We start from the raw sequence: 144,179 nt of genomic DNA, 5'->3' as shown, positions 1-144,179 counted from the left end.
AGCTCATTTCCCTATCAAAGGAAGACTTCCTTTTATCTTAACATCATGAACCCATGTTGTAGGAGACTAGTATCTGCTTGAAATTTCAATATTAATATGGTTAAAATTCTTGGGGTTCCAGAAATCATATAACTGACTCTGACTGAGGCTGCAATTCTATACACTTCCCCTGTGAGTAAGCCCCATTAAAAATAGTGAGGCTTACGACTAAGTAGACATGCATAGGGATGTACTGTGGGAACCATATTAACAACATTAAACAATGTCAGAATGAATATTGCATCAGATGTCTTACGGGAAAGAGCAGATAATGATTCAAAGATGAGGCAGGGATTGGTTAAGATTATTTCACTATACCAGTAAGGACAAAGGTCTACAGGGCCAGAAAGCTATAACATGTGACTTCATGTAGGTTTTATGATCAAGAAAAGAGAAATATATAATTGGTCCATCTCTGTGTTCCCCCTCTGAACTACAGTTAGTGGCCAATGACCTCCCATGGGAATGTCATTTGGCGCCATTACTGCTGGCCTTTCACTGGCTTCTGAAAGTAGACATTTTTCAAGGGGACTTGAGTCTTTAGGCTTCCCTACTCTTTTGCTACTAAACTACGTCTAGGGCTTATGATGCTGGCTAATGTTTTAATGAACGACAAGTCCTGAAGTTATCTTTATTGAGTTGTGGTTTTGAGATACAGGGCAATGTGGGATTTTAAGGTTGTTGTAAAGTGCTCTGAAGGTGTGACAGGTTGGAAAGGTGAGCTATATATTCTTAATAAATGCGAAATACAGTTCCAGCTGTTTTCCCTCACAACGCTCAAAAATAAAGGAGCCATTTCTAACAATTGGCATTTATTGTCCTATAGTGGACCCATATTATAAAATGGATCATTCTGGTTGCTACAAAACTTAAGTATCTATGGTACTTCCTACACCATTGAAATCAATAGTATTGTTTTGTCTTACTTTCAAGTAAGTGGTATGAGGTACACTCTCCATGACTACAGTACACATCCAATATTATGGACTTTTGACTCTTCCCTGTTCTTTCAGCCATTACAGAGTTCCACATAATGGCTGTTGCCAATTGACTCTAACAAGATCCGCCCTCTCTCCCATTATTTACTTCAGAGAAAAGAACCTTTTCCCCCACTAGTCCCACACTGCAGTACTTAAGTAGATATTATTCTTGATGTCAACAAGAATTCAATTACACTTGTTTAAAAGCTGGTATTAAGGGCTTAATGGGCTGTTTTCTGTGCCTCATTCTGGCAGCTCAGCTCATTTCCCAGGGAATATACTATGAGGCCATGATGAGATTTTGCAAATGGCCTGACCTTTCATTCTTCTGCCACATTTGTCATGCCCTCATCCTTGTAGTTTCCATGGGTTCTCAAAAGCCTGCTTTGAAACTACAGTGCCCCTCCTAGCTTCATAATTAATGAAAAAACAGGTTGACAACACTTTCTTGATTCCTTCAGAGAGGCCATTCATATATTCCATCCAGGAGGGCAAGAAGACAGTGGCTATGAAACCCTTATATAGGATATATTTGGATATATGAACAAACTGTAAGAGTAAAATGTTTCCCAGTATTGCAATGAAAGTATGACGGATAAAACCATAAGAAGAATCCTGCTATATCAGAGCAAAAGTCCTTCTAGTGCTGCATCCTGTTTTCATCAGCAACCAGACAAGATGATTCTGGAAAGCCAACAAACAGGGTATGAAGATGACCGTTGTTCCCCACTGGTCTATCCCCTTCTTCTGCGCTCTGATATTCAGATGTGTACTGGCCGACAGTCTCCCTGAATTTGTCTAACAGATCCAGTATTGAATAGTGGTTAAGACAATGATTATTCATTCATTCATTCATTCATTTTCATTCATTCATTTGGCAGGGCTCTTGGTAGCCCTGTCAAACCTGACCTACTCCAAACCCTTTGCAGAGAATGGATGCAGCCTCTATAACTTAATGCTGCATTTGAGTACTTTCAATCCTAAACCAGTTAAGAAGTACGACGTACTCTTTTTGTTTATTTTTAAACTTTCTGCATATGACATTCTTTTTAGCCCTGGTTACACATTTTAGTACATCCCGCATACATCTGTTTGTAAGAATAAGACAATGCTCATTCACTTTATTGCTGACAACAATTTATACAATTAGCTTAAATCTTTTGGTTCTAGTATACAGATGGCTGCTGGAGTGAGTGACACGGGATATCACTACAGGAAATAAAGGTTGCTGCTGAAGTAAAATGGGAAGGGGTCCATAGAGTTAAATACTACGTTGCCTTTGAAAAGCAAATGACTGAAAATGGGTTTGATTTCTAAATGCTTCTTGGCTTGCAGAATAAATCGACAAAAATCAGAGAGAGACATGACATAGTTATCTGTGTCTGCAAATCTGAGGAAGACCTAAAACAAAGTTAGGCTTGACTTAGTAGAAGAAGCCACATCCTCCAGTTTGCAAGATCTGAGCAAGTCTGTTAATGATAGGACGTTTTGGAGGTCTTCCATTCATAGGGTCGCCATAGGTCAGAGGCACCTTGACAGCACATAACACACACATTTAGAACCACACTCAGGATAGTTATATGTAACTAATGTTTCATTTTGAATGGTGTCCCCTGGTGCTATTATACTGTTACCAAGTGATCTGGACATCTACAGCTTCAAAACCAGCCACATTAGGCAGCCTACCTTTACAACGCTGGGAGGAAAGCAACAACTAGTTCTGATAGACATAGCTTGCAAACAGAGCTGACGTGACATGTTATACAGGGCATGTCCAGTTGGAACTAATGAACTACTTATTTACTAATTAGTTAATTGAAAGTAACTAATTGAAACTGTACCAGACATATTCAATTGAAACAAATTCATTCAATGAAGTAACAAAGGGAGATGTGTAAAAGGTAGCTTCCCAAAGCGGTTAAATGTTTAGGAGGAAATGTCTATATAGTGTCTGACTATCTCTACCCTCAAAGAAATAAAATAAAAATCCTTCAAGAGCAGATGTTTGAGGGATTTCTGTGTAGTTACCAAGAGTGGGTCTCCTCCCCAGACGGCACTCAGCTTTCATCAAAATAAAACAGGGATCTCCTGTCACCTTAAAGATAGCATAAGCTTTCAGGGTCAGTCATGGACTTCTTGGTTTGCTGTCTCCACCAGCTCCCTGAATAGAGTCTCCTACTACATGGTGGGTCTCTGGTAGGCTTGCCATTTGCCCTTTGCCCCAATTCCACACCTTCAAGAAATTGAAGAGTTAGAGAAAAATGGCTAGAAAATACCATCCGTGGTGACATTCTAGAAATTTCTCCATGTCTCCATGGTCTGTACCATAGATATTAGATGAAATTCCTAAAGTGTCACTGGAAGTGATGTCACATCCTCCCTAACCCCACCTTCCCTAGGCACCGCACCGCCATCAAAATCTTGTGGCATTTGCCAAGGCAAGGCTGGAAAACCTAGTCTAAGGAAACATAGAGACTTGGTTGTGGCAGGGACTGTGAGGAAATATTCCTCTATTGATGCTGCTTGCTTGGGTCCTGACAATAGGAGGGATAAGCTTCCAAAGTATATGGCTTGGACTTCAATTATTTTTTGGTCTCAGAAAAGAACATATCTTTTTTTAAAAAAATCATTCTCTAAAACCTTCAAAATGAGAGTTTCCTCTGCCAACTTTGAGTGATTCCTCTGTTCCGTATTTTGCTTTGTGACTGCATCCTCGAAGCCTCACAAAGTCATCTGCTGGATTTTGGGCTTCCTGCTGTACATGCAAATGTACTTTTCAAAGGGTTAGTCTCACTTTAATCACCACTGCAAAAAGGACCTAGCTCTTGCCTTTCATCTGGCAGCAAATTAATTATAAAAGCTACGTGTTAATATTAATATTGTCTCACGGTAGATCAATGGTTTTATTACCTTTGATTCTAATATTACCCGTTTGATGACAAAAAAAACCCTGTTGGTGTAAAATCCAGAGATTTCCAGGCTGGTAAATTCAGGTAAAGATTTAAATGGAAATGTTTTATCTTTTAATCTGTTGACCTAGTTTAAAGTTCAGGACTGTAATCTATTCAAGATGAGAAATTGTTCACTTTTTAATGGAAATGATTTAAAGAAGTTCCAAGTAGATGTTCATTTGCCTCCTTCAGCCAAATGGGCTGTGGATAAGCAAAGGAACTAAGTTATGAGAAACAACAGGGAAGGAAAAGCCACAGAGAGCTCAATCCTAACTTGTTGGATTTAAGGAAGCAAAGACTACAGCCCCACACAAAATCTTGGAAAGCTGTGGCAGATTGGTGGTCAGCAATGAACACCTGGCTACATATTTACACTCCTTGTGTAAAAAACAACTCCAAACCAGCCATATTTAAATCAAACTCTGTTAATCACTCTGAAGGCTCCACCAGAGACAAGAAGAGAAAGTTGGATGGGATTGGAGAGAGCCTCTTGCCACATTTCTCGCTGTGAAGCTTATCATCTTTCCTTTTAGTGACTAATTTTCCTTAAGAGATTGGAAGTGGAAATCAAAGATGATGCGCTAGATAAGACAAGCCTAGATAAGCCACAGATAATACGTAGATAAAACACTACAAAAATGTAAGCTTGATGTGGTTGTATGTACTATTGCGCCTATGCATTGGCAAGACACCATACAAAAATAATATTAAAGAGTATTCTTTAACCCAAAATGTGGGAGTGATGATAGGCAAACTTGCCTTCAACCTATTTTGCCTTCTGAGATCTTCTGAGATCTTTTTGTCATGAAGCGAATGCATGTTGAAGACCACTTTCTATGTTAGCTTTGTGGTGACACTGTAGAGACAACTAATACTGAAGAATCAATGGGGCAGGGTGTGTGTGTGCACAGCTGCAGTAGCATGCAAGACTTCTGCTCCAGTGACAAAGATAACTGGGTGAAAGGGATAAGTAGGACATAGGCTAGGTGCCTTCATCCGCTCCTTGATCAAAACCATTCAGCTCTGAACTTTCAACTCACCCTTGTTCAAACGTAAGGTACAGTCATAGTAAAAGTCTCACCATGTGATAAGACCCAGAGGAGTTAGCCGTTTTAGTCTGAAGTAGCAAAATAGAAAAGAGTCCAGTAGCACCTTTAAGACTAACGATGAAGAGACTCAGGGCCAAGCTACACATGACGAATGACACTTGAATGGCAAGTGTATTTCTCCCTGTTCACTTGCCCTCCACTCAATCCACTTGCCATTCAAGTGTCATTCGTCATGTGTAGCTTGGCCCTCAGAGAACTGTGATTCTCAAAAGCTTATGCTACAGTAAAGTTGGTTAGTCTTAAAGGTGCTACTGGACTCTTTTCTACCATGTGATAAGAATGCGCAAGGAGTAGCTTTGCCAGTTCTTGTACCACTTCTGTATTCCCACTTTCTTCCGTGACTCCTTGCTGCCAGGTCTGTTCATCACGAAAGGTCTTTCACCTTTTCTTAATGCAAACATAGGCCTTAATGAGAGGTGACCCCAGGGCCTGACCTGTACCACTAGTTAGGCCCTTGCTGTGTTTGCAGTAATGTTGAATGTTAATATCGTTACCAAATAAAATGGCCCTTAGTACCCAAATAACTTGTCTGCCTCTTTACTCCATGGTTCGTGCCCATGTCTAGTCCTGACTGAGCTAATGTGAGGAGACATGAGGGGGGGGGGGAGAAAATTTACCTGTCTCACAGAAAGGCTGGAGGCTACCCAAACACTGGATTCAGAGCAGACACATGGGTGCAGCAAGAAGTGAAAGTAAGCTGTAGAGGGTACTGGTAAGAAAATGGCCAGAGTGGTACCTCCTTTCTTCTCTTTCAAGCCCTCCTCGCAAGATGCAATATTTATTTCATGCCCTGCCTTTTTCATTTTATCCTCACAACAACTCTGTGATATAGGTTAAGCTGAGAGAGTGACTGAACCAAGGTCACCCAGCAAGCTTTCATGGCAGAGCTCAGAATCAAACCTGGCTTTCCAGGATTCTGGTCCAGCACTCTAACCACAACTCTACACCACTATTAAATTAATGTCACTTTCAGCTCTTTTTGTACCACCAAGACAGTTCAGAAAGAAAAGGGCAGATGGAAAGTTTAACTGTATGCATCGTTACAGAGGATAACATGACCAGAAGGGTGGAAAGAGGCATCTCACCAACCATAGTGGATAGCTCAATGCATTAAAATGTTGTGTTCCATATGCTTACATTGGAATTATTTAGGGGAGCATGAATCTACAAGATGTGGGAGCTAATGATATATGTGCAATGTCTAGGACCACGCAGGGTAATTCTAATCATTGTATTGCAATGCAGAATAATTCAAATGGATTACTATAGAAGGGAAATAATTCCTAATGTTGTACTTTGACATGCAAAATACTTACCTGTCGAGCAAATAGCAGCACAGCAAGATTAGTGTAATAATATAGCATTTACATTGTATACTACCAGCCATTGTTATTTTTAATTTTTTTTACCTCTTATGCAAGAACTTGCTTATTTATATTGTCAAGATATAGGGAAGGGTGTTTTATCCAGGCTGATAACAGGTGTCATTGCAGAGAACAGGAGGAGGGAGAAGTGAGACCAGCAGGAGTGGGAGAGAGAAGCTAGGGCAGCGAAATGAGCCGCATTCACTCTTTCTTCCAGGCTTCTAAGAATAGTCATGAAACTTGAGGTGAGACGTACAGACTATCAAGCTTCTCTGGAAAGCATATCTTCTGCTCTGGAATGCTGAACATCCAAACTGTTCTTACTTATACAGATATCCTTGTCCCTGCTAAATGGCTATAGTGGTTCTTTGCAAGTGGGGTGGGGGGCTTTGAGGGATGCCTTCTTTACCTTTTTGTTAGCATGATTTTCTTGCATCATTTTTCAAGTTTTAGCTCCCCCCACCCCAGACAACTAGAATTTAACTTGCTGAGGAATAAATGCATCTTCTGTAATGCACATGTGTATAACTGCATTTGTATTAACGTTCAGCAATCCAACTACAATCTGAGAGATGGAGGTTCAAGTACCTACTCTGCCACGGTGCTTGCTGGGTGCCCTCTGGCTATCAGAAATTCTCCTGTTTCCCTCTGTCATTGTCTTGCTGAGTAATAGTTTGAACTGTTGATAATGTGTTATAGGGAAATTTGTGTTCTCCTAGTCTATATTTAACAGGAAGAACAAACAACCTCTTGGCTTTTAAATTCATGGAGGCCAGATTATCACAGTAGGCTGCTTGTTAGCAAAAAGCCGTCACACTAAAAGGGCAATTTTTAAAATTTGATTATTTAATTTTTATGATCAAAAAGGTAAACCAGTATTACATATGCCATAACACATGATATAAAATATAATAAGACAATGTGCTGTTGAGGTAAATTAGCCATTAATACAACCTAGTTTAACCCGTGTCTTCGTTTTGGGTGTTAGTACAATACGAAGGAATCTACAAAACCAGTAGTGAAAACTGTAGAAACAAAACAATTGAGGAGAAATGTAAACATTTTAAAAAACAAAATGGAGAACATTGGCTCATTTCTAGTCCTCACTTTAGAGGCAGAGCTCCTCTAAGTTGTACACTGAAGATACCAAGTATTGGGTGGCAATGGCATGAGCTTGCGAGTAGACATGGGCACAAACCACATTACGAACCAAAAAAAACCCACGAACCGCCTGATTGTCTGTTTGCAAACTGGCGGTTCGTGAGGGTCCATGGCTAACAAACCAGCATTTGTTGGAAGCCCAGTTCATTGCATTCGCCCGCAGCTCATTAAGCCAGACAGTCAGGCACCATCAATCAATTCCCTTGGAAACAGAGCTGGGGGAATGCCTGAACTCTGACTGCACTCCTTCTATCACCCTGGAAACCCGAATCGAAGCTCAGCTTACCTTGATCAGCAGGTCTTCCTTCCAACCATGGAGCTGCAAATTGGTTACAATTCGTTACATGGGAGAAGACATCCGGGGGGAGGGAGGGGGAAGGGGGTGTTCTGTAGCCATGGGCACTCCAATCTCATTGCTGCAATCCCTGATAAGCAGTTCTGATGGCCAACCCTTTGTACACTGGGCCAACATCAACTGTTGGTTCTAATTGTGTTGAGTGGGAGTTTCCTGGGGGCCTCGGATTGGAGAGGGCATAACTCCAAGATCCCTATTGCAATCTTGACCAAACTTGTATGCTGGCTGGAGGAGAGCCTGCTAAACACTCCCTGGGAATAAGGGCTCTCTAAGTCCAACGGGGGCTGTTCTGACACCCACGAACCACGAACCTTGAACCGGTTCATCAGCGGGAAATGTTCGTTGTGGTTCGCTAGTTCGGGTTCGTCGTCGGCACCGAACCACGAACCACTGGTTCGTTAATTTTTTTGGGTGTGTGCCCATGTCTACTTGCAAGCCTCAGTTGGTTTGGCACCCAAACTCCAACCTCTTCACAACCCTGAGAAATGAGTTTTCTTTCCTGCAACCCAGCCTGAGCAGGGGCATTAATGACATAGGCTTCAAATAAATCAAATTGCAAATCCCTGTTGTTTCATATCTGGTGATTATGGAAACCAATAAATTTGTGTGTGCTGATGGAAACCACATAAGCAACGAGCCAGAGAATTTGAGAGTGGCTGACCTTGGTTTATAGCTGCTTCTCTTCCTATGCTTGTGACTGAGCCTTTTATATGATACATCTCATCTGTTTTTCCATAAAAGATTAGTAGAATTTTATGGCCAGAAGGGAACTTTATGATAGTTGAATCTGACCTCGAAATAGAAATGAATCCAACTAATTTCAAAAAACATTTGTTGCTCTTAATTCTTTTTGAGGTGGGGCTGGGGTGGGGGTGTCTGATAATGAAAACCATTGTTGTTAATTTCCTGCAAGGCAGACATAATGAGCTACCTTTTCATGACAGCATGACAACAAAGCCATTATTCTAGTCTTCTCAGCCCTAGATCTTACAGTGGGATGTTCTGGCTTTGATCTAACTTTTTAAAATACCTTGATTTCAGCACTGACAGTTTGAATTAAGACTTTATTTGCTTATGTGTCTCATGAAAGTTAGTGCTCTTGCCGTGATAAAGGCACACCATCTTATTTAGGTTATCCTAATTACAAATCTTGGTGCAAAAAATAGCCTTACAAACCAAACATCTCCTTTCCTGTTCAGTTATGATTTTGTTCTTAGCAAGGTGGCGATTAAATTGAATGCTCCAGATTAAGAGTGAGTAGAAGACATTGTTAAAGTAACGAGCAATGGGCTGCAGTAAAATCAGAGCATGACTGTGCTTTATCTTCTGCAATGAGCAAAATAAGCCGAGCATTGAATTGTCAGAACTTTCTTCAGGCCAGTTTATATCCTTGTAGAGGAGGACTTTTGCAAAGCCTGCTATTTGCTTTCAAGTTTCCGTTGAATTCTTGTGGTTTGAAAGAGCTCTGCTTTCATGGTATCATATTATCCAATCAGAGTGTGTTCTTGTTCTCCGTGATTCTACTGATCAGTCCAGATGATCCAGAAATTCTGGTGATTGGTTCATCACATGGCAATGCCCCCAGATAAAAATGGTCACTGAGAAGAACCAGGAGTCAAAATCATGGAAGCCCTGGTCATCTTAGGGGCCCATGGGGCCAGGCATGTCATATGATACATTGTTATGTGATAAGTGAGTGGATGTAGGTGGTACTGAGGTAGGGTTGCTAGCTCTGAATTGGGGAATTCCTGGAGGGTTTCGGGATGTAGCCTGGAGGAAGTGGAGTTTGGGAAGGTGAAGGACTCAGTGAGGTATAATGATGCAGTCCTCCTTCCCAAACAGCCATTTTCTCCAGGGGAACTGATTTCTCTCACCTGGAGATCAGTTGTCATTCTGGGAGGTCTCCAGCCATCACCTGCAGGTTGGCATCCCCATACTGGGGCAGGAGTCTTTGAGGGGCTGTGGTGGCTCTCATTAGTCCTTTTGATAAATGACTGCCTCCTTCATTATTTCCCTCATATTTTTCTCTCCTGGAACGTAGGTGTATACATATATCTGTTTTCTAAAACTGTGAGTTGTGGATCCAGAATTCAGATTAGCATTTCTGTGCATGCAAGGATTTACCCATACAGACCGTTATTCCCACCCCAAGGCAGCCCCAAATGCCTCCTGAAACCTTGTTCCTTGGGGACTCTTCTCCTCTAAGAACAGGATCTGGGGCCAAAACTTGAATCAGGAAACAGCTCACAGGGATCAAAATCAGGTGGAAGTGACAAAGCTCTGTGAAGAGGGGATTCTCAGCTGGGCTGGATCTAGGCATTTTAGATGAGCAACTGGTTACTTTCTGCCTTCCTTGTCACAGCCTCTTCAATGGGTGTCGAAAGCCGGGAGATTTCAGCTAGTTATGGATCTGATGGAGAGGGAGAGATGAGAACTAGTCATTGTCTCTAGTGAAATTGCCATTTCCCATAATTGCTCTTCAGGTCTGAACCTACTTTCCATGGGAAGGCCACCAAACCTAAAGGCTGGACACCTCTCTTTGTGTGGCGATTAGGATGTCAAATGATCTTCAGTAATACACTCTATGCAGAGACACTGCACTAAAGGCAATGAGGCATGAAGTGGCTGATGTGGCCACTTCTTGATACCTCACTGTTTTGTTTTTTAATGAGTGCAGATTTTTGCTGCCACTGCCATGTTGTACTGCCCTTTGGTGATGACTGAAAATCTCTATGATTCACATTTTTACGAACATCCTCACTGAACACTTGAAAATGCCTGATGGATGTTTGCTAGTATTTGATGGGGAGGTTTGCAAAATGCATGCATGCTCATTCTTCTCCCTGCAAGACTTTCTGTTCTTAGCCCCAAACTTTATCAGGATAGACCCTGACTAGTGGCTCTTTTTCCAGATTTGGAGAACATGACTTCCTGCTGAGATGGATGGGAATTGTATTAATTTCAGCATTTCAACATTGTTGAGTTGAATTATCAATTGCCATATTGTTAGCGTAAGGTTGTTTTAGTTGCTCCAATTGTTTTTCCAGTTGAGCCCCCCCTCTTTTTTTCAGCAAAAGGTTTATTCTATTCAAAGGGCCTTCCTTTCTCAATGACTAGTTTCACCCTCTCTAGGAAGGACACGGTGACATGGGAGCAGGCAGCAGCAAGTACTTTGTGAGCATTGTAAGATGGGTCCAGAGATTGGAAGCTATCTGTGCTTGGCTCGACAGTTGGATGAGCTTTTGAAGGAGGAAGTTTGTTTTTTGAGCTCCTCTCCTCACATTTTGTCAGCTTCATTATACCACCCTACTCCTGTACCCTTATATGAGCTATTTGTATTTTATGTGGCTCCTACTTCACAGAATGTTCAGCAAGGAGAAACCAATTTGACCCAGCCTGGAGGAACATTTCCTTGACCAAGCATTGCAGAATTTCTTTTCCTCCACATGGATGCACTGAGGACAGGAGATAGTTGTGATCTGGGCAATATCAAAATAAAAAGCAAATCTTTTGACTGCAATCCACAGAGCCAAGTATGCAGGCTTCCCCATGCTGGTTATAACAGACTGAGCTCTTCTAGCACCCCTCTCTTTGCCAACAATGAGGAAGCCCTGTTTTCTTAGAGGGAGCTATATTGGCTGCCAATATGTCTCTAAATTAAGACTAAGATAGAAGGCAACTGTTTTTTTAAAAGTCCTCCTTGTCACAGTAAAATTGCATCTCTTCCTGCTGGAATAACTCATACTAGTGAAACGTTTTGAATACCATTATCATCTTCATGCTGGTAAAATATACATCACAGCAATATCACTTGACATTGGGGCCATGGTGGCTAAACTATTCAGGATTTTCTTAAGGAGAAAGGTTTGAAAGGAATTATAAACTGTGTCTCAAAGTGCTTTCTCAAGATTTGGAGAGCTGAACTAAATAGGAGGCGTATTTACTTGGTGAACAATCCAAGTTTAGAGGACTGCTCATTAGAAAAAGGGATTGGAAGGTAGTACTTGAAAGACAAGGCAGAAAGATGTCTTCTCTTCCCTCTGGCAGCAGGGGCATCAGCCAGTGCCAGAGGACCCAAACCCAGCTCGAACGCTAGTCTCTTTCTTTAGGGACTGAGATATCTTAATGAGGTAATTATATTCACGGCAACTCTGCAGCTGGATGCAGCTTCTGGGATTTGAAACACGATGTAGTGTTGACTCGCTTATTTTAAAGGAAATTCTTTCAAATATAAGGGGGAAGTTAATTACATCTAGCCTTTGCCTCTTCCCAGAAACTATTACTTTACTTTTTCACTCATGAATTGCAACTTTATTTGCTAGCCCATGGTTGGTTATCAGTAGTGAATGTAAATGCTAGAGTGTGCAGACGTGCTGTTTTGAAGATGGAACGTATTTGATTCATAATACAAGCTGCCCGATGGCAGAAGGCTTATGTGATTATTTCCCTTGTTACGAGGAATGGCATGGTCTAGAATTATTTTTTTTAAGTTTGTGAAATCTATTGGGTGCTGTGATAGATTTTAAATTTTGCTTTTCAATTTATTGGGGCTTTTTTCTTTTTTCTTTTCTTTTTTGTGTGTGTTAAGAATCCAATTCTGTTTAACGTAGCAAGGCCAAAAAAATTGTCCTAAGAGACCACGCACAGTCTGTCTGCAGACTGGACTGAATTTGCTTGTTAATGTGTGAAGGGTGTGAGTAGAAAAGGTGTGCTTTTAAAAAAAACTATGGTGCAATCCAGTTTTGAACAGGTTCTTAACTAGATTTGCCAGCCTCCAGGTGGCGATTGGAGATCTCCCAGAGTGACAACTGATCTCCAACTGACTGGAGATCAGTTCCCTTGCAAAAAACGATTGCTTTGGAGGGCAGACTCTATGGCGTTATGCCCTGCTGAAGCCTCTCCCTTCCCCAAATGCTACCCTCTCCAAGCCCCATCTCCAAATTCTCCAGGGATTTCTTAACCTGGAACTGCTAACCTAATTCTTAATGCTGGAGTGTTTAAAGTGCCTTTCCAACACTATTGCAGAGTCGTTCTATGTGTTACTTACAGTTCTGTTGAGCCTGTACAGCCACTATATCCCCACACCACAATAGGATCTTGGGGCCTTTTAAAAATCTTCCTTGGATATGTTTAAAATGCATATGAACATATGAAGATGCCTTGTACCAATTATGCCATAGGTCCATTTAGTTCAGTATCTGGTTGGCAGTGACCTTTAAGAGTTCCAGGTGAATCATTTTCCTTACATCTGCTTCCTTCCTTCCTTTAGCTAGAGGTGCCTAAGGGGATGCTCTAAACATTACTTCCTTCACGAGTTCACCATGGAGCCAACCCAAGGTCTGTGCAGACACACAGCTGCTCTGGGGAATGGTTGCATTAAAAAGGAGAGCTTTTGTGGAGATATTGTGGAGGTATTGGGAAATGGGAAAACTGCCCCCCTTCAACTGTTTTTGCATGGGGAAAAATGCTTGGGAGAAAGGCTCCCTCCCCTGGTGGCAGCTTTCCAAGCCCATTTGCTCTCTCTCTCTTTTTAATTTAAGCTATTCCCCCAAGATGCTATGTGTCTGTGCAGAGCTGTCATGTCTGAGCTCCATCCATGCCAATGCTAATGCTAGTTCATGCTGTACCTTGGTATCCTATTACCAGTATCATAAATGTTTTTTCTGTTCCATTCTTTCACAGAATGATTGTAGGTGTTTATCTAACAAACTGTAGAAACTTTCAGTCCTCATGACCTTACATACTACTCAATCCTGTTCATTGCTATGTCTTGAGTTCCAGTGACTCAACTTGATAGTACAAATATGCAAAATGTGCTCACACAAAGCCCTGCCGAAATCATGTTTATTGTTGGGAGGGGGAAAGAGCAAACGTGTGTGTCAAGAGGAAGGGTTTTTCCACAACTTCCCATTCCTGTCCATTTCTTGCTCTTACTGCTTAGATGCTTACCTTGCTTCTGAGTAACCCTATGGACATATATATGGAAATGATTTGATTTCTGAATAAAACCATTTAACCAAGAGCCTGGACTTCTTGTTGCAATGGTACAGGGATCTGTCTGCCATATCCTGTCATCCATAGCCTGACAAGAGCCCAGCTTGGCTCTGTGAAGAACTTGTGAAGGAAGTAACATTTAGAGTGACCCTGAGTCTGAACCTGAGATCTTCTGCATTTTAAAAATAATGTGCTTTGCCTAAAGAAGAAGGTGAAGGACAAATTAACGAAATCCAGAGAAAATCAGCTTAACCAGGATAGGTTGAGATGTTCAAGAGAAGATTGGACTCTGTTTCCTTTTGCTCCTTACATGCTGCCACTTGGACTGGTTTTATTTTTTTTCTGAATTTTTTTTTACACTTAATTCTTTGGGTGTCACTGATACGGGGTAGTGGCAAGTGTGTTGGATAAAGACCTGGGAAACCCAAGTTCAGATCCCCACTGTACCCTGGAAGCTTGCTGGGTGATCTTGCACCAGTCACTGGGTCTCCGTCTAGCCTCCCTCATAGGGCTGTTATGAGGAAAGAATGGAGGCTGGGAGACTGATATTTGCTGCTGTGAGCTCCCTGGAAGAAGGATACACATGCATAAAAAATCTTCAGCTGTTAACATTTCTGTCTGCTTTGTTTCAGTTTTCCCTTCTAATTTACTTAAGATGAATGTTATTGAACAGCGGCTCAATGCAACATGTAGTTCCATGGTTATTTTTCCAGCCATGAGTCCAAGTCACACAAGGGAAAAGCCAAATCAGAAAAAAGGGAGGGGGGAAGTGGCCCAAAACAGCAGAGACAAGAAATCATACCGAGTTTTCCAGAGTATATTAGAAAAGATGCTAGTATATTTTGCATTTCAGATGTCTTGCTTCATGACATGGGACAGGAATACTGGATTCCTTCCAGCTGCTTGAGCCTATTATTTTTCTCCTGCACATTGGCTGCCTTAATCAGCTAGTTCTTGAGAAAATTGTGCCTGTTTCTTCTCCATTTTGTGATTCCTTCCATTTTAAAAAAATCCAGCTCTGAAAGAAGTAATAGAAATACTATGGAAGTAAACATATCCAGACTGGACCCCCCCCCCATGGCGAACCGTTAAATTACTTTAATATTAAGCTTATTTTCTTATTCCCACAAAGGAACATTCAGTTTAAATTAAAGATGAGCCGTGGAAGCCAGGGTAGGGAGTGATAAACCACTGCACACCTTTGGTGAACAGCTGTTATCTGCATTTAAGATAGTTATGAATGTTACAGTCAATTAATTCAGAGATGCGTTCTAGTAAGTATAGAAAACAGGAACAAGCTGGGGGCTCTAAGTTGAAAGAGGCTGATTATATTACCTCAGCATTGTGTTCTGTTGAGAAAAGGTTGTTTCATGCCTCTTAAATTAAAAGTAACAATGAACTTATGTAATGCCCTTCACCCCTCCCCTTCCTGCCTCTGGCTAGATGGTAGGGGGACTTCAATCTGCTCTACAGCAGGAAGAAACTGGACTATATCTTAAGAGCCAGGGTGACATAGTGGTTGGGCTGTCATATGAGGCCCAGGTTCAAATCCCCACTCTGCCATGGAGCACACTTGGGCCAATCACTTTTTCTCAGCTTAATCTACCTCACAGGTTGAGGATAAAACAGAGGAGAGAGGAGCCAGGATGCCAGCCTCCTGCTGCCCCCACCATTCACCTCCTAACACCTAACACAAGAGACGAGTTACATGCGGTGGGTCGGTTTGAGTTTTCCTGGGAAGTGTAGGAGACTCCTTCCCCTCTCGGTGAGAACCACCTGCCAGCTTCAGGCTCCCCTCACTTGCTGAAGAGCCAGAGGAAGCCAACAGCAGCCATTGCCAATACTTCTTCTAGGCACAAGCCCACCGGATGCTAGGTCCCTCAGAGCCGTTTGGGGCAGGCAGCTGCTGCTCTCTCCCAGGGTGCCTTGCGTCTGGTGGGCTGCCTACCCACGCCTGGGGAGCTGCTACAGAGACAGCCACCACATCAGCAAAGCTCCAGCTGCAGTGACAGCAGAGGGGTATGCTGCTGCTGCTGCTCTGACATGCCCTTCCCCTGCCCCTGAGCTCCCGGAGGAAAACCAGCTCCTCCAGACAGATGAGAGGTGGTGGGGGTGGATGCTGGGAGCAGGGGATCCCCCATCTAGAGACTGGGAACCCTAGACAGTAATATTGTAGTTCGCTTGTTAAGGAACAAACTTTATAAAACAGTCAGATGTGCAACACCAACTGGTAGGGATTATTATATAACCATTACAATTTTTCTGTCTTGGAGGAGCTAGGCCTAAAAGACAAGCTGGGTTAAGACAAGTGTGCACTGCTATTTTATTGTAACAAGTATTGCTTCAGGATGAATTTGAATTATTCACGCCTGCTGCTTTGACCCCAAAAATCTTCTCTTGATTTCCTTCTCCCTTTTGTGAACTGAACCCTTTATTCTACAATTTGGGGAAGTTTTCTTTTTCCTTACACCAAATTGTTCTCATGAAACATATGCCCTTTTCAACATGATTTGCATAAATCAGCATCATGCAGTAGTATACACATAAATGTCCTATGTTGCATAAAAATCTAGACAGGTTACATGCATAGCACAGATTTGCGAGACCAACAGCAAAAAGCAGGGAAACAAAACTAAATATAAATGAATATTAAAAACTCACAATTGGAAACATCAGCTCATCCTTGGTTTTGTTCTGGATTTTTCTAATAGTGGTTATTAAAGAAAATAGTTCCTCCTTAAGCACAGAAGTACTTTGGATTGTGTCTACTGTTCCCACAACACAAGAGGGCCAATGACATTTGAGACTGCAATATTTTCTTTCGTTCCTTGACTAAGGTGAATTGACTCTATGTCTCAGACCAATGTGGTGGAAAACAGAGTTCATACAAAAATCAGAGCCAGTCAACCCCTCTCTCTCTTCCTCCCACAAAGAAGTACATGACATTCTCAGACAGCTAACTTGGTGACATGCTATTCTTCATGAGAACCTGCTTATCTGAAATTGAATCAATGGGATTATCAAAGATATGGTGCTGCCCTAGTACACTAAAGCCACCCCTCTCTGTTGGCAGAGAAGGAGAATCTATGTTATTAAAGCAAGCAGTGTGTTGGAAGGAAAAGGAAGGAAAATCCGGGAAGGAAATCAGAAATCAGGTTGATCTCTGAAAATGAAAAACTCCTCCTAGACAAGAACGCCAAGAAAAAAGGTCATGCTTAAGATCTAAAAGGTATCCTGTCTTGCATTTCTCTTTAATTTCAAAGTAAGGCCACAGTCTCATTTTTATTTTATTTCATCCTACCTTTTCTCCAAGCTTATATTGGGGTATATTTTTCCTGACACAACATCCGCACAACAATTCTGTGTGGTAGGTGTCAGAGCTAGAGTTACCAACCTCCAAGTGGCACCTGGAGATCTCCTGGAATTACAGCTGTTCTCCAGATGACAGAGATCCGTTCCCCTGAAGCAAATGGCTGCTTTGGAGGGTGGACTATGGGGGGACTCTGAAGATCCAGAGAAGAAGGGAATATAGGTTTAGGAAACCTCTGCATAGGCAGTAACTCCCTTCAAAATTCCCATGGAGAAACTGGAGGAAATCTAAAAGATAAACAGGGCAATCTGGGAGGAGCACTCAGATTGACAACCAGTTGCTACACTGGTGTATCTCAAAGGCACATGGGCATAATGATCCACTGCTGCTTCACTGCATCTAGCCACTGTCTCAGCAATGCCTCAGTCCCTTGCCAGAACACTGCCAATGCAATCCTCTGTGCCCTCAAGAGAAGGCGCAGGCCATGAGCATGGCTTCCTAAGCCACCACTGCCTGGGAATGCCCCCCACCCCCAAACTGACACTGAGTTACACCATCAAAAGCCACAGCTAATCAAATTCTCTCCCACATGTCAGCTCTAGTCGGAGAGGGGGGCAGGTCTCTGGGTCTCACACTCCCCCACAGCACTGCTGGGATCTGATAAGCCATGCAGGTTGGCAGTGTGGGTGCACAGGGGCTGAGGGTGAATGGGGTGCAACGGTGGGGCATGGAGGGATTGTAAGGGGGGTGAGTCAGCCATAATTATGGCTAACCAGGGTGGCCCATTAGGTGGGCCATCCTTTTTCCCCTTCTATGGAGTGACATGGGCTGTTTTTTCCATTTTTGAATGTCCATAGAGGTTCAACCAGCACCATTGCTACTATGTCAGCAGCCAGCTGCACCCGAGCAGTGGTCCTCAGGATTGGACACAGCAGGGTCGTTGCCACACGGCTTACCACTGCTTGTAACAACCCAGAAGATTGCGCAAAAAACGCGAAAGATCGTGTTTTCTTGCGTGAGATTTGTGTGATGTCACGTGACATCGTGCAAATCTCATGTGAGAAAACGCGATCTTCCGCGTTTTTTGAGCGATCTTCTGGGTTGTTATGAGCAGCGGTAAGCCGTGTGGAAACGGCCCAGCTTTCCTGTCATCTTTCAATTCTAATGGCCCATCCACAGTTCAGGAAGGAGCTCCTCTCCTTTCCTATCTAGACATGAGATATCAAAAGGCATCTAAGCCTTGACAGTGAACTTGCCTCTATAATGGAGCACGGACAGCAGTTTCAGTTTCAGAGATATGAGGTTGAGATTTCTGCTGGAAAAGCATCCCAGACTCCTTGCTTGCCTGTATTTAACCCCAGAGATCTGTCCCAAATAGATGTGACTTGACCACAATAGGTGTTGGGACTGAGATCTTGCATTGTCACGGAGTACATAGATTGTTGTGACTCACCGAGCCACAGCCCCTGTTTGCATGCCATACTGACATCATCATTCAAGTTATGCATATACCACAGTGTGCAACAGTATCACAAACTAAGCAAAGTAAGGAGGAAAATGTCTGGGGAAAGAGGAAGCCAATTCCGGTTATAATCTCCAACAAAATATTTGAGCAAGGGGGGCCATATACTAGCAAAGTCAATGATGCCCTGATTTATGTAAACAAGCCATTCCTGAGTTGTTGAACAGAAAACTTCACCTATCTGGTCATGAATCTCAAGAAAAGAAGTTATTTTCCAAGACTGAAAAATCTTTTTCTTGGCTAAGAAGAAAGCTATGTGCAGCAAGTTCTGTGAATCTAGACATGTCCACATTATTAATATATAAGCTAAAATAGCATGACAAAATATAACATTGCATATATTATTAAGCTTAATTAATATGAAGTGTATTAATATGATGGAAAATGCTAGCCCAGAATGGTGCCACAATGAAGCCATTAGATGGATCAGGTGGGAGGAATGTTATGTCAGGCTATGGATGACAGGCTATGGCAGATAGACCCCTGTACCCTCACAGCAAGAAATCCATGATCTTGGTTGAAAGGCTTTATTCAGGAATCTCAACAAATCCACAGATATGTCCATAGGATTGCTCACAAGAAAAGCTAGCAAACAAGCAAGTTGGCAAGAACACTTGAAATGTGTGAAAATTGTTCTATTATAGAGCACAATTAGACTTCCCCCCTCCCAACCGTAAACACAACTTTTGGTGTGAGACTGCCCTGGGAACTCCTCACATATTTTACATATCAAGTCTAGACTAGAGATGGTCATGAACCAAAATACGAACCAAAGTTAAACACGAACCAGGCCGGTTCATGGTTCATGAACCATGATTAGTCAGATTCCATTTCTGATGAACTGCCATGAACTGGTTCATTTGGTTCATTTGGTTCGTTTGGTTCACTTTTTGGTTTGTCACTGCAGACTGCCCGGTGCCAATCAATCAGTTTCTTAGGCAACAGGGGATGGACTTCCTGCAGACCTTCTGCTGACCCGGAAGTGACCTTTTACTGACCCAGAAGTGAGGATTTTCTGAGCCGGATGTGACATTTTCATGAACCAAATGAACCAGTTCACAAACCAGGGCAGGTTCGTGAAAGTTCGTGGTTTGTGAAATTTGACGAACCACACAGTTCAGTTTTTTTCCAGTTCATGCTCATCTCTAGTCTAGACACTAGAAAAGTCCAAGATTAAAGTTGAAACACAATAAGTCATGAGAATGAACAGTTGCAAAGTCAGAAGCCCTGGGATCTTCAAAGGAATGAGATCAGGCACCTGCAGCTTCATTAGGCCTGTGAAAGGGAAGCAGTTATGACATTGGCAATGTGACATCAGGTACAGCATTAACAATGGTTCTTAGTGACAGCTCAGCTAGGAATAATGGCAGGGATGGGGTACAGACATGACACATTACTTTAAAAGAAAATGTTTCATTTTTTAAAACCTTCTCTAAGTGGAAGCTATCATTTTTAAAAAAAACACTTGTTTTTTAAAGACTCTTAGGTGGGATGAAGCAGTGGTCCAGGTGGGACCTCCCTGGCATCCCCCCGACTACAACCTTGAACCAGTAAAAGTAATGTTATTTTATTTTATGGAGGAAGTGACTTCTCTTCCTTTTGTGAAAATAGGACTATAAAAGTTGACCATATTGGTCCAATCATATCACTTCATTTCCTTCATACAACAACAGAGCTACAGCAGAGAACACAAAAGCTTCCTGTTAGCTCTTTCATTCAAACAGGATTTTATACACCTCAGGCTGGAAATCTCCCTGACTTACTTGTGGCATCTTGCACTTTTCCCCCTCCCCCAAAACCTAGCATGTGCATCTTAAGAAAACTTGGTTTAGGAGAAAACAAAACATTGCGTCTCTTTTCCTTCTGACCAGAGGATTATGGTGCAAACCCAGCTAGAGATTTGCAGAAACTCTCTTCTGCCTTGCAGGGAGATCATTTATATAAGGAAATATTCCAAGCAATGCAGTAAACAGATCAGAATGTACTAGGCTCCGGTAACCTAAGCAGTACATTTATATTGAGAGAGCAACAGAGAATAAAATATGATCAAGGACAAACAAACACAACAAAACTCTCCCAGGTAAAATTGTGTTATTGAAGAAAAGTCAAAGCCTATGTACATTGTACATAGCAGTCATGCAAGGTTTCTTTCTCTTCTATGGAACATTATTTTTTCAGCCTACATATGCTTCAAGTACAAGGTTCATCCTTTTCCTAATGACTCATAGGGTTAATGTGGTCATGGCATGCCAGTCCTGCAGAGAATGCTCCATAAAAGAGTGCTGGGGCCATATTAACACTCAAATACTTAGCTATCACTGATATAAGAGGACAGGAAATCCATTAGTAGACTGAAGGACACAGAGCTTCAAATCAAGAGTTTCTCAGAATGCAACTGAGAACCAAAATCACTTAGTGAGTTCCTCTGAATTGTCTGCTTCAGTGTAGGGTGTCTATTCATGTGACAACACTCATCAGATGCTTACAGGAAATGTGTGCTTGTGTTTATATCCAAGCTTTCCTTTGATTCTCACCTATCGATAGTCATTATGTATCAGTGATGCTTAAAGCTTCTGGATGTTCATCTTTTCTTTTGATCCAGGAACATTAGGTGATAATTTTTCCCTAGGACTTCATTGCTGTCATGGATGATCCAAAGTTGTTGCTCAAATTTAGAAAGGAAGCAAGGAGTAGTTCTCAAAGCATTCTCAAGTTTTGTTGTTTGTTGCTGGACAGGCTCTGAGGGCATCAGGATAGAAGCTGTGAATATCTCGCTTGGTTAAGAGCTTTGCTTGACATCTCCCATCCAGTCCTTTCTCCGATCTCAGCCATCATAATGTGGTGAACAAGCATTAAACATTTCCGCTGAGAAAGGGTCCAGAAATCTTGAATTCCCAGACAAAACTAGAGCTAACTTAATGGAACCTCTTTATTGGGAAACAGAAGATATATAACACAACCATGTGCACCTGCCAATCCTTGAATACAAGATGGTTGGGCTGTATTACCAGTGCTGGGTTGTAAAATTCCTGGAAATTTGGGGTGAGTGGAGGGTAGAACCAGGGGAGGAACAGATTTGAGGAAGGGAGGAACCTCAGCTGGGTATAATGCCATAGAATCCATCCTCCAAAGCAGCCATTTTCTCCAGAGGAACTGAGCTCTGTTATCTGGAGATAAGTTGGAATTCAGAGGGAATCTCCAGGTCCCACCTGGATGTTGGTAACCCAAGTTGTATGTCAGCAAAGCATGACGCTTTCCTCTGGCCATTCTCCATCTTACTTATGTGGCTCTTCTTCTGGAGAAATGCTGCTCAGGCTTGAGAAAGATTCAGACTTTGTTGAGCAGAATGGCTGGATACAGGCCATTAATTATAGCTGCCCTGCAGTCTGCTGGCAGTCCTGGTAAGTCTCCCTTGGAGTAGGGCCAAAGGTCTGGCTAGTGAGACTTGGGAGGTCGAATTGCCAGCTCCAGTTGGAAAATTCCTGGAGATTTGGGGGGTGGAGCAAGGGGAGGGCAAGATTTGGGGAGGGAAGAGACCTCAATAATTTTTGAGTCCACCCTCCAAAATTGCCAGTTTCTCCAGGGCAACTGATCTCTGTGGCCTGAAGATAAGTTATAATTCGAGGAGATCTCCAGCCACCACCTGGAGTCCAGCAAGACTATGGATAGCTTGACTATCAAACAAAAGACAACAAATGCATCCCTACCTTGTCTTTTAAAAGAAGAAACAAATGCAAGGAATTTGCGTGTGTCCTCATATAGAGGTTATGCAGCTTATGGTCAGTCATCATAACTTCCGAAGGGTGGTTTAGGTTTTAGCAATTTCATCGCTTGAAGGATGTCATTACTTTACAAATATGAAGGTTCAGCATGCATTGTTCCTCTTTAACAATCCTTACAGTACCATCCTAAGCAGAGTTGCACCCTTCTAAATCAATTGAAGTAAATGGGCTTGGAAGGATTCAACTCTGCATAGGATTGCTGTTGGGTTAGTACATGGTGGGATAGTGGTGCAATTGCTGCAATTATAGCTGCCATATTAACTGGCATTATTTCAAATAAGTCCGTAATTATAGGGGGGCAGATGTCACACACACTTATTTGCTGGTCACCAAAAAAATGGGAACTGACTATTAATTTCAAAGGCTGGAATACCCTCCTTGACAGTGGCTGCTTCCACACACGTTGGATAATCCACTTTCAATACTCGTTAGTGGACATTTGAAACAGATTTTCCATGTGTGGAACAAAAAATCCACTTCAAAAGGATTGCGAAAGTGCATTGAAAGTGCATTATTCAACGTGTGTGGAAATGACCATTGTCTCAAGGTAAATAAAAGTAAAATAGTTGTAGTCTAGCTGTGAATGTGGAAAAGTCAAATGGTCTCTCCTTTCTCTGCTCTCAAGGAATAGTTTCCATGCAAGGGCCAAGTCCTGAATCTCTTTCCTGTTGGGTTGTAATAGCTACAATAAAATACTCCTTGCAGGTCTCTTCAGAAACCTATTCAAGTCTATTCAGTGGGGCTTACTCCCAGGAAAGCACTCATAGGATTGCACTGTAAATGCAGTGAAAACAAGGCAGTAATTCAATAAACAGTGCAATAGACTGCAACGTATTCCTTTAGAAAAATGCTCTCCTAAACAGAAGAATGATCGAACAGTAGAAATGTGAGGGCCTTCTTGACTTTCTCAGGCAGGCCATTCAACAGGTGGGAGACAGGTGGATTATTTTACCACCTACCCTTTTTGCTTACAAACAGGTCTGTGAAGGAGGGAGGAGGGGGAAAGTAGGAATGAGATCCAGCTCTGTACGAAATATGTGAAACACTGCCAATGGCTCTGAACTGTTCTGTTTGAATACTTGAAAAGTAACCCAATAGAAAGACTCCAACTGCTCACGAGCAGTGAGCTGATTGATGGACAATTGGCTCAACCTGCAAACAGATGGTGAGTAGAACGGGAAGACGTTTGAGTATTCCTAGATGTCTCTGGTGTTTCCCCATGGCATTTCTCTCTCTACTTAACTTTCAGGCTTTTCTTTGTCCTCTCAGATGTGAAATTGAGCTGCAGGACTCAGTTGCTGAGGGGGGGGTGGGACTTGAAGTGACAACACTGAACTGAGGAAATGGTGAAGAGGAAAGTGTTAACCCCTCCTTCCCTAGCACCATGGCCAAATTCAGGATGCATTCAACCCCTGCACCCCTACTGGAATGTAGTGGTTTGACCCACATCTGCTGTGACCTGGGTGATTGTGACAACTTTAAACAACAATACTGTAATTGCAGAAGTCATGGATACCACTATTACAAGGAGGTGCTGATTCACTACCAATTGTTTGCTCATTGGTGCTCCTGCACCCTTCAGACATGCTTGTGAATCTCAGCTCAGTAGAGCGAAGGGACTGACTCAATATGATGCAGGTTCATATGTTGTGCAAGGCCCACCTCCGGGGAAGAAATGAGCTTTTAGTGATCTCCTAAGAGGCTTTAGCTCAGTGGGAGAGCATCTGCTTTGTGTCCAGAAGGTCCCAGATGAATCCCCGGCATCTTCAGTTTAATAAAAGGATCAGGCAGTAGATGATGTGAAAGAACTCAGACCTGGGTTTCTGCAGATCTGACACTCAGGGCCAAGCTTCAAGTGATGCCTGACACAGGTTGGACACTTGTCAGCTTCTCTAAAGTTTTAATGGGAAATGTAGGCATCCTGGTCTTGCAGCTTGGCTCTCCAACTGCTGTCCAATGGACTTTTCAACTGTCACTTGTCCAACATTCTGACAAGCTGCCTACATTTTCCATCAAAACTTGAGGGAAGCTGACAAGTGTCCAACCTGTGTCAGGCACCACTTGTAGTTTGGCCCTCAGAGTACACAATATTGATGTTGGTAAACCAATGGTCTGATTTAGTATACGGCAGCTTGTCTAAAGACTACCCTCAGATAAGAAATGAGCTCGTTCTTACCTTTTGGCTATGTAAACTGAATGAGTGGATTCCAGTGTAAACTGAATCTGAGTAGCTCTTGATGTTTAGAACTTGTTCTAGGGAAGTTTTAACCTTCTTGATAGCTATAATGAGTTTTGAACCGGTCCTAGTGGAGAACGGGGAATGTCCGTCATTTCTTTACTTACTCTGAGTTGGTTTTAAATTGTTCCTTTGTTCTGCTTCATGTCTGTCAAAGAAAAAAAATGCTAGGCGGGAGCAGAAACAACTTTGCCAAACCCCCCCAGCATAAAAGGATACAATTTTCTTTTCTTTTTCATTTGATGACTTGTGGCATAATAACAACAATATTCCTCCTTTGTAGCATAATTACAATAAACTGCTGTGCAATGGCATTTAGTCAATTGCAGAAACCTTTTATTGCCTTGTACACAACAAAAAGCCACAGAGATTACCACTTTAAAGCATACACATCACTCGACCATTATGTTCTCCCACGGAACGCAAACATTACAGAGGTATAATGGCAATTGATCTATACATAACCATATTTATGTAAATTATAGACACTGGACGTTCATTAATTCAGTCCTGACAAGTATTAGTTTCCCTGGAATGAATGACATGAAACAGATTAACAACATAACAGCACCATGAGAATGAGAAAATGGAAGAATAATTTACATACTTTTTATTTATTATGGGTCTAGCCTTCAGGTAACTAAAACATGGCTCGGATCAGTACTTATCAATAAATCTTGCCTATTGCAAAGCTCAATAGACTTTTCATGGCTACTGGATGCCAAAAGTTCTGGAGGAAAGTAGTGATATTGTGAACCTGACCAATAAGGTGCTCAGAAAGGCTTATGGTATTACTCAATACCAGTTTTCTCTTGGCTCAAGCACCTCTTGCATAGATGATCTGTTCCCTGTTTAAAATGACCAGTATTTTGAGCAAATGTGCTGCCTTGATTCTGAGTTAAGCAGCCAATCACGAGGTGAGTTGTTATGATGACACAGAGCATGTGCAAAGTGTTACAAGTCTTTCTGCCATTCCCCGGCAACATTGCATGAATTCACCTACACAGACTATTTTTATTCCCTTTTAGAGCAATTGAAAGTGCAGTAGGGTAGGACTCAGAACAGACTATTCAGAGGATGACCAGAAAGAGCTAGGTGCCACCTTGGGGGAAGAGCAGGGGGCTCAGATGACACAGAGCATTACTAGAATGGACCCAGATTCAGAATCTCTGGACTCCAAGGCCTCAGCTGAGCAGCCTGCTTCTGCCAAAGTCTGAGTGGTGGCTGGAGATCTCCTGGAATTACAACTGATCTCCAGACAACAGAGATCAGTTCCCCTGGGGGGGGGGAATGCTGCTTTGGAAGGTGGACTCTATGGTATTATACCCTGCTGAGATCCCTCCCCAAACCCCGCCCTCTCAAAATCTCCAGGAATTGTCCAACCCAGAGCTTGCAACTCTGTCCTGAACCCTCAGCTCAAGAAGAAGCTGTCAGCTCACCAGACCCTGTGACTTCTGCCCCCCTTCCCTGTAGGGCTGGCCCTCAAACTGCTAGCCCTTTAGGTTCTTTCCCCAGCCACTGGTGGAGACAGCAGGCCCATGGAGAGGCAGCACAACGGCAACAAAATGCCACGTTTGTGTGGTCCAGGCTCCTGCTACTGAGCCTGCTCCGTTATATGTAGAGCCTTGCAGGATTGGATCTCAGGAACAGATGTCGCTTCTCTCCCTTTCAGAGTATTTAAACTCTAGGCAGAAGAAAAGGCTTTCTGTTTCTTGGAGGCTAGCAAGTCCTTGCAAACTCAAACTTAGTAACCTCCAAGCTGTAACCTGGACATAGGACAGCCCTGACCAGCAGACCCCGGGTCCTGTGGGGATCCCTGCCCTCGAGGACCCAACTGCAAAGACAGAACACTTGACTCTGGGGCTCAGGCAGGCAAAATGGGCAAGCCAAGCAAGCCTCACAGTAAAGCACCTTTTTGTAAGGGTTTTTTTTTAATGGTGGATTCTGGATTTGTGCCACCCCCCATTTTTGACACAAAGCTCCTAGGCATCTGGGAAGCATGTATGCTAATTATTTGAGAGCCAGTTTAAATTGATTTTCAATACTCAGCCAAACCACGCATGTTTTGAATGATCTGAGCAGAATTACCCCCTTCTGTGTGCCTTGACTTCAGTGATCTTACACATGACACTGTCGTATATTGAATCAAACCACAAGTCCATCAGAGTCGGTATTGTCTGCTCAGACCAGCAGAGGCTCTCCAAGGTCTCAGGCAGAGGTCTTTCTCATCACCTATGAGCTTTTGACTAGAGATGCCAGGGGTTGAACCGGGGACCGTCTGCTTGCCAAGCAGTTGCTTTACTGCTGAGCTACATCCCCTTCCCAAGCTTGCACCTGTTCATGCAGATAGTTGGACCCAGCGAATGTCCTCTCCCCTCACTCCCCCTCACCACCATATCACTGCATACACTGCAATTCTTTAAATGAAAAAAGAGCAATTTTATAAAAACATGTTACATTTTTAAAAGCCTTACTGTTGGGGGTTTGTCTGAGTCTGTCTGGCGCACATCAGGGTAAAAGGCTGCCAATCTGCTTGGATTAGGAATGCCACAAATATCATGGTGAGCACATTCAATAGGTGAACATACCATAGCAGGTGATTACTGAGTGACAGGAGGGCAGATTATTTAGAAGTGCTTCTTTGACAGACACACGGAGGTCCTAGCATATGCTATAAGCAGCAGTTGCCTCTTACTCAGCACTCATTATAAAATTTGATATTTTTAGGGAAGCATTAATAGAGATCTAGTCCTGCAAATGTGCTCTAAAATTAAGCTAAACAAACCACAACCACAATTGGGTGTATCCAATTACTCTGTTCTGCTGATAGCAGAAATTTCCACCAGTGGAAGGAGCTTTTTAGATGTTCCATATGCTGAAAGTTCCTTACGTAGGTGGAAAAATTCTTACACCGACAAGAAATCTCCTACTGCCAGAGGAAAGCTCCACCATCAGTGGAATGGAGTTGTTGGATATAACTCATAGATTAAGACTTTGTGTTAGTTTATTCAGTGTCCCCTTAAATTCCTGTGCTTTTCATGCCACAAGTACAACCCGGTTTCTTTTTGTGAATTAAAAGAGTACATCTGGCTCACTAAAACAGTCAGTCTTTGACTAGGGCTGCTGATGTACAATTCTCATCAATTTTATTTGTATACAATGATGATAGAACACATACATGCTGGTCACTGCCTGCAATAGGAGCAATAAATCTGTGAATTTATTGTGTAAATGTGCTGCAGTTACAACTCTGCGTGGCTACAAACAACGAAACCTATTTATTATTGTTTGCCTCTCCTCCACTGCATTCGATACAACATTCCACCAATACAACATACCAAAAATAACTATGATTTAAAGTGCTATCAGTCAATCTGAATATTCAATAAATTTGTTGCATTACAATAAACCATGGCTAAGCATACTTTTTAAAACAAAATACTGGACTTGGTTTTCATCCTTGGTGATCTACATTTACAGAGGAAAATTTATGGCTTGCTGTTGGCCAGCAGTCTTTCAGCTCAGGTTTGAATATTTATAACTTTGCCATGAAGCCAAAAGAATGGCACTTTAAATACTAGAGTCTATAGTGGAACCACATTAGCCTGATTACTTGACGAGCTATAGTCTGCCATAGAATAACTATTCTAGGAGCAGCCTGGATAAGCCTTAGTGAATAATAGCACTGATTCATAATTCACTGGATGTGTAAAGGCTGCTGATCCCATCTCAAACACATAACCAAGATTCTGGTCTACATGGACCATTGGTCTGATCCGTCATGACTGCTCTAATGTTCTTACAGACCAAGATTACCAAACTGAGGTTCATGGCAGAGTGAGGATTTTTAACTGGGAACTCTCTGGTCGTAGTCCAGTGTAGTAGTTATTACATCATATTGACTTTCACAGCAACTTTAATGAATTTTCTATCTAAGGGACTGTCTAGCACAGCGGTGCTCACTCGATGTGAACCACATTCACAATCACTACCAATCCAAAAACATTTACTTCTATCCCTGGCATGATACCTGCACTTCATAGCGGCTCTCATTTTACCCATTCCTCCAATGGTGGCTGTTTCAAGGGGGAGATTCATCTTCCAAGCATAAGGCCCATAGGCCTTGCCTCCTTTCCTGAAATATGGAGCAGGTACCACATTAAGAAATGATGCTCAGAAGAGCCCCAGGTGGAATGTTAAAGAGCCACACACGACTCCTGTCCTGAGTAGAGATGGGCACGGTCCAAAAAAATGTAAGGATCCAGCAGATTGTGGATCAGCGCCGACGATCATCCCGAATTAACGATCTGCGCCAATCATCTCCTGTTCCCGAGCCGTGGATCATGGATTGTGGATCGTGGAGGCAAAAGCGGAGGGGCGCCCCACTGTTCCCAGCGATACAGGAACGGTGGGTGATGCCGGCGGCATCTGTGTTTGTGTTTGGCCATCTGTGTTTGGCCGTCAGAGCTGCCTATCAGGGTTTGCAGGGATGAGATTGGAGTGCCCATGGCTACAGAACACCCCCTTCCCCCTCCCTCCCCTGCTTAAGATGTTTATAAAGCAGTGTTTCATGAACTTTTAAAAATGTCTTGATTAAACAATTATAACTATTTTCATTGTAATGCAAAGCAGCATCAGGACAGCTGCTGCTGTTCAGCAAATGAGAAGTGGGGAGGTTAACCCATTACTTTCCAGCTGTTACTCTGATCAAAGTTTTCCTGAAGCTTTTTTTGTCCCCTGCAGGAGAAAAGAGGAGTCGCCATACCTTTTTCCTATAGAAAGAAAGCAGTTCATGCAGTAGTGTTGTCAACTTCCTGGTGGGAGCTGGAGATCTCTCAGAACTACAAGTGATCTCCAAATGACAGAGATCCATTCCCTGGAGAAAATAGTAGCTTTGGAGGGTGAACTCTATGGCATTAATACTCCCCTGAAATCCCTCCCGCCCCCAAACCCTGCCCTCCCCTGGGTGTCTTCTCCCAACTTGTGACTGCTTTGCTGCTCCGTGGTTGGAAGGAAACCCTGATGATCAAGGAAAGCTGGGCTTCCATTTGGGTTTCCAGGGCGAAAGAATGAGGGCAAACAGAGCTCAGGCTTTCCCCTGGCTCCATTGCCAGGGGAATAGATTGCTGGCGCCTGAGTGTCTGCATCCCTGATCTGAGCCCAAACGCAACGATCCAGGCCTCTACAGATCACTGGGTCATTGGCCGTGGCCGATCATGATCCGCCAGGTCATGATCGCGTGATCGCCATTATCATGTTTTTTTTCCGATCGTAATGCAGATCGTGCCCATCTCTACTCCTGAGCCACTGAGTAACTATTTTATTTCTGGCTATATGCATCTGCCACATAACTGCTCTCTGACATTGCTTGATGACTTCAGTCAAAAAAGAAAAGTACCAAAAGAAACAGTGTGGTTCTGTCATGGGGTTTACTTAACACCTGAAAAACCCAGCTTTAAATCCTTAGTCAGCCAATATTTCATTCCCATATTTCAATATTTCATTCCCATATGCCACGTTTTCTTACCCCTTTTTTTTCTGTTTCTGTCTCTCAAGGCAGAGCTATCTGCTCAGCAAGTGGTATGGTGCTTCAAAATGGGCTTCAGGGCTTCATAATTTCCTAAAGTATTGGCTCAAACCTTCTCCTTGAATTGATGTTACACGGAGAGGGTTTTTTCCACCATGAAAGAGTCTTCATCCACGAACCTGCCCCTTCAAATCTGAAGTAGTTCGACCCAAGGAAACTGGATCAGGTTTTTGTTCTGAATGCATGGCTCAGTTTACAGTATGAACCTGTTCTTTACAGCTTTTGGAAAGAAAAAGAGAGAGGAAAGTACTGAGTATAAAAGAACAAACAAAGGAGAGGGGAACATCAAGAGATGCCATTCAGTGAGAGCTGAACCCAATTTTCATGACTTTAGACTTGCATGTCAAAATGGCTTAGGGGAAAGGCTTACACCAGCAGTCTGCCTAAGCTTTCACTCACCTCGCGCTTGGTCAGACAAACTCAGGGCTTGTATGCTTGTCTTGCTTCCACGGCTCAGGGGCTTTCCCAGACTGTGCCCTAGGAGCTAGCGCAGGGACTGCACAGCTCCCTGAAGCCTCATAAACCAGTCCTTTGGGACTTTTGCCCAGCTTTACCTGAGCTCCTGGCATTGGATAAATTCAGCAACATTGTATACAGACAAGAAAAATTCGCTGGGAAATGTAGGTTTTAGATAATAAAGGAGTAAAAACAATGCTAAAAAAGATTGTTTGTCTCAGCTGTATATAGCCTTTGTTTAATGAAGGAAACACTTCAGAGGATTCGCTTTTCCTGGTGCATTTTGAATGTAAGAGATATTTTACAGGTTTGCCTTATGGTTAAAATCCTATGTGTATCAGTTTCCTGTAGCTCTTCTGAGAAAGTTGGTTAGACATTTTTGCTTCACCTGTCCCTCCAAACTTCCAAATTGTTCTGTCCACCCTTTTCCCTATTAATCACTGTTCTTTCCTACTTCATCTTTGTAGGAATATGTCCTGCTCTAGACTGGTTTCCACAAGATGTATGTACAAAGAGATCCACAAATGGACCATGGAAAGCTCACAGGAGCTGGATATAGATGCAAGAACTTGGAGTGTTGTACCAGCATCCCTCGCCCCCCCCCCCCCGAATAAAAATATCACACAATCATATTGAGTTAAACTAGATTTGTTTAAATGGCTGGTCTGCATCCTATAAACACCTAACTTTCTACCATGAGTTGATGGGCAATTCATGACCACCCAAAATTTTGGGCAGCTCCACCCTGGCTCCACCCAGTGTACTTGCCAGCTTTGTTTATCCTCACCTGCAGATTAACTGTGTTGAACTTGGCCAAGTTTCATTCTTCTCTCTCAATATGTCATAAAGACAACTAAGGCTTTGACTGATACTTCTAAGCACCAAGGGAATCTCCTCCCCAAACTCACCCTGGCACTGAAACAAGAAATGGGATTTTTTTTAGGGACAGCTCTTCATCCTTCTAATGGCTCAAGTTGCATGCCAATTATCCCTATCTGTGTTACACAACCTGCTCAGCTTTAGAAGGTGATTGGGTGAGCACCAGATGGGAATGCCTGTATTAGAGATGCAGAGCCAATTTATAAAGCAGCCATTGGCTAGGTTGAAACCAGCCCTCCGTCAATAGCTTCTCGTGCTTTATTTGGAAAGGAAGGGGCTGGAAAAGCAGCACTCATGGCTGTAAGTCTATGCATGAACTTGTTCCAGCAGGGGTCTGATCATGACTGAGGCTTAAATTAGTCCTGCTGGAGGGGTTTGAGATTCTCAGTTCTGACACTCTGGAGACAACTGTTGGAAGAAACACACTTGATTCTGGAGATACCAATCAGAGCGGAAGCTTTTCTTGCTACCTTCTGGCTTAGTGGGAACAAGGAAAAGCCAGTTTGGTGTAGTGGTTAAGAGCGCAGAACTCTAATCTGGAGAGGCGGGTTTGATTCCCCACTCCTCCACTTGAAGCCAGCTGGGTGACCTTGGGTCAGTCACAGCTTCTTGGAGCTCTCTCAGCCCCATCCACCTCACAGGGGCTTTTGTTGTGGGGATAATAATAGCATACTTTGTAAACCGCTCTGAGTGGGTATTGAGTTATCCTGAAGGGCGATATAAAAATTGAATGTTGTTGTTTGATATCTTCCTGGACCACTGATCATTCAGAGGGCTTGGCTTTTGAGAATGTAAAATGGGCTAGTTGTGCTTTGCCATACTGTATGCGGCCCTTTTCACCCTGCTTACCTGCTCCCGGAACATTGTGAAATATTGCGCAAAAAACGTGGAAGATAGTGTCTTCTCGCGAGAGTTTTACGCGATGTCGCATAAAACTCTTGCGAGAAGATGCTATCTTCCTCATTTTTTGTGCAGTATTTCGCAACATTCCGGGAGCAGGTAAGCAGTGTGAAAAGGGCCTGCCTTGGACAATGAGAGGAGGGTTAACTATATAAGGCTGGCAAACCAGCTTGCCTTATAGATACGCACCCTTGGAAAGATATATCTCTAAATAATAAAATAAGGCTGAATCTTGCTGCAGTTCCTTTAATACTTAATAAAGCTGTGGCCTTTCTTTAATCCAAGAACTCGTGTCTTCATTTCTATGTCCACATGCAATATAAGCATTTCTAACCCAAAGAAATTTGAATACAAGCATACAATGAGGGAAAGGAATCCAATAAAGAGGAAATAATAATGGTGAAATATGGGAGAAACAATGAGTGGAAAACATGAAGCAGGCCACAGAGTTCAAAATGGAAGAAGGATGTTGCAGATGAAAAATGGGCATGCTGGAAAGAAGAACACTGCAATATCAAATTGAGGATGGGGGAGTGAACCAAGTGATTCAACAGGAAAAAAATGAATAGATTTTTTTGAAACATAAAGAAGCTGAAACTGGTACTACTCCAGCTGTGGACTGACTGAAAAGAAGAATAACAAGAAGTAAATACCACACCCGTTATGAACTGCAGGGAGAGAGAGACGAGCGGTCCTGCTTCCATCAGTTCTGTCAATGTGAGACTGAACATTCCATCCAACTCTGGGACAATGGAACTGGCTAGCAGGGCAGGGATCCAGATTAGGATTCAATTTAAACAGTGGGAGGATATCCAAAAGGAGGATATCCCCCCCCCCCCAAAATTGGCCTGATAAGTAGCAATAAATTAAGGAACGAAAAATAAAAGTTGCGAAACATAAAATTGATAACTGGTATCACAAGAATGAATAATCAACCTAAATGATTGGAAATGAACAACAAAGTAGGAAGACAGACATAAAAACTATGAGTTGGATCCAGACTAAATTTCCTACTATCACAAGGCACTTCTGCCAATGGAACAGAACATTCCTGCCACCCCTCCACCCACTGCAGCCCACTGGTTTCCCCAAAATTCTGCTCCTGCCAGGGGACAGTATGAGAGGCAAATGGGGGCCTGCAGCAGGAGCAATTGATGGAAATTAGGAGGAACTGGTGGAAGTTACCCCCCCACCCCTATATAAGGAGGTAATCTTATACACGAACTCTGTATAAGATTGAACTGTAAGTTACAGAAGACGTTCAAGAAACTTAGATGGAAAGGCATGCAGCTTTTGAGGATGAGAAAACAAAACAAAAAGCAAAGAACCAGGAGCAAAAGAAGTAAAAATGGAGATAAAGATGGAGAAGAGGAAAAGAAAGACTGAGAGGACATGAAGCATCAAGAGGAATGGAAACATGGACAGAGGGCATTTTCACAGTAAAAGAAGAGCCAAAGGGCAAGTGAGGGAGGATGAGAAGAAGGACAGTGGAGAACAAAGAGGAGGAAAGATGGTGTAGAGAAGAGGAATGGGATTGAAAAAGTGAGAACAAATTATGCTTGATATAAAACAGGTCAAAAGGAAAAGAATGAGACATTCTTATTTATTGCATTGATATCCTCCATCATGGAACTCAGAGGAAGGTTGGCCATGAAGATTACTGGACCTTTCCCCAGTGGACCACTGGCTTGCCCCCCCATCAGGGCTGGGCCAGTCTTGTGATGAAAGTAGCAGAGAGAGGCCAGTGCTCAGCGTTCCCAAGCTCCATTCAACAAGTTTAAGGCAGCTCCTAGCTCTTGCAAGCTCCGTGAAGTACAGGGAAGACAGAGCCCAGTCTGCCGGAAGACTGTTCAGTGTGGATGACTCACTGCCAAACTACAGGGCTGGCTCTTTCTCCCTACCACTCTCTTGTGAGAGGGGCAGAGCCCTTTTTCATGGCCATCTTTTCCTTCCAGTCCACTGATGAAATTACAGGAATCTTATACAAGACTCCCAGGAGGAATCCCATCCAAGCAATTACCAGATTCATCCTTGCTTAGCATCAGTAAGGTTATTATGCCAGGTGTCCTCCAACAATGCCATAAGGAGCACAGGATTTCTATGAGCTAACTAGGGCTGCAGAAGGAATAATTGACAAGCATGAGAAAAATGTAAGTAGATTTCAATGTGAGGATTTGAGAGGGGGGTATAGAGGGTCATCCAGAGATCTGTACCTCTTCCTCCATTTCTTTGTGTCAGAATTCAGACGAAGTGAAATGACAAGCCACCCAGCTCAAGTTCCCTAAGACTGAATCCAGCGTTCCATTCACAAGACCATAATCATTCTCATTTTTATGGTCCTTATTGACAGCGCAATCCCACATTGAGCTATACCTTCAATTGAAATCAATAGGGTATGAAGGATGCAACTGTGCTTAGGAATGCACAGTCAGGGAGTTTGAAAATGTACAACACAACTTTTACATTTCAGAGCCAAAGTAACAGCCTAGAAAGTGAAGGGGGGAAATGTGAAAAAATTATCAATGATTTATTGCTGAACTTAATCCACGATATCAGAAACCATGAACCTCCTTTAAATGTATGCCTCAATAAACATGACTTACAACTTCTAGGGAATATATCTAAAGGGGGAACTGGGGTGAGTTTTAAAAGATAGAAGAGCCTTGAGGCAGATCCCCAGTACATTCACTAAAAGGTACTCTCCCATTCGTTCGTTCGTTCGTTCGTTTGTTCATTCGTTCGTCCATGTGTTCGTTCGTTCATTCATTCATTCATTTGTTCATCCATCCACCTGTCCGTCTGTAGTCTTCACACTAAAATATGTTATAATATAGGCAGCAAAGCAAGAATTATAAGCCTGTTATTGTCATAGACTCATGGAAGGACTGCTATGCTCATAGAAGGATTCCTCCCCATGGGTAGGAGATTTTTTCATGAGTGGAAAGGCATCTTTGGTACCAACCAAATATTATCTACCACACAGGAGGGAGTTTTAGTAGAGCCTTTTCTCCCGATTTTAAGAGTGGCATTGACTCCTATGGAGAAAACTCATTTTGATTTCTTAAGGTAATGACCAACATGTTGAATTGCACCCGAGCTTATAGGTAGACAGTAGCACTTCTTGGTTACTGTTGGCAGCACTCGCTGACTGTTATTTGTCAAACTGGATATAATAGGAAGATAATCCTTTTTTTAAAAAATTGCTCATGGTGAGGGGGGAAAGACAGTCACAGAATTTCACATCCCATCTGCAAAGCAAATACCTACTCTGATTTTGATGAGGGTCTTGAATGGTTCACAGCCACTGAGCAATGTGAGAACATCTTCTGAAACTGATCTGTCAACTTTGGCTGCTGCACAGAAATTTGGCTGACATGTCCATCCTTTCCCCATGCTGCAGGCCATAATCAAAGGATTTCAGCGGACAAGATCTTTCCTCCAGTGCAATAGGAAACCAGATGGCTTCAGAAGGCCCTGGTTCTGCCTTTGAGGCAACATACGGAATATTAATTAATAATAGATTAATAGACCATTCCCCACTTTAAATTTTAATCTGTTTGTTTGAGCTTTTTTCATGCATGATGAAACAAGGGTTGCACTCAAGTGTTTGTGTCATTTTTGCCACTTTCCTATTGCTGAAATGACCTTCAAGGGGCCACAAAAGGGGTTGATTGGGAGAGGGAGGGGGAAGATACAGAAAAAACCACAAAGCTTCTGAGAATGCAGCTGCTAAAGAACAAAGCAAAGCAGAGAACAAATTTAGACAGCAGAGAAATTTCATCTACTGTCTGCAGTGAGTTCCTGGCTGTCCACCTTGGTTTTATATGTCCTAGGCTCCAATTTTTATGCAGTTGTAAGGTTTTTGTTGTGCTGATTGCATTTAAATGTTGTATTAAAAGCATATGATGTTAAAATAATAATAACAGTGTGCTTATATACTGCTCTTCTGGAAAGATTAGTGCCACATTCAGAGCGGTGAACAAAGTCAGTGTCATTATTATCCCCACAATACAGCTGGGGAGCTGGGGCCAAGAGGAGTTGTTTACCCAAGGAAACCCCTAAGATTGCAGAAAATGTTGATAGTGGAAGAAATGTACATATATCTGTACTGTACGTATATTTAGATCTGGGTATCCAGTTATGGCCTTAAAGAAAAGTATGCTCATTTGCTTAGCAATAGCACAGTGCACGAGTTTTAGTATTTGGGGAGGGGGCAGAATGGGTCAGGTCACTAAATAATCTCTCAGAATTTAATTTCTGTGTTTCCACCCCTCCTCCAAAGAGGTTTACATTTTCTAAACACGAGACAAGTAACTAGCAAAAATGGAATTATATAGCTAGACAATGGTGAACATTCAGAGTACATATGCCAATGAATCACGTCAGAGATTCAGAGCATGCAGCAAATTATACAGTGTTCTCAGGGAAGAGCAGAGATGCAAAGGGGGAAGAAAAGAAGGAAAGGTTGCCAGGGCAATAGAATTTTTTACGAGTTATGACTTTCATTTCTGTAGGAAGGAAGGATAATTCTCTCTGTCCGGCACCAAATTGGGCAAGATGGAACCCGTCAGCAGCACGATCAATTACAACTGAAATTCTTAGTTGAGTCTGAGCATCACCATAAAGCACCATGCGGTAAGAGCAAAGAAATATATGCAAAGCAACTGCACACTCCTTTCAGCATTAACAACAGAACTTCCCTTGGCGCCTTAAAGACTAACACATCTACTACAGCTTAAGCTTTCATGGACTAGAGTCCAGATGTGTGGAGTGTTATTCTCAGCTGGCAGATCAATATATACATTATATAGAAAAGACGGGGATGAAAGGCCATGAAATGCTATAGTGATAGTCTGTGATGCCTCTATGCAAAGCTCAAATGTACACAAAATATGCACCGTGACCATTTGCAATGGCCATTAAGTGGGCATATCACAATCTTTTGAGCTTTGCTATGTCAATTGAATGTTATCCCCTTTCAGTACTGTCAACTATAACATGGACTTTGTAAAAAAAGATTGACTATGTTTCTATATATTCACATAATTGCCTGCCAGTATTTCCAACAGTCACAGCAACCGTAGTACTTGAACTATTTTGATTTTTAATATACTGATTACCACAATAGAGCAACTCTAAAAATAAATAATGTACCTAGCAACCTGCTGAGCAGGTAAAGCCTTCCTCCGACTAAGTGCTTCTCCTTCAGTGGAAGAGTGACTTTGACTGGAGGAAATTTCCTCATGCCGGAAGAACTTCCTCCAGCCTGAGGTAAAAGTCCAGTGAAGTTTTGTCCCAAGCAAAGAGGTACGCTACGGGTCAAACTAAAAGTGCAGGGCCCTTTTCGCACAGCTTACCTGCTCCCGGAACGTCGCGAAATATCACGCAAAAAATGCAGAAGATAGCATCTTCTTGCGAGAGTTTTGCATGACATCGCACGAAACTCTCGCAAGAAGACACTATCTTCCGCGTTTTTTGCACGATATTTCATGAGGTTCCGGGAGCAGGTAAGCAGTGTGAAAAGGGCCCTGGTTTTTAAAGAGTTGGGTTCAGGTTCCCTAGACCCAATTCAGGTTCCCTGCAGCCACAAGGCAGCTGAGGGAAATGGCTGTTAAAAAACAAAGGAGAGCCCAAATGGCCTCAGAATCCCACCACCATGGGGAGAAGAAGGGCTCTTCCTTCCCCCCTCAACCCATTTCCCAGCCATTAAGCATTTACCAAATGTTTAAAAATCATTCCTGAGCTGATGTTGGATGCAGGCAACTTTTGAAAGATGGGCATTGCCAAAAACAAATTGTGAGTCATGCTCCAATGTCTTCTGCAGCACCACAGTCTTGCTCTGGTTCTGTTTGCAGCTTGGTTCTCTAGATAAATAGAGCTGCCTGGTTCTTCAAAACATGTATCTGGAGTGAGTGATGCTAATCATAACTTTGGGGAAAGCATGTTGACAGCTCTAAACACTCCCACTAGTCATAAAGCAAGTGAGAGATGCCAGGGAGTGCAGAATAGCTATGATATGACCAAAGCTGCATAATGATCAAATTACTTTCTTTTTCTTGTGCAGCAGCCCAGGCAAAAATGAAAGATGAGAGAGAAGGAAGAAAGGCACACTAATGCTGGTGATTTAAGACTCTTGATTGTCTACCCACCATGCTTGAAATCCGACATTTGACCAGCAAATTGTCAATTGGCTTATCACAGAAATGCTTTTTTTTGCCGCTTGAAACAAAGGGCAAAGAGATGCTTAATTTGGAAAGATAAAACCCAGCAGTGAAGCTATAAGAACCTGTTGCAGCAACAGAATGCCTTGGGGGATGGTTTACGTGTTATTTATTTATTTGAGAAACTCAACAAGCCTCGTAACATAAAGTCTAGCTAATGAAAACATTAAAGAAAAGCTGAGACACTACAACACTAAGCAAGAAAGTCAGACAAATGGTACGGAAACCAGTGTGAACAAAAGTTAGATGCAACAGGAAAGAGACTGGAAACCTCAAAGGCTTTAGATGGGGCAAGAAAAATCAGAAGGTTTCTATTGGAAGGGACTTTCAAAATGTTTGCAGTTAAAGGCCATGACAGTAGGGCTCTAAGAAAAAATGTAATATGCAGGTAGATTGTTATGGGAGTCAGCACAGTCCTTTGACTGCCATTGGATGAGACAATTTCAAGCCTGAAGAATAAAAACCACTAGTTTACGATCGGGCTGGAAACAAACTGGTAGTCAATAAATCAATGATAGCTGCCATATGGAGGCTACTTTATTTCATTGGTATGCAATTAGGCATGTCCAGAATTTCTCTGCAAGCCCAATTATGAGGCCAATTAATTTACCTTGATCAAACTTTCATGATTATATAGGAGAGGAACTCCTGTTCTAAGCATCTTGTCAAAATTGATTTCAAGTACCACATCGAGCAGCTATCAAAGCGTCAATGTAGCTATCAAAGACAGAATGACTTTCTTTTTATCTATACAGTTGGATGGATCTTTTAAATGACCGGTTTTAGAGACACTGCATTGCCTGCTTTTTGCACAGAGAGACATCTAAATAGTAGGTCTGAGCTGAAAAATCTGAAATGGCCATGTGCCCATTTTCAAGAGATGCCGGAACTCCGTTCCACCACCTTCCAGCTGAAAAAAAGCCCTGGATATAGCTAATTTCATTTAGATGCCTCTGAATAACTCAGTGAGCTACAGACCCTCTGATTGTGACCAGAGAGCTGGATGCAAGATGAATTGATTGTGCGTAACTACTAAGGATATCATTTCGTATTTCTGACTATGCCTCTTCAAACCTTTTGATTAGTACTGGACAACATGTAACTGGCCATGCTTAATGTAGATGATCGGCCATGTATGGTGCTTTACCAGGGGACTGCAAAAACAAGCAAGTTGTTAAGCATCTTTCTGGACAAAGTAGATGGTTGTGTGTACATGGCAGCTCACATGTGACATGGTCAGCCTTGGTTAGTAATTGGACAAGAGATCTCCATCTCCAACAAAGACCAGGGATGCAGAGGCAATCGTTGGCAAACCACCCCTGTTAGTCTCTTGCCAGAAAAACCCCAGCAGGGGTTGCCACAAGTCAACTATGACTTCATGGCATTCTCCACCACCACCATTACTGATATATTCAAGGGTATATATTTTTGAAAATATAGAAGCCAGTGCAATTTTTAGAAGCCAGGTTTGAGGAATAGCCTGCTTCCCACCTCCACGGATGCCAGTCTCCAGGCTCTGTGTAAATCTGGTTGAACCGATTGGGACTTACTGCAGAGTAAATGGATAACACTCTGCTGTATGTGATGTGCTTTTTTCAAGTCTGCATCATTCTACACTTGACAAAGTCCTAGTTCCTCATTCATCATGAAGGATTAAGGCTGTCCAAAGTTCCATGCATTGATCTGATAGGCTGAGCACAGGTTTTTCATCAATAACACTTAAGATCTAGATGTGTAGCTATGTTAGTCTGTCTGTAGCAGTAAAAAAAGAACAAGAGACCAGTAGCACCTATAACAAAATTTGTGGTATGGTATGTGCTTTCATGAGCCACAGCTCACTTCTTCTGAAGAAGTGAGTTCTGGCTCATGAAAAATCTGCATGTGCATGGATACTGTAAATATCTGTTCAGACCTTCTGGTCAATGAATGGAAACAGGAGCAGCAGAAATGATTCCCTGCTTTGGTAAGGACAACAGGAAAGGGGAGAAAAAACAACAAACCTGCAGAAGAAGGGTAACCAGAGGCTGGAACAACAACAACAAAAAGAATTAAGTATAACTAAAAATGTGATACAAATAATTGAAACACCAGTATATAATTTTAATTCAATGAATAAAAGTGCATAAGTTTGATTAAAAACATCCACAGTGTGGTTCAGCATATCCATACCATACCCCTGTATATATACACAGTAAAATCACACATATACAGGTATATTAGTAAAGTATATGTACAGAACCAGAATCAGATGCATTTCGGCCCTAGGGCCTTCCTTGGTGATATATATATAATACACAGCATTCCATCAATAACGTTAATAAATCAAAAATACATGACCCAGCACAAAAAAGACACTAAGATGTTATATAAAATAGCAGGGAGTAAACTCATTCAAATCCTCCCAGAGAACAGGTTAAGATGCAACAAGGGCAATACATTTAAATTAAAATTGTTCCTTTGCCCACAGATTTCCTTAAACCAGGTCAGAAGTAGAGGTGGGCATGAACAGCAATACGAACACAAAAAAAGCCACGAACAGCCCAATCAGCTGTTTGCGAGCAAGCTGTTCAAGAGGCCCTGTTCCCGACGAACATGTGTTCGTTCCAAGCCCGTTCGTGGTGTTCATCAGCCATACATCAAGCCAGCGTTTAAATTTCCCTCTCCCTGCTGCTGCACAGCGCAGGAAGAGGGACATTTAAATCCCCCACTCAGCTGCTTGTCAGGGAAACCCCTGAGAAGCGGCTGAGTGCAGCCTGCCAGGGTGAAATGTCCTTCTCCCTGCTGCTGCACAGCAGCAGGAAGAGGGGCACTTTACCCCCGACTCAGCTGCTTGTCAGGGGTTTCTCCCCCCACCCTCCAGCTGGCTGGAAGGAGGGAGACTTTGAGGGAAAGAAGGTTCCTCACACCGTTCGCAAATGGTGTGGGGAACCTTCTTCCCTTCAGAGTCTCCCCTCTCTCCAGCCGGCTGGAAGGAGGGAGACTTTGATGGGAAGGAGGTACCCATGCTATTTGCAAATGGCATGGGGAACCTTCTTCCCTTCAGAGTCTCCCCTCCACCCTTCTAGCCGGCTGGAAGGAGGAAGACTTTGAAGGGAAAGAGGTTCACCATGCCATTTGCAAATGGCATGGGGAACATTTTCCCCTTCAGAGTCTCCCCCCTCCCTCTAGCCAGCTGGAAGGAGGGAGACTTTGAAGGGAAGGAGGTCCCCCACCCTATTTGCAAACGACGTGGGGAACTTTCTTCCCTTCAGAGTATACCCTCCCTCCAGCCAGCTGGAAGGATAGAGACTTTGAAGGGAAGGAGGTTCCCCACGCTGTTTGCAAATGGTGCAGGGAACTTTCTTTCCTTCCAAGTCTCCCTGCTCCCTCCCACGAACAGCCAACCATGAACGTGTTTGTGAACAGGGTCATGTTCATGGTTGTCCATGATTCCCTGTTCGTGGATGGCAATGAACAATGAACATCGTGTTCATTTTTTTTCCTGTTCATGCCCACTTCTAGTCAGAAGTACACAAATCCAAGATGGCGTACTGAACAATGACCAGAAAAGTCATACTGCCTGATATACTAAATGCATATACTTGAGCTAATTCATGTAATCTTAGCATACCCCATACTTTATTTAGGATGCCAGTCCTCCATACCCTGGGCAGGCAACTTGGCTTCCCTAATGATAAGGTCATCTCTGGCCTGGCGTTAGCTGTGAGCTATCCTTGGGCCTAAAGAAAATTCCCCCTTCCCTTCTCAGACTTTCTCAACAGGTCTTAACAGGTATGGTCAACTATTTTGGATTTATAGCAGGCAGGTTATAAAGACGGACAGCCTCTCCAAGGGTTGGAAGTCATTAACAGATGCCTAGCTTTGCACTGGATATATAACCGCAGGCAGGGGATTTCATCAACACCCAACTATATTACAGTGGGGAGGAAATTTAAAATGACCTTTTGGTCATTAGTTTTCTTGGTGGTACATCTAAATTTTAAAACAGAAAAATGAAATCCTCAGAACTGTGGAATAGAACTAAATGGTATGAGGTGTGGGAAGAGCATTCCATTAATGCATTATGAATTCCATAAATATCATATGAAAGGTGCAGATGTCGTGAGAATTCATAGCTCAATTTGCATCTATCATGCCACATTAGTAGAATTGGTCAATAAACTAGCCCCAGACATCCAAATGTGACTCTCTTTTTAATTAAAAACAGTGACTAATAGCTTGGGAGAGAGGGGAAAAGAGAACTTTATTACATTGAAAACACTACAATCTGGCTTTTATGTGCTCAATTTCTTGGGCACGGCATGAAGAGTTACATTAAACCAGTAGCCACTGGTGATGTTTGCAGAGAAAAGGGAAGATGCAGATAGTAGGGGATGCTATGAAGTTAATGTTTACTTAGCAAACGAGTGAGGCACCAATGTAATCAAAGAAAATATAACATTGTATAATTTACATAGCAGAGCTTTAGCAAGCTAAAACTAATACATGATTTCCCCTGCAGATCTGGTGCATCTGTCGTCAATAGATCTTTTAGATCATTAATATATATAGGAAGATATATATTGACTCCTCAGGTGGCTACAGAAATGAAAATGGCTTATTCCTAAAAAACATGAGGAGTTGACAGGGGACTGTCAAGAGCTGTCAGGCTTTGAAAAGGAAGGAACCAATACACTGTGCAGATATCCTGTGTGGGGAGCCATTGGCACTCTAGGTTAGCAGAAGAAAAATGGTTCAAAGCAAGTTATCAGTTATTTCTTCAGCCTACTTCTCATAATGATTCTAAGACTTGTTGGGGTAGCCTACGTGGGGCTGTTTCTGTGGGGCTGCTTTGGAAACCTTCTCAACTTTTGCCTGATATTAATCAGTAAAAACAATTGCACTGATTACTAGAGATGGGCACGATCCACATTACGATCCAAAATACCCACGATAATGGCGATCGTGCGATCGTGACTCAGCGGATCGTGATCGCCCATGGCCAACGATCCAGCGATCGGGAGGAGGCTGGATCGGGGCTGGGTCGTGCTCAGATTGGGAAACCAGACACTCAGGCGCCAATAATCTATTCCTGGGGCAACAGAGCCAGGGGAATGCCTGAGCTGTGTTTTCCCTCCTTCTGTCGCCCTGGAAACCCGAATGGAAGCCCAGCTTTCCTTGATCAGCAGGGCTTCCTTCCAACCACAGAGCAGCAAAGCAGTCACCAGCTGGGAGAAGACACCCAGGGGAGGGAGAGGGAAGGGGGTTTCTGTAGCCATGGGCACTCCAATCTTATCCCTGCGAACCCTGATAGGCAGCTCTGACGGCCAAACACAGATGGCCAAACACAAACATACATGCCACCGGCATCAGCCACCGTTCTTTTCTCGCCAGCACGCTCCTTTTTGGCCTGGCGGGTGGGCACATGGGGGGTGCCACCGGCGAGTGGCCAGACCCCCTGTCCCCTGAGAGGAGGAGGCTTGTCGCCGTCTCCCCGGGCCCACCAGGCCCGATGGCTGCCACCAACACCCACCTTCCCACATAGCTAGGAATAGCAGCACGCCTCGCTTTGGCCTCCATGACCCACGATCCATGGATCGGGAACAGGAGATGATCGGTGTGGATCGTTTAGTTGGGATCGTCACCGGCGCCGATCCACGATCAGCTGGATCGGCAATTTTTTTTGGATCGTGCTCATCTCTACTGATTACCCATATGTTACTTACCTAAATTCAAGGTGATGATGATGAATATAACTTTTAAAACTAAAATTGGTTTCTGTCCTGGCTACCTGAAAGTGTACCCTTCCCCAATTGATGACTATCCAGTAGAGATGAGCACGTACAGCAATACGAACCAAAAAAAGCCACGAACAGCCCAATCTGCTGTTCGCGAACAAGCTGTTCATGAGGCCCCATTCTAAACAAACAGGTGGTCATTGCAAGCCTCCTTTGTTGCTATTCATCAAGCTAGACAGTCTGGCACCTGCAATCAATTCCCTTGGCAGCTTAGGCAGGGATTGTCTGGACTCTGAACTCCTGCTGTCGCCATGGAAACCCCAATCTAAGCCCAATTTAGCTTGATAGGCAGGTCTTCCTTTCAAGTGTGGAGTTTCAAATTTGTTACAAGGGAGCAAAGAGCAGGGGGGGAGGGGGCTCCCAGCTCTGGCTTAGTTTGCACAGTGGAGAGGGAGAGACAGCTGCTGTTGGCATTTTGATAGAGAGACAGGGATAGTGCATTGGAGCTTGAATTTTATTTGTGTGTGGTGGGATATAGATCTACAACTTCAGGTTCCAGGGCTGCTGCCAGGTGCTGGGCCAAGCTATTTTTTATTGATACCTTTCCTGCTGCTTGCTCAGGTAGGCTTTCTGGGAGTGGTGCGGTAGGGATCTACCCTTTCAAGTTCCAGGGCTACTGCCAGGCTCTGGGGCCAAGCTATTTTTTATTATTGGTACTTTTCCTGCTGCCTGCTCAGGCAGGGTTTCTGGGAATGGTGCGATAGGGATCTACCCCTTCAAGTTCCAGGGCTGCTGCCAGGCTGTGGTCCAAGCTATTATTTATTATTGGTACCTTTCCAGCTGCCTGCTCAGGTAAGGTTTCTGGGAGTGGTGCAGTAAGGATCTTGACTTGGATGATGGCTGGAGGACAGCCTGCTGGCCCCCACGAACAGCCAACCACGAACATGTTCGTGTATAGGGCCATGTTCGTGGTTGTTCTTGAGTTCCTGTTCGTGGACGGCAACGAACAACGAACATCATGTTTGGTGGGTTTTTTTCTGTTCATGCCCATCTCTACTATCCAGAAAGGCTTTGTTTCAAATTCCAGTGCATAAAGAAGGCAAGCCAATCACTGGGTGCAGCAGAGCCTTACCTCAGGTTGTCTCAGTTAGGAATAATTCTTTCCCTCAAGAATGTCATCCACCACTATCTTTATAGTAAGGAAATGAGAGCTGCTCTATTTCAGTGTGCTGATAATAGTTTAGTTTCCTGATTTTGTTTGCCTGATCATTTTGTTGTTGCTGTTTGCTTTATTTTATACATTTTGTTCTATACTATATTGTTTTCTTTTTCTTTTTTTTACTGTTAACCACTTTGGAACAGTGTTGTCAATGGTTGGAGAGCTAAACAAGGACTGAGAAGGCTTAGGTTGAAATCCCCACTCACTCATGAAACCCATTGGGTGACCCTGTGCCAATCACTTTCTCTCAGGATTCTCTCTCACACAGGGTTGCTGTGAAGATAAAATGAGGGGCATGTGTGCTGCCTTAAGCTCTTTGGAGGAATGGGTGGGTGGGGGGATAAAAATGTGATAAACAGCAGCCTGATGAAAAGCAGACTGTGCATTTCATTAATTAATTACAACTTAGACTTCCAGGAAATTCAGTTGCTGCCCTAAAAGTAGTAGTTATTCCTGCAGAGTTATTTCAAAGAGAGATTAGAAATAGAAACTGCTGAATTGCAGCTGATAATGAAGCTCAAGACAATGCATCCACCTGGACTGAATCAAGACCTAGGCTTCCTGTCTCTTACCAGTGCTGATAATTCCACACCCACTATTCCTCTGCATATCCCACCCTATCCAATCACACCTGCTATTGCCATTCACAAGCTATTGTCATTCAGCATCTGAAATCAGTTCACTCTCCAAGATATAAGGACAGATGGACTCATATTCTATCTGAAGAAGGGAACTGTGACTCCTGAAAGTTCATAACTTACCACAAATTTTATGAGTCTTATAGGTGCTATTGGACTCTTGCTCTTTTCTACAACTGAGAGCGGGACCACAAGTGACGCCTGACACAGGTTGGACACTAGTCAGCTTCCCTCAAGTTTTGATGGGAAATGTAGGCAACCTGGTCTTGCAGCTTGACTCTCTGACTGCTGTCCAATGGACTTTTCAACTGTCACTTGTCCAACATTCCGCCAAGCTGCCTACATTTCCCATCAAAACTTGAGGGAAGCTGGCAAGTGTCCAACCTGTGTCAGGCATCACTTGTGGTCCCGCTCTTAGGGCCAAGCTACACATGACGAATGACACTTGAACAGCAAGTGGATTGAGTGGAGGGCAAGTGAACAGGGAGAAATACACTTGCTGTTCAAGTGTCATTTGTCATGTGTAGCTTGGCCCTTAGACTGCAAGTAGAGTTGATGTTGGGTTTAGTTAAGAATGGCTGGACCAGACAGACAGCCCTTCCTTTCCTTATTAACAGAGTGCTCCTCCTGAGCTTCAGCGCAGCAGCGTGGCCTAAGCTAATATTTACCACACTAGCTTACAAATTGCACACAGACAGCCTCTCCCTTGAGTTAAAGAACCAATAATGGTCTATTTATTTATAGAAGTACACTAACTTAAGTATAGTGGAAAGAAAAAGTAACTAACTAATCTAGCTAACTAGGATGGCTTCAGATTGATAACAGGCCATCTGCTTCATTTGTCCCAGGAGGAGATAGCATGCTGCTGCTTCTTATGCATGCAGGGAAGAGAGGAAGGAAGAGGAGGAAAGAAAGAAGGAAGTTCTCTTGGATTACATTCTACCAATCAGAGAAAGTAAGTGATAGGCAGGAAGGAGACTAGCCTATCTATCTGTCTAACTCTATGGTTCTTGTCTTGGAGGTCTGAGCCAGAGACATCACCAGTCCCTTTTTCTAACAGTTGATACATGACTGGACAATTCCTCCATATGAAGACAGAAAACAAACATGTCAGGGAGAAAGTTAAACTGGAACTTGAATTGAACACATAAAGCTGCCTGCTACTGAGTCAAGCTGTTCGTTTACCAAGGTCAGGATTGCCTATTTTGACTGTCAGCATCTCTTCAGGGACTCAGGCAGAGGTATTTCACATCCTCGTAACAGGAAATGTTGGGGTTTAAACTTTCTGAACGTAGAGCAGATGTTCTATCACTGAGCTACAAATCCTCACTTCTTGTCTGTGATGTATTTGCTTTTTGTATGAGGAAATTGTTTACAGTATCATCCTGAGCAGAGATGCACCCTTCTAAGTCCATTGAAGTCAATGGTTTTAGAATGGTGAAACTCTGTTTAGGATTACACTGTCAGTCTCATTGCCAGCAATAAAGTGGGATTTAACAGCAAACGTTTTGTGTATTGTGTCTTCTTTTCATTATGGGTCTCGGTTGCCATGTTTTTAAATAGTTAGAATGGTAATACTGACCTGAGGTCGGGGTGAGGTTAACTACAGTTATAATTGATGGTTTAAACTAGATGCCCCCTTTAATGTAGCTTGTGGTCTTTTTCTCATTTGAATTCACAAGCACTGTATTGTGCAGGTAGAGAACTAAATACGAGTATGTTATTCATGGCTGTCCAGTGAGAGGCAAAATACACGGCCAACAACAATATGACAACGGCTGAGCATTCCATAGCTCCATTGCACTTCTGTAACTACACCAGGCAGAGTTCAGTCCATGCATTCAGCAGTTGTATATGTGGCACAATCATAATTTCTCTGGGCCAAGAAGATTAAACTTGTAAAAAGGCCACTGCTCCAGGGTATATAAAAGCTATCCATGCAATGTCACAGATTATGAATGAACAAAATTTTGTTAGAAATGGGCCATATTCAGGATTTGAAGGACCTTCTCCACCCTGGGCTTTGAGATCCATGCAAGGTTTCCTTCAGGGGTCACTAACCTTGTTTAGAACTTGTGGGAGACCATTTCCAGCTGCCATTTCTGGTTTCTGGAGCGTCCTCCCTCAGGAGCTGCGATTGGTGCCAACCCTCCAGGCCTTCCAGTCTGGATTAAAGGCTTTTTCCCCTGGAGGTTTTTGGACTGGAATGAATATGTGTGACAGCACTGCTGTTGTTTTAGACACTCAAGGGCTATGGCTGTATGAGAAATGGGGCAAATTCACACGCCCTTGGCACATCCTGGCATTACGTTAAAAGTTCGCTAAACACCCGAAGTATAGCGTCTTTCTAGAGTGATTCAGAAATCACAATTCAGAAATTGCGCTAGAAAGACGCTATACTTCCGGGTGTTTAGCAAACATTTAGCGCAACGCCGGGACACTCCAAGGGCATGTGGATTTGTCCGTGGTTTACATTTTATTCCTTGTGAGCTAACTTGAGAACATGGTAAGTGGAAATGTGTTTAAGAAAACTCAGACAGAAAGAAAGGCTTGCAACTTGGGCCAGACTCTCCCCTGGACCTCCATATCCTGCTTGGGGGAACAGATAGTAACAAGAGGTATAAAGGAAACCCATAATGACAGAGTTGGTTGAGTCAGGCTCTGCCAAGGGATTCTCCTAGACCACTTCATTAGGCCAGGCTGGGATGAGTTAAAGGTCTTTATCAAGAGATTACCATCATTAGAGCACAGTACAAAGCAATTGCCAGGAATACCAGAGCAAGGCCCAGTGGGCTAGTTATATCCCCCCTCTCTCCTCCCCCTTTTTTGAGCAGAAGTCCATTAGTCTTGGTGTGCGGTTTCTCGAGGGAAAGCTGGAAGGGGGAAGAGATACAAGCACCAAGGCTCCAAGGTCAGGCGGCTGGTTCCCAGGTTCCTGGAGCTCCACCCACCCCTATACCTATAGATAAGACAGCTGAGTGCAGGATAGCAATATCAGAGAAAACAGTAAGAGAGCAGCAGAACTACAAACTATCCCCCCCTCCATCCCCCAAAGTAAAAGACATCCCTGAGTATGGCAGGCAGGTCGCAGGCCTGCTTGACAGGTTCAGTCCAAGAACAGAAGCCAAGAAGAGACTTCAGCCCAGATGACCAGACCCAAGTCTACTTTGGGACGACTTCCGCTCACCGCTAAGAAAGGATTTTTATATGTGGTCCTTATTTCCAAGGGAATATAAAGGTTTTCAAAGTCTGGTTGCTGGCTTTTCCTTCAACAAGAATGAATAAATGGCCCCTCTTTTGTTTCTTTTGATATTCATTTTATATTTCTGTCAATGGTTTCAGTTCTCCGCTTTTCGTTATTGGTTTTGTAGATTTGTTTGCATTGTGTATGCATGCTGCATGGTTTTTATATGCAATTTACACAGTATTTATATGCTCACTGTATGACATGTATGCATATAATATGCTGATTTATTGATGCACAAATCACAAAGAAAAATGCGCACATTTTACAACTCAGTGCAAGAAAGCAGAAAAATATGCAAAACGAAGATATCACGGGCTCAATTCACACCAGGGACAACTAAATTCAAAACAGAACTCTCCTGTTGTCCCATAGCAGATGGAAGACAGGGATTTATAGAGAAAGAGTGCAGGATCAGACCTGTGGTCCCTGTATTCCAGCATCTTGTTTTACACAGTGACCAATCAGATGACTCTAGAAGGCTTACGAAGAACATGGCGGCCAAAGCCTCCCTCAGTTCTTGCTCCCAATGTCTGATGTTCAGTGCTTTATTACCTCTGACAATGGATGTTTCAATTAGTCATGGTGACCTATTTGATGGACCTATTCTCCATTTATTCATCTAATCTCCTTTGAAAGACTTAGTGGTCTCATCATAACATTCTATAGAAGTTAATTCCACACACGGATTACTCTTTGATTGAAGATGTACTCTTTTTGGCCATCTTGTCCTGAATCTGAGGACCCCTGACTACATTGTCTTTTTTGTAGATGTGAATTGATTAAGGACATGGATTCAAAGCAGATCAGGCATCAGGAGAGCTCTGTTTCTTTTCTTGCGGGTCACTAATGGCATGGGAAGGGCAGGTTTGTTTAGCAAAAGCACATGGGAGGGAAAACTTAACCCTTCTTTTCACCCCCCTTGGCCCTGATACAAATCCACCCAGCATGCAGCTTCTGTTAGCATTTTTAAAATGCTGGGAGATTCTAATTACAAATCTCCCAACTTCTCTTCCAGCTTCATGCTCAGCCATGATCTCTGGGTTAAGATCCAGCAACCCTGAAAGGTCTCCATGTCTTCAAGAGTCACTTCCAACACTGAGAATCTCTCCTGTGTCACCTGTAGACTGCCCAGTGGAAATGGTTCTTAATTAGTTGTTCTTTTGCATTTTTAAATGGGTCCAGAAGAAAAGTCCAACATGTGCTGAATGAGGTCATCACAGCAGGAAGCCCAATTAGCTAAAAATAAAACTGCAAATGTTCCTTGGATTGGCACAGTCAGTTGCCTCTGAGAGGTCATAATCAAATTGCTGCCTTCCAGAAGGTTTAGCAAGACCTTTTACCTCCCAATATGTTCCTGACCCCAAGATTTGCTTTGGGAAGGGCAGAATCATGGATGTAAAAATGTGATGGTTGGATTCTTCCCTATCTCCTCTAAACCTGCTCATTTCCTCGCTATGCTTACAATTACCTGGACAGAAAACATCTGCTGGTGTCCATTAAGGAGTAAAGATTAGTAGGTTTTATTTAAACTTGGCGTTCTCAGTTATTTACTGGGACTTGGGGGGAGGGGGAGAGAAATTGGAACCTAATTACTGAGCAGATGCTGAGAGTGGTATTTATTCACCAAAACCGCACAGGTCATTCATTAAAATATCAGTTTTAATTAGCAAACACCTGTTTTGTGTTTGATTTTACACTGATACGTACTGTCTGCAATTTGCTTTCTTCAGTACAAGCAATTAGATAGCCCTGACAGTAACAGTTAATCTAATTAGAACAGGGGTGCCCTGGGAGCCAAGCACTGACTTCATGAAATTGCAGACACATAATCACAACTCCATTCCATTCGAGGTTGAAGGTAGTGGTGGTATTTCTCTTCTACCTCTTCCTAGGCTGGACTTTATTTGCTGGGGACAGGAGAAGCTTTAAGTCGAAAATGCAAATGAATTGGGAGTTGCAAAAGATCATGCATGCAATCTGTCTGTGGACTTTTAAATAGCTTTTGAATCCTGTCCCAGAAGTGGACTCATTATAGCGATGAACAGATTTTTTCAGTTTTGGACTCAGAGCTGTAATATCACTGGGGACTATGATATTACAGTTTGGGGAGAGGTCAGGGATCTGTGGACAGGCATCTGCTTCATATGCAGAAGTTCCCAGGTTCAACTGCTGGCATCTTCAGTTAATCTCGAATAGGCAATATGTTTGCCTGACCTTGGAGATCCGTGTCCAGTCAGCGTAGACAATAATGACCTTGATGGACGAATGCCTTGATTCGGCAAAAGGCAGCATCATTGGAGATGCTACAAACTTTTCCGTGAGCATGTTCAACAGTCAAACTTACTGTGTTGGAAGGTATTGGTCAGATGTGAGTGGATCACCCAACTTGTTCGGTTTGGGCTGAGCAGCTGCAAATGCCTGCCGAACAGGTTTGTATCATGTTTTTGCAAAAGGGTATATGCAGAAAGCCTGTGCTGATTCAAATAAAGAAGCAGCCATCCGCATCCCTAGAAACTACTTATATGAACACTGTAGGGTAGGATTTTATTTAAAAGAAGCATTTATTTATGACTGATTTATATGATTTGCAAGTGGTTTACTTGTCTATTTGAACAATTTCCTGCTGAATGGAGTAGTTACACAGCAAGAATAGAAGGGTAGTAGAACTCAGGTTGTATGAGAACACGCACACCTATAAAGCCAGTTGCTCTGTACTGTGTGGTTAGGAAGGAATACTGTGAAGCAACCTGCTGAACACCCATGAACAGGTTGACAAACAATCAAACCAATAACTGAATAATCAGCTGTTTGTGATGAGAGGTAAACTAACGAGCGTTCAAGTATTCCTAAGCTCCATGTGTTTATGCGTTCATTGCAAGCGGCTGGTTGGGGGTTGTATGTTGAATGCTACTGCAGTCCAATAAAAGAAAAACCCCAGTATATAGTAAACAAGCTGACAGACCTGCCCTTGTGATAAACACAAAGCCATTTTTTATCCTTGTTCAATCATATGTACTGAAGCTCTATGTATATTCTGATGAGCAAGATGTGCCCTGATGGGTCACACAAAAGTTTCCCCAGTGAGCAAACAGCAGTTCCCCGGGATGCTCTGAGGTCAGGAATATGGATGGAAAGGAATATTTAAGCCCTCTGTACCTGCACACTACAATCATCCTCTGAACTGGGTCCCCACGCACCTGAGAATTAAGGTTCCACACAGAACTCCTAGTGCATATCTTCTTGTCAGGTACCAGGACATTCCTGGGAGCAATGTAGCATGTGTTATTAGAACCACTAAAATGCAGAAACAGAGCTCAGAAGACATCTTGCCCCATTTTCTTTCTGCCCAGCTATACACTCCTTGGTGATTCACACCTGGGGAGGATGCTAATGGTCTCTGAGCAGATGAAGAGCGTAATCCTGCCCATTGCTTGACTTGGGCCGATTCCACACGGCTTACCTGAAGCTGGGACATTGCGGAACATTGCAAATCATGCTGGAAAAAACACAGAAGATTGTGTTTTCTTGCGCAAAACTTGCACGAGAAAATGCAATCTTCCGCATTTTTTCCGGCATGATCCACAATGTTCCACAACATCCTGGCTTCAGGTAAGCCCTGTGGAATCGGCCATGGTCTGGACAAATTCTCTAAAATACAGTTGTTTTCTCCAAATATAAAAACTCAGAATGGAAATGTGAACCCATTGCTTCACTTCTGCTTAGTTTTCTACAGATGAAATTTAGCCTGGGGAAGGGAGGGAGCATACCACAAACTGGAGTTTAATGCAAACTGAGGGAAAATATTGAACATACATGCCTCACCTGAACCTAAAAGGAAATTCCTTCCTTCCTTCCTTCCTTCCTTCCTTCCTTCCTTCCTTCCTTCCTTCCTTCCTTCCTTCCTTCCTTCCTTCCTTCCTTCCTACAAAACTTGCTCTGACTACAGCAAACAAAAAAATCAATTGTAATGGGAAAGGAACATTGTTCTGTCTATTGGAAGCTAAATATTGAGCAAAGAAAATTAATCTTTTTTCTCAATCCCTACAGCACTTAAAAGTGGTTTTTCAAAAATGTTTGTGTGCATAATCTTCTTTCTACTATAAAACTATATGGGGAGAGGGTTGCCAACAGTCTATAAGAAAAATGTTCTGTCCCTTGAACAGAGGTCTCATGTGTGGAAATGGGCAGTTGAAGCTCTTCATGGTATGGAGATAAATATCTTCTGATATTTGCTATAGATAAAGCTAGAAGGGAAAGCTAGAAGGAGTGGTTTAAAAGCTGGATGCCCTGTAAGGATGTAAGCGAGGCATTACACATCCCATCACACCCCCAAGATGAAGGTACAAGATTCATACTTTGGATTAAGTTCCACTATATTTAAATAACTGCTGAACTGTGCCATTTTAATATCCTCAGGATCCCTTTAGTAGATGTTCCCTAAAAGAAATAGCCTCCCCTGGCAATAAAATTCAGGACATCAATTCTTCTTCCTTACTTTTCTGTACTTTCAGAGAAACCTGTGCCAAGATACACTGATCATCAACGCTATCCCACCATGCTGTTCAGCACAAGAATTCAACTGGTGAAGCAAAGCACCAAGGAAGTCTCATTCCCAGTTCCTGGATCCCATCAGACATTACCAGGTGGTCAAAGTACCTCCTTCCATCCTAGATGCTTTAGAATGCTGACCAATCTGGCTTCACACACCCAACCTACTCTAAGACTGACATGTTCTAATTAGGGCCTAAATCTCACTGAGATTAGGCAGGTGGGAACAGGTAGAAATTGTGTCTTGAACAGTTGGAAATTGTTGGCAGAGTGCCTATGCAGCAGTCAGCATGTTAGCAGTCATACCCCTTCTCCTTATTGAAAGGGCATCTTATGAATATAAAATATCACAAGCCCTTTCCTTATGTGCCTTGAGCACAAAATACTTCCTGGCCAGGTAGAACACATGCCAACTCTGTCTGAAGTTGGAAAATTACCAGAAGGTGTGTCAGGCTGACTATCTGATCCTCCACACCCCAGAGAAGCATTTAAATGAAACAAAGAGGTATTCCAGGAGTTCCTGCTTTATCTCGTCAACATCCTTCCATATCTTTCTTTACCCACCTTCCTAATCTGGGACATTCAGGGATCAGGTAAGACCTTTCCATCTGGCAATCACAGGGCATCAAGCACCTTTCTCTCCTATAGTTTCTCCCAGATATGCTTAATCAAGCCTTTCCCAATTTATTGTAAAGAACAAGCTTCTTTAATAATTCACAAATTACACAGTACAAATGTTGGCTCTGTGGTCAATGACAGTCGCAAGTTACGGATTCTTCTCAATGGTAGCCAATTCAGATCAGATCCATTGTGCATATGAGAAAGGATCCATTCTCATCCTCTGATCCCCATGCCATTTTTCCCAACCAGCAATGGTCCTGGAGGAATGCTATTTAGCCAGGGATACACATTCCAAAGAGCCTGTGGATTTCCCATCATAAGTTCTCTATGGACCATTTCAGATTGGAAATATGGCATGGGGGGCATTGGGGGGGCTGAATCCCCTTCTTCACATGCACCATGATTCTGATCATCAGGCCCCACACATATGAGAATTGTGGAGAACCAACTATTCCCATTTGTCTTTCATATCTGACACAGGGTGGAGACTAGAGATTGGCATGAACCACAAAAAAACTGAACCATGAGGTTTGTGGTTTGTGGGTTTTCATGAACCAGGAACCATGAACTGGCACGAACTGGGTTCGTGGGGTTTAAATACCCCTTTCCAGCCGCTTAGCAGCAGCAGGGAAAAGGGCATTTGACAGTTTAAAGGGCCCTTTTCTGCCTTGCAAGCAGTAGATCTCTTTAAACTATCAGCTGGCAGGTGCCAGGGGGGATCCCCCCTCACTGCCTGCCAGCTGTTAGTTTAAAGGAACCTGCTGCTTGCAAGCGGAGGGGCCCTTTAAACTGCCCAAACCCCAGCCAAAGCCCCACACTTACCTTGCCCTGCGGGCCCACGGCATCCTCCCCCTCCTCCCGTGAGGGGTGGGAAGACCATTTTTGGCCTCCTCAGCCACCACATGGGCCCACGCAGTGGCAGAACATGCCAAAAACGGCCTTCCCACCCCTCGCAGGAGGAGGGGGAGGATGCCGTGGGCCCATAGGGCAAGATAAGTGTGGGGCTGGGGGGCTGGGGTGGGGGTGGGAGCTGGGGTTTGGGCAGTTGAAAGGGCCCTGCAGCTTGGGTGTTTTAAACTATCAGCTAGCAGGTAGCAAGGGGGGGATCCTCCCCTGCCGCCTGCCAGATGATAGTTTAAAGGGACCTGCTGCTTGCAAGCCACAGGGAAAGTTTAAAGTGCCCCTTTATGACATTTAAACTGCCCCTTTATGACACAAATAAACCAGTAGACCAGTTCGTGGAAGTTCGTGGAAACGAGCTTCCACAAACCACTGGTTCGTGAACCACAAACCGGCCTGGTTCGTGCGTTTTTTTAGGTCATAATTTGATTTGTGCCCTTATCCAGTGGAGACTCTGGACCTGACCTTTGTATTCCACATTGGGCAGAATACTTTATACTTTGCCTAGAGATCTCTTAGAAACTTCCTCTTTCAAAATGAAAAGAGAGAGTCTGGTTTGTGACCCAAATGTGCTGGGGCACACTGAAACTCTAGGCAGCAGCCAGATAACCAGGACATATGGCAATCCCTTTAACAGAAGACACTATTGTTATTACATTCAAATTACAGTGATATAGAAGATAATTTACCTGCCCTACAGACTAGCTTTTATATTCCCTATCAAGGTTAACTCAACTACTACCAAGAAACTGCTACAGTCAGCCCCCAATAATGTGTTAGGATTGCCCATACCAGAAGCTTCCTGTCTAGCTTTCCCTATTAACAGCAGTTTGAGTGACAGTAATTAGCAGGTGATAATGATTATTTCTAGGGAATAAAAAGCTTCACTTACAGATTTGTGTGTGTCAAGCTCTGTTACATAGACTGAGGTTCCCTCCTTTTCAAGAAACTCTAGATTATCTAGCTGGCCTTCTAACTCCAAAAGTGAAGTGAGTTCCGTGTAGATAATTAATCACTTTTTATCCAGGGTAGGGCCAAAGCATGACCCTGCCCGGAGTACTGATTCGCCTCACTTTTTAAAACAAAAGCCATATGAATGTGTGATGTTTCCATTTGAGAAACAAAGTCTTCCTTACAGAACAAGCTCTTTAGAAAAAGAGTTGGCAACTGATACCCTCCCTCATGAGGCACACATAAAAATGGTAGTATTCCTTCCCTAGTAGATTTTGCAGATGCTTATATCTGAGTAATATTCATGCCTTTCTTTACATATTACTGGGGTAATATGGCAGGATGCTTCAAGGGCCAAGAAGAAAGTTTTAAATGTTGATTTTTTGAGAGATGTGTTAACTAGAGATGAGCATGAACCGGGAAAAACCCAAACCATGTGGTTCGTGATTTGTCAAATTTCACGAACCACGAACTTTCATAAACCTGCCCCTGGTTCACGAACTAGTTCATTTGGTTCATGAAAATGCCACACCCAGGTCAGAAAATTGCCACTTCCGGGTCAGCAGAAGGTCACTTCCGGGCCAGCAAAAGTTCACTTCTGGGTCAGCAGAAGGTCTGCAGGAAGTCCATCCTCTGTTGCCTAGGAAACTGATTGATTGGCACCAGGATGTCTTCAGTGATGAACCAAAAAACAAACCAAACGAACCAGCCTAAAAGTTCATGGCGGTTCGTCAGAAATTGGATCTGACGAACAGTGGTTCATGAACCACGAACCAGTCTGGTTCATGCTTAATTTTGGTTTGTATTTCAGTTCATGCCCATCTCTAGTGTTAACTAAAAACTTCAGAGCTCAAACATATCTGTTCTCATTGACACTAGCTGTTTCTGATGCTAGCATCTCAGAGACACCTGAGCTTGGCAAGAGAATTATAGCAGTTTCTGTTGGTTATGAGGAAGCCATTGATTTCCCATTCATTACTTTGAAACCAGACTGGAAGTATGGCAGTCCCACTTAGCTACGTGGAATAACTTATGGCCCTGTTCTTTTAAACAAGTTAATTAAAAAGACATTCTGAGGCTTATACTGAAATAATAAGAATCTGCATAAAGAGTTTTATGAACACTCACCTATCTTCCCAACAACCATATTCCTGTTTCAGTATAGCCTTCATTTTTCTGTCTATTAAAAAAAATTCTCCATTGGGCAGATGAGAAGTTTTCAGCATAAAAAAATAAGCTAATTAAGTTGAACTGTGTCAGTCTGGCAAGGCTGAATACCATAATTAATTAATCCACAGCTCCAATTGTCCTGAAGGGGAATTGTGTTCTTGGGTCTACCAGGTGAAATCTGTTTATGGAGATAGGGGGCAGTTCTAGTTTTTAAAAAAAAATAATAAAAAGCAAGGAGAGGGAAGGGTCTCCCCCCAGAGATTGTCTAGGAGCAGGGTGATCTCATTAACACTGGAAAACAAGACATACTGTTGGGGTAAAATCAGCTCCCCGGGATCTAAGAGGAGCATGTGTCAAAGGGTTCTGCTGAGCACATGTAAATGCCTCTTTGCCCAGAGTCCTGCAAATTAAAACTAGCTCCTCTGTGTATAACACATTCAAGTGCAAGCAGTAGTTCAAGGACCTATTACCCAGTGAAGACAATGCTGCAGGTCCTTTAATAAGAGTGCAGAAAGGAACATTTGGTAGATTCAGCTTAGAATACAGGCACATAAAAACCTTCAAGTGCTGAAATTGCCCCTTTTAAACAACTATCAATCATTTTGACGTATCATATAAAAGGCATGAGATATGTCATGTGTGTATACTTAATAAGTAATTTGTGGGTGTGGCAACACATATAACACTCAGGAGTCTGGACAGGCTGTGTCTTGATGACTATGTTTTGTCGCAAACTTGATCGTGCTGCTAGATCAAATATGAAACAAGCTGTCTCAAATAGCTGGATACAAGACTGCTTAAGCAGTGAGCCCCAAGAGGCTGCCATGTTATATTTGGAAAGGAAAATGATGTTTTTTTGTAGGAGACAGGCCTGGAGCCTGTTGCTCAGTGTTTAATGATCACAGATATCTCCTTCCCTTTGCGCACCTTCTTGTTACATCTTAACTCTACAGTTCCAAATGTTTGCCTTATTTACACTATTTTATGCTCCTACATTTTATCCACACAAAACCTCTGTGAAGTAGGGAGAGCTGGAAGAGAATTACTGGGCCAGTGTCACCCAGTGAGTTTCCCATCATGGGCGAATTTGAACCTAGGTTACATTAGGCCTAATCCAGCACTCAAACCACTTCCCCACACTGGCTTTCATTAGCTAAGCCATTGTCGATACATTTCCTGTTAACTGGACTCATATAACTCAGCTTGGAATTCAGAACTTTGATGCACCAGCAAAAGGTTCCTGTAGGAAACAAACTTACCTACTGCATCTTTATCAATCCTTTCCTCAAAGGACCCCTGGGAAGCATACATGGGTTTTCCCTCTTCCATTTTATCCTCACAACCTCTCTATAAAGTAGGTTAGGCAGAGAGGGAGATGTGCCCATGGCCCATCAATGATCATCATTAGCTGTGATGCCTAAAACAGAGTCTCCATATACCTCCAAAGACCAGTTGTCAGGAACCACAGAGGGAGGAGGTTTTGTAGATCTTCTGGAGCATCTGTCTGGTTTCCTTGGGAAACAGGATGCCCATGGACCATTGTTCTGACCCAGCCTGGCTCTTCTTGTACTCTAATGAGAAGAACCAAGTTATTATTTACAAGGAAGTGAAACTTAAAATTAACAATTTTTTTTACGTTTCTGATGCTAACATTTCATAAAAAACAAAAAGTTAAATAGAAATACCTGATCTTGGAAGAAACAAGTTATAGAATAATTCCAAACAGCAGGCTTAAAGGGGCATCATATGAAGAAAACAAGACATTACTGTAAAATTCAAATTTAACCAAGAGTGTACGGAGACCATTTATAAAAGCCGTATTAACGATAATGCAGTTTCTGTAATTTTGTTAAACTGATTAGCACCTGAAATTGTGGAAGAATTCTAGGTTTCTGTTAAGTCCCATAGAGATAATATCAGACTTCTGGATGAATTTTAATTCAGCAGTCTCCTTTTAAGTGTGAAGAAAATGATAACCCTTAGATCAGTAACACTGTGGCTTGAGAGACTGACTGGCATAGCACAGAATAGCACCGAAGAGTACAGAAGTATTCTTCTGGAATTCTGGAAAAGGGCTCTGCCCCCACAAAGTTGAAAAGAGAAGAACAGCAGCTAGGGTTCCCATTCCCCTGCTCCCACCTTTTGCCTCCTGCTGCCACTTAACCTGGCTAGTGGGGGGGAAGGTAGGGAATGGGCTTCCCGGGTGCACTCCTGGGGCCAGTGTGACGATGTCACTGACTTCATCGTGCTGTCCTGAGAGCACTCCCGTGCTTTGCAGCAGGCCAATTTGTGCCCCAAATGGGCCGAATCGGGCCTGTTTGGGGCCCTAATCAGCCCGTTGCAAAGCATGTACATGCTCCCCACCCACCTTATGCAACAATGTCATTTCCTGAAAGTGACATCATCGCTCCAGCATGGGACTGCACACACACTTCATGTGCATGCAGGGACCATGCTGGTAACATGTAGAAAGGGAGCGCTGAGTCCCCCCCCGCCTCCTACCAGGAGGGTAAAGGGACCTGGCAAACCTAACCATAGCTCTGCCATTATTTTCTATAGGGGACTGGGAGATGAGGGTGAAGTGGCTGTTTTTTCAAACAAATGATACCACAATTCTGAGAAGCTAGTGCTACCTGCCCACCAACTCCCACTCCACAAGTTTCAAGCAAATTGGAATAAAGAACTAATTTTACAGGCCCATGAACAAAGCGCCCTCAACCACCCTACTTTTGGAGGAAAAGGGACCCCACTCCCACAAAGAAGGAATTGAAGGAACAATAGCAAGCAAGAAGTGCTGCTCTGCTAGGTTTGTGCCAGCTGGGATCCACCTTCCCTGGGTTACTGCTTGGGAAATTCAGAGAATCAAAGAGCTGCTTATGGTAAGTATCTAAATGCAAAGAACTAGATGGATTTTTCAGGGGGGAGAATGTTTTGTAATGCCTGAGAACCAGCGATTTGTGTAACCATTCCAGAAAATCATGGTAACAACTTGAGACAGATTTTTGTGCATATTTTCAGCTCAGGAATGCTCAATATCAGCCATCTGCAATTTAACTATAAATATATCCAAGACCGTACTTTTCAATCTTGCTATTCCAGTTCTCTTTTACTGAAATTTTGATTTGCACCCTTGATTACCAACAGAAAGAGTGAAGATTTGACTGCTTGAAAAGTGTTGATTCCTTTCTACAGAATATATGCTTTGCAAGATTTATTATTCATTTATATCATTTATAGTCCGCCTTTCTCACTGAGACTCAAGGCAGATTACACAGTGCTAGATTAGTACAGTCAGGGAAATTTCCATAAACAATGCCATAGGATAAATAAATATAAGTTTACAAAGACATAGCATTAGCAAGAATCCAATACAGAGTTGAAGAAATTCTGAAAAAGAGCATAAGCAAATGTAGGACTGACATTAAACAACATATAACTGCCCAGTAGGATCATACTTGAAGCACAGGTAGCATATAGGAGCACATACTTGAAGTAACAGAGAGTACATAAGGCAACATAGTGATGAAGTACATGGTCCCTAACTCATTAGCCTAGATTCTGTGAAAACTCGTAGGGGCAAGCTGATGCTTCCTATTTTGTTCCAATTTTTATATGCATAAAATATTTAGATTTTTTTACAGTATCTGTTCTTTGCTTTTTGCAGGTTTTGTATATTTCTTTGTATTTTATACACACATTGTATGGCTTTGTAAGCATTTTATATGTGCGATGCACATTATTGATGCCTATAATATACATATAATGTATAGTGCTGATTTGACACACAAATGTGCTGATTGTACTGGAAGGGTTTGGTGCAAGGAAATAACCATTGTGAGAAAATTAACAAAAAAAATCAGGCTCAATTTGCACAAGGGAAAAGCAAAACTGAAATGAGGATTCTCAGGCTGAAACAGCAAAGATGAGAAATTAAAAATCATCCCTACTGAAAAGGCCATAAGGGAGCCTTTATCCATGGGATCAAGCCAGCTGCAAATATGAGAAAATTAAAGCTCATTCTAATAAGGATTTGCAAAGTCACTGTATGGAATTATACTAAACTTACATAAAAGAAATTAACTTCCCTTGAATGTCTTATGCAGGTCTTGCCCAAGGCAAACCTTTCAAGTTCACTTCCATTGTTACTTTAAGTGAAATTCAGGGGCAACAGTGGGCCTTTAGTGCAGGTGAAAGAAACCCAGAACTTCCCCTGGAATTGATTCATATCATAAGCAGCTGGATACTCAATTGCTAGCCCATGGGCCTACACGTTCATCTAACGTGTCCAAAATATTGGAAGGGGTGTCACATTTTGTCCTACAACTGTAGGAATCATAGAACAGAAGATTTCTGTATACCTTTAAGTTCTGGCACTTATCTTGAGGAGGCTAGTGAATCTCTCTAATTGCAACTCTCCAGCACAATTTTTCTTGGTAAAAAATTAATTCTGATTAGGGCCAGAGTATAGGTAGAGGACCACATGGAACTGACTCAGCCCACCGTACATGGGAGGAGATACAGTTTGCCTGTATGCTAAGAGTATTCCCTGACAGGATACTGGGGCAGGGGAAACATTGACTCAGTCAGGACTAGACATGGGCATGAATGGGGGAAAAACCTGAACACCCTGTTCGCCGTTCAGTGCCATCCATGAACAACGAACAACGAACAATGAACATGGATGAACATGGACTGTTCCCAGACATGTTCATTGTTCGTGGGGGCCAGAACCACCCCCACCCCCCCAACCCCAAACCATCCCCACTTAGCCTCAAACCCACTTACCTGCCCCTTTAAAGATTCCTTTAAACTATCAGCTGGCAGACGGCAGGGGGGGATTCCCACCTGCTTCCTGCCAGCTGATAGTTTAAAGGGCCCTTTCCTGCTATGTGCAAGGAGCAGGGCCCTTTAAACATCCCGCAAACTGACCTTCCCAATGTCCAATACCCACCAAATTTGCAGGGGACATAGTCCTCACTGTCCTCTACAGACCCCCCTTCAGATAGATTGCACCCCGGGAAGGGCATGATCCACGGGTCTCCCCGTTGGCTGTCATTTTCTCTTCACAGTGGCAAAAATGGGACTCTCTGCTGGAAGTACTTTGAAGGGTTAAAGCCAGAAGGAAAGCCAGAAGGAGTTCAGACAGAGTTCAGTCCCTCCCTCCCTCCCTCCCTCCGGTTGCCAAGGGGATTGATTGCAGCAGGCGCCAGACTGTCCGGCTTGCCGAACGGCTGCCGAAAGAAATGAACAAGGCTTTTGACAACCACCTGTTCATTTAGGATGGGGCCTCATGAACAGCTTGCTCACGAACAGCAGATTGGGCTGCTCGTGGATTTTTTCTGTTCGTAATGCTGTTCCTGCCCATGTCTAGTCAAGACTGCCCTTCATGCCGTTCCCCAACCAAAGTCAGCTATCTTGGGTGACTATTCTTTACAAAGAAAAAAACCTTACCAGAGATCCATTCACAGTTTATCCAGCATCTCATCTATGCCTGTAGGTAACTCGGGTATACTCAGGGACAAGAAATTTGCAAGCAGCTATTTGTCTCTCTTTGTAATATATATATAATGGCTTATTTTTTAATGTGCTATCTTCTCTTCTTATCTCCCTGAGGAGTCCCAAAGTGTAAGATTGCTTTGGCAGCATTTATCCTAATGAAATACTTCAATAGATAAACATGGGCATCCTTCAGTACCAATAGATATCCGTGGAACAAGCAAGATCTCAGAAAAAAATACGTTCAATTATGCCTAGGTTAACAAGCTCTGAAAGGCCACAGAAACGCTCCCTTAGGGGTTCATTGTGGGTTAATGTACAATCATACAGATTCCCCTTTAGACAATTAAAATAATATAGTGCAATCAATTGTGAAGTGTATCAGGGTAATCAGCCAGGTGGACAACGATCGGTCTACTTTTGTTGAAGTTCATACTAGGGATGCCTTTAACATTCTCTTTATCTGAATTTTGCCATAGATTTTGGAGTTGCAAATTACTTTGCTTTGTCTTGAATTAGAATTGATTGGTGAAGAATCCATTGTTCTGTGTTGCACTTGCCACCACTTGCATATCTGTATGTACCCTCTTTAACCAATATACCTGCAGACTGAAAAAAAACACTGCCCCAACTAAAAAGGCTTTATATGGAGGGCTGCTGAGAGCCACCATGGACCCCCCAGGAAAGATTCCATCTGGACTTCCTTCACAACACTAGTGTCTGATCCAAACCTCTGATGAAAACAAATCACATAACTTGTCTGGCTCCATGTATCTCCATAGCCAATATTTGTCATCGCTACAGCAAGAATGTGCCAAAGTTCTTGTTGATGTTTGTAGAATGCAAACTAAGTTATTGATTTTATCTCAAGTATTCCTAGAAGTTCTTTTTATTTTACTGCTCTTGGAATTTATTGTAGACTTAATAATAATAATTAAGAGCTGTCAAGTTGCAACCGACTCATGGCAATCCTTATGGGGTTTAGAAGGCAAGAGATGAGCAGAGGTGGTTTTCCGTTGCTTTCCTTTACATAAGCAACTCAGATCTTGCTTGGTAAACTTCCATCCAAGTATTAACCATGGGCAACCCTTTTTAGCTTTTGAGCTCAAGCTAGCCTGGGCTATTCAGGCTGCTGGTTGTCTACTTTGTAGGCTTATAGCTTACATTTTCTTTCATAGTAGAAAAGAGCAAGAGTCCAGTAGCACCTATAAGAGTAACAAAATTTGCGATGGACTATGAGCTTTTCGTTAGTAGCTGTGACTCACAAAAGCTTATACCCCACCACAAATTTTGTCAGTCTTATAGGTGCTCCTGGACTCTTGCTCTTTTCTACTGCTACAGACAGACTAACATGCATATTTTCTTTTGTGTTCCTTTTCATATTGTGAGCTTTGACAAGACAGACTGCCCTCCCCTCAAAAGTGGAAATGAAAATGAAATAAGAGGCAAATGAAGCAGACTGTAATGTTTTGCCACTAAATAGTTTGAATATTTTATTTCTGCTTGTAAATGTGGGTGGAGGGGAGAGGGGGGTTGATAATTGTTACTGTGAGTTTAAATGCAGGCCTCTGGAGGCTTTTTAAAAGTGAGTAATAGTTGTTTCCTAATGACTTGAATGAAATTCTGAATATCTGTAAACACCTACTTTTAAAAATTTGGAATCCAAAAGGTCAAAATTCCAGATCTAAATTGTGGGGGTTGTTGCACATCCCTATGCCATGTTGCTGCCACTTTCTCTTTTGTAAACCCAACCTGTCTCTTCTTCCTGGAAGCAGTGTTGTTAAGACATAACTAGACATGGGCACGAACAAAAAAAAATTAACAAACCTGCGGTTTGTGGTTCGGTGCCGCTGATGAATCCAAACAAATGAACCATAACGAACATTTACCATTACCGAACCAGTTTGCGGTTCGTGGTTTGTGGGTGTTGGAATGGCCCCCATTGCACTTAGAGAGCCCATATTCACAGGGAGTGTTTAGCAGGCTCTCCTCCAGCCAGCATCGAAGTTTGGTTAAGCTTGCAATAGCGATCTTGGAGTTACACCCTCTCCAATCCAAGGCCCCCAGGAAACTCCCACTCTATACAATTAGAGCCACCAGTTGATGTTGGCCCAGTGTACAAGGGGTTGGCCATCGGAACTGCCTATCAGGGTTTGCACGGATGAGATTGGAGTGTCCATGGCTACAGAACACCCCCTTCCCCCTCCCTCCCCCCGGGTGTCTTCTCCCATGTAACCAATTGCAACCAATTTTCAGCTCCATGGTTGGAAGGAAGACCTGCCGATCAAGGTAAGCTGGGCTTCAATTCGGGTTTCCAGGGTGACAGAAGGAGTGCAGTCAGAGTTCAGGCATTCCCCCAGCTCTGTTTCCAAGGAAATTGATTGATAGTGCCTGACTGTCTGGCTTCATGAACCGCGGGCGAACGCAACGAACCGGGCTTCCAACGAACACTGGTTCATTGGCCATGGACCCTCATGAACTGCCAGATCATGAACAGATGATCAGGCAGTTCGTGGGTTTTTTTGGTTCGTGATGTGGTTCGTGCCCATGTCTAGACATAACCAATCAGCTTTTGCTTTGTGAGGACTTCACTGAGGACTAACTAAGGTACTGAGCTCTGTGAAGTACTATTGCTGAGTAGATCATGAAATTCCATGGTGGGCAGAGGTAGTGTAGGTAAAATTGTACTAACACCAAAGGCATACAATGTGATTTTTTTCCCATTGCACCTGTAGTGAGCTTCAACAAGTTACAAAAGCTCATATTGGAATAAATAATGTTAGTCTTTAAAGCTGTTGGACTTGTATTTTATTGTGAGTCAGTATGATACATAGAGCACATGACACATTTGGAATTATGGCTGCCAGGAAGCTACTCCACAAAGGTACCTTTTCAGCCTCAGAAATACCTTCTACCAGCAGCAACTGTTCAATATCCTGAAGTCCCATGTTGTTCTCTAGTTTTGCACCAAATGAAAACAAGAACTGTTTTATTGAATCCATAAGTGCCTTAATCAATCATTTTGAAAATGTGAAAATGTGTCATAATATGAGTTCTTCCCCCTTGTTAAGGGAGCTACCTTAGCTTGGAAGCATACAGCTAATATTGAAAACATCCCTTCAAGGTTTTACACTTAATTTTCTAGAATGAATTTTTTCCCCTCGTTATTCAAGATTCTTATATTGAAGTTGCTTGGGATTTAATGTGTTCTAAGATTCATTCTGTTGCTTTTGCTTTATTAGTCGTGCTTGCTCGCCCTCAGCAATTCTGCTGGCTTAAGTTAACTCTGCATTGAGCATAAGCCTTTGTACAGAACTCTGATTGCTTTATGCCTCTTTAAAATGGCAAAAGGAAACCTATTCCCTTACATTTGGTTCATGAGGATTTTTTTTTAATGTGCGGTGCCTTCCTACCCTACAAAAGCCCTTAATTATGCACTGGAAAGGAAAGATATCAAACAAAGACACAATGAATTGGGGGGGAAACAGTGCCCCAATTTATTAAAACCTGGCATACTTCATATATATAGTAAAAAAAATGGTTAGGGCTCCATGCATGCTATGGTTTGGCTTGGATTTCAAGTAGGAAATGCTGATATGGGATCATCCCAGAACATCAAGAGCTTTAATTGCAATGTGTTGAGTATGTTCTCTATTTAAAACCATACTTTCTGGCGATTCCTAGAGAGCTAAAATGTCACTTCTGAGTTTTCCCTGTAAGTAGCATAATGCCATCACCTGACAATGACTTTTTAATTATTTTTTTCCTCCCAGCCACTGTGACTGGAGTACTGGTGGGCAACAGGAGCTGGGGACGGGAGTTCTCCAGATCCCAGTAGACATATGGCAAGCCTATCAACCATATCTACTTCTGGACCAGGTGGGTAAGCCTTTCTACTACAGCAGGATTCAGATGTCAAACTGTGGTTCGATTCAGACATTATGCAAAATCATGGTTTAACTAAATTATGCTTAGTGAATCAGAATCAGAATAATGTTTATTGCATGTGGCCAAAGGCCATCAAAATTAAACAAATAAAACACATAAGTATGAATAATAAATGATAAAACTATAGTGTTAAAAACACATAAAAGTACATTAAAACATATTAGTACCTTGGTTATACACAGGTGAATGGCTCTCAGCCATAAGCTTTGTGTAATTATCTGAATATTGGCCATTTTGGTCTTTATGGTTAGTCCATCAGTCCAGGATCTGAAATCACATTTTGTCTTCTCTATACTTTTGCATGATGTACAAACCCAGACATCCTCCTGGCTTGTTCCCTAGCACTGCCCTTTCATGCTGGAATATCATCCAAGTCTTTGTGGGGGAGGCAGGGGGAAAAGCACAGGCAATGAAACTAGCAAGGCAAAACCAGGACTTGAATGGTCATCATCAGCAAGATGAATGCTGGATTCACAAACTAATGATAGTTAAAATAAACCATGGTTTTGTGTCACATCTGAGCTGAGCCAGACACAACACTGTAAACATGGATTCCAAGTTTCATGACATTATCTCATTCTTCAATGATGAGGTCACCTTTTGGTTTCGGGTCTTTCTTGTCCTCTTTGAAAACTATTGAGGGAGTCAAGTTTTATTTCCAAATCCCACTGAAATTGGTGTGGTATACACCCCAAGGTCAGTAATGTTTTCAGTGGGGAAGAAGCATTTCTGACTTTCTCTAAATTACACCCATTGATTACAAGTCTTGGCATGTTTATGCCATGTAAGGAAACACAGCCTTTTCAAAATGAATAACAGCGGAATTTTTAGATTCATTTTTGAAAAGGAAGTTCTGCAGACAATATACAGCACAAAGTAATTACATTTGGAAATTGTTTCCTGCTATCTGAGGAGGGGGAAAAAAGAGGTGCACGGAGCAGGTGCCTTATATCATACTTCTGCATTTCTTATAATTCTATCGCTCTTCTGTTTATTGCTCTAATGAAAACTTTTTGAACAGTGCATTATTAAAAAGAATTGTAGATGTTTGGGTCTAAACTCATATTGTTTCTTTGCTAGTTTTTTTTTAAACCATAGTATTGCTGAATCCTGGGCTGTTGTTTCAATCTCTTTTAAACAGTCTTAATCTAATTTTACATCTTCAGGGGAGGAACATTAAAATTCAAAGATGGCTTTATGATTGAAAAATGGAGAGGGGCTTGGAAGTGTGTGTGTGTGTGTGTCTGTCTGGTTATTTCTTTCAGATTTACACGTTGTGACCTTGATATTCAGGATGTATTTTCATAATTGATGTAGGCAACCAGAGGTCAACTTATTCAGTACCAAGAGCAAAATTTGGAATATACTGGGAGGTGGGAAGGAAGAACAGGAAAAAGTGCAATTTATTCACAGATTTTGGCTTCATGCAAGGAGGATTATCCCATGCTGTGAGCCCTATTGTAGGAATGTGCCAATCTTATTAATTTTTTGTAATTACAGAATCATGAACATTTCATCAAGAAGACATGGATACAAACCACTGCTGAGCTGTGAAACTCACTGGGTGACCTTGACCTTGGCTCTTAAGCCTTGTTTCCATTTGTCCTTTCTTCATCCACTGTGCAGCTGGTCCTCTGCTGAGCAATGCTTTCTTCTACCGCAAAGTGCCTTTTGACTCACTGAAAGACAGTAGTGTTGCATGAGTGGAAACTCCTACCTCCAGAGCAACATACGCGGAGGACTACCCCTGCAGTAGAAAAATGGTGCAGCATGGGCAGAAGCAAAGCTTAGGATTGAAGCTTTTGTTCCTGCCAAGGATAAAATTGTTTGTCTCCATATACAGAACCCTCTAGCTCAGTACTCTCTCTAAGGATGGTCCACCTTTCACTGATCCAGCTCACATTTTGTGAGCACAGAGGCAAAAATTCATCTGTCTGTCCATCCATTCATCCTTCTGTCCTTGGCAGACATAACTCATCAGGAAATAAAGCTAGGGGTGTGTGTGAGTGTGTTGCGTGCCTGTGTTTGTGTGTGTGTGTCAAACTTCACCACCAGCTTTAGGATGATGATGGGATTTGCAGTGCAAAGCAATGAAGGAAACTAGAACATCTTGGCACAGATTAATTCCCAAACTTCCTTTTTGGTATTTACAGCAGAAGCAAATGTTTATTTATGAGAAGCCAGAAAGGACAGGGTAGCACAGATAGGGAGTGTGGAAAATATCCCCTCTGTTATAATACAAAGGGGCTTAACAATTTCCTCGCTCAATCGGAGCCTCTGTTTTGTAGTGGTTAGAGCATCTGACTAGGATCTAAGAGAACCAGCTCCAAACCCCCAATCTACTCCGGAAGCTCGGTTGGAATGATTGGGCCAGTCATGCCCTCTCAGTCTGATGTACCTCACAGGGCTGTTGTTGTGAGGGTAAAATGGAGGGCAGGAGAATGCTGTGAGCCATTTTGGGTTATACCGGGGTGAAAAGCAGCACAGACAGGGGCCCTTTTCACACTGCTTACCTGCTCCCGGAACGTTGCGAAATATCACGCAAAAAACGCGGAAGATAGTGGCCATTTCCACACACGTTGAATAATGCACTTTCAATGCACTTTTGCAGTCCTTTGGAAGTGGATTTTTTGTTCCACACGTGGAAAATCAGTTTCAAATGTTCACTAAAGAGTATTGAAAATGGATTATCCAACGTGTGTGGAAGCAGCCAGTGTCTTCTCACGAGAGTTTTGTGCGATGTCTTCCGTGTTTTTTGCGCGATATTTTGCAATGTTCCGGGAGCAGGTAAGCAGTGTGAAATGGGCCAGGGAGAGTGGAAAATATTCCCTCCTTTACAAAAGAAAGGGGTTTTAAGAACCACCCTGATCTATCCAAGCCAGTGTGGAATACTGGTTAGAATTTTGGAGTAGGAGCAAGGAGATCCAGGTTCAAATTCCCACTCTGCTGTGGAAGCTTGGTGGCTGACCTTAGGCCAGACACACACCCGTCCAAACCTACCTTACAGGGTTGGTGTGAGGATAAAATGGAAGACAGGAGAACAATGTAAGATGCTTTGGGACCCTATTGGGTAGAAAAGTAAGATATGACTTTGTTGTAAATCTATTTTTGGCTACAATTCACAAAAAATGAGAATTGCTCTCGTTACTTCATCAGGTATTGTGGCAGTTCTTTTTGGCAGAAGGCAGAACTGTTCATTCTTCAATAGCACATTAAATATGATGAGTACAGTGAGCTATGGGATTGGTGAGAGGAGTGAGCAAGCACACCTCTAGTTATTTATGAACAAACACTGAGGATTAGATCCTGTGTAGCACCAATAGAAGGCACCAACAGAGATGGGACTGCCATTCCCCCCCCCCCCAGCAGCCACCTGTGAGCACCCACAAGGTGATCCAGAAGCTCAGGGGACCCCTTGTGAATTAAAAGCCATGCAACATGGATGACAGCTGCAAAGAGAAGTAAATGAGCCAAATTAGGCTTCTTGCATCAGTGCAGTTTTTTACACCAGAGAAATCCTTTTTCCTTGGAAAGAATGGGTGCATAGGATCCAGCCCTGCATTCTTGAGGAGTCTTATCAATTGGTGTTTGTCTTATTCTGAGCATTGCTGTTATTGCGCACACATGCACTTATTACGCACGCATGCACTTTCATGCCCTTTATGAGAGTTGTAGTTCCAGTTCATGTCATTTCATCACTTAGTCCTGCGGGAAATCACTTTCACCTACTGCACAGGTGCAAAAGTGACTGCAAGGCAGAAGGAAACAAAACCTCACCACTAGTACTACTAAGCAACTGCAAAGCTGTTGGGCAGCTGCTTGAACAGGACAATAGGGAAGTGAGAATATCTGAGTCTCAGTTCATGATGGATCACAGCTGTCAAACACAGTGTATTTGCCTGCTGAACATGTTTGCCTCTAACTTCTCAGCATTCCTAATAGTCACTGGTGACAGGTCTCCAGATTCTTTCACAATAGCTGCTGGGATTCTCAAACTGAAATTGCCATAGACTGATGCTGGGTCTTTTGGCAGGTACTTTAGCACATAGGGTCTCACCACACAAGACAAAATAGACTCGAATTACATGGGTAATTCGAATGTATTTTGTAATTCGAATGTATTTGAGTGTAATTTGAGTGTATTTGAGTGCAATTCGAGTGTATTTGAGCTGCTGCCTGTAATTCAAAATGTGGGATTTTCTCTGAACCCCTCCTCTGTGTATTGGTGATCTGTGAAAACTTAGCATTGATTTCATAGATATTTTAGGTAGCCTGGCTGATAGATGCAATAGGAATTAAGAATTGCTGAGCCTTCTACTGTATAAACAAACTTTTGAGTGCCAATGATCCTAACAAGTTGAGATTACAGAAGTGATTTGAACTACAGCCAGAATGCTAGAAAGGGAAAGGAAGATGCCAAAGCATTACCAAAACCATTGCTAATATATAAAACAAGTTGGGACCCTATGAGGAAAAAGGATAAAATTACTGATAAAATTCCCTTTTCCCAATTCAAACTCCTCTTCAAGATATTATAAGTAGAGATGGGCATGAACTGAAATACGAACCAAAATTAAGCACGAACCAGGCTGGTTTGTGGTTTGCAAACCACGGTTCATCAGATCCCATTTCTGACAAACTGCCACAAATTTAGCCTGGTTCGTTTGGTTCATTTTTTGGTTCGTCACTGCAGACAGCCTGGTGCCAATCAATCAGTTTCCTAGGCAACAAGGGATGGACTTCCTGCAGACCGTCTTCTGACCCAGAAGTGACCTTCTGCTGACCCAGAAGTGATGATGTTCTGACCTGGATGTGACGTTTTCACAAACCAAATGAACTGGTTTGCGAACATGGGGGCAGGTTCGTGAAAGTTCGTGGTTTGTGAAATTTGACAAACCACGAACCACATGGTTCGGTTTTTTTCTGGTTTGTGCCCATCTCTAATTATAAGCTATTAGGGGCTCAAAATGGTTAATTTCTCCACCACTACCCCTTATGTTTGTTTATTTCCTGCATTTACACCCTATTTTTATCTCCAATGAAGACCCAGAGTGGCTTACAACATTCTCCCCTTCTCCATTTTATTCTCACAATAACCCTGTGAGGTAGGTTAGGCTGAGGTGTGTGATTGGCCCAAGGTCACCCAACAAGCTTTCACAGAAGAGTGAGGAAACCTGGGTGTCCCATATCCTAGTCTGACAGTCTAACCAGTACATCACACTGTCCGTCTTCTGTTTTCCTTTTCTTCATCTTGGCTTGACACTCAACTGTTCTAACATTTTGATGCATCAGTTTCATGCTACACATTGCCTCTGCTTTTTCAGCTATAAATACATATGGACTGTATCATCTGTCAATCAGTCAGCCAGCAATGTCCAAGATAAACATTGAAGGGCCTGAATATTTTATTCAAATTCATGCAGAATTAAATCTGTCTGCCTCTCTCTCTATTGAGAAAGGTACCTCCTTATAACTTGATTTAATATGTAATATTAGAAGCAACTCAGACCAGAAATGGTAGATTTATTATCCTTCCTTTTGAAAGCAATAAATTGATTCTGGCTGAGGGCAGGCTTTTTAGTTGCCACCGAAAGGGGAGGGGGGAGAGAAAATGAGGAAAGAAAGCAGCTATCATTGAAGTTATTCACTACTATACAGAACATTTAAATAGACTCAAGAGAGAGCACTGAAGTCAACCTGTCTCTAACAATCACTGTAGGTTTTCACATTCAAAAGGAGCTTTTGAAATTCTACTTCTGTGAAGTGCTCTTTTTTTTAAAAAAATACTAAGGATGGCCAATCAGCTGCAGCTTTTTGCTGGATGATTAAATGAATGAATCTAAGTGGAGATAATTTAAGCATGCTACACATAGAAAAAAGGACAAGTAAGATTCTGAGTATGGGGTAGGGGAGATATCAGTACAGAAGGATTTCAAGCTCTTAAAACTTATCTAGTATTCCTCTTGGGAGGGCATGAAATTGAGGAAAACATGGTCTTCCAAGGGATTTTACTAGGCTTGCCATTCCCCTGCCGCTGTGCGATCCCGCACCCCGCAATGGGCCTGTTTCAGGCCAAATCAGGCCCACGGGGGAGCGATTCAGCCCTTTGGGGAGCGCGCTTGCCCTCCCGGGCCACCCTTTGACCCGCATGATGACAACACTTCCCGGAAGTTACATCATCACACACGCCCAGGAACGGGAGAACACAGAAGCCAGCACAAGGTAAGTGCCAGCGTCCCAGTCTTCTCCCAGGGGACTTAAGGGACCTGGCAACCCTAGATTTTACAGCCACCAAGGTTGTCGCCATACTGGCCTACCTGTTCAAACACTAATGCGCAACATGGAGACATTAACTTCCCCCCAGCCCCTTGGGACTGTTCAACCATGGCTGGCTGGATGGATTTCTCCCTTTCTCAGATGCCTTAGTGGGGTTGCAAACAAACAGAGGGGACCTGGAGATCTCTCAGAATTAAAAATGATCTCCAGGCTGCAGAGATCAGATCCTCTGGAGATAGGGCTGCCAGGCCTTGGGGGGCAGGCAGTAATGTCACTGATATTGCTACATCACTTCCAAAGAAAAACTGGGTGTGATGTAGGGTAGCTTTAGGAATCTCTAGAAAAAAGCCACATTATGTCATATCTGGGTTTTCCCAGCAAGTGACATAGTGACATTGCCAGTGTTGCAACCAGCATGTCCTCACCCCAAACCCTCCTGTTGGTTGCCAGGTTCAGCTTGGCAACTCTACCTGGAGAAAATGGCTGTTTTGGAGAGTGGACTTTGTAGCATTATACCCCGTTGAGGTCCCTCCCCTCCCCAAACTCTGCCTTCCCCAAGTTCTACCCCCAAAGCTCCAGAATGTCTCAACCTAAAATTGTCAAGCCTATGCTCACAACTCTAACTGGATAACAAACTGGAAACATGTGCTAAACCTGCCAACCCCAGTAGGGGCCTGACCAATTTCTAAGGACCAGACCTATTTTGTTAACCCAACTTTAAAACAACTATGTAAAACAGCCAATAAAAGATTCTACTCCCAATGAATCAGAGGACTTTCCTGAGACTCTTGGTAATTCAGCATGTTCTAATTTTTTGCTCACTCAGTGGTGACCCTTAGACTTCTCCATATCCCTTGCTGCTCCTGGCTTCCACTCTTGACTTTAACACCCTTGAAGAAAAGGATTCTTCCACAACATGTTCAGGTCCCATATGCTAGAGCAAGATTTTCTACTAGATTTAGAGGAGTTAGCCTTGTTAGTCTGTCATTGCAAAATAGTAAAAAAGTCCAGTGGCTCCTTTAAGACTAACCAACTTTATTGTAGCATAAGCTTTCGAGAACCACAGCTCTGGTTGTTGGGGGTTTTCCGGGCTGTATTGCCGTGGTCTTGGCATTGTAGTTCCTGACGTTTCGCCAGCAGCTGTGGCTGGCATCTTCAGAGGTGTAGCACCAAAAGACAGAGATCTCTCAGTGTCACGGTGTGGAAAAGATGTAGGTCATGACCTACATCTTTTCCACACCGTGACACTGAGAGATCTCTGTCTTTTGGTGCTACACCTCTGAAGATGCCAGCCACAGCTGCTGGCGAAACGTCAGGAACTACAATGCCAAGACCACGGCAATACAGCCCGGAAAACCCCCAACAACCATCGTTCTCCGGCCGTGAAAGCCTTCGACAATACAACCACAGCTCTCTTTGTTAGTTTGCATCTAATGAAGGGAGCTGTGGTTCTCGAAAGCTTATGCTGCAATAAAGTCTACTAGATTTGTAGTAGTGAGTTAAATTGTGACATAAGTGTCTGGGGGCATTCTTGTTTAATTTGATGTGGTAAGAGTAATGTTGAGATAAGAAATAAGTCCCAGTAGGGGTTATCTAAATTAATTCAGAACCGATACGTGGTTAAGAACTAATCCTTTCACATACTAGGCTTGTTTGGATCAACACTAAAGTGGTGAGACTGTGCAGGAAAAACTACTGATGAATCTAACAGGGGGTGGGGATAGAATTTAGCTGAAAAAAATAAATATAAAAAAATCCTTCCATTTCCTCTCCATCACCATGCAGTTGCTTTTAAATCCATAGATCAGTACTCTGGAAAGCATCCCTGTTAAACTAATGAGTCTGAGCCCTTAAGAAATAGGAAACAACAACCATTGCACGCGAGCATGGTAGAACCGGCAGAAGTCTATGGACATAACCCTAATTAATTTAGTGTGTTTGGCTTCTTGTCTTCCAGTCTCTGTTGTGTAAACTGCAGCATCTGCAGCAATATTACAAGGAGGATCAAAATTCGTGACCAACATTATGTGTATTTTAGTTTGCAAATATTTGAGGCTTCAGCCCGAGAAGGTTGACATAGCATTGCAATCAATTAAACAAACAAGCTACAAGGGGACTATTGACTGGGAACATAAGGCTTCAGCATACTTGGCCATCACAGTGAATGCATAAAATATCTTCCTGCTTCCATTCAAAGATCCACTCTCATGTGCCAGTTGTAGATGGGAACACAGACGGGTTTAGTAAAACTGTTTTGGAAACCATAGCTATGGGTTGATCTGAATGAACAAAAGGGTACAAGACCTAAAAGTGGGATCAGATGAGCAGCAAGTCAACTGAGGTTCTACACTCAAGATGATATAATGTTCTGTTCTAAGTAATGGGCTATCCCAGCTCCCTATGAAATTGCCTTACACTGTGTAGGCCATTGGTCCTCCTTCTTTCTCAGAACTGTGTAGTCAAACGGGCCGCAGCTCCTTAAGACCTTGGGCAGCAGCTCCTTAGGACTTTGGCAGACGTCTTCCCTTATGGTGATGCCCGAGATTCTTTTAACTGAAGATGCCAGGGGATTGAATTTGGGACCTTTTGTAAGCAACATATTTGTTTTCTGCTTAGAATATTCAGATTCATCCCTTGTTGTTTATATTGTTTTAATCACTAGTGTTTCACATTTTTGAAACATGTTTTCACATTATTTATATTTGGGGTCCCGACACTTGCTGGGCTGATAAGCACTGTTAGAATTCTGAGAAAGGGTAGTAAGTGCAACCATAAAATGGCTGTCATGGGAAGAGGTATAAATTACAAAATGGCAGTCATGGGGGGACAGTTACAAAATATTGGGAGATACCAAGCCAAGCATCCTTCTATAAGGGGGGGGGTAGCTATTTCCAAATGGGTGCTTCCTGCATGCCTGAAGGTAATGCCTTCTGGTATCTTCTGAATTACCTTTTGCTCCAATGAGGTGGAAGAAGGCCAGGATTGGCTCTTTAGTTTGGGGAAGAGACATATTGGGAAGGAAGCAAGTAGGCACCAAGGTGCCCATGGATTACACATTTAGAATCACTGTTGTGTGCAGTTTAAAGATTTCCTAAGTGCAGCACTGAGAGAGCTGGAAGGGAAGGAGTTAACAATTGTCTGGAATGAGAGTTTGATTGACAGGCTGCTCCCTCTTCTCTCTGATTGGCCAGTCAGAACCAGCCTTCAGGATGACAGTTGATTGCTGACAGGATTTTGAGGAGAGTGTGTGAGAGAATCTGACAGGGAAGGTCAGCCAGGTCCCCCTCCAGTGTGAAAGAAAAGAAATATTTTGCCCTAACTGTAACATCATTGTCTTGAGGAGGAATTCTAGTTAAGAATTCCAAATATAAAAGCCAGCACAAGCTGAATCTCATTTACACAGCCAAGATAGAACTGGGAGTGTGTATTCGGCAAAGAGTGATTGGGTAATGAGTGGAGACTACCAGTGAAACCAAGTAAAGAAGTGTTAATTCTTCTTGGGTGAAGAAGATTAATTCCTGCCCAGTGTCTAAAGGGGGTTTGGCTCTGAGGAGGACCCAGGGTCTGTTGTAAAGGGAAAGCAGTTCTGAACTAACATCAGAACACCTGAGTTGTAAAAAGAACTCTGCGAAGAAACATTGTATTAAATAAAACAGCTCTCACTATTGAAGATTAAGAACATGGAAACTAAGCTTCAAGAAACTATTTTGCCTGTGACTTAAAGAGTATTCCGTTCTAGAAACAAATTTTACCTCTGCTCTTTCATTCCCTGACTGCCCTTCTTCCACCCCCGCCTGTTCCACCCCCGCCTGTTCAATAAAGTTTCTGTTTCTTGTGAACATTATACAGTCTCCAGTGCCATTTCAAACACCAAGGAAGAGGGCTCCTGCTTTCCCCCCATCCAGTCTCTGGGCTGGGCTAAAAAGCCATTTGTAACTGCTTATCAGGGTGGGATAAAACAAACTTTAAAATCACAGAGACAAGCTACTTAGGGCTGCTCATCCAAAGCGCACAAACTTGGATTTTGGCAGGAAAATCTGCCTCAGAGTGGGGGAGTGAGGGGGGGGGGTCTGTCATAACTGTTATAAGCTACTTTGATGCCAAACTATATTAATATGCAATTAACACTAAAAATGGACATCAATTTTAATGAAAATATTTCCATTACATTTCATTAGTATTTCTGGGAGGAAACTACCTGCAGTTTCATTCCCCCCCCCCCCCCGCACACACACAAAAGAACCCATATGTCAAAAACTGGAATTTTCAAACCAAAACAGCGTGTTCATAAAATTTGATAACATCTCTACTTATTGCTGAGCTATAGCACTTCTTCTAGATGTCTACTTTACTGTGATCAAATCACGGGTCACTACAATGAAACTACTGAGAGTTATTGCAGAATATGCATGGTTTTTAAAAGGAGCAGGATGTCATTGCCAACTTTCCTGACTGATTAAAAGCAAGAGGGGGTGTCTTTTAAGTGTTTTGACTATCAATTCAGACTGGACTTCCAGAACTAAGAGGAAATGGTGCTTCTATTACCTAGCACAGCTAAATTCATGGATTAGCCACTGTAATGGGCTGTACCTGTAAACTGCCCTTAAAAACTGTTTAGAAGCCCCAGCTGATATTAAAGGCTATCACCCCACTTTCTTTGAGAGCCAACTTGTCTACTTACTGTGGCTTTGAGAGCCACTTTCTTTAAGAACCAAATCAGGCTTCATGCTGGAACACAATGAATAAGGTCTATCCTCTGTGTGTGTGTGTGTTTTAATTGAAAATTGCAGACATTGGTGCAGGGGGGCGGGCATTAGAATTAGGTCCATGATATGGGAGAAACAAGAATTTGGTCTTCCCATCACATGGTTTCATTGACTGAATCTACTCCCAGAAATGCTGTTAGCTTTCAAAAAAAGTAGACTAAATGGTTTCAATTAAATTTCTAGGGTATGAGTATTTGAGAGTGTGAACTCTCTTTGTCAGGGAGCTTTGACTCTCAGAAGTTCATACCCTGGAAATCTAGTTGGTCTTTAAGGTGATACTGGACCCAAATCTTGCTCTTCTACAACAAACAAACATAGCTACCTGAAATTGGTTTTAATTAGTGATACTATTTAGAAAAAGAAGAGAATCTCCTTGTTCCCTCTGTGCTGAGGCCCTAGTCCGAACTTGGGGCTTCTGCACTGCAATTTACCCATAAAAACACTGTCAGATCTGTTCCCAGAGCTCTCCTTTAGTTTTGCCCTCAGTAGTTTGCCTGTGAACACATATAAGGGCTTTAGGGCTCAGTTCCATTCGTTGTTAATCAGCCATAAATCTCACAAGAGCCTTGATCTGGCACGAAGAGCAAGATCTGAGTCCAGTAGCACCTTAAAGATCAACAAGATTTTCAGCATATAAGATTTTGAGAATCAAAGTTCCCTCCATCAGATATTGATCTGGCCTGGCGCAGTTTAGAGGAACAACAATGTGAAAATGTAGGTTTTTCGATTGCAGATGGTGGCTTTGACAGGCACTGCGTTTTTAAATCTTCCAGTTCTATTACTTTTTGGTTCCCCATGGAAGGAAAGCAGTCTCTAAATTGAATAGGTATATGTGTGATATTGGAGTTTATCTGAAAGAAGAACATCTGAAAATGGAGATCTCCCAAGCTCTGTTGCTTGGCTAGTCTGGCTACATTATTTTTACACCTTTGCAATACCTACCCCATTTCATTTCCCATTTGGCCATTGCAAGCTTGAGAGCTCGTATTGAAATTAGCCAGGCCAGCTAGTCCTGCCATCTGTCACTTCTATTTCTGAGGTTTGTCAGACTGGTTTAGAGCCCAACATGCCTGATGAGCACATCCTGACTGATGGGATGCCGGAAGCCTTCCATGTGCATTTGAAAAACAGGGCATCAAAATCCCTCTTGATTGCTTTTGCCACACACATGACACACTTCTGACAAACTGAGAAAAAGCAAGAGGCTGGCAGAGTTGTCACTGCTCTTGTGTCTGTCTCTATTAAACACTAGGCAGTGAAGAAGATGAGCTTCTGCTATATTAAATAATCCTCAGTTGCTGTGTATAGCAGTTGGGTGGGCATCTTTTTTGGGAAAAGTGTAAGACTAGAGACACCGAGTTCATTGCTGTTGTCAATCTGCAGCAGCCTATTACGTATTACCAGACTGTAAACATTCCCCCTGCTGGCAGGATTGGCAGGTGGCTTCTTGAATGGCTTGCTTAAGAATAACAACAACAACAACAACAACAAAAGTGTGCTTATATACAGCCCTTCTAGACAGATTAATGCCCCATTCAGAGCACTGAAAAAATCAGTGTTATTATTATAATCTCCACAATACAACTGGGAAGCTGAGGCTGAGGGTGGTGGCTTACTCATGGCCACCTGCTGAGCTCATGGTGGTAGCAGGAGTCAAACCAGCAGAGTGCTGATTCACATTCCAACCACTTAACCACTGTGCTATAGCAGTTCTGGTAGGGTGATTCTAAGAACATGCACTGGGGGTTCTAAGTATTTGTGTATTCCAGAGATCCGAGTTGATGTTCTGCCTAGTCATTAAACAGGAGCATTATCTTTGGTCAGATGGGATTCCTAATTCTCATTACACTGACCTGATTTGCTACAGAAAACCTGGGCTAAACTATACCACTGGTTTTCTTGGAAGGACACTGGGTGTGGAGTCCTAGTCACCAAATGAGAAAAAAAGGAAAGCTTGAACCCTGGATTTCTTTAAGGTCATGCTATGGCATGGTTTGTATGTTACCCAATCAGTCTGTGTCTGTGTGAGAAGGGTGTCACCCTGACCAGACAGAAGAAATTATAGTACTATATATAAAATTACTTCAACCCCTATTTTCCCCTCCCCACAGTGTTTTCCTTTAATGTCCAGTCTGATGAAAAGTCCTGGAGAATTCAAAAGTTTATGTGCTGTCTTGCATTGCTTTTGTTGTTTTGGATTCTGCTTTGGACCGGTGCGGCTCTGTGTACCCTCTGCCTCATCTTTTAAGACTGTTACAAATCTGGAGCTGGATAATCCTACAATTACTGTGGATGCTTTGGAATGCTAGCTAGGATAAAAGCCTTGATCCATGGCAAGCACCACGGGGTTTTGATGCAAGATCTGAATGGGAGACCCTTAGGGGGACCCCATTTGTCTCACCTGAAACTTTGGGGCTGAGCCCTACTGAACACCTCAAGACCTTTTTGCTGCTGTTAAAGGATGCTGTGGATTATCAGCATTTGTTAAAACACAGGGTCATTTGTATTTATGCTGTGGAAGGTGACAGGTGTAGAAAGTGTATGCATTCTGCATCCAACTGAATAATTAGCTGCTACTCGAAAGCCAAGGCAACGTCTTGCTCTCTGTTTGAATATACTTGTGGCAGAAACTGAAGCAAAGAGCAAAACATATTCATCACTTGGTGTCATTGGGGCTGCAATCCCACCTGTGCTGTGTATTTTGTGTTGATATGATTTGAAGAGCAAGCTATGTTTATATTTGTATATACATGAACCTTATTAGAGAAATGTCTTCTGTTTTGACATTGCTTTACCAGAGCTTTTAGTCTTATGCAAGTTTTTATTATTCTTATTATTTTCTTTTCATCCTAACGGGGAACGTGTCCTACTTTCTTGTTTAGAAAATGAGAAGCTTGCATTATGCATTCTCTATATGAAGAAGGTTTTTTCCCCATAAAAGAATGTTCATGGTCGTCAAATGAAATGTATTCAGAGTAAGAGTCAGAGCCGGAGGGAGTTGAGCTTAAAGAATTTGATTTCGAGGTAGGATTAAAACTTGATGCAGGTTATGAGTAGAGGAGTTTGTTCATGTCTGCTAACTCTTCCAGCTGTAGAACAAAGCTAGCAAGATGTGATTCCTATCAGTGACAGAACTGGTTAGAAAGAGTGAAGACGGAGAAAGAAGTGGTCATTGAAAAAATCGTGAACTGGACTGTCAAAGAACCTACTGAGAAATCCAGCAGAAATGAGTGAGTCAATTTTCATGGGACTGCCTTACTAAGGAAATGTTCACAGTCTCCCTGCATGTAGACAGCTAACATATCAGGGTGAAATTAGACTGGAAGGTTTAATAATGAAATGACATAGGACTGCATCATATGCAACTTCTGTTTCATGAGAAGCCCTTATTACTGGTATGCTTTCAGGTCCAATTAAAGATGCTGGTTTTCATTTAGAAAGCCTACACAGCAATGGCATAGCACATGTAGGGCAAGGTGGGATTCAATACCTGGGCCAACTGATAATATTGCTGTCCACTGATGCTGTAATAGGTTTATTTAGCTGGCGAGAGCTACAGCAGCCAGTGTGTTTGAATCCCTGGATTGCACTGATTCTTACATCCCACTAGGAGTGCTGTGGTTTCAGTCCTGACTACATTTGAGCAGCAGCAGCAGCTAGGTCGGTAGGATTAATTCAGGCAGTTCCCGGTCAATCCAGGAGACTATTCTGGATTGAGAGCCAGTTTGGTGTAGTGGTTAAGAATGCGGGACTCTAATCTGGAGAACCAGTTTGATTCCCCACTCCTCTGCTTGTAGCCAGCTGGGTGACCTTGGGTGAGTCACAGCTTCTAGGAGCTCTTTCAGCCCCACCCACCTCACAGGGTGTTTGTTGGGGGGATAATAATGGCATACTTTGTAAACTGCTCTGAGTGAGTGTTAAGTTGTCCTGAAGGGTGGTATATAAATCTAATGTTGTTGTTGCTGTTACTATTATTATTATTCATGGATATATTTTATAAACTCAAATTTGTTCTACATCTTGCGCAACCATGTATTAAACTACACTGTTGTCAGATTCTTGAGAATGCAGAAAAACAAAGACGACAAGTAACAGTTTAATAACCATTTTATTCTCTTTCCAAGGGCCAGTCCTGCAGTATGACACCTCTCAACAGCAAGTTCTGTAAGGAAAAAGCTCAGTCCTGCACCTTCAGGTAAGTCAAAACCTGGGGAGATGGGCTGTCTTGTTCTTCTTTATGCTGACTCCCACTTGAGCCTTGCTACAAGTGACATCTTACACGCGAACGGCACTTGATCATTTTCGCAAGTCTTTCTGGGAATTGAAGTCCCTCTCCCCCACCCCTTTTCCTTCTGTTTCTTCCCCTCTCTGTTAGAATGGCTGCCTGAAGAGATGGAGAAAGCAGCTTTTGCAAATCGTCTTGCTGGGGGGTGGGGGATGCTCTGGAGAAAGCTGACATGTCGGTGAAGTCCTAGTGTCCTTCCCCTCTGTTAGAATCGTTGCCTTAAAAGTCAGAGAAAGCCTGCTTTTGCAAATCGCTCCTCCAGTCACAAGCCTGCTCTCAGTGATCTTTGGGGGTGGGCAGCTGCAACTTTGCTAATCATCTTGCTGGGGGGGAGATGCTCTGGAGAAAGCTGAGATAGTCGCACTAGGGTTTGGGGAGATAAGAGACCTCAGTGGGGTTTGCCATGGCCAATTCAGGACTTCCTCCTTGGCACCGAGTTCTAGGTGAGTTTGTGGGGGCAAACACTCATCTTCTGGGCTTGCTGGGCTTGCTGTCTCTTCCGATCCCTCACAGTAGAGCAGAAGGGTTTGCAACTTTTTTTACTTCCATAAATGTTTATGCAATATCTGGCACCACTCAACCAAGAAGTGGGTATTAAAAAAGAAGAAGAAGAATGGAGGAAAGATGAATCAGCACAATTTTGAAACAATGTATCTTTATTGAAAGTAGGTGAGGGGCAGGGTTGAGGAAGGAAGGAAGGAAAGAAAGGCTAGGTGTGTTAGTTAAATTTTGAAATGATGTATTTGTTCTGTATGGGTTTGGGGACGTGTGACCACCCCCCATGTGCCTTTCTCAGAGCTGAAAACTGCTAGCTAAGCCATTGCTGTGTGTCTTGTACTGACAGACCATGGAGACCAGCTCTCCCAATATTAACCCACCCCACCATCTGTGTTCATCAAACCAGTCCCTGCTTCAATTTTCACCTCTTTGTATAGTGAAAGCCAGGTTTTTCTCGCAGTGGCCCTAAGACTGTGGAATGACTTCCCTATTGAACTAAGGAATTGTTCATCTTTGCTTGTCTTTCAGAAGGACTAAAAACTGTCCCTTTAAGGCTGCTTTTTATATGTCTCTTATTAGAGAAATGAGGTCTATGACAATACTAGAATTTTTAGGCATATTCAAGCCTTTAAAATATGCTTGTTGTTTGTCATTATTGTTCCTGCTGCTGTTTTCATTGTAATAAAGAACTGTATCCTACTTGTTCAGAAAATGAAATCCTTGTATTATGCATATTGTAAAAGCAGAATATTGCCTTTTTAATCTAGTTTTTAAAATTAATTTCATGACTGTAGCTTAATTTTTTTTAAGCACAATTCTTGGCAAACTAGTGCATAAATTTAAAAAACAAAATAAATAGATGCCTAAACTCATAGTCTTATCTCCGTAGAATAATTTCACCAGTGGAGTAGGAAAAAAAATGCTTCTGGCCTTCAACCTTTCAGTTTTTCTCTCCATGAAATCCTTAGGCAGTAGGCCTCATAGGAATTATATCTCCCTAGACAAGCATGTGACAAAAGAGCTGTTCTGATTGGTGGCCATCACGTGCTTATGACCGTGTAGCCTGTATGTAGGAAAGCCTGTAGAAAATGTACTGGTGAAAAGCCGATCAATTTGGGATTCAATTCAAACTTCAAACAAAATCAAGATGCTCCACTGAGGGGCTCAACTTGTATATAAACAGTTCACAATAAACTTCAAAAGACAATCATGTTAATGTTGAAGTTTTCAGCATTGGTGGGGAGAACCATGTATGCTGCCCTGGATTCCTAGAGGAAAGTTGGGATACACTGATACCTACAAGGAAAATTGCTCATTGGACAACATGACCTCTAAGTCCATAATCCAACCATGCTTCCCCTTTTCATTAACCATAGGATACCAAAGGTGAAAGTAGACAGCGACCTCTAACTCCTTTGTACCCACACAGAAGAGAACATTTCTACAATAATAATAAATACATCTTCCTTGTTCTGTTTGGCTGAACGTTGCTCGAAGAAAAAGAAATGAATTAATTGTTGCAGAAAGGGATTGTAATTGAATTTAGCCTTATTTAGAGTGCACAGTCTTTGGAACATCTCTCCTTGTTCATACTAACATAAATCAGGAGGAATGGCAAGAAGGCCTACATTACCGTAAAGCTTTCATTTAGGACCAGAAAATGCAGGTATAGGATATAATCAGGCTCCTACAGTTAAATTGCTTCAAGAAGTTAATTGTCCTCAGTTGGTTACAAATTATATTGATATACATTTAGTTTGCCATTAATGGAGGTGTGTTTGGGATTTCTGTTGTTTTTAACTCTCTTGCTTGTTAACTGGGCTTCATTCCAGAGTATGAGTTGGTTCCAGTGGTATTTTCTGATTGAAGAGATTTCTGCCAGCAGAGTGGGACTTACTAACTTGAAATGCTCCCCAAAATCCTGGAGGATAAGAGACTAGTGCAAGGGGCAAGTACAAGGTCTGCACAGGCAGAGCCAAGCAACAAAAGTCACCTTTCTGTTAGCAGAACTCTTCCACAGGACTCAGCCCTATATAGTCTTGTGTTCTCTGTTCATCACTTGCATCTTTATAACTAGGTTGTAAATGACAGAAAACAGACATTTTTGAGGGTCTGGAAGCACAGAAAGGTTTGTTGTTAGAGACCTAATGGCCCTTGAAATAAATTAATTAGTGTGTAATGGGAACAATTTGACCTCCCACTCCTAACCCTCTCAAAATGACAATGGCAGAAGGGAATTTCATGAGTCTTCCATAGAAACATAGAGCTGGAAGGTGCCCAAAGGGTCATCTAGTCCAACCCCCAGTGTGCCCCCCTCCCCTGCTCTATGCCCAGAGAGAGGCAAAAAACCACCTGGATTCCCAGACAGTCTGGCCTGGAGGAAAATTCCTTTCCAAAGTTGTAATCAGCATTATCTTGCACATGTAAGAAAGGGTCATGAGAACCTAATAAGAATACTAATCACAACAACAATAATAGCAATTGTCGTCATCGTGTGCTTATAGAGTGCCCTTCTGCACAGATTAGTGCCACACTCAGAGCAGTAGTGCCACACTCAGTGTTGTTATTATCCCAACAATACAGCTGAGGAGCTGGGGCTGAGAGGAGTGGCTTATCCAAGGCTACCTGCAGAGTTTATGGCAGTAGTGGGAGTTGAACTAGCAGAGTGCTGACTCACAACCCAACCACTTAACCACTATGCTACAGCAGCTCTCTAGCACTGGCTCATCCCTTCATGCCTTCCCTTTCCCGATCTATGTACGTTCATATTGATTCATATAAGCATCCAACCAACTGGGAATTCCTTCAGAACAGAAATGAGCCTCACCGACTTAATCCTGTCAGGATCTCTGGCCAAGAAGAAGAAAGCAGGTCGTTGGGCTGATGGCATTTGATCCGTGGTACTGCTTATGTTCCCTACTTATATGTTATACTGCTCAGGACTAGTACGAGCTGATACATGTTCAGGCAAAACAAATGACTCAGCCATCAGTTAAAACTTGGAAAATGGAAGGGACTGGCATCCCTTCTAACCTAACGTTCAAACATGAATCAGGCATGGATGAGTCCCTGGGGTGATAAATGGGGTAGCCACTGACAATGGCATTCATATTTGGTGATCACCTGGAATAACTGAAAGGGCACTTAGACCTAAGAGTAGTAGACCTAAGAGTGACATTACATGAGCACTGTGAAATGCAAGATGTTGGAAAAGTGATTGTAAGACAACCTTCCTGCATGGACATCAACTGAAACATACTACAAATATACAAGTATGTTAGTACATTTTATCTGCATATGTACAGAACCAGACGTGTTTCAGCCCAAGGGCCATTCTCAGTGGTATATATTCATACAAAGCACTCCACCAATATAACTAATAAATCTACTGTTGCCTAGAACCACTCCCCAGAGCTTGGGTATGGATTCCATATCAGAACAGTGCAAAACTTGGTACTGAGGCCAATATGATGCATGAGGAAGGGAACATCATGGGATTGACAGGGCAACCCCCTGATCAGCACCCACAAGCAACCCTCACAGCAGATGCTCTGGAATGACTATCTTGCATCCATACAAATGGGCCTGCTTGCCAAGATGCCAGCCACTGCTGAGATTCCTGTAGGAGTCAGGACTAGCAGTGAGAGATGGAGAGAGAAGTCATGCCCCAGAAGTAGTTTTAAAAAGACAACTATTTTTCTGTGGACGCCATAGCCAGCCAGCACGGCTGTCATGAACTGCTTGCCCGTTACACCTTTGATATGCAGATACCTGAAGCAAAGACCAGAAATCGAGGTGCCTCAGACGCTAGGAATCTCACATCAAGATGATTGCCTCCAATTATCAAAACAACTGACTGCAATAAAATGCAGATGGCTCACCACTTATCCTTCTTTCAGGTCTTTCCTTATCCATGGAAGTGTCACCAAGTACCACCATTAAACTCAATTGTTTCCTTCCCACTCTTTCCCCCTCCCTCCTGCTTTCCTGAGGTGTTACAACAGAAAAACATTAGATCCAAAATTATCCATCTCAGATATCCAGTGTCTTGCTAAATGGATACATTTATAGCTTTTGTTAAATTTCCTGAGAATCATCAACGGGGTATAGATCATTCCACCAGTCATGCCCCAGGTCAGAGAATTGGCTATTTAAGAGGAAGGCCAGAGCTCACCAGTGCACCATTTCCCCCATCCCAACTAACGTAGTGCAGGCACTACATTGGACATCTCATTCCTCGCTGCCAGATCTCTGCTTCTCGTCGGATAGGTGTGTATCACCTATCAATGATACTCCTGCTAATGCAACTGTCCCGGTAGTTTTCCTATCTGTATTTCTTAGCCTTGGAGTGAATGTGTGTGTGATTCTTGTACTCTGCACACCCAAGGTTATTAAATAAAAGCTTTGAGATATTAGCCTCCTCGTTTATTGGGCAGACTCCGGGATTTCTGACTCTGGTATACATTGGTCATGATCCCATAATAGAAGCCTACTGTCTATTAATTCCCCATCTTTGGTTAACATCTACCTGTCCCTGCACAGAATGGGCCTACAGTGAGGAAAAAAGATTTTTTTAATAACTGTTGTCTAGGTATTTCACAGGGAACAAAACCAATTAAATATGTAAAATGCATAAGAATATGATAAATCACATTACTCACAGAAAGATGTATAAAACAATCATGGAATAAATGCATTCATATCTTCCTATGGAAAAGCTTAAAGTACAGTGTGGGCAATTCAAGATGAAAGTTTATTCCTTTGCCCATAGATCTAAAATGCCCATGAAAGATAGTGCCAAGTAAATCCAATTTCAAAATCTATCGAGATAAAAATTACTAAAGACCAGGGAAAAAGAAAATATATCAGGAAATCAAAATTCTTCAAGAACAGTTAATAGCAATGAGTAATAAAGAATTGGAGTGGAACCTTAAAAGACTGAATCAAAAAGCTTTTGAGGGTGCTAATAAACCTGGGAAATATTTGGCATGGCAATTGAAGAAGAAAAGGGAAAAGAAAATAATAAATAAAATCTGTGAAGAAAACAAAACGTATCTGGAACAGACTACCATTAGTAGAGCCTTTTATAAATTTTATGCTAAGCTGTATAATAAAAAAGAAGTAACCAAAGAATCAATAGCATCATATTTGGAGAAAACTAAACTTCCAGAGATCTCGGAAGCTTGGAGAAACAAGTTGAATAGTGAAGTAACCGATGAGGAAATAAGTAAGGCAATACAATCTGCAAATCTAGGAAAGGCGCCAGGGCCAGATGGACTTACGGCTAAATTTTATAAGACAATGGCCAATGAACTGGCACCATTCCTAAAAGAGGTGATGAATGGAGTTTTTAGGGATCAAAGAATTCCAGACACTTGGAGCGAAGCGAATATATCATTGATCCCTAAAGAGGGCCAAGATTTGACTAACGTGAAAAATTACAGACCTATATCACTACTTAACAATGATTATAAAATTTTTGCGAAGATATTGGCGGAGAGACTGAAGGGGTGGCTCTCGGAAGTCATAGAGGAAGAACAAGCAGGCTTTTTGCCAGACAGACAAATAAGAGACAATTTAAGGACAGTGATCAATGCTATTGAATACTATGATAAGCGTTGTGATAAAGAGGTTGGTTTCTTCTTTGTAGACGCTGAAAAAGCGTTTGACAATTTAAACTGGGACTTTTTGTTTGCCACTATGGAAAAGCTACAATTGGGAGAAAGATTCATCAGAGCAATTAAAGAAATCTATAGAGACCAGACTGCAGCAATTGTAGTGAATGATGAATTGACCAAGAAATTGACGATTAGTAAAGGAACAAGACAAGGTTGCCCGTTATCTCCATTGTTGTTCATTTTAGTATTGGAGATTCTGATGATACAAATACGACAAGATGAGGAAATACGAGGAATGAAAATAAAGGACTATTCATACAAGGTTAGAGCATTTGCTGATGACATAATGTTAATTGTAGAAGATCCATTGGAGAACATGCCAAAAGTGATAGATAAGATCAAGGAGTTTGGTGACTTGGCAGGTTTCTTCATTAACAAAAAGAAGTCAAAGATATTATGCAAAAACATGACTAAGCAGAAACAACAATTGTTAATGGAAACAACGGACTGTGAAGTAACTAGTAAGGTGAAATATTTGGGAGTTGAGCTGACTGCAAAAAATATAGATTTGTTCAAGAATAATTATGAAAAATTATGGACTCAGATAGAGAGAGACTTGATCAAATGGAATAGACTGAATCTGTCATGGTTGGGCAGGATTGCAGCAGTTAAGATGAATGTGTTACCAAGAGTAATGTTTTTGCTACAGACAATACCAATCATCAGAGACTCTAAACAATTTGAAAAATGGCAGAGGAAAATATCAGATTTTGTTTGGGCAGGCAAGAAGCCTCGAGTGAAAGTTAAAGTTCTACAAGATGCAAAGGAAAGAGGCGGAATGCAACTGCCCAACTTGAGACTTTATCATGATGCAATCTGCCTAGTTTGGTTAAAAGAGTGGATGACGTTAAAGAATAAGAAACTATTAGCCCTAGAGGGATATAAAAAATTTTTTGGATGGCACGCATACCTATGGCACGACAAAGTAAAGGTCAACTCGATGTTCCTACATCATTTTGTAAGGAGAAGTTTATATACAATCTGGAAGAAGTACAGAATTTACTTACAAGAAGGAACCCCCTTGTGGGTGGTTCCATACGAGGTGATAGATCCGAGAGCTGTTGATAATGAACAACAATGTTTAACATACAAAGAAATAACTAAAATTGAAATATCTAAACTTAGAATAAAGACGCAAGAGGAACTATCACCTAACTACGATTGGTTCCAGTACAGACAGATTAGAGATTTATACAATTCGGACTCTGTAAAAGGGGGCATACGAACAGAGAACTCGGAACTAGAGCAGACCCTTCTTAAAGAAGACAAGAAAAGAATATCCAAGGTATACCAAGTACTGTTGAAATGGTATACTGAGGATGAGATAGTTAAAACACAGATGGTGAAATGGGCTATAAATTTCAATAAAGAAATAACAATGGAGGCATGGGAATACTTGTGGAAAACTACAATGAAGACAACGACATGTATCAATATTAAAGAGAACATTTTCAAAATGATCTATCGTTGGTACATGATGACACCAAAGAAGATTGCGCTAGGGAACTTGAATACTTCTAATAAATGCTGGAAATGTAAGAAACATGAGGGCTCCCTCTATCATATGTGGTGGTCGTGTGAGGTAGCTAGGCAGTTCTGGGGGGAAATAATAAGAGAAATGAGTGAAATTTTACAGTTTCAAATAAATAAGAACCCAGAACTCCTGCTGCTAAACTTGGGAATGGAGGGAATTCCAGCCCATCATAGGACGTTGATTTTTTATATGACTGCAGCAGCTAGACTTTTGTATGCGCAGAAATGGAAAGTACAAGAAGTGCCAACTATTGAAGATTGGATCTACAAATTGCTGTATATGGCTGAAATGGACAAGATGACAAGAAAACTGAGAGATCTGGACTCAGGGCAGTTTAACACAGACTGGGAGAAGCTGAAACAATATCTGGAGAAGAAATGGGAGGTGGGAGGAAAACTGTGGCAGTTTGAGAACTACTGAAGTATAATAAAAGTATAAAAGAGAGGGGTGACTTTACCGGGGGAGGAAGAGAAATGTGAATTTATAAGCAGTTAGATTAATTGATTGAGATATATATAGATATGTATAGGTTAACTGATAGAGAATAATTAATGATAAGGTTTAAACATGAGGATTGACTAACTAACAATATTTTCTTTCTTTGACAAGATTTATATGCACCAAACTGAATGTATAGAAGAGTTAAATTGATTGAGTATCTGAGGAGTTATATAGAATTACCATAAAAAGATGAAATGAGTAATACATAGAGAACAAATCAAATTGTTTGATTTAAATGTGGGAAATTTTTATGGTTTATGATATATAGGTTTATATAGAAATATTCAAAACTGGAAAATGGGATAAATTGTTTATCTAAAGACGTATAGTTTGGGTGTATAATAAGTAAGGGAGTTAAAGATGTACTGCTTAATATAATGGAGAATGTATATCTGTTTTAGATAGAGGAATTTAATAGAAGTAAGGGAAAAGGGACAGAGGGTGGGAAAGCTGTTGGAAGTCAACAAAAGGGGGGGAAAGGGAGGGGGTTAGAAACGAAAAATTAGGGGAAAATTGATTGTAATGTAAAAATAACAATGTTCTAACCCAATAAAAAACTTTTCAAAAAAAAAAAAAGAGATAAAAATTACTAACATACCTGTATATTTGTATATACAAGGGTATGGTATTTATATGTTGAACCACACTGGCTGTTTTTAATCATACTTCTTCACTTTAATTTGTTTGATTAAAGTATATATTGGTGTTTTATTCATTTGTATTATGTTTGTAGTTATATTTAATTCACTTTTACTGTTCCAACCGCTTTGGTTATTCTTCCTGGGTCAGTCACAGCTTCTCGGAGCTCTTTCAGCCCAAATCACCTCACAGGGTGATTGTTGTGAGGATAATAATAACACATGTTGTAAACCACTCTGAGTAGGCCTTAAGTTGTCATGAAAGCTGGTATATAAATCGAATTCTGTTGTTATTATTATTCTACTACTGCAGGGTTTCTTTTTTTTCTCCCCTTTTTGTCATTCCTACTCTGGTCAAAAACACAGTAACTTTCGAAGAATAACAGGTGCTCAGAGGTAGAGCGAATCAAGTAAACTGCCGGTCATAGCTCCAGCAGGTTTTTACAGTGTGACAGCAAGTCCATTGTGACAAGAAATTGGATGCTGCTGAGATGAAGGCCTCTATGGGAACACTTTGCTCTTAATTTCAAAGCCTGGGAAGAGCTCTACAAATGTGAGACCTGAGGCCGGAGCTCGGTCAGTTCCACCCTTATTGACTCTCACACGCAGCTCCTCCTGAGCATCAAAACAAAAGATGTGTCCCTCATTGTAAAATGCAACCACAAAGTGCAGGGAAACATGGCATCAACAGGCAATGGCAGGATGCAAAGGTTGACACTATCATAAAGCAGGATTTTTTTTAAAAAAATGCTTTGCTGGGTTGGTTGGCCATGGAGTGCTCTCCTGCTTGAGCACTAGCCTGCCACTGTCACTTTGCCAGCAAGTCTCCCACCCGTCAACTCTCACCTTTGGGGGGGGGGGTGTCGATTGCTCTGTGTGTGTGTGTTGTACTTGAGGAGAAACTCATTGGGTCAATCGGTTTTTGGACTAGGAGGGGGGACTAGGAGGTTGGTAACAAGTTTGCAGGGTTTGGTTATTTCCCCAACCTTCCCCCCTGAAATGAACAGTGTGTGTGTGTGCCTCTACCCAATATTTGCTTTGACACCTTTCCCCAATCATTCTTCAGGGTCCATTAAACCTAAACCCATTGTTGTGTATGTGCTGAAACTTGGTGGGTTGATGATTTGGAGAAAGGACTGTGTTCTGTGCCATTTTGGTGCTGTGTGAAAACAGCTGTCCCAGAGCCTGGTTTCCCCAACCCCCCACCTTGAAAAGAACAGTATGCATGTGCATATGCAAAGCCAAGCCCTGCTTGCTCTCATGCAACAGGCCAAAACTCATGATAATGAAAAACTCCAAACAGATTATATTTGAACCAGCACTGGCCCACCCAGAACAAACCAATAGTGGAATGGAGTTCATTTGGAAGCCCCCGATCTGAAACTGAAATAGAAATTTCCTCAGTGCACACCTCTGTTTGCAAGTACTCAGCTGTAGACAGGGATGCTTGAAGACACATGTGAACAGCCTATGCAACCCTGTTTGGCAGACATTAGAATCATTCAGTACCAAACCAAACATTCCTGGTTATCAGTTTATGTCTGATCAATAGCTGAACATGGTTAGTTCTGTTGTCAGACATGTTTTTGGCAAAATCCAAAGCATCTCCAGTTGCACATGCATGGGCCCTAGAATAACAATCAAGGTATTACTCTGCTTAGCCTGCCAACTTGAATAAGCCTCTCAGACAAGGTGATTCCAACCTTTTAACATACATAAATTATACATGCCAAAAAGGGATTATGTAATTTTATCTACTGTGGGTATTTTTCTGGGTTGGGGTGAGATATTTCTTAAAATGTATATAAATAATGAGGTGGATTCCCATGGATCCATTCTGTTAATGGCAGTATTTTCCTCTTGTGTATGGAGGCTTCCACTGATACAACAGACAAATGGAAGAATCTCTTGCATTAATGGAAGTCTCCATGCACAAGAGAAAAATACTGCTGTTAGTGGAATGGATCTATTTGGGCTGTGGCTGAAGTAGATTCTAGACTGGCCCAGACTGGAACTAGCAGTACTGGTTCAACCTTTGAGAAGATTTTGCTTGTCAGAACTCATTCAGAAGCAAGGCAAAAAGAAATGGTCAATGAGGCATGATGTCTTTCCCAATGATAGTTGTTAAAAGTAGTGGTTATAGTGTCAGACTAAGTTCTGAGAGATCCAGGTTTAAATCTCAAATCTGCCATGGAAGCTTGCTGGATGACCTTGGACCTCTCTCAGCCTAACCTATCTCACACATCGTTTCAGATGGGTAGCCATGTTGGTCTGCTGTCAAAGAGCAAGATCTAGGTCCAATGGGCACCCGAAAGCCCCATTTGACTCTCAAAAGCTCATACTTTAGATATCTACAGGGTGATTGTTGCAGGGACGGATAGACGAAGTGAGGTGATGTAGGCCGCTTTAGGCCTCCATTTTGTGGAGAAAAGAAGGGTATGTATAATAAATAAATACATGAGGTATGCTGGGGGTCTCTGTGGGAAGCCTCCTTCCGTTCCTGCACTGAGCTTTGCAGCTGCTAAAAGCTGCTTTCGTTTTCTCCAATGATGTAACATCAAGAAACAGCCCTTGCTTTTTAGCACCCCTATAATTCCACGTTTTGAATTTCTATCTAACTCCCCGAGTTGCTCTAAACCTGCTGTGCCTTATGCCCTTGATTACAGTCCCAGGACTCCCTGCCACTCAATCTCACCCTCTAGCTGTCTTTGTCATTCTAAGTTGTGGGCATCCACATGCGCTGGCCAATGTATCTGTCTTGCCCTGCAGCAACCCCTGACTTTCCCTTCTGTTGCTATTGTTCCCTCCTCCCTCTGTCTCCTTTCTCAAACTGCTGTTTTTTTTATATATAAAAAACCATCTGAAGGTTTTTGTAGGTTATTCTTCTAGAAGGTGGACTGGAGCCTGGGGGTATTTTGGAATTAGAAAAAGCAAAAGGGCAAACCTAGTTATTTTGTGCTGCTGCAGTCACTCATGAACTGTTCCTCTTTTTTTTAAAAAAAAAAGTCTGCATTCATCAGGATTATTAATTTTACAGTTTCATGGACCTATCCTTCTGTCACTTTGATGTAAATTGGGATAGGCATTTGAAGTTGAATAACACTGGATACGGGTATGAGCAAGATCAGGACTGGCCTTTGATGCACTAATTAAGACATCATCTAATTACAGTAGATACAGCCCACCTTTGCACATGAGCTTATAGGATGGTCTTGGACGTCTTTCCCATAGAGATTCTCTGCTCTCATATAGGAATAATAATGACCTACCTTCTAGGATGATGTCAAGACAAACAAGATAAATATTCAGATCTCACTTCTAAAGGATTTCCATCCATGGAACATGACTCCCCAGCCTCCCTCCTTCCCAACCTACAACCCAAAATGCCTCCTCAATTCTGCTCCTGCAGGAGAGGAATAATTTTGGGGGAATTTGTACCAATCACCCACTACCCTCCTGTTTCCAAAACTTTTAGACAGGATCCAAACTGGTTAAGTCTCATCCTCTTCCCATGACATCCATTATGAGGCTGGCTCTATTTGTATCCAACCTGTCCCATCTCATATTCAAGCCACTGATGAGATCAGTGTTAACACAAACATTGTAAGTCCTGATTCAGGCCCTGTGACTTTGGATGTTATGCAATGTCTGACCAGGGCAATTGAAGGTACGCATGCCAACAGAAGCTAAACCCATTACTTCTACTCATAACTGGGAATCCATGAGAGTGGCAGAAGCTTGGGTTCTCATTATAGGAGACATTCCTCCCCTAAGCATGTGACTTTGAGGGCTCTTGTGGATTTGCAGTTACATCTGGAAACTGAGGATGTGATGGTGGCCTTCTACCAGCTCCACTCAGTGAGAAAACTGCAACCCTCTCTGTCTGATGAGGATTGTCATTCATGCTTCTGTCACCTTGAAACTATACTACAATGATGTTCTCTAAGTGGAGGTACACTTGAAAGCGATAAACTTCAGTTAGTGCAAAATGTGGTAGCCTATCTCCTAACAAAGTCTGTCTTCTAACAAAGTATTTCATTCATAGGGTCGCCATAGGTCAGAGGCAGCATGAGTGCACATGACACACACATCTTATAACAGAGATAGTTTGCCCAAAGGGTTGCCCTGTTAATTTTTTATTAGCAGTGCGGTAACCAGAGAGGGATGTAAATGGTAGGCAGGCACCTCTGGCATAGCCCCGAAGGGAGCGCAAAATGGGGTACAAGTTATTGTCATCAGCCACTCTGTCACAGAAACTCCACCAATGCCCCTAGACAGCTGGCTTACTCAGATGTAAACACGGGCGATATGTTTACTTATTACCGCTTTTTGGGTCCTAGCATTACTAACTGGGATTTCTGTTTAAACTCCTAAACCTTAGGTTATGGGTTTGATGTAATACCTCAAATTGACACTCTTTGCCTATTTAATTCAACAAAGTGATAAGGTTCCATTTCCTGCTTGTGTGTACAACCATGCATGCAGTTCCCAGTCAGCAGGATAATTTGGCAGGAAAAAGAAACTGACCCCACAGTGATGACCAGATTGAGGCTCTGTGAACACAGGCTCAGGGCCAAGCTACACATGACGAATGACACTTGAACAGCAAGTGTATTTCTCCCTGTTCACTTGCCCTCCAATCAATCCACTTGCCATTCAAGTGTCATTCGTCATGTGTAGCTTGGCCCTCAGCTTCTGGGTTTCAGAATGTCAGGAGCCAGGTTCAAATGCTCATTCTGACATTAAGCTCACTGGGTGAACTTGGGCCAGTCACACACTCTCAGCCTAGCCCACTTCACAAAGCAGTGAAGTAAAAAATGGGGAAAGGAGAGCAACATATGCTTCCCTGGGTTCCTTGGAGGTACAGCAAGAGAGGTACGTAGATGGAGAGAGCATGTGTAGCATGTGTTTGCATGGCTACTGCTCATCTAAATAGAGATATTCTGCACAAAAGACATGTAAGTCTCACTAAAACATACAGGGTTGCCAGCCTCACAAATAGTGGGAGCGTTTGGGGGGGGGTCACCTTAAGAAACCAATATTGAGTGTGTTGCATTGTCATTTTTGGCTAAAACTAGAAAGTGACATCATATCCACCTGTGACACTCTAGAATTTCTCCTAATCTCTATGGTAAAGAAGACCATAGACTTTTGGAAGAATGCCCAGTGTTGTGGGTTGCAGGGATGTCAGTTCCAGTTTTTTTCCAATAAGTGACATCACAACACACATGATGCTGGTTTACCCTCCTTTTTTCCCTTCCACTGCCCAGGGTAAAACAACAGGAAGGGCTGCACTGAAACCAGGAGAATGCTCACTACAACCCAGAGGCTGGTAATCCTAATGTATATCTAACCAGACTCTAGACATTAAGAGACATGGAAGGAAAAGGTCACGAACAAGGGATAAGATAAAGACACAATGGAAGAGGGAAGTATGCCACGTAAGAATGCTCTGCCACATTATTAGTTTAATCATTTAGCATATAAAAGCATGGAAGTTGCCCTGCTGAATTGGCCCATCTAGTCCAGCATCCTGTTTCACGTAGTGGCTGAACGGTTGCCCTGAAGGGCCAACACATCGAATCCAAGGCTTCCCTTGGTATCGTCTCTTAGCATCAGTATTTGGTGTGTCCTTGGATGCAGATGTTCCCTTTAACTAGTAGCCATCAGTGGACCTGTCCTTCATTGGTGGACCTGTTCTCCTCCTGCTGCTACATTTTCACATACAATTTCTTCTGGTTCCATGAGGGACAGGAGTTTGATAATTTTTTTCTCTTGAGCTGTTCAGGAAGTCATGTCAGGTTTCTAATTCTGTTGTGAGCAACGTGTGCATGGATGCTGAGAATCTATGTGAGGCTGCCCAATATTCAATTTTTCAGCCAAGCCCAAGGGGAAAAAATAGGCAAGCTGATGCTATACTGGAGTTCTGTGTTGCCCAGTTTGAAGAGCAATCTGTCGAACCTCCCAGCCCTGGGCTATAGAACTAGCATTCTGAATGCTGCTTAGTGCAATTCCACTTGGCTGTATGTTTACCTTGGGCCTATTTTCAGCTTTATACAATTTTAATTAATCCTTTATGATCTACAGCAAGAGATCTGCCAGGCAGCACAGCCGAACTCCTGCTGTCAGTTTCTGACTGTGGTTCTTTTCAGCTAAGCAGTCTGTCTCTTCCTATGTACAAAAGAGTTCTTCATCCACAATAATGTTACACTATCTAATTAAAATTATGCAGCAGTATGTGGTTTACTTCTTTTAAAAACAAGGATGGTTTATGAAACCAGCCGACTCCTCCATGCTGGCTACTGAGGAAGCAAATTGCTTGCTTGTGTATGTAATAATCCTACTGGGTGCCAAAAAGACACAGAAGTGGCTCAGCCCCTTGTAAGCAAATGCTTGTATTCCAGGGAAACTCTGAAAGCAGTAGATTTGTCCCTGAGGGAATTACGTAATTTCTCCTTCAGCCTGGAATGGGCAGAACACAAAAATAAAAGAATTCAGTGCAGAAATGCTTAAATGGCATTTGAAAGAAACATGGTGACTGGATATGTCAGTACAACATTTTTCTCTTCCGAACGTTGAAAGCAAGTGCTTTTCATGGGTTGAAGTACTGACATTGTAGAAGGAAGCAAAATCAAGAAAGGTTTCACGTATGTTATCCTGATCAGAACAGAAATCAAATCTCTATATCAGCATACCTATGTGTGATGGAGTCAAGGCAGGGTTACTTTTCAAAGATGTTATTGGAGTATCGTCCACAAGGAATATTGTTCTCAGTGCCAAGTTACTCAGAGCATATCTTATTTGGGAGTAAGTATATTCTATTCCTGTACTGTCAGAGGGAAATATGCGATGCAGTGGATTTTTGTTCTTTGCATATGGTATAATGCTCAATGCAACACCTAAGTTAAAAAAAAAATCTTAGTTTGGGCTGTATTCTGTCAACATACCAGATTAGTAAATTAGTCTTTGTTTAGGCAAGGGGATAATAAAGGAACTCGAGATATGATTATATGAGTATATCAGCATTCTTCTTTTGTGGTGTTTTACTGTTACACACACACACACTGTGAATCAGTTCAAGCCAGCACAAAAACAATTTTAAGTACAAAAATGCTGATATCAAAATTGCTTTTTTGCAGTGTTCCATCAAATAGCAAATGCATCGCAGTAATGTAGCTGCTGATTTGCTTCCTTGTTTTTATCCAACTTTTTGGTTCATTTTCATTAAAATTCAATATATAGGGCTGTAGTAAATGAAAATAAAATTTAGCTTTATAAACTAAAAGGAAAGAACCAACTCACAAGGGAATGGGAGGAGACAAAAAAATAGAGAACAGAGATTTACAGTACAATCCTAAAAGGAGTTCTTGCATTTCAATTGGCTGGGACTGGAGTAACTCTGTTTAGGATTGCACTGTAAATTTGAGAATGCCTGAAATAAATGGCTAGAGGGTGTTTACATTCACTTGAGGGGTAAGCTGATATTCTGCTTCTGAGTGAGAAGAGGTATAATGACGTAGTAGGTGTTCGTCCTTTGACAAGTAGCACAGGACAAAATGTCTTTCACTCCCAAAGTTGTAGGACAGTCAATAACTGAAATGATGTTCTTGTCGGGGTTGAGGGGGAAAGACACTCTCTACAGTGACTCACTATCTGACCCATGATTGGGATCAGTTTGATTTTCCCCTTTGACAATGTGTTCTTCCTAGGACCAAGATGGTACAGCTAATAGCACTATCATCATCTGTCTGGTCAGTGCCACCAACTTGACCAGAACCGCTTTAACTTAACCTTGAAAATGGTCTAAAGACATGTCATATGAGTTCTATCACTACTAGAGATAGGCACAAACAGCAATACGAACTAAAAAAACCCACGAACAGCGCAATTTGCTGTTCGCGAACAAGCTGTTCATGAGGCCCCATTCTAAACAAACAGGTGGTCATTGCAAGCCTCGTTCATTGCTGTTCATCAAACCAGACAGTCTGGCACCTGCAATCAGTTCCCATGGCAACTCAGGCAGGGATTGTCTAAACTCTGTCTGAACTACTGCTGCTGCCCTGGAAACCTCAATCTAAGCCCAATTTAGCTTGATAGGCGGTCTTCCTTCCAAGTTTGGACTGGAGCTCCAAATTTGTTACAAGAGGAAAAGACCAGGGGGGAGGGGGGCTCCCAGCTCTGGCTTTCAGGGAGAGACAGCTGCTGTTAGAGAGACAGGGAGAGCGCATTGGAGCTTGAATTTTCTTTGTGTGTGGTGGGATAGGGATCTACCCCTTCAGGTTCCAGGGCTGCTGCCAGGCTCTGGGGCCAAGCTATTATTTATTATTTATTATTGGTACATTTCCTGCTGCCTGCTCAGGTAGGGTTTCACAAACTCCTGCAGAAAAGAGAAGTGTTTTGGATTCACCATCTCCAGACTTTGATGCCTTGGGGACTTAATGAAGAAGTGGACTGGACTTGCTGTGTCTGAGCTGGATTTGACTGGATTTGGACAATGGCCCTAGTTGAATATGTGGTGAGTCTCAGCCACTCCGGTGTTCCCTTCCTTCTCTCTCTCCTCCCCTCCACCTCTTTAGAGAGCACATCTTCTTATCACATGGGAGAGATTGCATCATCCTTATACCTTTTCATATAGCTGAACTTTTTTAGGTTAAAGTGCCATTGTATCTTTACTGCAGATTGATGTAACACACTCCTATACATTGGAAACCAAGCCTCAGGTGGGTTTGTGATTGGGTTTGGAGAACCTAGGGGGTAATTAAGAGCATGTTAGGGAATAATTTTATAATTTGATACATTTTTTCTTTTGAGTGCGACAATAAATGAAGAGCATTGTGTAAATGCAGTCCTGGGTCTACTGCAATATTTGCAGTTTATCACACAATACTAGAGGTAAATTTTGATCCAGTATTTTACCTAGAATAATTCTAGCACTTTAGAATGGACTATATTATATTAAAAAAATTTCCTCCCCCACTTCTTTTGTTACAGCTCTAGATAAAACACTGGGAGCATTGCATGATTGGTTTCCATATGTGTGGGTATGTTTGATCATAAATTGTTTACAATTGACCACTGAGGAAGGCCTAAGGGCCAAAACGCATCTGGTCAGTTTTGTACTGTAACTTGGTCTATTTGTGTTGGTCATTGCACTGCACCATCATCTATACCTTGAGATGTTTTAGCAAGTTTTAGTGTATTTATGCAGCCTGCCATTCAGGCCTTATGTTTTAAACTTGTTTTTATTCACATTGGTGCACATCTATAATAAATACTTTTTAATATATATATATATATATATATATATATATATATATATATATATATATATATATATACTTTTAGGTTGTTACTTAGCCCCTTTTGTTCCCCTGCTTGTTTGGGTTGAGTTTGTGGGGCTTCCCCCCCCCTTTTTTTCTTCCCTCCTGTTAACGAACAACGAACACCATGTTATTTTTTTTTCTGTTCGTGCCTATGTCTAATCACTACTCTTAAACAGATCTGCATCAATCTTCTAAATGCTTTGCTAGAAGCACACAAATAAATAAGATTGTCCAGCAAAGTAAAACAAACAAGCCTACACAGTGTGTATGGTTCCTTGTAGACCCACCAAATCTTATTTCAGCATGGTCTATGTAAAGCCAGAATAAATTTCAGCCAGGCAATAAGCAAGAGATTAATCAGACCTTCTACTTTGCTTCTGGGCAAGCACAAGGCTGTTTAAAATTTGATTTCTTCTGTGTGTTTTCCTGTCTCTGCCTCAGATTGCATCTATTCCTATATCATATAAAATAGAGCCTGACTTCTTTTTGGCAAAGGGCTCTTTTTGTTTCAATTTGGCTTGGCTCTACCTAACACCAGAGCAGAATCCTGATACTGTCTCTCAGCTAGGGAGACTCAAGAGTAGACACGGGCATGAACAGCATTACAAATGGAAAAAACCCACAAGCAGCCTGTTCGTCTGTTCGCGAACAAGCTGTTCGTGAGGCTCCATTCTAAATGAACAAGTGGTCATCGCAAGTCTCCTTTGTTGCCTTTGTCAGCTGTTCGTCAAGCCAGACAGTCTGGGGCCTTTCAATCAAGTCCTCATTCAAAAAAAGAATCTGATTACCAAAACTGTATTGGGTGAATCAGATAACTCAGTACACTGGTATTGGTGTCTTTCCCAAAACCCAAATCTGGGGTGTGTGTGTGAATTTTTGTTCAGGGGCACATCCCTCCCTCTGATAGGAAGTACTAAGAAAAAACTTTCTCATCTTTCAGCCTTTGAAAGCCAAGGCAAGTCACTATGTGAAATAGCTGTGGAGCAGTAGTCATTTGCTTAAAAAACACCCACATGTGACTAGTTTACTATGTCTGCCTGGATGACTTTGAGCCATTCACTCTCTTAATCTAACCTATCTGACAGGGTTGTTGTGAGAATAAAAAAGAACGAGGAGAGTATCACTTCCCTGAACTCCTTGGAGGCACGGTGGAATAAAAATGTAGCATCAGTCTAGACAGACAATACTGAGCTAGGCTGGCCAGTATACTGACGTGACACAAAACAGCTTCATATGTTCATCTTGTTCATCTAATTTCCCTTACCAACCAACCAAGTAAAATCAGAGGAGCAAGATAATGAAAAGATAAAAGCCCAACAGCCAGCAGTGTCAGTATGATATGAAAGACCTCCAAGTTTTTCTTGATGTTCAACTGTCCCAGTGGTGCAATCAGAATTCTCAGTGGTCAGAGACTCTCCATAATAGCATAATGAAAGCCTGGCGTGTCCATCTAGTCCAGCCTTCTGTTTCCTACAGTGGTGAACCAGAAGCCTGCCCTTGCTGTTGCCCATAAACTGGTGTTCAAAGGTACCCTGCATTTGAACTTGAAGGTTACAGCATGTCTTGTCCTCCATGAATTTGTCTAATCCATTCTTAAAGTCATCTAAGCTAAGTATCTATCACCACATGTTGTGGCAATTAATTTCATAAATAAATTCTGCTTTGTATAACAACAACAACATTCAATTTATATACTGCTCTTCAGGACAACTAAATGCCACATTCAGAGCAGTTTACAAAGTGTGCTATTATTATCCTCACAACAATCAGGTGGGTGTGGCTGAGAGAGCTCTGAGAGAGCTATAACTGACCCAAGGTCACCCAGCTGGCTTCAAGAGGAGGAATCAAATCCAGTCCTCTGCCACTCTTAACTGCTTCACCAAATTGGCTTCCAGTTTGAACCTTTTGCAACCTTTATACTTTCATTGTACATACTTCCATTTGTCCACCCTAAAACTTACTGGCCATCAGTTTTACTGGCTGCCCATGTGTTTGGAGAGGGGGCAAAATGTTCTCTCTGCCCACTGTCTTCACATCATGCATCATTTTAGATACATTTCTCATGCTCTCTCTCAGTCTTTCTAAAGTGAAAACCCCAACATTCTTAACCTCATTAGAAAGGAGTTTGAACTCTAGATCGCTTTGGTTGCCCATAGACAGGTCCTCCTGGAATCCCTGTATTCAGTCCACGCATCATCTGCTCCAGCAATGTTTGAGATGACCATGGATTTTTATCTTTATTGAAGTCTCCAACCAGCAGGTGAAAAGAACAAGATTTATGAGGCCAAAACTCTGCCAGATGTCTTTTCCTCTTTGCTTGCAAAAGGTTCAATCAGATAATTAAGTGCTTGATGCACGATACAAAAGAGGAGGAGCATTGCTGCTGACTGCAAATGTTTCTCTTCCCGAGAAACAGAGGGTACAATTTGCCAGATCAGATCAGAACACTGATCCATCAAGGCTTCCCATTTGCTTATGAAACTGCCCCTTGCCAATCTGGCCAGACTCCAGCCTTGATTAATTGCATTCTGCCCACTCGATGGGATGTTTCAGATGAAGGGTGGAGGGCTGGGGGGGAATGAGAGCAAACTCAACCCCATCTGAAGAACAAAACTCACCTGCAGACTTTAATTGTGCCAGGACAGCAGTTGTGTATTAATCATTTTGAGAATACATTTAATGTGCCTTGGGTTCATTTATGGTATCTCATTCATCCTTCCAACAAGTCATAGAGAAAAGAACACACAGAAAACTGGACAGGAAATTAGCAGCCATAGCCTAGAAGCAAAAAAAAAACACCCTCCTTTATAGAGGGTACAATGTTCAAATCAGTTGAAAAACTGATTCAAATGTTCAAATCAGTTGAAAAACTATGTGAAGAAGATGAGAAGGGATTCTTTTTCACTACTCTAGTAAGGGTCAAACTACTGTGCTTTTTACACTAGGACCGGATTGTGTGGTTTCCCTGATGCCACTGATTCTGCCTGATAACCATACATCTCCACAAGGAAAAGAGCTCGAGACTTAGATTTTTAAAAAATGAAAGCTGGAAATTCAGAGAATCTGATGCTTATTTGGTATAACTGTATATCTATATAACACAATTAAATTGCTGATTTTTTAAAAAAAGCCCTCAGTAGTAGGGAGAAGACTGCCATGGGGGAAATGTGGATGGGACCAAGAAAATACAAACTGTTTTTACTCACATGGCAATCATCCAGGCTTTGTTGCAATCTTTCCCAAAATTCTGGAGCAAAGCCAGTTTGAGAAAGAGTGGAGAAAAAGCAAGGAAACCCTAGGAAGTACATGAATGCACCACAATGCTCAGCATCGAACTCAGGACAAATAACCAGTATGGAAACACCCTATTAGATACATAGGAAAGCTGCAGATATACTGTTTTTCCTCCTCTCTCCTGGGACTGGTAATAGTCTAGAGAGGGTCTATGGGGGAAAGGGAGCAGGGGGAGGCTACCAATCTCCTCCCAATACCATGGCTCTGATACAAATCAGGGGTCTGACTACTTTATAAGATTTAAAAGTTTGTTGAGAGATCCCATGGTTGGTCTTGGCATTGTCAGGCCCACTGCCAACCAACCACTGTACAATGGAACTCATTTCCACTTTCTCTCTTTTTCTGAGCAACATTAGTAGGATTACACCCTTTAAGGGATTGGGGTCACCTTGTCCAGGCGCATTCACTGCTACTAAATACCCTTCTCCCCGGTTTTCTGCCAGGCAGGCAACCAGCTGATTGAGTGAATGGCAGCAAGCACAGCTAAGGCATTTGCTCTGTTAGCTGGCACAGAGGAGAGCCAGGTGCCCCTACCTTTCACATCAGTGTTCATCTGGCACCTGCCAGAGGGATAGATGTAAACAAGCAACTGTTTCTATGTGTCTTTTTATTGTTGTTGTTCTGCAGTATTTCTAGGGCGGCAGGCATGATTCTCCCCTTTTCCTATGAGGTAGGTTATGCTTATGTGACATCTGTCCAAGTGGGGATTTGAACCTGGTTATCCTGGGAATTCAGGTAGGGTCTTTCTTCCCATCTTTTTCCTTGAATAGAGATAACTGCAGTTTTGGAAGGGCATAGTCGAGACATGGGAGGAAAGGGTTAAACAGCCTTCACTCAGTGCTGCTTCCACCAACTTCAAAAGCTGCTTTCCGGGCCTGCTAATGACCTTTGGAAAAAAGATCCATACAACGTACTAATTAAGGACATCTCATAGCACATTAATTTTCTTTTCTTTTATTTAAAAAATTAAGAAATTTTATTTAATTTTCTTTATTACATGTTATTTATTTATTTATTTATTTATTTATTTATTTATTTATTTATTTATTTATTTATTTATTTATTTATTTATTTATTTATTTATTTATTTATTACTTCAATTTATAAACCGCCCATCCTCAGGGGTGCTGGGCATCAGTTAAAAGCAATAAAAAAAATTCTAAAATCAACATACAATAAACAATAATAAAATAAAATAACCAAATACATTAAGGTGTAATGGTGGGGAGAACCCCTCACCGCAAAGGTGGGAGGCCAACATGGCACTGCCCCCTTCAATCACCGAATGCCTGGTGGAACAGCTCTGTCTTACAGGCCTGGTGGAATAATATGTCCTGCTGGGCCCGAGTCTCCATTGACAGAGCATGCCACCAGGCTGGGGCCAGGACTGAAAACATATATTAAATACATGGCTCACTCCAAGAGGTGCGAACAGCCACAAGTTCAACACACATTCTGCTTGCTGATCGCAAGCAGGGAGCCAAATTTTCATCAAGCAGTTCAGCTACCTGGGAACTGCTCCAGTTTGTTCAGGAAGTTACTTGTATGGGACAGAGCAATTAGCAGCATTTCTTGCATGGGAGTCCTGGTTTCCCACCCCTACAGTCTATCCTAGATACACAAGACCCTGGGACTAGTTGTTCAAATAAAAATTAAGCCAACCAATATTTTCGTCGAAGGCTTTCACGGCTGGAGAACGATGGTTGTTGTGGATTTTCCAGGCTGTATAGCCATGGTCTTGGCATTGTAGTTCCTGACGTTTCGCCAGCAGCTGTGGCTGGCATCTTCAGAGGTGTAGCACCATCTCTGTCTTTTGGTGCTACACCTCTGAAGATGCCAGCCACAGCTGCTGGCGAAACGTCAGGAACTACAATGCCAAGACCACGGCTATACAGCCCAGAAAATCCACAACAACCACCAACCAATATTTGTTTTTTAAGCAAACACTTCTCTTTTTTTAAACAAAAGTCTTATCATTCACTATGACATTGTCAGCACACTTTGTTCTCCCATCCTTTTTTTTATTCTCAAAACAACTCTATATGGTAGGTTAGGCTGAGAGAAAGTAACTGGTCCAAGGTCAGCTGGTGAGCTTCACAGCTGAGTATTTGAACTTGTTTCTCCCTAGTTTAAGTGTGACACTCTAACCACTACACACTCTAATTGTCAATTTGGGGTCCCAATTGTATCACCCCCTGTTTATCATGTCCAAAGGTACTCTTATCCCGATGAGATTTTCTGTACTGAAGTATATTCTTTCATACGGTCTAAGCAGAGAAGGATTTCACCTCTGCTCCATAGGAAGTCAGAGACAAACTTGGAAAGAAGGAACAAGAATAGTTAGGCACACGGATTTGGTTTTATTCTGACATAATTGAAGGCTAGGGATGAAAAAAATGTTTCCTAAATATTAGTGGTAATGTTTTAATTTCTCCACTTTTCACTGATGGTTTTGTAGATTGGTTTGTATTGTGTATGCATGTTGTATGGGTTTTAAGTACTCCATTTATCTAATATTTATATGTATAATGTATGCCATTTATGCATATAATATGCATAAAATGTGTAATACAGATTTACTAATTTACAAATAACTCTGAAAAAATGTGTATGTTTCTTGGGAAAATGGTGCAAGGAAACTGGAAACGGCGCAAAAATAAAATGATCGCATTTTCAATTCCTATTGGGCAGAAGCAAAATGAAAACAGGAATTTGTAGGAGGAAACTGACAAGGTGAGACTTATTACTTTCCTACTGAAAGTAATAAAACCATCTCAGAATGGAAACAAAGCTCTTTGGATTGGCATTTCCCTATTTAGATACGAAGAAATGACCCCCTCCCCGCCCTCGAATTTGGATCAGTCATCCTCCAGTAATTGCTCGTGGGCAGAATCTCCAGGAAAATTGTACTCTCTTTCAGCTCAGTCCTAGTTTTTTGGCTTCCCAACTCCCTTCAGGTTGACATGAATGGATTCCAAGTAGCAAATATGTAACAAAAACATCAAAATATAGTATCACACACATCCCACGTTTTCTAAAAAGCAGAGCTGCTCGCTACAAATAGATGCCACAGCTGGTAGTTGAGGAGAAACAGAAGGGAATTCCTAGTTAATTATAAACTGGGCTCCTTTGGTCAGCTATGAGTGTCCGGGGAGCTCCGAAGCCAGTTTAAATAACTCTCAGCAGTTTCTCAAAATGCTGGTGGCTGCAGGTTCTTCTAAATCAGTGGCACCAGGGATTCACCTGCTGTGACAACATCTGGATTTGCATTCTTATCTGGAGTCAGAACAGACAGCACACTGTCTTCCCAAGGGCGTGTAATTGGCTTGCGTAGAAGGGATGGAGCAAATATGCTGATTGCCAACTCCAGATCCCCTTGGATTCAGCGTGTATTTTGCAGATGGAGCAGAGTTCCAACATGCAGCGGCTCCCTTCCCTGGTGAGTCCAGGCAACAGCTTCCGATGCTTTCAGTTTGGCAGTTGTACACTAAACCAGAAGTGAGAGAAACGACAAAATGTATCTGTCGTTGAGTGCTCATCGCTTACTGATCGTCTTGCCAGGCTGACAGCCTGTACCCCAAAGCACTGTCTCCATTGTGAACCGGCAGGGAATTACTGTGGAGCCAACAGGATAAAGTCATCGTGGAATTTGGATCTAGATCTAGTCACATGATCACTCCCCCAAGTCCTGTACAAACAGCTACGTCACAATTTTGTTTGTGGGTTTTCACCCATGGACAGGACAGCATCTGCATGGGATGAAAGAACTAAAGGGCTGTAGCAAAGTGTGCATGATCCAGTTCTAGAATTAATTTTTAAAATTAAGGAGACGGGAAATAGCAGAACATTAAAAGAATGGAACAGAGGAAATCCAACCATCCTAAAAGGGAAACAATAAGTAAAATTAACGCCCCTGCACATGCACAGAGTAGATCTCTCTGTGGGATATTTTCAGCTATCATGATAACATTAGTTCAGCTCGAAAGGTCAGTTTTCTTTTATGGTTTCTCCATACTTGGAACCAAACCACAGCTGTTGTTTTTTCCAACCAGATAAATGAAATATAATAGAAATATTGCCAGTGATATGCCAAAAATGGCATAAAAATTGAGTAAAAGAAATAAATCAAAACAGAGAATTTGCCAATAAAAAATTAGGGCAAAATGATCTTTCCAGCAATGCATGAAAATTAAAATAAAATGGAATATATAATCTGCCTTGAGTCTGAGATTCTCACACATCTGTCTCTCATTCACGCACACATCTATCTATCATTCTATTCTATCATTCTGTCTGTCAGTTATTACATCCCTGAACCTTCTTTTCCTCCAGACACCAAAAAGATTAAATGGTCAGATATGTAGGTCTTTTTTCTTATCCCCAAATCACATCATTCCTGGTTACTGTTTCTGGCTCATTGATAGTGCCAAGAATACTGTTGTGATTCATTCTGTTCTGTTATGCAAAGCGGTTCCCACTTTACACTTTAGTATGGCCTAGTGGTTGATGGAGGACAACAGGCAGTTGGCTGTTCCAATTATCTGGAATGTGAATCATGCCCACCTGCTGGGATGAGGGTCGACAACAATTTTGAATAAGACAAGATTGCGCATTTGTGTGTGCATGCAAGGAGAACTGAAGAGCAGCTGTTTGAATTTTGGCTGGCAGTAAGCTGATATTTGACTTTGGAAAGCTGGGCTGGTATGGGAGATTGCTACTGACTTCTTGCATCCTTGTTTTGGTGCAATATTGGCTATTCAATCTGTACAACTGGTATGAATTGGAGAAGAAGCAAATGGGCATCAGAAAACCCACTAGCAAGCACTGTAGTACCTATGGGATTTGCTGGGGATTTCTTGAGGGGTAATTACTTTCTATGATGAATTAAACATCATTTATATCTGTAGAATCCAAGAATGATAGTATTACATCTGCACATAAATTCCAACTCAGTAGCTTCTTACTGGGGTCTCCCTTTGAAACTGTTTGCTGAACACCCAAGAAGTTTGAAATGCTCCTTCACTTAACACTTTAAATTTCCACTTTTTAAACATTTGATTTTTATTCATCTCTTCTTTTCCATGGTGATGGTGCAGTTTGGTAGTTTGGCCAATGTTAATGGCAGAAGGGCATTGGTGACTGATAGCATGTATCTCATTAGACTCAGATGTGCGGATAAATGAACTCTTGATGGTATGGATTTCATACAAACCTGCTCGGTTTCAGATACCTCAATTATCTGAGGCTAGATGGGTGGCAAACAGAGAAAGGGCCTTCTTGGTTGTGGTTTCCTTCTCTTCTTCTACCCACCAGCCAAGCTATCTTTATCTGCTCCCTTGTCTTCAGTTCTCCCTCCTTCCCTTCCTCTTGCAGTCTTTCCCCAGGAAAAATCTGACTGTGCTGAATGGTGGGTGCTGAGCTGGGCTCAGCTGTACAGGGACCACCAGGCCAGGACAAGATGTTCAGTGTTTGCTGGGCTGGATTAGGTCTCCTGGAATTACTCTCAGACAACAGAGACTAGTTCTCTTGGAGAAAATGGAAGGCAGGCTCTGTAGCACTATACCCCACTGAGCTCCCCGCCCTCCCCAGCTGCTCCCCCCAAATTTCCAGGAATTTCCTAACCAGTAGTTGGCAACTCTACCCTGATTCCATCCTTCCTTGAAAGCTGGCTGCTCATATTCTGATCTTTCCATGTCATCTACTGAGGGCTTTTTTTCTGGGGAAAGAGGTGGTGGAACTCAGTGGTGGAACTCAGGCCCACACAATGACGTCACTTTGGTTCAGCTGGAACATGGGGGGGGGGGAGTTTTTTAAAGTTTAAATTGCCTTTGGCGAAAATGGTCACATGGCCAGTGGCCCGCCCCCCTGATCCCCAGACGGAGGGGAGTTTAGATTGCCCTCCGCACTGCTGAGCAGTGCAGAGGGCAATCTAAACTCTCCTCTGTCTGGGGATCAGGGGGCGGAGCCACTGGGCATGTGACCATTTTCAAGAGGAGCCGGAACTCCATTCCAGCACATTGCAGCTGAAAAAAATCCCTGCATCTACCCCTCCTATATTATTTCTATATTTTTAGACTGGCAAGAACACAAGGAGATGGATGTGTAAGAGTATGGAACCCCTGTTCTGCCCAGAAAATAAGAAGCTAGCTTTAGACTTGTATTGTGACATCTTCTGCTGTTTTTCTTAAGAGCTCTTCCCCTCCCTCCTTCATGAAGTTAATTTTATTATGTTTACATTTCATGAAACTAGAAGATGCACAGTTACATGATAGGCTTTGAAAAATTAAATATGTTCCTCTATTTCCCATAGAATAAGAATTCATTACTGCAAAGTACCACGGCAAGTGCTGAGCAAAGATGTGTTAAACAGATGTTCCTGCAAGGCTTCCTTTAGTCCAGAAGCAAACAGCTTAAAAACCTCTCTGAAAGATCATACTGATACTCAAGCATTCCCGGGGAGCTGAACAAAATAAGCACACGAGGTATGCATGAGAAAAAGGCCAGCGTTTGTAGGATCTGTCTAAAGCTAACTATGGCCTGATTTCATCCCATGGCCATGGACACACATGACAGTATTGCTCTGGTGCAGTAGCAGGAAACCAATCTCAGATGGCAACACTATATCCATAAAACTTTCCATGGCTTTCCACAGTTCTCTTTAACTTCTTTTGCTCTAAGGGAAGGAGATGTTTGATACATTTCCTTAGGCCTTGATTAAGCATCTACCAAGCTGACTGAGAACCAGGGGTGTGCAGCAAAAAAACCTGAGGTTTCCAGCTTCGGAATTTCCAAAATGGGAAAAAGTCAAAAATAAATTATTTCTGAAGCAGCAAGCTGAATTTTAAAGCACCCATTTTGGGAGTTCCCCAGCTTCAGCTGGGAGAGGGGGAATCCCTCCCTCCCAGCTGCCCCGAGGCTGGCTCCAGCTGACTGGCGGAGGGAGCTCCCCAATCGGTCAGCTGAAGCGAGCCACAGAGTTTGAAAACCGAAGCTTTCTGAAGCAACCGGAATCACTTCAGGAAGCTTTGATTCGGCATTTCTGAATTGGGGCCAGCATGCTGGGCCCAATTTGGAAATCTCGCCTCTTTATGAATCGGGTCCTATTCATGTATTTATCTCGAATCAGAAACCCGAATTGCACACCACTACTGAGAACCACGTGCTAAAATGAGGATGCTGGAAGTCAGGTAGCTTTGGGAGCATGACAAGGCCCATCCAAGCATCCAACACAAACCGCTTCCCCTCCACAACCACTATGTGTTACTGTCAACAAGCTGATCATGAGAGATTTGTGTCCCAGCTGGAGTTATATAGTTTAAGGTGCACTGTGATAGTCTGTAGACTTAGGGCCAAGCTACACATGACGAATGACACTTGAACAGCAAGTGTATTTCTCCCTGTTCACTTGCCCTCCACTCAATCCACTTGCCGTTCAAGTGTCATTCGTTATGTGTAGCTTGGCCCTCAGTTGGCATCTGTATTAGTCTTTCCAGGTTGCCCATAGTGAGCAATCTCCTGCCCCACTGCCCTGCCCCCACTGCCCTGACCATCTCTTGCCTAATGTGGGGGGTGGTATCACTTGACTCTCTAGGAATTCCTCAAAATCTCAGTGGTTTTTACCATAGAGTTTTGGGAAATTCCTAGAGCTCTGTGCAATGCCATTTCTTCCATTCTCTGCCCCAAATCCTCCCATAGATTTCTGACTGGCAACCCTAAGCCATAGTGGGAGGCAAGCAGAGCGGGGAATTTTTATCCACACTATGTTCAATAGGAATCTATATATTTGTACTAGTGTTTCTGTTATACTGGCAGGGGCGAGGACTGAGAGAATACTGACTGGATCCCACTCTTCCCCAGCAAGCCCATATGTGTTCCTTATGGCAGCATAAACACACTCGCACCAGGTTTTCCTCACCACAGCATCAGCCAGGTGCTATGCCAGGAATCTTCAAGTTTCCCTGATGAGGGGTTTAGTTGCTATCCTAAGCAGTTTGCAGGCTGGCTTTAGGACTGTACCCCCAACCCTATGATTCTTTCAAATGAACAAGCAGATACCTTGTTTACAAGAGATTATCAGATAAATGGTTCCCTGACCTGGATAGCCCAGGTGAGTCTGATCTGATCAGATCTCAGAAGCTAAACAGGGTTGGCCTTAGTAAGTAACAGGATGGGAGACCGCCAGAGAAGATCAGGGTTGCAGAGGCACACAATGGCAAACCACCTCTGTTGGTCTCTTGCCATGAAAACCCCAACAGGTGTCGCCATAAGTCAGCTGTGACTTGAGGGCCCTCTCCACGACCACCAGACAAACAGTAGTAGAATAAGAAGTCAAAACTGTAGGCTTGTCAAAAGTTCTATTTTTCAAATTTAAACAGATACAGATCATTACATGTTCCATCCCCTTTTACATATACTAATTTCAATGAGCTGTAAAGATCGCTGTGAAGAAAGTCAGACAAATTAAGTATAGATTGCCTTTTGTGTTCAAGGGTAGATTATACATATAACATACAATGAAATTTTATTGATACACAAATTACATGGGGAATGTGTACATTTATAGGGGAAATAGTGTGAGGAAACAGAAAACAATGGAAAAATAATCACAGATTTCACTCAGATAAGGCAGAAGTAAGTTGAAGCAACAGGGACAAGAAATTCAAAACCATCCCATAATCCTTAGTTGGTTAGACTGAGGAGTTCAGAAACTTCATTTATGATATTGGGCAAAGTGAGAAAGTGAGTCAATTTAGTTGTTGTAACTATTTCTTATTTATAGGACCAAAAGCGCAGAATTATATCATGGACCTGAATTTGAAATTTCCCTGTTGGGTCATCTTTGACCACAGAAATGATGTTTTTTATGACAATACATTATTTATTGTGCAATAAAGAAGGATTTCTAGGTTACATCAAAAAACCAACTTAAGAGTTAGCTTTGTTCATGCTGACCTTTTGCAGAATAACAAGAAAGTACATAAATGCATTGCAACATGTAGTTTTGTATAAAACACGCACAAAATCCAGTGCCAACATTTTGCCATGGTATTTCTGCTACAGTTATCAGCACACAGTGGTCAATTACTACGTTTAAAGGCCATCTCAGTGTGATCTTTTGACCTGGCACCTTCTTGATTATATTAAGGGACAATTTTAGATTTGTCATTGCTGCCATTTTGACCCCCAAATTCCCATTTGTTTTTTGCCTCCCTATTGAGATAATCATAAGAAACCACAGGTTTCTAGAAAAATATGGGAAATAAGAAAAAAAAGGTATGGTTCTTTTTAAAAAATCCTCAAAAACAGTGTTGTCTGTGCATGCACAAATGGCATGTTAAAAATAGAACTTTGGGTGATATAGGTGCTGTAGGAACCCAATGGTACCTGACAATGGAAGAAGATAATGGTTGAAAGGAGAGATCAGGGGAGCAGTGAGGAGGGAAGAATAGCAGGGGTTAGGAAGTGTGGAGAGAGCTAGGAATAACAGAAAAGGAGAGTGGAGCAGGGAGAGTGGGAGATGAAGAAACTACAGTGACTGCAAGGGGGGAAGCAGACCTGGGGGCAGGATGGTATGGGATAAATGGACAGAGGGAGGAGAAAAGAGCAATTGATGGTGAACTTCATCTGAATGTACACATGATACACTTTGATACATATTTTATATCTGTGTTTTATGTATATTTATGTACTGAGAGCCAGTTTGGTGTAGTGGTTAAGAGCGCAGGACTCTAATCTGGAGAGCTGGGTTTGATTCCCCACTCCTCCACTTGAAGCCAGCTGGGTGATCTTGGGCTAGTCATGGCTCTCTGGAGCTCTCTCAGCCCCACCAACCTCACAGGGTGTTTTGTTGTGGGGATAATAATGACATACTTTGTAAACCGCTGTGAGTGGGCATTAAGTTTTCCTGAAGGGCAGTATATAAATCGAATGTTGTTGTTGTTATATTTGATGCACATTGCAATTTGCACTTTCATAGAAATTTTCTGATGATAAACTGTATATAAATATAGAGTCCAGTAGCTCCTATAAGACTAATCAACTTTATTGTAGCATTAGCTTTTCAGTACAGTTGTCTTCGACAGATGTATATCTGACCTCTTTCATGACTTTTTGTAACTGATTTACATTTTCAAGACCCTCACGCCCTGCACTCTCTCCCCACTCCCCTCACCACCTATATATCTCTGGAGTTTCTTCATACCCTCCATGCATCTGACGAAGAGAGCTGTAATTCTCGAAAACGTATGCTACAATAAACTTGGTTAGTCTTAAAGGTGCTACTGGACTCTTCACTATTTTTCAACTACAGACTAACATGGTTAACTCCTTTGGATCTATGTATAGAAATGTATATCTAATACATAAACACACACACACCACAAAAATTGGATCACACCAACAGAAACTGGAAAAAATGAAAATATATGCAGTGATTTTCACTGACATGGACAATAGTAATTGGAACAGAATATTCCAGAGACAGTTCTAACATGAAGGAATTGGGAAGCATCCCTACCAAACAGGGCCAGATCTATGGTTGCCAGCGCCCAGGGCAACCGAAGACTGGCCATTTGCGTGCGTGCACAGTGCACGCACTCCCAGTGCTGCATAATTAAGTCACTTCCATGATGTCATCATGCAGGGCAGCACGTACCACCCCACGGCAAGCCGGCTGTCCCAGCATGCTGTGGAGCTGGCAGCGGCAGTGCGAGTGGCTGGGAGGCCGCCTGCGCCAGTCGCCTGCTCCGCAGGACAGGGGCGGCCGGCTTGCCATGTGCCCCCTGTCCTGTAGGGCAGGCGAATGGTGCAGGAGGGCTCCCAGCCACCCGCGCTACCTTTCGCCTACCCCCTGTCCTGCCACCCACGCGCTCCCAGGGCTGGCATCTGCACCCAGCACCCCCTCTTTGGCAGTACTGGGGGCAGATTATCCCCCTGCCCCCCCGGTTGATCTGGCCCTGCTACCAAAAATGATGATCCTCCATTTATGAAGCACTTCCATACTTTTTTTTAGAAATCTAGGAATTTATATCATTGGGTATTCTTCCATTGTGGGGGGATATATTTGTTTCCAGTTTTACAAGTAAAATATGATGGTGATTAATGATTTGGGCGGGGCATGCATCTAGAAAACTTTGTTGTTGTTTTGGATCTGGGGTGTTGAGTGAAACATTTAATGTGATTGTGTAGTTTTCCAGTGGGGTATTGCTGGGTTGGGGTTGAAATGTGTTAGTTTTTTTTCCATTCTCATGATTTTTGTGGCCATTTTTTTCAACTGGATACTTTGGGGGCAGCTCCTTTTGGACTTAAAGGCACCAAAATTGCACAGAACATGGTCCTCCCTCTAAACTAAAGAACTCCTAAGTTTCAAGCAGATTGGACAAAGGGGAGCAATTTTACAGATGCCCAAAGTAGGTCCCTCTCTTCGCAACAGTACTAGGTTCTGGATATGAATTCCTAAAATGGCTGTCAAGCAGCAGCCAGCAGGAAAGCTTCCTTGGGCCACCAGCATTTTTTAAAAAGCCCTTTCTGCATTCATTTCATTTCCCTACCTTTACCTTTCCATTGAAAACACTGCATTTTCCTTTCTTCCTTGTTGTGGTTTGTTGTTTATTTCTTTTCAGGGGGAAGTCTTCCATTGCAGAACCCTTCCCTCTCAATCATCATTGTATTTCCATTATTCCCACTTGGGGACTTTTGCGGGGGCTGGAGTTGTTGTTTTTCAACCAAATGTTACCAAAATTGCAGCAGGGTGTCTTCTGTCTGTCCTTCAAAGAACCCCCACGTTTCAATCAAACTGGGCAAAGCGTTTAAATTCTACGGGCCTCTGAACAAGCATTCCAGCCATTGTTGCACTCTCATTATTCCATACAAGCAACAAAGCCCATTGAGGCAAAAAGTACAACGGGCTCAAGAAAGGGCAAGGTCATTGCTGGCTCCCCTACACCCCCATCATGGCTGGGGGAGGGCAGGGCAGGCAGGTCTTGCATTTTCCTTCCCCCACACCACGATTCTGGCCAGGGGAGGTCTGTGCAGGCAGGCAGACCCTTCCCGCCTCTGGCCGATCATGCAGGGAAGGGTTGGGAGGCAGGACCGCCCATTCTACTCTCTTTCTGCACCCACCCTATCTGCAGTATGGAAATAATGTGGGCCTGCCTGTTTTGCAATAGGAACATGTACCTGAAGCACTTGAACTGGAAAAAATGTTCCCAACCCAGTTTTTTGTTCTACCAGTCCTCTAGATTTCCTGCATGTCTAAACATATGACATTAAAAGCCCCTGTCACCCCACCCCCCATCTCCCCAAATGTGTGAGAGGCAGTGGGCTGCTTATGGTCAGTAGCTGCTGCCTCTGCACATGTTTGAAGGAGACCGAGGTTTGGGTTTGAAAACATTAGGATTGCCCTGTTGGTAGCCCATTTTGCAAATCTGGAAGTGTTGGAGGAAGCAAGTGGGTCGGTGGAAGTAGGCGGTTGGGAGGAGTTAGTAGCAGAGCTGGGGGTGAGTGGAGGCTAGCCCTGTCTTGCAACCCCCAGTCTCCTCCTGGCACTCAACAGGCAGCAGTTTTGCCCCGGTGCTCGACTTTGCAGAGTGCATCTCGGTGTTCCCCCAGCCCCTCTATGGCTACCGCCTTCTTTTCCTCCCAAAGGGGCCCCATCTGCCATTTGCACGCAGTGAGCACACTCTTCTGTCATAAAGGTGCACGGTGGGAGGAGCAGAGCCATCTAGGAGTCCTGCCATTATCGGCTTCCAAGTCATAACAAATGTACCGAGAAACACCCACCTCGCTGGGAAGGGCCGCGGCTAGCAAGGAAAAGCAGATTGTGGAATGGGAAGGCATGGAAGGGAAAACGAGGCTGGTGAGCTGCCGCCCTCCATCATGGGGAAAAGGAGGGAAGGTTCCTGCCTCCTGGGTCCTTTCGCTGTTTGGCTCTCAACCCCCCCCCCCCGATTTATCTTTTTTTTTTCAGCTGGGGGAGGGCTGTGCAGGCAGCAGGGGAGGCCAGCAAGGCATGTCCAGTTCATCTGCCCTGTCAGGGCTCTCCAGCCCTCCAAAAGCCCCGAGGCGCCGACAGGAAGGCAAACCCTGTTGCTGCTGACTGAGGGCCAAGCTGCAAGTGATGCATGACACTTGAACGGCAAGTGGATTGAGTGGAGCGCAAGTGAACAGGGAGAAATACACTTGCCGTTCAAGTGTCATTCGTCACTTGTAGCTTGGCCCTAAGTTCTTATCCCCGTGTACTGCACCTGCGCAGGGATAAGAGTTGATTCGTCAGCAAAGCAGTTTGCCTTTTATGTTTAAAGATGGGGGACTTCTACAAGCTGGAGTAGTTGTTTTTCAACTGAATGTCACCAAAATTGCAGTGGAGTATCTTCTGCCTGTCCTTCAAGGAGCCCCCAAGTTTCAAGCAATGTGTTAGAATTCTGTGGCCTCCCCTAAACAAGCCAAGGCTTTTCTACTTTCATGAGAAAAAAAGTCTTTCTCCAGCTCTCAAGGATCGATGAAGGGGGGAGGAGGGGGGAAGGAGAAGAGCAGCTCTCTGCAGCTTGGGATTGGTTGGGGGGTGCTCCTTGCTCCTTGCAATAATCTGATTGAAAGGGAGAAATTCTCCAAGAAATCAGTACAGATTCAAAGTGAAATGCAAGCTCATGCTACATTGCTGATAGATGCTGGAACTCAAAAAAACCTTGGATCTTTTCAAGGAGGGGTTTTGTGTCTACCAAGCAGCCAGGAGTAGCATTTCCATTTGAGAAAGTCACAAGTAAGACCCGGAAACAATTATTTTGTGATTTTTACAGCTCGTGATTTTCATGATGCTCTCCCCTAGTAGCTATATTTATGAAATATCCCAGAAGGCGTACAATAGCTTGTAATGGAATTCTATACACAGTAATTACTTTTAAACAATATTTCCCCTGAAAACTTCCATAGAGTTTATGCTTATGCTGTGCTTTTCCATCTTCTGTTGGGGATGTATATTATGTATTATTTTGACATCTGATGGAACTATTTTCTGACATTCAGTTCTGAGCACTCTAAATTTTAATCTTTTTAAAAAGTTATTGAACTAATTCAAATGCTCATTCTTGTACCTCTGCGTGCCCAGTCTGCAAGAAAGAATGTTAATGGTTTGTAAAATGGTTTTCTCCTGAAATTTAGGAAGCATCTTAAAAGAATAGCATCCTAATTAGACTGAAGGCAAAAAAGTACAGGTGGGAATATTTTTTTCCCACTGAAATCAATGTAAATGTCACCTAAATACTATCATGACCCTGACTATGTGGCATAATGATATTAAAGAACCAGAACAAAATTTGTAATGAAGAAAGAACAAGTTAAACATCTGTGCCCATTTCTACATAGATTATCTTTGGGATTACAACATCTCTGTGAAATAAACTGGTGTGATTATCCCCACAATACAGAAGATGATTTGATGCCAAGAGACTGGCTTGCTTCAAGACATCTTCTGAATTCAGTCGAGGAACAATTCAAACGGGGAACATCTCGATTTGCACCCCCCTCTCTTAGCCGCAACACAACATTTTTATTATATTGTCGAAGGCTTTCACGGCTAGAGAATGATGGTTGTTGTGGATTTTCCGGGCTGTATCGCCGTAGTCTTGGCATTGTAGTTCCTGACATTTCGCCAGCAGCTGTGACTGGCATCTTCAGAGGTGTAGCACCGAAAGACAGAGAACTCTCAGTGTCAAAACTGAGTTTTGACACTGAGAGATCTCTGACATCTCTTTGACACTCAGTTTTGACACTGAGAGATCTCTGACAGTGAGAGATCTCTGTCTTTCAGTGCTACACCTCTGAAGATGCCAGTCACAGCTGCTGGTGAAACGTCAGGAACTACAATGCCAAGTCCACGGCGATACAGCCCGGAAAATCCACAACAGCCAACATTTTTATTGGTCCAAATTCGCCTCTTTCAGTTTATGCGGGACTAAATTTTGTAAATTTTCTAGGTACTGTTGGGCATGGCTAACCCCCTGGATTATTTGACACTCAGCAATTGTTGATCTGGGTTCCTTGGGCCTGGGGCTTGTTATGCTGTGGATGGCTCAAAGAATTTATGCTTTGCAACAAAACAGAAGAACCCGTATTCTTAGGTCAATAGACAGGACACAATTTGGTATGGCATTTGGGCACTTTAGTATGTTCTGTGGCCTTTAAAATTCTCCTCATTCTGCAAGATGTATTTCTTTTCAAGCCTCTATACCCTGAGCGATTCATGCTCCCAGCATAGATTCTTTTGGGGGGGAATGGGGGAGGAAAAGGTGAAGCTAATCTACCTAGAAGCTCCAATTACTGGAATCGGTGGCTGGCTAAAGTCAAACAAGCCAAACGCTTGTGCAAGTTTCCACTTAATTTCTTTAGCCTTCTGGAGACAGCACCTCTTTGTTACTTGAAGTTTGTGACGACGGGCATTAAAATGCAGGCAATTGCACCTCACAGCACAGTTCCAGCTCTAATGATTTCAGGTAATGAAGCAGTGGAAGAATATGATTAATGGCAGTGAGTCATTTGGCCACTTCAGAGTGTATTAATCAAGCGTTTGAAAGGCAGGGGAACCTAACACCGAAAGCGAGGTAATAGGCATTCATCTCTGGTTCTCAGATGGAATCTTAATACACATTAGCATGTGACCATAATGTATCCAGTCAGAACTGCAAAACAGACATTACAACACATCTGGACAAAGAGCCCATGAATCTGAGGTTAGGCAGGCCACATGTGTTAATTTGGTTTCCTGCCCACTTTAACCTAATCCTGGTCTGTTTTTGAATGTGGTACTTGTAATGCAAAAATGAGATTCCTGAAGGAAGGAACAGACATCAAGCTGGACTTGTGGATGATTGTTGAAAATGCTTCCCCCTACCACCCAACGACCCACCCACCGACCCACACACACACCCACACCCACACCCACACCCACACCCACACCCACACCCACACCCACACCCACACCCACACCCACACCCACACCCACACCCACACCCACACCCACACACACACTGAACTGTCCTGCAGGTGCACACTTCTGTGAGTCCACAATTCAGAATGCAGAAACAGCCATGGCTTTCCTGTGGTTTGTGCACAGCCAATGCCCTGGGACATTTTCCCAGTAATCCCTAAATAGGAAAGTACATGCATATAACACTTTTTTAAAGACCTTAGGAACAAAATGGAGGGAAAGGCTCTGATAAGAGGAAAATGGTTCTCTCTTTACTCCTAAAGTTCCTTGAAATCCAACTGGAAGACTGTCAGAGTGAATCTTCAAGAGAAGGGAAAGATTAGAATCCCGAACGGGGTGGAGTTGGAGGAATCCATTTGTCCATGATGTGAAGCTGCTTTAAACTGAATCAAATCAAACCCTTGGCACGAGAAGAAATACCTAGATTCAGCACGTGTTCTCTTACCTCAAGGTTTGCCAGGATCTGTAGGCGTCCTGGAAGCTTAAAGTTTAGCATTTACAGAGCAGCAGGAAGGGAAATACAGGCGCCTGTATTTCCTTTCCCCTTCCTGCTGCTCTGTAAATGCTAAACTTGTTCTCTTACCTCAAGGTTTGTTGGGAAGTGTAGGTGTCTTGGCAGCTTAAAGTTTAGCATTTACAGAGCAGCAGGAAGGGGAAAGGAAATACAGGCGCCTGTATTTCCCTTCCTGCTGCTCTGTAAATGCTAAACTTTAAGCTTCCAGGATGCCTACAGATCCTGGCAAACCTTGAGGTAAGAGAACACGTGCTGAATCTAGGTATTTCTTCTCGTGTGTTTTGGCTCTAGTTCTTTCTGACTGACAGCAGTTCTCCAGGGTTTCAGGCAGAAAAAGTTCTTTCCAAATATCTGGTGCTTGCAATGTTTTATCTGGAGATGCCAGGAATAGAACCTGGGATCATGTGCATGCAAAACATATGCTTGATGATAACAGGGATTTCCTCTTCTTTTAATATTTGTTTTTTTGTTTAAGTGTATCCCTTTGGCCCTCTAAGTACTGTAGTTAGTTCACAATTAAAAGTGAGATATATTCTGAATTTAAGTACCATTTTTGTGCCGATGTTTCAGCATTCAAGAGTATGCAGCTGCAGCCAATAACTGCAGCTGGAACGAGCTCAGATGCTGATCACTTGGATCACTCCATGTTTGGTCTCAATGAAACCATCCTGATCACTGAAATTGCCTTGATCATTTTGTAACGTAATCACAGAACAATATATTAATGCTCATGTATCCCAGAGCATCATGTAAACGTGAACTCCTCCAGGAGAATATCCATGCTGGTAAATATGGAGCACAAGCAAGTAACCTATCATGAAGCATGAAGTTCAAATCCCTGTTCAACCATCATGTTTGCACCTCCCCAATTATTCTAAAGCAGCAGTATGAGAACGTATGATCCCATTTAGAACTCTAGGAAGTTTTTTACCCAAGCGGCTTGAATTGCTCAGACTAGCCCAAGCTTGGAAGAGCTTGATGCTAAGCAGGGCTGGCAATGGCAATGGTTAGTGCTTGGACTGGAAGACCAGATATTGCTATGCTATGCTATGCTATACAGAGGAAAGCAATGGCAAACCACCACTGCTCATCTCTTGCCTTGAAAACCCCTTAAAGGATTTCCATAAGTCAGTTGTGACTTGATAACAGTAATTTTTATTAATCATAACTTTTTATTCTATTATGATTTGAGCAGTGGTAAATTGGCCCATCATTAGGATTTTAAAGGACTCGCTAGAATATGGTCAGCAAGACTCAAGTCCATTAGCACCTTTAATACCAACTAGATTTCCAGGGTACGAGCTTTTGAGAGTTGTAAGGGAGCTCTGACTCTTGAAAGCTCATAGCCTGGAAATTTAGTTGATCTTTAAGGTGCTACAGGATCTGAATCTTGCTCTTCTATTACAGACCAATGCGGTTGCCCACTTGAAATTATTAATATATGGCATTTGCATATGTAGGAAGGAGTGGGGAAATGAAAAGAATTATGATGAGCACTGCGATTTTTTAAATGTTATTTCGTTTTTTGGATGATGATGATGATGCTCTCTGGCAAACATATCTATGAAAAATTTTCTATGCCATTTCATTCACTAGTGTTATCATCCAGAGGCATGTTTATATCTTTTTAGACACACTGACACTTAGGGAGTAGTGGATTGCTGTTTTTAATTTTTTATACACACACACACGAACAGGCAAGTTGACAGTGCAATCCCATGCACTATAGCTTCAATCTAAGCTCATTCATTTCAATGGTCTTTGACTGGAGTAACTGCATAGGACTGAATAGGAGTGCCAACACAGCTTCCCTTCCAGTTAACACAAAAGGGCAGGGGGAGAGTTCAGGTGGGCTCTGCTAGAACAAGTAAACAAGGAGTGACCCCTTCTTGATTAAGACCAGTCTGCCTGCCTGCTCTTCATGCTGCCGGCTCAGAGGGTGGGGAAATAGAACAAGCCCCAGCCAAGCCCTGACATTTCAGCACTTGCAGGGAATTCGAAGAACCTTTGATTCACTGCATGACCTCTCATTTGGGGGCGGGGGGAGGAAGAGGTGGGAAGGATTTGAGGAAACAGGAGGAGAAGGTGAAGCATGGAGGTTGGACTGCAGCAGAGACCTGCAGAGGCGAAAATGCACGATTCCAGCCTTTCCGTGTGTGCAAAAGGCCGCGAATGACAGGAGGCACTGCAGAATTTTCAGAGTCACTTTTTTCACACAGCACCTGCACATTTCTTATATCTTGCAGGGCTTCCATTTGCCAGTCTTCAGCCTCCTAAATGAAAGGGAGGGAGGACGGGTCTTCTGCTGTAGGCAAAGAAAAAAAAACCCTATGTGATATAAATATTCTGTAATAATGTTCCACATGGTAGCAAGTCTATTCTCTCTCAGTTTCCTCTTGTCACACCTGAAGGTAACTCAACATTGTCTGTCTCCATAATTAGTCCATGCCACTCCAGGAATGGATAAATTAAGTGTAGGCCTTTTTATATCCACATTGTATGGATCAAGGTAACCAATAGGCTGTTAGCATGGTTCCCATGTTTCTCCTGCCATTATGCCCTCACAACATGGCAGTGGTCCCCAATGTGGTGCTCGTCGGCACAATTGTGCCTGCTAACCCCTTTTCTGATGCTCGCCAAGTGCTTTTAGAAAGTGGGTGGAACCAGGTTGGGCTTTTGCCAAGCATGACTTCTGATTTGCCATTGAAGTATTGATTGGCTGTGCAGATTTTTAAAAACATTGCTTCGGCAGAAGTGCTTCCACTGTGTGAATGAAGGTAAGCTGTAGCTGCCATTTTGTTGCTGGCTCTGTTTTCTGCAGCAGCCATTTTGCTGCTGTGCGCACCATACTGTGTCAGAATGTGTTCTCAGGCTCAAAAAGATTGGGAACCCTTGCTGTATGGTAATTAATGGGTGATCTTTGTATCTGATACCTTTGTTGTATCTTCAGCATTACCCCTTTGTCCTCAGTTTCGTGATGACTGACTTGGGACGTAGGTTGGAGGTCTGCTGCCTCTCTGGCCAGAGGAATACTTCCTTCTTTCAGAACATCATAACTGGTGTTCAGGCCTTCTCTATTAAGCCCATTTGGGTCATTCCTTTAGTTTCAAAATCTGAGCCAAAAAGTCAAGCCCAATCTTATTTCTCTCCTGCAGAGTAGCTCAAACCAAACTGTAGGCTAGCAGCCAACACCCACTATCTCCTGCTTGAAAGTTAACTAGTGAATGCTGAGAAGGGTCTGTCACAAATTAGAGGGGGAAAATATCACATCCCAGAATAGAAACATGTCCATCTGAACAAATGGAAGCCATTATAGGTAATGTTTGAAGGCATGACCATCGCAGAATTACAGAATCACAGAGTTGGATGGGGCCATACAGACCATCTAGTCTTACCCGCTGCCCAATGCAGGATGAGCCTAAAGCATCTCTGACAAATATCCATGCAGCCTCTTCTTGAAAACTGCCAGTGAAGGGGAGCTCACCACATCCCTAGGCAGCTGATTCCACCTTTGAACTACTCTGACTGTGAACTACTCTGACCATCAGTCTCCTAAAGGCCACGAAGACATCATTTTTAAATACTTCTGCTTTCTCTTACCACCTTTTTCTGGCTTAACATTGTCATATCAAACCCTTCTAATGAGTATTTTGGAACATGTTAATATTAACAACAACGACGACGACGACAATAAAATGAATGTTATGAAAGCCAAAATTCAGAAAATCAGTGAAAATCCAAAATGTCGACTTTGCCAGGAAAAAGATGAAACTGTGTCCCACCTTATCTCTGAATGCAGCAAAATTGCACAGACGGACTACAAAGCTAGACATGACAGGGTCACAAAGTTGATTCATTGGTCATTGTGTTAAAAGTATAACTTGCCAGTATCAAAGAATTCATGGGAACATCAGGTGGAAAAGGTGCTAGAAAATGAACAAGTCAAGATCTTGTGGGATTTCAGAATTCACACTGATCTGCACCTTGAACATAATAAAGCAGACATAACAGTCATGGAAAATCAAAAAGTCTGGGATAATCGACATTGCAATTCCTGGGGATGCCAGAGTTGAAGAAAAAGAACAAGAAAAAATGATTAAATATAGAGATCTGGCAACAGAAACCACTCGACTATGGAAGAAGAATGCAACAGTAGTCCCCATTGTGGAACCATCTCGAAAAACTTTGCAATTCATATTGAAAAACTGCAGCTTTCTGACATAACACCCACAGAACTGCAAAAGATGGCACTACTTGGAACAGCATACATATTATGCCGATATCTGGTTGATACTTAGGTCTCCGGTGGAAACTTATATCAGCTTAGCAAGGCCAATCAGTAGTAACATGTGACCTCTGCCTATTGTTGATTGTGTTTTGGATAATTTGAATACTAATAATAATAATAATAATAACAATATTCGATTTATATTACCACTCACTCAGAGCAATTTACAAAGTATGTTATTATTATCCCCACAACAAAACACCCTGTGAGGTGGGTGGGGCTGAAAGAGCTCCTAGAAGCCATGACTAGCTCAAGGTCACCCATCTGGCTTCATGTGGAGGCGTGGGGAATCAAACCCGGTTCTCTAGATCAGACTGCCGTGCTCTTAACCACTACACCAAAATGGCTCTTTGAACAGGCTTAAGGGATTAATTTTCTAACAGTATCCAGACCAGCAAGTGAGTGGTTGGGAAAGGATCTCCACTTTGTTGCTGAGGCAAATTATTCTTGTCTAAATGAAGCAAAACAGAAAGGAAAGGGAACTTAGCCAACACATCCTTCAATAAAGCATGCAACTGAGCCAACAACTTGAGATGCCAAAACATGACAGGGGTTCTCTGGGGAGAGGCCAAGCTGGGATCCAAAATGGCTGAGGAACACCTGCATCTGAGATCAGGAAATTATATGTTGCTCACAAATCCAGCTCATATGGCTCATGGAAGAGACTGAAGACCTTTAAGAATGGGGAAAAATCATATTAACTTCATAATGCTGTCAAAACAGGCAGAAACCTACAGAGAGCAATATAACGGAGATGAGAAAGTGTAAGGAATACAAGAAAGTTGTACATGTCATTCATAAGCACCAGAAAGCCAACAACTCAATTTCTGGATGAATTCAGACTGGAAACTCCAAACTGCTGCCTATGTGTCTGCTCTGATTCATAAGATTAGGATGCTTTGTTTTAAAAATTTCAGTTAATATAAACTGAATGTTGTTGTTGTAGTTGTTAAAATCTAGAAATAGCAGGAGGTTGTTGAAAAATGTGCTTAGTCTAAAAGGCTAAATTTTCAGCAAACCTGGAAAAAATGTTCAGGGTATAAGATCTTAAGAGTCAAAGTTCCCTTCTTCAAGTAAGCACTGACTCTCAAAAGCTTATACCCCCCCCAAACCTTGTTGGTCTCTAACATGCCACTAGACTCAAATCCTGCTGTTCTACTGCAGAGTGCAGACCAACATGACTATCTATCTGAAAAAAGTGTGATGAATGCCCTAATGATGGATGACAACACTTCCACCTGATTGGTTTTGGAAAAGCAGGTCAGACAAAATACTTTCCAGGGAGTAAGCTTGACTTAATAGGACAAGTCAGATTCTACTAGTCCTGTTTAAGTTTACTTTTGGAATCTCAAAAACAGGCAAAAAAATGAGTAATAGCTAGCAAAATCCTGCTAAATCTTGCTAAAATCTAGACCTGAATTCTAAGTACATGCACTGAGAAAATTTCCATATCAGTTTCAAATCTTCTGAATGAACTATGTTCCATTATTGTTTTTTTTTTCTAATGAAACATTGCCAGATCAGATCTAATCCTCTTGAGCTTTCTTGTTATCATGAGTTTCGGACCTGTTCTTTGCAATGAGGGCATCCAGGCTCTTTGGGGCAGCTGTTTTTGCACTTAATGTCACCAAAATCGCAGAGAACGTAGTCCTTCCTCTAAACCCTTGACCCACCAAGTTTGAGCATACACAAAAATTAGGTGTGGTGTTTACATACCACAAAGAATGCTCTGCGAAAAATGTCAAGGCAAGTGTTGAGAGGCTGTGCACAGGCATGTTGTCTTTTTCAAGGAAGAGTTGGGGAAATGAGACTCTTGGGGCACTTCTTTTCACTCTTAACAATAACAACAACAACAACAACAACAACATTTGATTTATATACCGCCCTTCAGGATGACTTAACACCCACTCAGAGCGGTTTACAAAGTATGTTACTATTATCCCCACAACATGCTTTAACTATGCTTTAACCACAAATATGCTTTAACCATTAGTACTTCTCCCCCTAAACCATCAATCCACCAAGTTTTTCCTCAATTACTCTACAAACATACACAACAACAGACTCCTGAAGAAGGCAAATGTTGGCAGGCATACAACATGGCAGGAAACTGGCTGGCAAAGCAGTAGCGGGGCAGCAGCTGTGGGGCAGTGCTGAAACAGGAGAGCACTCCAACCAGAACAGTGTAACATTAAAAACAATCATGTTCACTTGTTTCTATTTTTTAATATATATATTTTATTTTCTAATCAATAAAACCGATACAAAGCAAAAATGGAACAGAAAAACAAATTGTATTAAAGGAAGATTAAGGTACCCATTACAAAGATTGCCTAGAATATAATGACCATATATCGTTTAAATTTATAACAACCAGAAATGTTTCCTCTCTCTATTTTAATATAGCTCACTTTAAAATCAAATATTGAAGATTGTATTTTAGAGTATTTAACAATATTCATTGTACTTTTCTTACCTCCAAACTAATTGTTCAAAACATAAAGAAAATGTTTCTTTTTCTATAGTGCCAGTAAATTATTAACTTTGCATCTTGCTGTTGCCTGCTGCTGCCATGATTCCATGTCCTTTACAGTTTTGTTCCCACAATGAGGGTGAATCCAAACCTTTATCAGAATTCCACTGCGAAACAGAGTGTTCTCACATTAACGGCTGCCAATCTTCTCCATCACCAAGTTCAGGCAGGCAGAATGATTGTATAAATCCTGTCCCCTACTCAAACAGACCTATGTTTATTCCATATGTTTTCCTTTTGCTGTGGAGACAGGCAGGGCTGATTTTTGAAGGGGTTTGGCATTAGAAAACAAGAAAGCCCTGAAAGACTATGGAAGTTATCCTAAACAGGTCTACTCAGATATAAGTCCCATGTTATTCAGTAGTGCTTACTCGCAGGGAAGTGTCTTTAAGATTGCAGCCTATGACTGAAGTCTTCCAGGGCTTTTTATGCACCCTCTCCAGCAGCACTTTTTCTCACGGTGACCAACTGTCCAAGTGCCCTGATGGGGTGGGGGACACAGACCAGTGCCCTGGTAGCGCACAAAAAACAAGCACTCGTGCACAATCCTCCTTTCCTCCAATGGAGTTAATTAATTAGGTGTAAGGGCACTCTCCCCTTGGGATCCAACTGGTAGAAAAACAAAATGCAGCCAGCTCAGAGCCTGCCCGCCTGCTGCCACCACTGTGCAGTAAGAGCCGAAATAAAACACATGAGCTTTTTGTTGGGAGGGTGCCATTATAACTTGGTTTTTCGGATTTGGTTCACTGTTCTAGAAGCTGCTTTAATGAAACGAAACAGCAATTTCCAGGTATATTTCCAGTTTGTTTCATTTTGCACACCCCTACTAAATTCCTCTTTGACAGAATTTTTTCCCAGAATATACCATTCTGAACCAAGTTATAAAAGAATACATGTATATTTTAATATTCTTTTTATCCATTTTTCACTGGTGTCTCCACTGTTTGGGAAAAGTAAACGTTGGTGTGCATTTGAACACATACTGGCTTGCTTGCTTTCTTATTTATAGTCCACCTTTCTCATTGAGAGTCAAGGCAGATTACATAGTTTGAGTCAATATGATCAACAGCTAGGACATTCAGTATACAATACATCCAATAAGCAATACAATAGAAATTCGAAAACTGACAGAAATCCAATACAGAGCTGAAACAATGCTAAAACTATGGGAGTATGGATTGAAACAGGAATTAAATTTGTATACATTTCATACTTAATATGTATGCAAATGCATGCTGTTGTCAGGTGCTTAGCTTCACCAGCCATCCCCAGCCATCCCCTGCTGTTATGACTATAGCCTAATGCTTTATAAGCTGGTGAAATGCTGAGGATATTTTTGCTTGAACTGCTCGGGTTAATCAAACTGCAACTGGGAAGTTATGCAAGGGAGGTAGTCGTTCCTACCGTTACCTGTATGCTCCCTAGATTGTACTGCAAGTCTTTTTTCTTAGTATGGGAAGAGGTGCCTGCAAAGCCTTGGGAAACCCCATACATCATTCCTGTTATTTTTCCTCACTTAGATACTTTCCTGCCAAACCTAGATGACAGTTGGACTGGAGGGAGGAGTTTAACGAGTGCTCATGCCTTAAAAAAACTATATCTGTATGATGCTTGCATGTAACCGTTATTCCTGACAAAGATGGAGTAGGATCATGATACTGACAGCTTATCAATAAAGTTATTTTACTGCTTGCAGTGAAGTCTTTTTGAGAGTTGACTGGCAAATCCTTACAACTGTGCATGCATCTGCATGAATAGTTCTCAGTATTCTGCAGTGGATCACTGGAAAGATGCAAATGGAATAATCAGTGCAGCAAACTACTTAATGGCTGCTTCCACACACGTTGGATAATGTACTTTCAATGCTCTTTAGTGATCATTTGGAACTGGGTTTTCATGTGTGAAACACAAAATCCACTTCTAAAGGATAACTAAAGTGCATTGAAAGTGCATTATTCAACATGTGTGGAAACGGCCATATGTGTATAGAAAAGAGGCAATATCATTAATCCAGCTTTGGACCTAGGGAGTAATCCACTGGTATGCAGATCCCCTGCTTCAAACAGCAACCCCAAACCTGCTTTGAACAAAGTAACCTCCAAACCAGAATAAAATTTCTTGTCTAAAGAATACAGCAAGATACTCCACATGATAAGGAATAGGGTAGAATAAATTATCAAGAGATGTAGCAGAATTTATGAAGAGTAGGTCACCGTTCCCTAGATCTACACTCCAAAAATCTTTATTCAATGGAGATCAGCCTAGGAACGTGGAGCCCGTATATGCTAACGGGGGAAAAAATGAATGAGATGAGAAATAGCAGTATCAGATCTGGGCCAAGATGTGACAATGTGCTATCTGGAACAGGGACAACCATTTGGCACCTAGTTGGAGTGTATGAGGATATGCTTCAAGGAAAATAAAACATTAAGACAGAGGCAGAGATGTCACTAACTAGTAACATAAGAAATGCAGATTTAGATGTCTGAGAGATGAGAGTTTGGACCACTTCCTGCTTGACAGACTGGGAAAAAAGTCTATCACCCCATAAATGAACAGCGACGATGTGGGGGAGGAAGATTCCAAAAATATCCTGTCCAGGTGCCAGATTTCAGGCCAAGGCTGCAAGCATCAGCTGTGTCTCAGTTAATCCCCCAAACTGAGGTCATTTGCACACATCTAGAGTTCAATGTCAACTCCTAACTACTTGAAAGTCTCATGAAGATGAGAAAAGGATCCCTAGGCTATGCTTCTTTATCAACTGGGAAATTGTATGTATGGAAAGAGTTGGAAATTGAGGATCTCTCTCAGGGGATGGAAATTCATTTTAAGGGCCTTCTCAAGGGCAATGTGAGACCAAAATCTTTATGAACATTTTAAAAAGAAGGCAGTAAACCTATACCAAAAAAAAGCCATGCAGGAAGAGAGAAATGGAGTTGGAAATAGAGATGGGCACGAACAGAAAAAAACCCGAACATGATGTTCATTGTTCGTTGCCATCCATGAACAGGGACTCATGAACAACCACAAACATGGCCCTGTTCACAAACATGTTCATGGTTGGCTGTCTGTGGGGGCCAGCAGGCTCTCCTCCAGCCATCATCCAAGTTTGGTCAAGATCCCTACTGCACCACTCCCAGAAATCTGACCTGAGCAGGCAGCAGGAAATGTACCAATAATAAAAAATAGCTTGTCCTAGAGCCTGGCAGTAGCCCTTGAACTTGAAGGGGTAGATCCCTACTGCACCACTCCCAGAAACCTGACCTGAGCAGGCACCAGGAAAGGTACCAATAATAAATAATAGCTTGGCTCCAGAGCCTAGCAGCAGCCCTGGAACTTGAAGGGGTAGATCCCTATCCCACCACACACAAAGAAAATTCAACCTCCAATGCACTCTCTCTATCAAAATGCCAACAGCAACTGTCTCTTTCCCTCTCCACTGCCTGCAGAGTCAGAGCTGGGAGCCCCCTCCTCCCTGCTCTTTGCTCCAAATTTGTTGTAACAAATTTGTTGTAACAAATTTGGAGCTCCACACTTGAAAGGAAGACCTGCCTATCAAGCTAAATTGGGCTTAGATTGGGGTTTCCAGGGCAACAGCAGAAGTTCAGACAGAGTTCAGACAATCCCTGCCTAAGTTGCCAAGGGAATTGATTGCAGGTGCCAGACTGTCTGGCTTGACAAACAGCAACGAACAGCAATGAACAAGTCTTGCAATGACCACCTCTTTATTTAGAATGGGGCCTCACGAACAGCTTGTTCATGAACAGCAGATTGGGCTGTTTGTGGCTTTTTTTGTTCATATTGCTGTCCATGCCCATCTCTTGTTGGAAATAAAAAATCTACTTGAGGACAGGGTTATCAAAAGCTACCACAACTTTCACACCAACAATGCCCAACCCAAACAACATAAGAAGACAAATTACATTACCTGCCCAACTTCATGGTAACAAGGGTCCATGGAATTTTGTCCCCCTGACTTCATGGCAGCTGTTCTTGAGGAATGTACAGAAATTTTTATTTTTAATTTTCTTTTAAAAAAAATATATAGTTCACATTTTCCCCAATGGAGACCTAAAGCAGTTTACGACAACCTTCTCCCCTCTGCCAACCCCATGAGAAAGGCTAGGCTGAGAGAAGGACTGCCCTAAAGTCACCCAGCGAGCTTCCATGACAGAGCAGGGATTCAAGGCCGTAGGACCTGTAGGCATAGCTTTGTCAAAATAAGCATCCCCAATGAATGAAAAGCCCAAACAGCCCAGCAACCTCAGGGGGACTTATTCTTAATGACAACAGAAAGGCACATTTTGCATTGCTTTTTGCCATATCTTCCCCACCCTACATGCCTAAAACCATTGGTACAGCAAAGTCAAATGAAGCATATCTGACTGAGCTGAACTCAGGCAAAATGCAATTATTCACAAAATCATCACATGCAGAGTTCCTAACACTGCCTCAGCAAATGTCAGGAGATTTGCGGGGAGGGCAGTGGATTTTGTGGACAATGTGATGTCACTTCAAGGTGATGCAGCAGAACAAGCCCTGCATTGCCTGTATATGTATACAAGGATTGTAGCACTTAACAACCTGAGAAGAACCACTTCCCCATACAATACTGCTCATATTCTAGGATGATTCATTTGCTATGATAAGCTGGGTAATAGTTTTCTCTTTTGCTGTTCCTAAACTGTGGAATTCCCTTCCATAGAAGCTCCATTTGCCCCATTGTTGTAGGTCTCAATATCAGGAGTCCTACAACAATGGGGCAAATGGAGCTTCTGTGGAAGACATCTTCTGGCATCCGTTGAAGTTCTGTCAGCTCCAAAAGACCTTCAAGTAGATGTCTGATTCCTTGTTTTTGTGTTTTAGATCTGTTGACATGTTTAACCAGCATATCTTAATAAACTGGCTAGCCCTAAGTAGATTAGAAAAGCAGCTCTGTGGGACCCCCGCACAACCAAGATAGGGATCTCTGTATACTTGGTGTGTATGCATATGTAGAAGGGGGGAGGGGGAGCACACCAAGGCAAAATGAAGAAAAAACAGTAATTGGTGCAAAGGGAAGAATCTTTAATAATAGTATACAATAGTGTATGTGTTTTACATACAGCTTCATCGGGGGATCTATCAATTAAAACAGAATATAAATTGATAATTAGTACATCTTAAAAACTAATAAAACATTATTAAAACACAGGACAATTACAGAGAGCATGTACAGAGTGCAATTACTTAGTAACATACTTAGTATCTGGATATCTGATCCAACATTAGCATACACTACACATTTCAGAATCACAAATAGTTTTTGATTAAACATCATAAAACCTTACTGACTTTCCAAATTCCTATTAGTATCTTTCCCATATGTGCACTACAGCAGAGTGAGGCAACTGCTGTTATTGTGATTTTAAGGATGTGAGGTATTTCTCTCTCTTTTATCTTTTTTGAGCCCTGAGGGGCATTCCTGGCATGAGAAGGTAGCATTCCAATGTGTTACATAAATAAAATAAAGTAGCCCCCTCAATAAAGAGTAGGAAGGTTCATGCCAATGCCAGGTTTCATAAGTGTAGTCATTAGATTCTGTGCCGGGCCAAATGCCTAATAATATTTATTTGGGAGTCTGTAAATGCGAGCTGCCTAGCGATGATTCTCTGCGAGCATGTTCATTGTCCTTAAGCAATTAGTTCAAGGCAATTTCTATCATCAAGCAAGAGCTGAATGTTGGCAGGCCGCCACAGTCTCATTTTGATGAGAGGGAAAGGCTTGTGTTTGCTATAAAGGCTTCAAAATGTGGCTTCCAGAGTATTGAAATCAACAATAAGGCTAGATTACTGCAGAAAAAACAAAGTGAGATCAGCCTTTGCATTAACCCAATTTAATGTTACCTTCTGGAACTCAGTGTATTTGAAATAGAGATAGAATCCACCAGTGACTATAATCATATGTTAATTTTTAAAAAAAATCAGAGGAGGCACAAGGCAATTGTATATCCTTTTGGGTGTGGTACTCAGTTTGGATTTCTCGCATCACACGACAGATGCTGAATATAAGATTTACATAGAAGGAGGATTTCCCCCTTAAATCAGTGCACTTACCTGGTTTTGCTTTCTTGTGGAAAGGGTTTTTCCCCCTCCCTTATTAAAAAAAGCTTTTAAAAAAGGAAAGTCATCCTGAGCAGTGAGCAGAGGAATTTGGTATTAGAAATATAGCAGTTGCTATTTAAGGAACACTTAGCCCCAGGACTCCGCTCAGCATAGAACTCTGAAAATGACACAGCAATCCAAAAAAGTTAGGCAGGCTAAAGTCTCCTTGAAATTAATGGAACATAAATGCAAAAATTTAAGACTGAAATCCTAGATGTGTTTACCTGGAAAGGTGTTTCATCGAAATCAAGGAGGCTTACTTCCAAGAAGAAGATTGCAGGCTGAAGTAGACTTAAATTGTAAACATAATTTCACTTATGTAATTTCACTTTTTTTTTATTTAAAACATTTCTATGCTGCTTTTCCACTGAAACAAGGTCCCCAAGATGGAAAACATCAAACAGTAAAACATTTCAACATTTAAAAACATCTAAAACAAAGCATATATAAAATAATTCACTAAAATATATGAACTATGGTGCCATTCCCCCACCCGGGGCAGGGGATCCCCTGCTCCCACCCATGCCCACAGCGTACCAATTCGGGCCAAATTGTGCCCCAGAGTGGGCTGATTCAGCCCTCAAGCTGCCCATTGACCCGCACGATGATGTCACTAACCAGAAGTGACGTCATCACATGAGCCCAGGAGCATGCATGCACTGTGCACACACAAACAGGGACATGGGATGCAGAAAGGAAAATAGCAGTCTCCTGATCTCCCGCCAGCGGGTCGGGGGACCTGGCAACCCTAATATGAACAGACATGACACCAAAAAACAGGGTGGAGGCCAATAACAGTTATTGGGGGTATACCAAACAAAATGAAAAAAGTTTTACCGAATGGCAGAAGACAACAGTTAAGGGAGACAGAAAAATATACCTGGGGAAGAAATTCCAAAGGTTTGGCACCAAGGCTGAGAAGGCCCTTTCTTGAGTTTCCATTCATCTAGCTTAAGATGGCAGGAGGCACCCACAGCAGGGCCTCCAAAGATGACCGGAGTAGATGAGTACGTTCATATGGGACATTGTGCTTCTTAAGGTATGCTGAGTCTATCATGTATCAGGCTTTAAAGCACCTTGAATTAGGCCCAGAAACAAATGACTGTGAAGTGTGGCGCGCTGGTTAGAGTGCTGGACTAAGACTAGGGCTCAAAAATCTTGGTAGTCATGAAGCTTGCTATGTGACTTAGTTACTCTTTCTCAGCTTAACCTACCCCACAGGGTTGAGGATCAAATGGAGGAGGAAAGGATGATATACCTTCCTCAGAGTACAGGATAAGATGCCCTCACCCAGGCATATATAGAGCCCTGTGGCACAGAGTGGTAAGCTGCAGTACTGCAGCCCAAGTTCTGCTCACAAGCTGAGTTCAATCCTGGAGGAAGCCAGGTTCAAGTAGCTGGCTCAAGGTTGACTCAGCCTTCATCCTTCCGAGGTCAGTAAAATGAGTACCCAGTTTCCTGGGAGTGTGTAGATGACTGGGGAAGGCAATGCCAAACCACCCCATAACAAAAGTCTGCCAAGAAAATGTCGTGATGTGACGTTCCCCCATGGGTCAGTAATGACTCGGTGCTTGCACAGCTTTACCTTTTTTTACCTAGGCATATGCTGAAAGTCTTTTTATTCTTATTCAGAATAAACAAAATATTCTTATTCAGAAGCCACCTTGAACTAAGCGGAAAGGTGGTGTAAAGGTGTTTAAATAAATAGATAGATACAGTCCGAAACAAAGAAAGGAGAATGAGGGCTAGTCATTCACAGCAGCTTGCTTGAGGTAGTCTGTGGAGCCATAAGTAAAACCTGGCCCGGAACCCCTCTAGATTCTGATAACCTGGAACTATAATAAAAAGAATAAACTTATGAATATTACAGAACGGGGTGATAAAAATGTGACAGTCAGATTTCACTGACCTCATTAAAATACCTCAATATCATGAGCTTAGTAATGTTCAACCCTTCACTAACACAATATTTACTCTGTTGTTTTTGTGATCAGTGAACTCTGCTGACTTTTATGGCAGGGATAAATCAAAAAGCATACAGATTGCACATTAAAGTCACCATACAAGCTACTGATGCAATTAAAAATAAGATATTCTTAAAATGAACAGATTGATCGGGGAAGTGTCAAAGATGCTTCTCACCTGTGGTGCAAGCCCAGAGTCTTTCTGCTCCAGCTTCATCATCAAACTCAAGGCTTGTCATCAAAAATGTAGAATTCCAAAACAAAACCCATTGTAATAATACCTTTTAGAAAGATCAACAAAACCAACACAAAGCACCATGCGAGCTTTCAAATAAACCATAACTCTTCATCGGACTTGATGCTAAAATATGTTCTTGCCAAAAAAAGGAGGGAAGAGGAAAAGATCTTTCAGCCTGTGATTTTGTTTGCATCCTGGACAAGTCTCTCTGCTGAGTTCAATGGGCACAAGTTGTGGCTAGTATTGGAATCTCCCCTTGAAATACTGGGAAGTCCCAAAAAGGGGGGGGACCATTCAACTGGCCCCAACCCATCCACCACCCCCAACTGTTCGCTGATCAAATATTTTTGTAACCCTATACAAAATACACTGATCCTTTAAAAGTCTGAGAGCTGTAGAAACAATATGAACATTTGTATACACACTAGGAAAATTCCTGGAGATTTGGGGGTGAAGCCTGGAGTTGGTGGGTCTTGGAGAGGGGAGGGACCTTGATGGGGTATAATGCCTTGGAGTCCACCCTCTAAAGCAGTCTTTTTCTCCAGGGTAACTGATCTCTGACATCTGGAGATTGATGGTCATCCCAGAAGATGACCAACCTGGAGGTTGCCAATCCTAAGGTCCCCAATAGGGACCTTAATAGAGATGGGTACGAACAGCAATACGAACAAAAAAAAGCCACGAAGAGCCCAATCTGGTGTTCACGGACAAGCTGTTTGTGAGGCCCCATTCTAAATGAACAGGTGGTCATTGCAAGCCTTGTTCATTGCTGTTCGTTCCTGTTCATCAAGCCAGACAGTCTGGCACCTGCAATCAATTCCCTTGGCAACTTAGGCAGGGATTATCTGAACTCTGTCTGAACTCCTGCAGTTGCCCTGGAAACCCCAATCTAAGCCCAATTTAGCTTGATAGGCAGGTCTTCCTTTCAAGTGTGGAGCTCCAAATTTGTTACAAGGGAGCAAAGAGCAGGGGGGAGGGGGGCTCCCGGCTCTGACTTTGCAGACAGTGGAGAGGGAGAGAGACAGTTGCTGCTGGCATTTTGGTAGAGAGAGTGCATTGGAGGTTGAATTTTGTTTATGTGTGGTGGGATAGGGATCTACCCCTTCAAGTTCCAGGGCTGCTGCCAGGCTCTGGGGCCAAGCTATTATTTATTATTGGTACCTTTCCTGGTGCCTGCTCAGGTAAGGTTTCTGGGAGTGGTACAGTAGGGATCTTGACCAAACTTGGATGATGGCTGTAGGAGAGCCTGCTGGCCCCCATGAACAGCCAACCACGAACATTTCGTGAACCATGCTCATGGTTGTTTATGAGTCATGTTCATTTTTTTTCTGTTCGTGCCCATCTCTAGACCTTAAATGAACAATTTAAAAATTTTAAGCACAGATTTCCCGCATTGAGTTTCTGTATTAGGGATCCCAGGTCCCCCAGTGGGTGCAGGGGATCTCCCACTCTCACCCTCAACCCCCTGCCACCACTCACCAGGGTGGTGATGGGGAAAAGAAGGGGAATAGGCTTCCTGGGTGCACTGCTTCGCAGTGGGCCGTTGAGGGCCCAAATGGGCCAAATCGGGCCTGTTTGGGGCCCAAATCAGCTTGCTGTGAAGAGCAGGAGCACTCTTGGCCCCTGCATGATGACATCACTTCCAAGAAGTGATGGCATTGCATCATCGCAGGAACATGCATGCAAAGTCATTGAAAAAGGCAGGTCTCCCGCTCCCCCTGGTAGAGTAAGGCACCTGGCAACCCTACACAAACTGAAATATGCAGTTTTCCCAGAATGCATTTCTGATTTATGCTGAATTCAGCATTATTCTTGTTTCCTGCTTCATTCCAAGCAGAAATGTGATGCTGAGATTAGTAAAAGATTTTTTGCTTTCCTCATGCCATACGACCTTCTAGTGCTTGGCCTCCAGCCTTCCCCACCAACGCTTTGCGTTCCCTACCACACTTTGATGTTTTGTACTGACTATACATGATGTGAAACTTGTGTCCCTTTATCTCCCAAAGGCTACATGAATGGAGAGTGAATCTGGAATGAAGTACGCACTCAAACACCTGCACCAGCCCAGTACGTCTAATTGGATTACACATGCGATTAAGTCCGACAAATGGGCTAGTCTTGGGATGCTCAAGATCGTGCATTCCCTCCCTGAATGTGAACTCACTTGACACCTCACTGCCAGCTGTAATATAGTAATTAGTTCCAGCAAACTATATTTGCTTATATACCTAATTAGAGACCAAGAAGGGTGGCTCGTGTTTGATAATTGCATGTCTGTGTCCCGTCTATCAGCCGCTGTTAAATTGTTGTTATATTAATATAAAGCCTATAACCAAGACTGTTCTAAATTGAATAAATGTTCTTCTTGCCAATTTTCGAATGCAATTAATTTACATAAGCTTCTGGAACCAACACGATAACGATATACATCTTTACACTGGATTCACTGCGAACAAGAATGATTCTCAACAATGTCACTTCTTTAAAAATAGCCTTCTCCTTGCATTGTCCTGTTGATCGAAGCTAATGACCAAACAATCAATAAATCGGCGATAAACCTGACTAATTAATAAGGTGTCTTTCCACACCTTGTTTCCTGCCTTTTGTGATTCAAGGCACTGATGTTCTAAATGTTCTGTTGGGAAGTAAAAGCACATGTCTCGCAGGAGCACAAGGATGAGTAAGATTTCCTCCCAGTCATCTGCATATAAACCGTGTCTTATCCATGCAATGCATTTCCATTTGTCTAAAAAAGTGCTGAGCAATGTAACTCAGTCTGCTCAGCGATAAAAATTTCCAGAGAGGTAGCCGTGTTTTGTCTGTCATAGCAAAATTACACAGGAGTCAGTTAGCATGTTAAAGATTAACAACATTTATTTCAAGTCAAGTGAGCTTTGGCTGCCCCAGACCACTGATATATCAAGAGCAGGACTGTCTACTCTGACTGGCAGCAGATCTCCAGGGGGTTTGGTAGGGGTCTTACTATTCCCTTTAAGTAGATGTCCCGAGGCCCATACCTGGGTCTTGCAGCATGCAGAGCAGATGCTCTAGCATTGAGCCATGGCCCCTTCCCACTAAAATATACTTAAATACATTTTGTCAGTCTTTACAGTGTTACACAGTTTAAGGAAACTATTTTTAAAAAATGCTATCTGTTTTAATGGTATACTGTTGTATTATCTCTGTAACTCAACTTGAGTCTGGTCTCAGAAAAAGGAGAGTTAAATACTGCTCTCTCGGGTGCTCTCTCTTTGTGTGGGTGTTTGTGTGTATCCTTCCAAAATGATACACAGATTGTCCCAGAGCAGAATGGCTTGGGACCTGTAAGGGAAACAACAACAACATTTGATTTATATACTGTCCTTCAGGACAACTTAATATCCACTCAGAGTGGTTTACAAAGTATGTTATTATTATCCCCACAACAAAACACCCTGTGAGGTGGGTGGGGCTGAGAGAGCTCCGGGAAGCTGTGACTGACCCAAGGTCACCCAGCTGGCTTCAAGTGTAGAAGTAGGGTATCAAACACAGTTCTCCAGATTAGAGTCCTGCACTCTTAACCACTACACCAAACTGGCTCTACACCAAACTGCTATTGCCCTCTTGGGATTGTGTTCTTCGGCTCACTAATAAGAATCAACAGGGGTAACTGTTTTGCGCATAGAACTTCTAATGATTTCCTTTTAGCTTGTAGCATACTATCATCTCTGTTGTGATCTACATGTAGAGGCTGGTAGGTAGATCAATTTGCCTTTGGGCAAGAGATCAAACCAAGTGGCCTTACTGGATCTCCAGTCTGTGAACATTTAGCATTGTAGAAAACATCTGGGAATATGATAAGTGTCCATACGACCACCAAGTCCATTTGCTCTCAGACATGCACACGCTCGGCATAGGATTGGCTTGGATGAAATTTCTGAAAATAAGCCTTTACAAATCTTATATACCTTTAGGATTTGTTCTGGGTGAGCTTTACATGGGAAAATGGACCACGGAACAGCACCAGAAGTAAGAGTGTTACGAATGTCTTGGGAACCCAAAGACAATGTGCTAATCTGGGATGTTTTCCAGCTCATTATGGTACATAATTTCCTTTCTTCAAAGTTAGTGAGTTTTGCCATTGTTTCATTATGTTGTATTAAATAAAAAACTATAAGCAGAAAGTTTGAGAACCTTCCTTCCTGGACAGGATTCTGTTGCACATGACCTTTTCCTCTCTCTACAAATCATATGAGTAACCTAATAAGAAAAGAAACACATTTTATTTGACTATTTAACTCATAAGAAAAGGAACCCAGAAGTGCCATTTAGGGAAGGAAGTGTGTGTGTGGGGGGGGGGGGGGATTGCTTCTCATTTCCTTATTTCAGATTACATGGGATCCTTGATACACAATACTGATATTAGGTAGCTAGGAGTGGGGGAATCTTGTGTTCCCGGGGGGGGGGGGGCAACTCTGTGGGACTGTATACTGAAGACAGAAGCCTGGGTTCTGTGACGCCCAGTTTGTTACTTAAACATAGGATTGCCAGCCCCCCCCCAAGCAATTGGAGGGAGGAGGGATACTGGTGACTTATCTTTGAGTGCATGTACAAAGCTGTTTTCTGGGCCAGTTCCTAATGAATTGGCCCCAGTACAATGCCATTGCTTCCAGGTCATGCTGGAAGAGACATCATTGCAGGCCATCACAGAGCATGTAACCCCTCCCCATTTCCTGGGCCCACCTCCTACCACCAATCTGCTAGTGATTGGTGGGCAGATGAAGCAATTGCCTGGAGATTGCCCACCGCCAGGCAATCCTTATTGAAGCAAGAAGGCTGCACAGGAAAACTCTGGCACTTGGTGGACCAGAAAAGTTAGACTGTACTCACCATGAAGTGGTATCAAGCAATAACCTGTTTCTGAAATGAATTCAAAGACATTATCTTTTATGAGACCAACAAGATGTTCAGAGTGTAAGCTTTTCAGAGTCAAAGCTCCCCTCTTCTGATCTGAAGAAGGGAGCTTTGACTCTCAAAAGCTTACACCTTGAAAATCTTGTTGGTCTCTAAGGTACTACTAGATTCAAATTCTGCAGTTCAACTGCAGACCAACCCAGCTACCTACCTGCAACTATCTCCTGGAATGCAGCCCCTTCCCGGCGGCCACTCAGCAGCTTAAGCCAGGGGCGAACTTTGCCTCCTCAGAAGGAGGAGGAGGCAGACAGGTTTCCCAGCCATCCAGGCTTCAGGCTGGGAGCGGAGACAAGTGCCCTAGGAGGCATCTCCGCCCCGTAGCTTTAGTTTCTCCATGAGATCGGCTCCACCCACCTTGCCCTGTTTTAGTGCAGGATTAGCCGGCATCTGTTCCAGAGCCAGGTAGGATTTTTTTTTATTCCCTGAATTGGCAAGAAGGGGTTGGGTTTTTCGCCTACCTTGTGCTTAAGCAGAGTTTTGAGGCATTTGTAGGGTGGTGCCTAGTAGATTTCACTGGCAGGAGAAAGTTGGGGAATAGGGAGTGGGTCAGTGAGCACCCTTTTGGCAATTCTCCATCCGTGGGGAAAAGGGGTCTGTCAGGAAGGAGGGTATGCTTTATGGCTGTCACCACCTGTCCAGACTGCCTCCAGGGAACCCCAGGTGCAAATCTTTCCCTTATGCTGTACGGCTGAGGCTGTAGGAACTTGATGGGGGGAACCCTTTGCCTGGCCAGCCGGGTCCAGGCCCTTCTATGAATGGCTCAAGCCCGGGGCAGTGGGGCCCACCCAGGCAGGTCAAGGCAGAGGTCTTGGAGTGACCCTGTGGTTTGACCTGTACTGCCAGTTTGCCTTAGTTGCAGTTTAGTGTTGATATTGTGTTTAATAAAACGGCCCATAATTCCAATGATTGTCTGTCTCATTCTTCCGACCGTGGGGGCAAAATTCTGTTCTCAGTCACACCTATTGTACCATTCTGAATATCGGAGTGTTTTGACTTAAAGAAATTTACTAACTTGTATTGTCTTGCAAATTCTGTTTCTAGTTCATCCCCATAGAACTCGCACAGAAAGAGGTTATACATGCACGAATTTTCACAGCCAACAGCAAAAAGAACACCAACAGCACTGACAAAAACAGAAATGCATATAAAAAGAAAGGAGGGAGGGATTTGCCTGTCCTAAACTGAAGGCCCACTTTCTGCATTACCAAAGTATTGAGCTCTAGCCAGCCAGCCAACCTGCCTACTGAAAGTACTTTCTTGCCCTTGGGTCTGAGCACCTGACATGAGAGAGAGACTGACACTTTAAGGATCAGAGGTGGTACTCCTGAACCTCCGAAGAAAAGCAACTGCACAGACTCCAAGTAGGAGGAAACCACCTTTAAAAGAAAAGTCAAAGACGCTCTGCTGAATTTGATGGCCATCTGTCAGCAAAGCAAACATAGCTCCTTGAGCTCTCTACGGCTCTTCCCCAAGCAGAATGACGAATACAGTTCCATCTGAAGAAGGGCTGTGCAGTGAAGCTCAGCGCTGTAATTGGCCCCCTGAAAGGAACCATGATTCTTACCTGTGTGTTGTCTTTCATTTTACACGTATCCAGATACAGCAGGAAGATATTTTACTTGGTTGATTTTGTGGATGGCGGATGGGGAAAAAATAGACAAGAATACAGGCCCCAATATTCAGCAGCTTTCTACTTTTGGATCATCAGTTGCATTTATCAAAACCAGAGGCAAATTGACAGCAAATGGTAATTCGCAGGAAATTGGCATTCTTTTAGCCTTGGCGTAAATAACAAGTTACTATGAAGGAAATTATTTCTGCCCTCTGATCCAGCTCGTGATTTGTTTCTGCTCGTGACACTAGCATTAGGGAAGGTTTTGAATTTCTCACCTGCTATTTTGATGCCCAAATTCTTCTTTTGAGTTCTCCTTTGAGTAAATGAAATCCTCTGTGATTCTAGTTTTGCATATAATTTCTGAATACTGAATTTTCCCCATTAAATTTATGTTCAGTTCCAGGCTTTACTGTACACTAAGAAAATTAGCTTTGTTTCCCTTCTCCGAGTGTTTGAGGATGCTGATGATAACTTGAAAGCAAGTTGATCCATGGGAACATAGTATCCTGGGTCTATATCCAATAACAGATTGTCCGGGGTCTGCATCCCAGCCCCCAGACTTGCCAGGAGGGAGCAGTGGGAGGCAACTGGGAGGCAGTGGCCCTACCACCCCAGCCAGCAACCAGGTCCAGAACTTGCCCACTCCAGGGGGAAGGAGTGAAAGGCCAAAGCCTCAGAGGGCTGGAGGGAGCAGGGAGAGACCAGCCAGTCCCACCCTCCAGGGGGAAGAGAGGGGACTAAGCAGGCCAGAGGAAAAGGGCCAAGGCAGGGGGAAATGGGACCCAGCAGCAGCCCAAACAGAGCCCTTACCAGCTAAGGAGGAGAAGCAGCCACTACAGCCCAGAGCTACACCCTGGCTAGAGGACAGCAGCCTGGCTCAGGAGTTGCTAGGAGCCAAACCCCTCCTGGTGGAGCTGCCACAGGCATTCTGGGGGAAGAGATGGATAGCCCCGCCCAGCATCAATGAGCAGGCAGCCCAGAAGCTGGCTGGGGCAGCTTCTCGCGAGCAAGGCCAGGCAAGCTCAGCAGCACAGAAGCTGGCTGGGGCAGCTCCTCATGAGCAAGGCCAAGGAGACCTCAGCTGGGGATGGCTCACACTCAACCCCACCCTGCCAGCAAGGCAAAGAAACCTAGAAGGGATTAGTGATAGGAGGGAAACACGTGAGGGAAGGCACAGCTGGGCCAAGTCAGGAGAGGGAACAAGCCTGGAAGGAGGGCGGGGTGGAGAAAGGAAACACTATAAAAACTGGCTGGGAAGAGCTCTGGGGTGGTGGGTGTGAGTGAGGAGTGATGGTGTGAGGAGCAGGAGCAGGAGCAGGAGCAGGAGCAGGAGCAGGAGCAGGAGCAGGAGCAGGAGCAGGAGCAGGAGCAGGAGCAGGAGCAGGAGCAGGAGCAGGAGCAGGAGCAGGAGCAGGAGCAGGAGCTGATGGACGATGGACGATGGACGATGGACGATGCAGAGGGTAAGCAGACCAGGTTGAGCAGGCCAGCGAGTGGCTTGAGAGGGAATCAGGGTGATGTATACCGCCCCTCCTTCCACAGAGCAGGGTCCTGCAGCATCCCTGGTGCCCCTCTGATGTCAGGGCCAGCCCAGCTGGTGCCCCGCCCAGCGGCGGCAGCGACAAGCCCTGACACAGATAAACAAGTTTAACTGCTAGGTTTAACCACAAAGATCAAACAATTGTGCCTGTAAGAAATTACCCCAGAAATACTCCACTAATGGTTCCACACAAGAAAGCATTTAATGGCAGATGTTTTCAGCATTACCCAACCCACAAGACAAAATCTTCCTTCTTTCCTTCATATGCAATATTGTTTTATTGGCCAGGCTTTATTTACTACCATCTCCCAAATG

The sequence above is a fragment of the Eublepharis macularius genome, chromosome 14, assembly GCF_028583425.1.
Source record: "Eublepharis macularius isolate TG4126 chromosome 14, MPM_Emac_v1.0, whole genome shotgun sequence".
Classification (NCBI taxonomy): domain Eukaryota; kingdom Metazoa; phylum Chordata; class Lepidosauria; order Squamata; family Eublepharidae; genus Eublepharis; species Eublepharis macularius.
Note: the sequence above shows the minus strand (reverse complement) of the source record.